The 143,182-nt window shown below is 43.8% G+C and overlaps 5 protein-coding genes across 13 annotated transcripts in view; 1 reads left to right on the forward strand and 4 right to left on the reverse strand.

Moving 5' to 3' along the window:
* The window catches only part of LOC123023928, a 45,290-nt gene extending 23,702 nt beyond the window's left edge, over positions 1 to 21,588 (forward strand). The window contains exons 2-19 of the mRNA XM_044431066.1: positions 178 to 270; positions 1,334 to 1,482; positions 3,659 to 3,805; positions 5,154 to 5,237; positions 5,354 to 5,521; positions 6,781 to 6,877; positions 7,275 to 7,498; positions 8,741 to 8,894; positions 10,080 to 10,291; positions 11,200 to 11,317; positions 11,742 to 11,947; positions 13,172 to 13,289; positions 18,094 to 18,263; positions 18,698 to 18,771; positions 19,122 to 19,195; positions 19,859 to 20,048; positions 20,537 to 20,675; positions 21,433 to 21,588. Coding sequence (XP_044287001.1) covers positions 178 to 270; positions 1,334 to 1,482; positions 3,659 to 3,805; positions 5,154 to 5,237; positions 5,354 to 5,521; positions 6,781 to 6,877; positions 7,275 to 7,498; positions 8,741 to 8,894; positions 10,080 to 10,291; positions 11,200 to 11,317; positions 11,742 to 11,947; positions 13,172 to 13,289; positions 18,094 to 18,263; positions 18,698 to 18,771; positions 19,122 to 19,195; positions 19,859 to 20,048; positions 20,537 to 20,675; positions 21,433 to 21,558 — 2,543 coding nt within the window. The 3' untranslated portion in view covers positions 21,559 to 21,588. The remainder of the gene's footprint in view (positions 1 to 177; positions 271 to 1,333; positions 1,483 to 3,658; positions 3,806 to 5,153; positions 5,238 to 5,353; positions 5,522 to 6,780; positions 6,878 to 7,274; positions 7,499 to 8,740; positions 8,895 to 10,079; positions 10,292 to 11,199; positions 11,318 to 11,741; positions 11,948 to 13,171; positions 13,290 to 18,093; positions 18,264 to 18,697; positions 18,772 to 19,121; positions 19,196 to 19,858; positions 20,049 to 20,536; positions 20,676 to 21,432) is intronic.
* Positions 21,589 to 27,283: 5,695 nt separating this feature from the next.
* LOC123024042 (transforming protein RhoA-like) lies at positions 27,284 to 41,306 on the reverse strand. Of its 6 annotated transcripts, XM_044431307.1 has the most exons (6): positions 41,069 to 41,306; positions 35,861 to 36,000; positions 31,258 to 31,415; positions 30,036 to 30,156; positions 29,472 to 29,602; positions 27,284 to 28,613 (listed from the first exon to the last, which is right to left on the reverse strand). In XM_044431307.1, exons 3-6 carry the CDS (start codon positions 31,411 to 31,413, stop codon positions 28,440 to 28,442), a joined length of 582 nt encoding a protein of 193 aa, XP_044287242.1. In that variant the 5' UTR covers positions 31,414 to 31,415; positions 35,861 to 36,000; positions 41,069 to 41,306; the 3' UTR covers positions 27,284 to 28,439. The 6 variants fall into 6 exon arrangements, with proteins under 6 accessions (XP_044287242.1, XP_044287240.1, XP_044287239.1 ...); XM_044431305.1 differs by lacking the exon at positions 35,861 to 36,000; XM_044431304.1 differs by lacking the exon at positions 35,861 to 36,000 and having other exon boundaries at positions 31,258 to 31,418.
* A 4,424-nt stretch (positions 41,307 to 45,730) lies between these two features.
* On the reverse strand, positions 45,731 to 89,427 carry UBA1 (ubiquitin like modifier activating enzyme 1). Of its 4 annotated transcripts, none has more exons than XM_044431178.1 (26): positions 89,370 to 89,427; positions 62,264 to 62,380; positions 60,897 to 60,955; positions 60,483 to 60,651; positions 60,247 to 60,381; positions 57,761 to 57,867; positions 57,410 to 57,500; positions 57,154 to 57,286; positions 56,275 to 56,372; positions 55,287 to 55,433; positions 53,936 to 54,112; positions 53,483 to 53,593; positions 52,754 to 52,834; positions 52,519 to 52,674; positions 51,966 to 52,131; positions 51,230 to 51,426; positions 50,804 to 50,868; positions 50,343 to 50,538; positions 49,736 to 49,810; positions 48,739 to 48,928; positions 48,225 to 48,313; positions 47,777 to 47,869; positions 47,502 to 47,693; positions 46,703 to 46,804; positions 46,487 to 46,587; positions 45,731 to 46,395 (listed from the first exon to the last, which is right to left on the reverse strand). In XM_044431178.1, exons 2-26 carry the CDS (start codon positions 62,378 to 62,380, stop codon positions 46,260 to 46,262), a joined length of 3,183 nt encoding a protein of 1,060 aa, XP_044287113.1. In that variant the 5' UTR covers positions 89,370 to 89,427; the 3' UTR covers positions 45,731 to 46,259. The 4 variants fall into 4 exon arrangements, with proteins under 4 accessions (XP_044287113.1, XP_044287112.1, XP_044287111.1 ...); XM_044431177.1 differs by lacking the exon at positions 89,370 to 89,427 and adding an exon at positions 72,681 to 72,820 and having other exon boundaries at positions 49,736 to 49,807; XM_044431176.1 differs by lacking the exon at positions 89,370 to 89,427 and adding an exon at positions 72,681 to 72,820.
* Positions 89,428 to 91,949: 2,522 nt separating this feature from the next.
* Positions 91,950 to 111,623, reverse strand: LOC123023983 (caM kinase-like vesicle-associated protein). The gene is made up of 10 exons (XM_044431180.1): positions 111,528 to 111,623; positions 109,552 to 109,683; positions 106,903 to 106,977; positions 100,936 to 101,074; positions 100,598 to 100,718; positions 99,247 to 99,322; positions 98,801 to 98,937; positions 98,272 to 98,350; positions 94,460 to 94,547; positions 91,950 to 92,153 (listed from the first exon to the last, which is right to left on the reverse strand). The coding sequence occupies exons 1-10, from the start codon at positions 111,620 to 111,622 to the stop codon at positions 91,950 to 91,952; spliced, it is 1,146 nt and encodes a 381-aa protein (XP_044287115.1). The 5' UTR covers position 111,623.
* Positions 111,624 to 138,470: 26,847 nt separating this feature from the next.
* NDUFB11 (NADH:ubiquinone oxidoreductase subunit B11) overlaps positions 138,471 to 143,182 on the reverse strand; it is a 54,220-nt gene continuing 49,508 nt past the window's right edge. Inside the window, exon 3 of the mRNA XM_044431579.1 lies at positions 138,471 to 138,645. Coding sequence (XP_044287514.1) covers positions 138,516 to 138,645 — 130 coding nt within the window. The 3' untranslated portion in view covers positions 138,471 to 138,515. The remainder of the gene's footprint in view (positions 138,646 to 143,182) is intronic.

The raw sequence follows: 143,182 nt of genomic DNA on the forward strand, positions 1-143,182 counted from the left end.
TGATATGCACAGTAGACCCATGGAATGAGAGCACAGTAGACCCATCAAACATCCTCAAGAGTTGCCTGGGCTGGCGGAGGGACCATTTGCTGTTCCCTGGAGAATCTAGTTGCTTTGAGACTGCCAGAGATCCAGGAGCCTACCTTGACAACAGCCTCTTTCCTCCTTGTCCCCCAGATCGGGTAGAAGTGGAATGTATGGGCAGCCTTGCCAGACTCAAATTGAATACCAGCTATTTCCAGAAGAAGTATATCAGCTTTGCTGCACTTGGTGAGTCTTGATTTTGTTCCTATTCTGTGGTGAATATACAGGTTCAGATCCTAGCCTTTGTCTAATATACTTTCTCCAACCTGATGCAGAGGAAGGAACCGACAGCCACTCAAATGCCTTAATCCTCTCCAGAGTCTTGACAACAGCCAAGAGTTTGCTTCCCCTTGCCTGCCTAAGGGTTGCATAACTGTTCTCACTGGTACATGATGCCTCTTGCTATCATTGTGAGCCTACTTGGTGAAATAGCAAGCCCCTGGTGCAAAAGGCCCTTGGCCTCACGTGCCGGCTGGGTCCAGACTTCAGTTAGCAGCCAGTATTCATATGGACATCTCTGTGGCAAGGTGGATTCTGGGATGTGCTGTCACTTTGCATCTTCCCAGCTAAGGGTTAGAAACGGAATACCTCATTCCTGGCCTATAAGGCAGCATTATGTAGCAAAATAAGTAGGACAGCCAGTGTGGTCTAGTGGTTTGAGTGGGAAACTGAGACTTGAGAAATCTGGGTTCTAGACTCTGCCATGAAACTCACTGGGCGACCTTGGGTCAAACTGCCCCATAGGACTCTTGTGAGGATAGTATAGAGAAGATAATTGTGCAAACCACCCTGAGTTCCTTGGGGAAAGGAAAAGTGGGATATATCTGAAATAAACTGGTTCTTTTTTGAGGTGTGGTGGAACTTGGAAGAAATGCACATAGTGCAGGATCTGCACAAAAATGCAGAAATGGGAGCCCAAAACTCCATTACTGCAATGAGGTAGAGAATACATACATCAGGAAAATGTGCACAAGCAACAGATCTTTAAAATCACAAACTCATGCAAGAACAAAATGTGACAGTTCTGGTGAGCACAATCCCATTGTGATTGCTGTTAAGGGTACTTCTGTTCCCAAAGCTCACAGTCTTCGAACTGGCCTTGAAAAACAAGCAGGGCAGGAAACTTGCCTTTACCTTTTCAAGTAGAATTCAAGCTTCTCAGTGCTCTGAATCCTGGCCTCCCTGATTAGGGGGAGAACGGTGAAACAATTACCCTTCTTTTGAATTGTTCCAATACTTGTTCTTCCAGACACGTTTGGCAGGTCTTGGCTGATAGATGAGACCCAAGCGACAAAATGTGGATACACCATCTTCCAAGATGTCTGGGGAAACATCGAAATCCGTGCCTCCCTGATTGGCTGCTATGCTAAAATGGTGGTATGGAAACAGGAGTATGCTGTAGGGCAGGGCATCAAGTTTCTGGATTCTGTATTGTAGACAGTGGCTGGGTTCAAACAACATAACAAGTCATGATGGTTTGTTACCATTGTGGGTCTGCCGTGTTGCCTGAGCCAAGTTATGGCATTTCATCATGGTAAGTTTGGTCTTTAGACAGCACAACAATAAAGGATGGTTTCTCTGTAACTCCATGGTTTGTCATGATGTCTGAACCCAGGCTCATGGTTTCCATGGTCCTGATAACCAATTGCCACAGAGACCTGTAGAAAGAGTGGCAACTGCAGGAGTTGCGCCAGCCATGCAGCCTCTGTGTGTGGACCAATGAGGAAGAGGTGGACAAGACAGTGGAGTGATGTGTCTTAAGGTAGAATTTCAGGAGCAGTGTGTGATGGGATACATGCCAAGAGTGGGAGGACTGAGCAGTGTGGATGGAAAACATGATAGAGTCAAAACCACTTGATCATCTGTCAGATCATAGGAACCCCCTCCCACCCACACACACCCTGTGAATATATGTGTGTTGCCTGCCATGTTATGTGAAGGCAGTCAGTGTTAATGGAGAGTGAACTGATGGTCTTGTGCAAACTGTATTGCAGAGGTGCAGGTCCTCAAGCCTGGAGGGGTGGGGTGTAAATTCAGCCCTTCGGAGGTCCCAGTTATGTCTTCTGGGATTCGCTTTTTGGTCATACCCAATTCCTTTCCCTGCAGCCACCAATTGGTGGATAGCTTCTTAGCTTCTGCATGTCCCCCCACACCTCCCTCCTAAGGAATAGCTTCTGGTGGTAAGACCTTTAAGCTAAAATAGGCTGGTGTTCTGGTCATACCCCTTTTGCTTTTGGCCCCACTTATCACAGGAATACAGCCCTGGGAGCTTCTCTGAAACTGAGTTTGGCCTTTGGGCTGGAAGTGGCTCCCTGCTTCTGCTGTAGAGCCTGTGGCCTGCATTTCTGGGTTATGCAGAAAGCTGACTTAACACTAAAATAAGACAAATTATCCATTTAGGACTGTTGCTGAGCTCTGCTTAGCTGTGGCTTCCCAAAGACTTGGACAGCAGCCCATTTTAATCTTGCAATCTAGGCTTTTTGTTGGTTTTTGCTATTGAAGATTAACTGTAGTACCTTCTGCAAACTAAGCACGTGCTCTACTGATGAGAGGCTTAAGGAAAAGGAAGAACTAGGAATCTGCAGAAAATATCCCTGGTATAGGAACTTTATCTTGGAGCTCCCATGAGGACTAGAAATGTATATTGTTTTGTCTCAAAAAGCAACACCTCAAGGATAAAAACAAGGTACCATTTGTGGGAGGAGATGCAGCCGTTTCTGGCCATGTCATTGTTCACCCATGTCACCCAGCATTCTGGTTATTTTATGGAGTGGTACAAAAGTAGACACATCCTCTAGAGGCAGTGTTCTGTTTCTTAATGTTCACAATTTGATAATATCTATGAATAAATTGTGTGCTTCTCCAAACCTGACTTAAAACTTGTTTGGGCAATGTCTTCATGAAATCAAGCGGTGTGTCTAAGCCACAACATCTGGAAATGGATGCTACATTGGGAATATAACCCAAAACTAAGGTATAACTTTACTTACAATGTGTTTTCTGTTGGAAAGCTATGGGTCTGCAGCCAAGGAAATGACTAATTTAAATCAATAGTGAAATGCTGCCTTCTCTGCCCTTTGCAACATTCTAGTGACAGTAAGAAGCAGCCCTTCCAGCCAACTCTGAAATGCATAACAGCCTTGTTGGGGTCCAGAGTTCAGACTCAGTAAGGCTACCATCTTGTGCTGTGTCTGTAAAACATCCCTACCCACTTTGCTTTTGCTCTCTGGCCCTTCTTTTCCTTTAGGTTCCTTCACCTAGCTGAGCTTCCTTCCAGTTTCTGAATGTCATTTGTTTGTTCCTTCAGCCACCTTGCAACAATATCTGAGTCCTTAATCCTGCCGCACAGCACTGTTCCTTTCCATAAGGCTTCTGTGTGAAGCTGTCATCCCAGTCAACTGGTAACATTTCCTTCCTGCTCAGATGCCAGGCTAGAAACATTCTAGGAGCCTAGCCTGTTCCCTTAGCAAGCGGAAGGTCCCTTCACCCAGGACCTGTGTCAGCACTGGTGGCTTCACTACTGCAGTGGCCGTGATTAATTAGTGACTCCCTTCTCCCCACACCCTGCCTTCAGGATGATCAGCACTTCAACTTGAACATGCAGATCCAGGTCGCGACAGATGCAGAGATGCGTGATGCTGTTGTGCTCAATGTGCCTGTGATGTGTCCATATGGCCCGTGGCAGCCCAGGGAAGTTGTTTGTGAAGCAAATTACATGGAGGTAAGTTTTAGGCTTGAGAGAGACCAAACAGTAGCCTGAAATGCTTAAGGGGCTTTGCTGTTGCATTCCCAGAAGCCTAGCCTGGTTGAGAGAAGTCTTTAAGTCAATTCTGAAACTGCTTTTACTCTCTGGCTCTACTTCTACATTCTGGCCAGCGCAGGTTCCTGGATTTTCCTGGGGACTTGTTTTTTCAAAACTATAAACTAGCTAAAATTGGAGTTGGGGTACCTTTGACCCTGGGTTCAAATATTGCCCTCCAGTTAATTTATGTAACTTTAGCCTAATTTCAAAAGCCCTCTGCATGTGATCAGTTCAGTTCTTAGCAACTATGATCTTGTCTCTTTCACTTTTAAAAATGACAGCTACTGTGGTCAGCCTCTCACCACCTGCAGCTGTTCTCACAGCCTTTCCTCTTGGGAGACTGCAGCTTACAGATTTCCCTGAGGGCAGCCAGCAACTTTGCCAGCTTTTATGCCAGCCCTGGTGACTCCAGCAGTGCTTCCAGTGCCCACAGTGCAGCAGTCAGCAGCTGGGGCCAAAGCTAACCATAAAAGGAGGGTTCTGCTGAATTAGATTTGAAGGTCTGGCTAGCCCAGCATTGTGTCACCTCAGAGGCCATGGGAAGCTCACACAAGAAGTCCATGAAGGCTCCCTCCAGCTCATCTTCCCCATCAACCAGTGGTGATAAACCTGACATGTACTATCCTAGCTCAGGATGGAAACTGCAGCCTAAAGCAGGGGAAAGCCAGTGCTTCAGTGGAACCCCTGTTCCTTGATCAGGAGAAGCAAGGACACTTCAGCTATCGTGCTGTTCAGCTTGAGGCCGACGGAGCTGAACATAGCTCCCTTGCCACAAGGTACTTGCTTATACCCTCCCCTTCCTATTTCTGCAGTTTCAGGTAAGCAGCAAACACAAGAGACTTATTGAGACCCTGCTGAGATGCCTCTGTGGCCAGTGGGCTGCTCTGGTCCTCCCAGCTGGACTTCCTGATTGGATGATGCTCAGGGGAATCCTCCTGCATCTGTCCATTGCTAAGTCATGATAGCAAATGATTGGCTAGGAAGGATTTTGGAGTGGAGCCTAGAGTGGATACAAGAGTAGAGCCAGGGGGGCTGCACTTGGGCCCTTTTTGGTCAGGTTTGAGGCTGTCTATATTCCTAGAAGCTGAGTGCCTCAAAGGCTGAGAAGGTGAGGAAGCAACCCTGGTCTAGGAATATCCTTCCAATCTCCCGAAAAAGCAAACAAAATCAGTGTCAACTCTCTCTAAAATAACAAGTGGCAGGGATTAATGTCCAGTTGATGGCTGTGAAGAATCTCCCAGGTCTACTGCACTTGCTTTTCCTCAAGGTCTCTGTAAGAAGGAATGTGCCCCACATCTCAAATGACATTCTGCAGGATCAACCGGAAGACTGGGCATCCGCCTTTCCGGAGGTAACTCTCTCTTGCCTCTGCTTGATGGAAAATCTCGTGGGTGGGCTGCCAACCATGGGGGAGAAGAAGTTCTTCTGAAATACCTCCTCTTGTGCCTCTCTCTGCTTCTCATACAGGCCAAGGCAGGGGCCCCCTCCATTTGGCAAATAGTCTTCCACATGGACACCAGGAAGAAGGCCATGCCGGTTGAAGAGGCTCATGCTGTTGGTTATGGAGTGAACACAACAGACACCAGAATCGTGTTGAGGGCATCCTACAATGCAACCGAGGCTCAGAAGTTGCTGGTAAAGCTCTAGTGGAGAACGAGGGTGAAAGTGGGTGGCAAGCAGATCATTACAAAAGAGAACCATTTTTCACACCTCAGTGTTGTCATCTAGCTATCTCAGTGTATGGATAAACGTGCAACTTTGTTTTGGGATAACGCACATTTTTAATATATTGTGTCTTTCCTTCAAGGAATTCAAAGGGGCTTGCATGGTTCCCTACCCCATTTTTGCTTCCCAATAACACTGTGAGGTAGGGTAAGCTGAGAAATAGTTAAACAATTAGCTAGTGAGTTTCCTGGCAGAATACAGATTTGAAAAAGGGTTTCTCTGGCCCTACTTCACACTGCAACCCAGCCTTCCCCAACTTGGTGTCCTCTAAGTGTGTTGTACTACAGTTCCCACTACTCCTCTAGCTGAGGATGATGGAGGTTGTACTGCGTCATGCCTGGAGTTCACTGGGCTGGAGAAGGTTGCTCAAGCTGTTACACCACATTGGCTAGCTCTTATTTCACAGCGGGCACCACTTGGGAGGTCTTCCCATTCAGGGAGAGAAACAATCCCTAAGATGCCACCCTGGCAACCAGTTTTTACGAAGCTGTATAGTCACTTTTAAAAAGGAAAAATGAGGGTGATCCAGCTTACTTGAAAACACCTAGTCAAATTTTGTAGTCCTGTGAACTAAATTCTTATCCGCAATGGCTCCATCTCTCAGCCATGGTCTACAGCAAGTACAAAATTGGTCTGGCTGATCAGGGGCAATGGGAACCAGTAAATTGTAGGGTTCTGTGATGAACTGAGTGACATTTTTCACCCCTTTGGGGGCATCACTAGAGGGACAGGCCTGGTGGGACCCTGCACGTTGACATTTGTCACTGGCTAGGAAGCTTGCTGGCTTCTGTAAAGCCAAGGGCTCTTCGGAGCTGACCCCCTGCAGTCCTACAGCCTGCATCCCTGTGAAGAGCAGTGGCTTATAGACGCCTCCCAGAGTTACTGAACTTGCAAGAAACTGAGCATGCAGTTCAGCTGTCCAGACTTTCTGGTGCTGTATACTTAACAGGAACTCAATTCCACTTTCCCCCCAAACTCTTGGGATACTTGCTCTTTTAAAAACTTGATTCCACAAAATTGTGACTTGAAGAAGCAGTGTGATACTGCATCTTTTACTCCAACGTTGCACAGATTCCTGGACAACCTGGCAAAATGTTTCATTCAGGATTGGTGGTGTTGCTGTTGCTTTTCCAGTACGAGCAGTTAGGAACATCTGCTAACTTTTTCAGATTGATGGGGTTCTTTTCTCTGCGGTGAGATCCAGCACTTACTACAAGCAGCGCTGGATGCTTCTGATGGTGGACACAGCTGTGGCCTGCCCCATAGGTGAGTAAATAGCTAGTAAACAGGAGTAGACTGTTCCTTCCAACCTAGGAGTGGGGAACCAGATGGCCACACTCTCTCCTGCAACCACTGGTTGTTTCTGGCCTTTGTGAAGGTCCCACCCCAATTCTAAAAGTTTGCATTGCTTCTTTTAAGGCTTGGTTACTAGCCATGAGAGCTGATTATTTTTAATCTTTTGGTTGGGCCCCATCAACCTTCATGTCCTCTCACTAGTGGTATGCAGACCTTGAAAGTTTTTTTTTGAAAACAAGATCTGATCTCTGGGTCTCCCAAGCTTGTCAGGCTGTGGGTAGAATGAGATTTTTGGTAAGCCTTGGATTCCCTCCTTGTAGCTGCAAGGCTTGAGCGATTATCCATTTTGCTCCTTCCCTCATGACAGATGGTGTGACCTACACAAACAACATCATCACCTGGACTATCCCAAAAGGCATCTCTCCCCTCCTGGCTGAAGCTGGCACCATCAAAGAGTTGCACGTGGAGTTGGGGATCAACCTGTACAAGTTGTCAGCACAGGATATAAGCCGTCAGGGGTACTCCCTGGCCAGTGACAAGGAGGCGATTGTAGTCAAGATTCCCTTGGGTGCACCTGGCGGTAGCTACAAGGTAGGTTCATGGGTGCCTTCGATAGCTAAGGGTCTTGCACAGAGCTAGTCAATGTGCCCTCCCCCCGCCCCCACCTTTCTGGAACCCGCCAAAACTGCCTTAGGCATCTCATTTTATTTTTTTCCTAATTCAACTTATTTCCTTAGTTGCAGCTAGGATTGTTGTGAAACAGGTTTCTGTTGGTAGTGAAAAAGGTGAGTTCAATGGAGTTGTTTAGTGTGTTGGGACATAGGCTCTACCTCTGCCATGTACTTCGTCTTCTGGGCAGGTTACCTGCTTTTTGCCATGCCTTCCATGGCAGCAACTTTAGGGTGGTGCCTAAGACTGCATTTCAGTCACCTACTCCTGGCCAAGCATAATGTGCCTGAGAGAGATGCCAACAGAGGTTCAGAGAGAAGCCAATAGAGGTTCAGAAGTGGAAGTACCATAAGGGTGACATCAGTACACCAAAGATCAGGATGGGTCAATCTGACCTGTAAGTCTGACCCACAGGGCCTTGGGTGACCCCTGGAGGCTTGGGAGATGAATGAGAGAAAAACCTGGGTTGTTACATGGTAGGCATGTTGTGAGCAGAGCTGGCTAGAGCCAGGGGTCAGACTAGATGGCCCGAGAGGTCCCTTCTAACTCGCTCTGTTTTCTATGTTTTTCGATGTTACCTTGGATCTGTGACTGGGAAGAACAGTCTCCCGCATGCTGCTCCCCCTCCCAGTTGGGAGTGGAGATGACACACTTAAGTACTACGGTGACCCTGGGTCCTGCTCAGCAGGGGAAATACACTGGCTAGGTGGTGTTCTGCCTGTAGACTTGGGAGATGGAGTGATCATTCCTGCCTCTCTGCACAGAGAAATGCTTTCTGTTGGGGTGAGGCTTCTGCAGAGAGGGCCCCCAACTCTCAGTGTTGTTTTGTACACTGAGGGCAGTGCCGAAATAAAATTCCATCTCCCAGGGGATAAAATCAGTTCCTGACCCCTGTTATGCAGAATGCCTAGGTGGTGCCGATTCCCGAAACAGCAGCATCAAAGAAGAATCGAATCTGGACTAAGCATCCAGAAGGGTGCAGCCATGCTAGAATGCAGATCCCCAGACCTTACTAGAGCCCTTCAGCCCATTCATCAAAGTTGAAAGAGCAACTGGGTGAGAGGGCAGAGACCTGGAGAGTTTTCCATTCTGTTTGTCACAATGTGAGATGTTGGCACTGTGTCTCTTGAATGATGGTTGCTTGTCCGAATCCTTTTCCTCCAGAGTTTTGTGGTCTCTGGGAAATTGGCTATTGCCTACCAAATCAACCCGTTTGTAGAACACCTATGGGAGGATGACAAGAGGAGTGTTACGAAGCACACCATCCTGAAGGAGATCAACACACCCCTGCAGCTAGTGCCAGTGATGATCACATACTGTGAGTGTTCACAGTGAAAGAAAAATGCAGCTCAGATTGTAGAAACCTTGGCTTTGGAGGGTGGAGAGTGGGCCCCTGCCCTGACAATTGTGTGGGTGTGGATGTCAGGGAGAAGCCTGATGAGATCAAACCTGGCAAAGCACCTTCCGTTATAATATGGAGCAATGCTTCCCACACCCTCGCAAGTGGAATAGTGACCTTGAGTGCCACAGCTCTCTTGCTCCAAGCTGTAAAGGGAATTTGGGGACCAAGCAGGGCCACTGCTAGGCCTTGGCCCATAGGCTGCAATTCTGTGTTGACTTCCTAGAGCCCCAGGGGTCTATTGGTGCCAAAGGAAGGTGTGTTACAGTTGAATTGCTGTGCAGGGGGCGATTTCCAGAGGAAATGCAATTGGGAAGGCTTAATGCTCCTGCTACTCCATGGCAATTAAGCTCTGAAAAAAGCCCTTTTTGTGGATGCTGGTAAAAATGTCCCCCCCACCCTCGAAGCACCATAGCATGGAGTGGGGGCAATTTTCCTCCAGCAGTGGAGCTACAAAAAATGGGGTAATGGACAGAGAGATGATTAGGGGAGAAAGGAAAGGGCAAAAATAGGTGGACAATAATCTGGGCAGTTTTCCAAGTGTGTGTGAGGACCGGTATGGCTTCTCTGGATCCGATTATTTCTCAAGTTGCCTGTGTAGATACAGAGTAGCACATCTCATTCAGATTTGTGTCCTAAAGGTCTGGATCCTGAAGTACTTAGAAATGCCCCACAACTAAGGGTGTGGCAATTTTGGAGGGACCTCTGTCCTTGGAACCTGAATTGCCTACCTGTAGTACTCCTAGCCTCAGAGGCTTCAGCCTTTGCTGCTTGCTGACAAACTGAGAAGAGATGCATTCTTGTCCCTTGTACTGAAGACTTTGGATCAAACACTTTAGGGGAAAGATGGGGCTTTGAAGAAGCACTGACGATACAGGAAAGCTAGTTTGCATATTCTAGAATGAATCGGAGGGGGCTTGTAGGAAGAGTGGCTAAAGCAGTTGCCAGAATTACAGGGTTTTCAGCTCCCAGGATTGCCTTTAATAACCTGCCTCCCTCTGTGCTGGCTAGGAGTTTTGGGACTGGTGGCTGAACACAGGGCATCAGGATGGGGAAGACTATTAACACTTCTCCGATCTGAGCTGAAAGTTGTCTTTTGTGCAGATACAAATCTCCCCCTCCGCCTCTTCAATGCAACCATTGGGACCTTCTTGCCTGACATAGAGCTGGTCACAGTGACGTTGGATGAATTGGGGCCCTTGCCACTGCCTGAGGCTGCAAAGCATGGCTGCACGGTCTTTGGGACCAGGTACCCCAATGGCAGCAGAGGCTATGTGCTGCAGATCCCTTTCGATAACCCCAGGATCAAGAAGGAGGTGAGTGCCAAGGGTCTGGGGGCTCTCAAGCTGTTCTTGCCCCAAATATAACAACAAGAATAAGCAGCCCCCAGTGGCATCATGTGGAATGACTGAGAAAGAGAGAATTGTTTCACTCTAAAATTAGGCCCTCCAAAAACCTAAAAATGGAGCCTTTTCACCCTGGCTTCAGTCCACTTTTGGGTGCCTAGTGTGTCCTCCACAGTGTTTCACCCTTCTCCTTTTCTGTGCTTGGAAAGGCCAACCTGCACCAGATCTGGCATGTCATAATATTAACCCAGGTTCCCCAACCTGGTCCCCTCCAGCTGTGTTGGATGATGTGGGGTGCGGGGGCTGGCTGGGAGACGCAAGGGCAAGGAGTTAAAGAATCATGTGAACAGAATTGAAAGTGCCAGTCATCTAGGGCTGGTTTAAAGATTTGGGGTGAACCCAAATGCAGCCTCAGAAGCTGTGTGTGGTAAATGACTGCATGTACCTGGCGTTGCGAAAATGTAGCAGGCTACACTATAAGGTATGTTGGTCACAAGCAGTCCAGGCCTCTAGTGGACTGCATGAACACAACCTTAACATGCAGCATCTTCCTTGAACTGTTAATCTTTGAGACTGCATTTCCCAGTGTGATGTCTGTGGACTTCTCCCATGGCATTCTTTTGGCCCTGCCAGTCTGCCTTTTGGGAGATCAGTGTTTTGTGATTGGCCATGCCAACCATGGCAGCCATTTTTATACATAACCAGCTTCCTCCATAGCAGCCATTTTTTGAGAATCCTGCAACAGTCCCTCCAAATGCCCTCAATGTTGCCCCAAACATTGGGGCCCTGCTGTGGATGGTGGTGGTAAAAGCCAGGAGCACTGTAATTCTTACATTGTGGTAACCAAAGTTTCTTTTCTCCCACCCTCCTTTTCCCAGTATGTACCAGATAACATCAGAAACTACACCATCACCCCCATACTGGGATTCATTGTAATTCCTCAGGGAGACACATTTTATGTCCCAGTCCCTCTGAGCGCCCTGGTCGAAGATGCAGGTGAGCCGATTGGGAATGCTTGTCCATACTCTGTTATATCAGAAGCAAAATGGATGAAAGTGACAAGCCAAAGGTTTGAACAGTAGGCCCATTGGCTTCTATCTAACATCTTGAAGATTATTCTAACGGTTGTTGGGTGTGGACCCCAGGCAGCAGGGAGGGAGTTTAAAGCTTCCTCTGCCTCCCATGTTAGAGTTCCTTTCCTGAGCAGGGGTCTTACCCCAGCTACCTTCAGTGCAAGGCTTGTGCTGGTATTACTGTCTGAGGACTGGCATTGTCCGGGGTTCAACAGGCTGGTAAGCTGCCATGGTACAGTTCAGTGGGATGGAGGGACCTAAGGGGTGGGGAAGAGGGAAACAGACAGGGTTCCTAGACAGCCTGTAGCCTTACTCTCCCTACCACTGCTGTCTCTTCTCTTGTGCAGTGCTGCCCCAGGCAGAGGGGTTCTGTGATGACCAAGCCCTCTACTTAGTGGTTAAACATGGCAATGTGGACCAGGACTGGCTGCCCTCAGTGGGCGAGGTGCTCTTGACCCAGGAGATGGCGCAGAGTCTCGGCTACATGTTGCAGGACAACAGGACCCACTTAGCCCTGTGGGTGCCCAGGCATGCTGCCCACGTGTTCTTTGAGGTAAGGGAAGAGGGCACGATTGGACAGCCACTGAATGCAGAGTAGAAGGGAGTGGGTTTTGGAAGATGCCATGAGAAGGCCTACCCAGTATCTTAGGAAATTGACCCACAGGGGCACTGGTTGCTGTCCCACTCTGTCTTTCAGGCTTCCTCAATTTGGTGCCTGCTGGTTGTTTTGGACTACAGGTCCTACCCTCTATGGCCTTTGACTGTAGCCAGTGAGAACTTGCAAGTCTAATTGTCTGGAGTATATTAGACTGCTGTAGTTCTGTAAGCAATTAAGAGTGCGATCCTGTGAATGTTTAGATGGGGGGAAGTCCTACAGCTCCCAGCATTCCCCAGCCAACTGTTGTAGGACTTTTTCCAATTGACACATGCACAGGATTGTGCCTTAGTATGCTCTGATAGTAGAAGTGGATACCAAAATTAGAACTACTTTTGCTTCAACAGTAGGAGTTATGTTGCACTTCTATAACTTGTGTTTCCTCCACCAAAATCTAGCTTCACTTATCTCCTTGCCATCTTGACAACATTCCAGAACAGGCCCTTGAAAACTGCTAGAAGTGCAGTGGTGACTGGAGCATTTGAGTCAAAAGGTCCAAAACCAGGCCAGAGGAATGAGAAACAGCTTAAAATAGAACTGGGTTCTTCAAGGCTCCTTATAGCACTAAGGGAATTTCACTAAATTACAGACTCTATTATGAGAAAGAACTTATCAGCACTGTTACCGTTTGTGAGATCCATCCAGGTCATGTATTCTGGGGCAGAGTCCAAGCTATGGGTGCAAGTCCTTGCCATACTAACACATCTGTGCATTTACAGACCAGACTTGTTTTCAAGTCCTCTGCCAAAAATGGGACTTTCCAGGGCAATCTTCTCTGTAGAAAGGTGGTGACCAGGTCAGTGTCCCCCAAAGTAGTCTGTACCTTGACAGGGGCCTAGATTTACCACTCGCTAGAGTGTTGACTCCATAATACTGGTACCCTTCCAATGCTTTGGATTACAACTGCCAGCATTCCTGATGATTGGCTATACTGACAGGGGCTGAAAAGAAATCCAAGAAATCTGGAGGACCCAAGTTGAGGAAAGCCTGATCTGAAAGGCACATTATACTTCTGCTTTCCCTTTTCTCTAGAAAGGAGTGGGATGGAGGTCAAGACAACTGTTGGTTTTGGGGTTGTCGTTTTGGGTCATGTAGCTAATCTGGTCTCCTTTTGCCAACTAGGAAATACAGTCTTTTGGGATTGTGGCCACTTTCAAGTTGCTGCTGAAGGATCGTCTCAGTGAAGTGGAAATGATAGATTTTGCCATTTCCTGCACATTCTCTTCGAAAGACCTCATTGGTAAAATTTCTCCCTAATCTTGCCCTCTCATTTCTGGGGGAGCAACTCAAGCAGATGTTGCAGCATCAAGTTCCACTGTGCAGGAGCCAATAACTTCAGAATTGTAGCTCTCCTGTTCAACCCAACTTGCACCATAGATAGCTCCTTTCTTACTATGTGTTCTTATTCTTTCTCTGGCTCCAACGTAAACCCCATTAAGTAACACACAATTTACCACCTTGTGCTGTGCCACCATTTTGAATATTTAACCTTTGTAACATCCAAAGCTGGAAGCTATGGGCTAATCATAAGTTAAACCATCTATGGTTAGCCTAAAAACTGGTTATGGGTGAAACAACACACAGTTTACTTAGACCATTAATTATAGGTTCAGTTGTCATGAAGCAACCTCCATTAGGGGGATGAACAACAAAATAGTGGCTGTAGAATGTTCCTGATGCACACCTTGGCAAATTGTAGGTTGCACTGTTAATGTGCAAACTAGGTATAAATTTCAAATGCCAATTGCTCTTCTGAAGGTTCAGTCCAGTGGTAAATTCTCTCCCAGCAGGATTCTTGGCTGGCTTGTCCATCCTGCTTTAAGAGTTGGGCACCTCTAGGAGGTCCAGGAGCAATTTGCTGCTTCCATTTCCCATGTGGACCTAGCCCTTCCCCAGCAGGTACCAAGGTTGGGTTTTAACTTCTTGGCTGCAGTCCCCGTCTGCAGTTATCTTGGAGCCCAGGAAAATAAAATCTGTCACTACCTCCATTTCTTCCTCATCTATTTGCCAGGAAGTGAGAGGTCCGAATGCCATGATCTTAGTTTTCTTAATGTTGAGTTTCAAGACAACTTTTGTACTCTCCCCCTTCACTCGCATCAAGAGGCTCTTTAGTTCCTCTTCACTTTCTGCCATGAGAGTGGTATCATCTGCATATCTGAGGTTGCTGATATTTCTCCCAGCAATCTTAATTCCAACTGGTGATTCATCTAGGTCCGCCTTTCTCATGATGTGCTCTGCACAGAAGTTAAATAGGCAGGGCGACAGTATACAGCCTTGCCGAACTCCTTTCTCAATTTTGAACCAATCAGTGGTTCCCTGCCCAGTTCTGACTGTTGCTTCTTGACCCACATATAGGTTTCTCAAGAGACAAATGAGATGGTCAGGTACTCCCATCTCTTTAAGAACTTGCCACAATTTGTTGTGATCCACACAATCAAAGGCTTTAGCATAGTCAATGAAGCAGAAGTAGATGTTTTTCTGGAACTCCCTAGCTTTCTCCATGATCCAGCATATGTTGGCAATTTGATCTCTAGTTCCTCTCCCTCTTCGAAATCCTGCCTATACTTTTGGTAGTTCTCGGTCCACATACTGCTTGTAGGATTTTGAGCATAACTTTGCTAGCATGTGAAATGAGTGCAATGGTGCGGTAGTTTGAACATTCTTTGGCATTGCCGTTCTTTGGGATCGGAATGTAAACTGACCTTTTCCAATCCTGTGGCTACTGTTGGGCTTTCCAAATTTGCTGGCATGTTGAGTGTAGCACTTCTACTGCATCGTCTTTTAAGATGTTGAATAGTTCAGCTAGAATGCTGTCACCCCCACTAGCTTTGTTGTTGCTCAGACTTCCTAAGGCCCATTTGACTTCACATTCCAAGATATCTGGCTCAAGGTCAGTGACCACTCCATCATGCTTATCAGGGACGTTAAGCTCTTTCTTGTATAGTTCTTCTGTGTAATCTTGCCACCTCTTCTTAACCTCTTCTGCCTCTGTTAGGTCCCTGCCATTTTGGTCCTTTATCATGTCCATTTTTGCATGAAATGTTCCCTTCATATCTCCAATTTTCTTGAAGAGATCTCTGGTCCTCCCTATTCTATAGTTTTCTTCTATTTCTTTGCACTGTTCATTTAAGAAGGCATTCTTATCTCTTCTAGCTGTTCTCTGGAATTCTGCATTCAATTGGGTGTATCTTTCTCTTTCTCCCTTGCCTTTCACTTCCTTTCTTTCCTCTGCTATTTGTAAAGCTTCCTCAGACAGCCATTTTGCTTTCTTGCATTTCTTTTTCTTTGGGATTGTTTTAGTTGCTACCTCTTGTACAATGTACCACCGTCCATAGTTCTTCAGGCACTCTGTCTATCAGATCTAATTCCTTAAATTTATTTGTCACCTCTACTGTATATTCATCAGGGATATGATTTAGGTCATACCTGAGTGGCCTAGTGCTTTTCCCTACTTTCTTCAATTTAAGCCTCAATTTTGCAACGAGAAGCTCATGATCTGAGCCACAGTCAGCTCCTGGTCTAGTTTTTACTGACTGTATAGAGCTTCTCCATCTTTGGCTGCAGAGCACATAGTCAATCTGATTTCTGTGTTGACCGTCTGGTGATGTTCATGTGTAGAGTTGTCTCTTGGGTTGTTGGAAAAGAGTGTTTGCTATGACCATCGTATTCTCTTGACAAAATTCTGCCAGCCTATGCCCTGCTTCATTTTGTACTCCAAGGCCAAACTCGCCTGTTATTCCAGTTATCTTTTGGCTTCCTACTTTAGCATTGCAATCTCCCATGATGATAAGGACATCATTTTTGGGTGTTAATTCTAGAAGGTGTTGTAGGCCTTCATAGAACTGGTCAACTTCATAGAACTGGTCAACTCTTCAGCACCAGTGGTTGGGGGATAGACTTGGACTACTGTGATGTTGAATGGTTTGCCTTGGATTCGAACTGAGATCATTCTGTCATTTTGGAGATTGTATCCCAGTACTGCTTTTCCTACTCTTTTATTGACTATGAAGGCTACTCCATTTCTTCTGAGGGATTCTTGCCCGCAGTAGTACACCTGATGGTCATCTGAATTATATTCACCCATTCCTGTCCATTTTAGTTCACTGATTCCTAAGATGTCGATGTTCAGTCTTCTCATTTCTTGTTTCACCATGTCCAGCTTGCCTTGCTTCATGGATCTTACATACATGGTTCCTATGGAGTATAGATCTTTGCAACATCGGACTTTTCTTTCACCACCAGATCCATCTGCAACTGAGTGTCCTTTCGGCTTTGATCCAGTTGCTTCATTCTTTCTGGCGCTACTAGTACTAGCCCTCCACTCTTCCCCGGTAGCATATTGGACACCTTCTGACCTGAGGGGCTCATCTTCCGGCATCATATCTTTTTGCCTTTTGGTACTGTCCATGGGGTTTTCATGGCAAAGATACTGGAGTGGGTTGCCATTTCCTTCTCCAGTGGATCACGTTTTGTCAGAGCTCTCCGCTATGACCTGTCCATCTTGGGTGGCCCTGCATGGCATAGCTCATAGCTTCATTGCGCTACGCAAGCCCCTTCGGCACGACAAGGCAGTGATCCATGAAGGAGAACACCACAAATCTGTAAATTTCCTTTTTATCTGTTTGGGATTCTGTTAACAGCCACAAAGCTCCCAAAGTGTCAACATCAACTTGCAAACAAGTTAACTGTTACTTTGGGGTTGTTTTGTTTGAGCTATAGATAAGGTATATGTGTCTCTAAAGGTACTCCAAATTTTGGAGATGGGAGGGCCACACTGGAGAGCCACAGAACCAACATGTGTCTTAAAGTACACTTAGGGGAAGCCATGATGAAAGCTGTATAGAGCCTTGCATGCCTCTAGTGTAACTAGCACGTGTCCGTCTTCTGTCCAGCTTTAAAGAAAAGGATGTATTGTGGAATCACAGTGGCTCTTTCATGTGCATTTCACAGGTGACCACATGATGTCACCCTCAGTTTGTAAATCTTCTGTGTTCTGCCGTTGCTTCTATCCTTTTTTATTTCTTTGTCTTTGCAGCAGAAAATCCATTAACAGGGGAAAGGGTGGACAAGGCTTCTGATTAGTAGTGCAGGGAGTCCTCTGCCAAACACCCAGGAAGGGCGGAAGGGTCACGCAGGCACCGCAGCCATTGATGTCATCAGGCCTACGTGGGGCTTTGATCTTCAGCACATGCTCAGTACATCTCTGCAGCCTCTTTGTTTTGATCTATATTTTGTTTTGAAGCAGTGCTGAATTTACATATGGCCAGTAGTGCTGGCTGTATGAAAAATTAAGATTGAAACAGTAAAAAAGCAAAAATATAACTGAAATGAAAAATGTTGCGGTCTCTGCTTTTTTCACATGTATAAAGTGAATTCCTTCCAGGCACTAACTAGTGTAGACTGGTTGTTCATGGAGGGGAGGTGACTTTTAATTCCTAAAATATAGGATTATACAGGTATAATGTTATAACTCTATTTTTTTAAAGTCTTTCCTAATCATTACCTCCATGAATCATGTTAAAATGGTGGTGACAAGAAGGGGATTTTATCATATATGCACATAACTGACTAGGGATATAACATTTTAACATCTCATTTAAGTGGTATTTTAGTTCTTGATGCTTTCAGAATACATAGAAATGTTTTTGGCATGACTGAAAGGAGACTTGCCAAAAAAAAAAAAAAAAGGATTAAAAATGTTCCCCACTGTAAAGAGATGCTGAGTAGTGAGAGGTTTAGTGGCTTGGTAAGTCATTGCTCTTATCAAAATGATGCCCCTTTAAAGGTAGAAAAGTTGCACTACTAGTACAGACAGAAACTGCTCACTGTTCTCAGAGTGTGGAAAACTGGTTGCAATTCTGCTTCTACTTTGCTGTGGGAAAAGTAACTATGGGCCCTGCACGCTTGCTTTCTGGAAATGCCTCAAGTGTGGCGGCTGCCTGGAGAGGTGCTGGGCATGATCCAACTGGGAGGTCAGAGTTAGGAAATGGTCCTTCGCCCACCAGATGCCCTGGAGTGGAATGTCTGTCTGATTTTTCCTGCAGACTGCCTGCCCAACGGCACCATAGTGGTCTCTGCTGTGAAGCTGATTGGCATCTCAGACATGGATCCCGCTGGTTTGGTGCTGCGAGACCGTCGCTGCAGGCCTGTTTCAGCAACAGGCAAAGGAGCAACCTTCATCTTCAATGTGAACTCTTGTGGGACAACCCGCATGGTGAGAAATGGCTGTGCCTTTTCTCTTGGCGGGTGTGGAAAGGCTATTGCCGTGCACATCAACCCCATCAGGCAGCCTTCCCCAAACTAGTGTGCTCCAGATCTCTTAGGCTACCGTTCCCAGTTGCTGGAAATGCTGGGAGTTGTAGGCCAAAATATTTGAAGGGCACCAAGTTGGGGGCTGAAACAGGGCAAACTCAAAAGCTTGCATGTTCCTTTCAGTTAATCATTTCAGGTTTAAATAGCCACTGGAGCTGGATGGGATGCCAGGAATGTTCTGCTAGACTTACGCTTGATTTCCCTTATCTCAGAGGGTGGTTGGCAGGTTAAAGCAGTGGGAGGGAAATGCACATTTGCTACCCTGAGCTGCCTGTGGAAAGTGAGATTAAACATCTCTGAAACTTGCAGCCTCCTAACCCTATAATCCTTCCACAGTTTGGCAATTCTACCATGACCTATGAGAATGAGGTTCTGTACTTCCTCACGGGCCAAACAGTACCTGTTTATCGGTGAGTGCTCATGACTTGGGATGAGGGACACTTTAAAAGCATGGTAATCTGGTAGGAGGTAGGTGCCTATCCACACACTGCTATAGCACCATGCTCAATGCTGCCCTAAATAAATGCAGAATTGATTGAATTGATACAATGGAACTGGGTATTTCTGGCTCAAACACAGGAATGTCTCCTAGGCAGGTTTTCCTTCTAGCATCTTGCCTTTTAAATCTGTTAAGTGTGTGTCTGTATTGGCTGGATGGGCAGCAACAGACTTCTCTCACTGGTAATTCTTATTACTATTTTGAAAGGTTGAAATGCTCTTGTCGATACTTCATTGGTGATGCTCTGTTGCTCCAATACAGTCCTGTGGAAGGTCCATCACCAAGCATCCTTCCTGGGATTGGGATGCTGGCGCTTGCCCTTAAATTGGCTAGAGGTAACACCAAAGGGATGGGGCTATAGAAGTATATGCTAATCTCTGTGTCCACATGTTTTATGAGTATTATCTTACAGCAGGGATGTCGAACCCCTCTCAGACTGAGAAATGAATTCCATTTTGGAGGAGCTCTTGGAAGATCACATTCCATTGCAGGGTGGGGTGACAGGGCAGAGCCAGAATTATCAGTATATTTTAACTGGAAACACTTATTGCCAGTAACTGAACCCTGGGTAGGCATTTTTGCCTTCTAGAATTATACAGTTTCCCCAGTCCCCCCTCCACAGCAGCTGTGAAACCGCCTAACAGCCAAGAGTTCCAGGGTGATTGGTGGAAGGCTGGGGGAAGGAAGTGTGGCCACATCCAGGGGAATCCCAGAAGGCCAGATTTGGACAATGTCTGAGGTTTAACACCCGTCTTAACGGTCTTTCTACCAAATGAGATGATGCTCCATCTACAATTCTAATAAGTGTGTGTGTTTTAAATTGATTTTAAAAATATTGACTTGAAAAAAGCGGCACTAGATCTAGCCAATTTTAAATTCAGTAGGGCTAACCCTTGGCCCATAGAGGTAGAGGTTGATGGGGGTTGTAGTTCATACCTGAAAGGGACCAGTGGTGAAGGCTGATCTTAACATGCTTTCCCCCTCTTTGCTCTTGCTAGATAAGTCCTACAGTGACTTTTACCAGGACACAGAGTACCCAGTGATTCGCTACCTCAGAGAGCCTCTCCACTTCCAGGTAGAGCTTCTCCACAGCCAAGACCCCCAGCTGGAACTCTTCTTGGTGGACTGCTGGACAACAGCATCGGTGGACAGGAACAGTTCTCCACAATGGCATATAGTGGTTGACAGGTGACACTGCAAATATTTTGTTTTTCAGTCCTATGCTGCAGATGCATAAAGTCCTATATACTTTGTTTCCCCAATTTCTATTGTCTAAACTGAAATGTTCACACTATGATGGAAGCAGCAAGCAGACATTTTAATAGAGTCATGCTCGAACAGCACTGCTGTGTTGGGTTGTATATAAAGCTGAACTAACCTATGTTAACATGGTGGAGGGCCCAATGGAGAAGGAAACCTTGTACTGATTGCTGAAATCATTGCTGTATTCTGTAAACCATCCAGCTACTTTAAGACCTTCAAGCATGCAGCAGAGCCTCAAAAGCCAGGAGAAACCTTAATGCTGGGTTGTTCTGGAACAGCCCAATTCTGCATAGCATTCAGCTTTGCTTGATGCAGAGGTTCAGGTTACATCGGCATAGGGCACTTCTAAGCCAGACGGTATGGTCCTGTTTTGACATGCTAAGCTGGTAGCTTCTCTGCTCTTTTTTTAAAAGTTGCGAGAACCCGAAGGACGCACATCGAACCACATTCCACAGAGTCCCTAGTGGCTCTGTCCCGTTTCCTACACACCTGAAGCGGTTTGAAGTGAAGATGTTTACATTCGTAGTAAATGGGAAAGCTCTTTGGGGGCAGGTAAGACATGCCCTTAAGTCTTCACACAGAATCATGATGCTGCTACTGATGCAGTTAGGTCATTAGGTCATTTAGATTCTGGACTTAAGGCACAATCCTATGCATGTTTAGGCAGGAAAAAGTTGTACACCTTCTAGCATTCCTCAGTTAGCATAGTTGGCTGGGGAATGCTGGAGAAGCTCTTGTATTGGGCTTTTTAATCTGTCTATTGTGCCTGTAATTGTCTCAAAAGGTGGGGTGGGGGGAATTTAAGAATTTTAAGAATTAAAAGGGTCATGGTAATGTGTATTGCATCAAAATATGGTAAGCAGGCTGTGCTGCATTTCGGGGGCCCTGCTCATTCTACTCAATAGGGCTCTGAACATCACCCCAGAAGTCTTACCCTGATGGGGATATTGGCTGACTTGTTTCTTTGTTGTTTTTCCCTTTAATGAAGTTTTGCCTGCCAGTGCTTTAATTGCTGTTCCCTGTTGGTTTCTGTGGACCTTAGCATGGCCTCTTCCCATGGCACTGCACTGCCCTAGGAAGTAAATGTTGCACTTTAGTTTAAGCTTTCTAACCAAATTTAAAGCTGAAGTCATCCTAGTTTTTATTTTGCCTTCTTCAGCACCAATGACTCTGCTCCTCCTGAAGCCATGGAAGTAGTAGAATACTGGTGGTATTCCTACTGCTTAGTAATTTGCCACCTCCTCAGTGATTTTTTTAATGCAAGGTTAATTTCTTTTCCCACCACTGCCCCCAAAACCATGATCTTCAGATCTATTTCCACTGCAGTACAGTGATCTGTGATTCCAACTATCTGTCCTCTGATGCCGTGTGTGCCAGGCGTTGCATTCCCAGAAGGCAAAGAGTAGGTAAGTGCCTTAAAGATAGATGGTATTGATGTAGATGGCTTGAACTGGAGCTCCCAAGCAAGCTTGGAGTACTTCACACTTTCTTCTACAGTGCCACTTGGCTTGACTAGGACCTTCAGCCAAGGGTGTACAAACTCAGGCTGTGGTTCAGTCCAGCTTGCCTGGGGTCTCCATCTGGGATTCCCCAGATGACAATGCCCCTTTCTCATGGCCCTATCCCCTTTACCTAATTGCCCTCAGTCTAAAGGATTTCAGTGCTTCTCCTGCAGCTTAATCACTGGTAGTAAGTGCTTTAAGCTAAAAGGGTCAGGGCCAAAGGTGAAAGGGTGCTTTCCCTGTTGACATTAAGATGAATTTCAAAGTCCAATGTCAATGCATGTTGCTGTCAAGTGGGTTAGAAATCTTCATGAGTGGACATGCAAACAGCATAGAGATGGCACAGGTTGCTTCTGATTAGGAAGGTGTGGCTCTGAATGTGGCAACGTTGCTGCATCTTTGTTTTTATCCTTTTGCTAGGTCGTAGCACTGATTCTACCAGTGGTATGCAAGGATATGTCTCATCTGGAGCAATTGTGATAGGAAAGAGGAACCATACCTAAGCATCTTGTAAATGGACTTGATTTGGTGGACTCTGAAATGGCGAATGGTATTTGTTTGCTGCTACAGCTGTGTGTATCTTTTTGCAATAAAGGCCTTCAATAGGCACAGCCAGACTTTTGATCTCATGCTGTTCGGTAAAAGCTTGAGGAAGAATTGAAGATGGGAATGGGACAAGCTGAAAGCCCCAGGGTTTTTATTAAGAAATGCCATTATGGAAATAGTACATTGATGGTACTGCTGTCTTATACTTAACAAAGCTGGTAGGTAGAAGTTGAAAAAATTCATTTATACTCTTACATAGAGGCAACTTGAACCATTTAGAGTGTTCTGTGAACCTTTGCTCTAAAGCTTGATTTGGGAGGTAGGATTGTCTGTGTCATTTTGTTCTATAGTAATTGCAAAGCTACTCCCTTTAGATAGTTACTTTGTCATTTGATGACCCAAAACTACAGGAACTGTGGTAGGATGCTAGAGAAAGGGGGCAATCTTGTGTGCATTTATATAGGAAAAAGTAATACAATTACCTCATTTCCCAGCCACTCATAGGATTGTGCCCTCACTTTGTGAGGCTGTGTTTACTTCAAAAACATGTTTTACTGTAGGGGAAAGCTATCTGAATAGGTCAGTACACCATACCCCATACAGCAGGGTCTGTGACTAACATTTTTGAGAAGTTGAAGGGACTGCCCTTCACAGTCTACTTCAGCTAGTGCAATTCACATTTGGATTCAACCCTAGATAAATGCATAGCCATGTTTTAAAGTGTCTGCGCTTATACTATTTTTCCTAAATAGTAACATAAAAACATAATCTACTTGCCTTGTTTCTTCTGTCATTCCCAGCTATTCATACTCTAATTATGCATGGTTAAGAGCTACATTTCCTTGCCATGGTACATCCAGGGATAAACCAGTATATTTATGACTTGAGAAACTGCTTTAATGATACAGCCATTATAAGAACATAAGGCATAGGAAAATGACTGCTCCACCCAAGCATTTTCTTCTCAAATGTGTGGGTATAGTCCTCAGATACAACAGTAATAGTTGCGGCCAGTATAAACTTTGCAAACGTTCATTTTAACATTCCCATCTCAGAAATTCTAATTAGCTCAAAAAACATTGAATTAGGCAATGCTGAAGTGTGAAAATAGTTTCAGGAAGAATTAATATTGACCAAGGACAAGATGTTGCTGCAGTGTGAAGCTGTAAACTGATACCCACCTTCTTGGAAGTAAGCCCCTGAACTCACTAGGATTAACTTCTGAACAGACCTGCATACGTGTTAAACTTTGTACAGGGACACTTCACATGATAATTTGTTATGCTTACATTTTGGGCAACCAGGCAGATCACTGGTTTCTTGCTTGGCTCTTGATCTTGTTTGCTGGCTTAGCTTTGTAATATTACTGTCTTTATACAGTCTAAAGTGTTCCAAATTGCTGTAGAAGCCTTTACTGACTGAAAAGGGAGGTCAAATGCTATGAACATTTAATATTAAAGTGGTTGCTCGGTTAGGGTAATGACATGCAAACTGCTCTTGGCATCTCATTCTCAAGCCATGGCATCTTATTTTCACAGTTAAAAGCATTATGACTGTATCTTTTTAAATGCACTGGGTCCTATACAACCAGCCCATATGACTAAAGAAGTTATAAGTAGATATGGGTGTACAAAAAAAAGTTAATCGTTAGTGAAATGATGCACATGAGGTAGAAGAACCACTGGCAGCTGCAGGGGAACAGTGCTTGAACAGCAAAAAATAGCTTACTCAATGTAAACTAGTTTTCTTCAGAAAGTAGTTCAAGAGGAGGTGGTGATGACGGGAACAGCAGCAGAAGCATTCTCAATGAACTGTAGAAAAAGGCCAGCAGCCGTGAAAGATGATAGTCAAAAGCACTGGCGTGGAAGGTTTGGTAAACATAGGTAAAACGGGAAAGGAAAGGTGATGAGTGTGTGAAAAGCAACACGTATGAACTCATAATGCTGAAGTGTGTTACCACCCATTCTTGCTGTGGTACTATAAAATAGGAAAAATAATAGAATCTCCAAGGTAAGGCAGTGGGGAGTGAAGGAAGTGGGATAAGAATGTACAGCACTAACCTATTTGTTTTCTCAAAAGCTGTGTGTTCTAAAATAGTGGCTAAATTAACTCAAAAATGGGTGCAATGACACATGGAAGCTATTTCACTTGGTAAAATCACTAGGAGTTCACTTGTTCAGCATCTTCTATCAAAGAATAAGCTTTTGGTTGTGGTCCTATATAACCTATATCTATGTATCTGGTATAGCTCAAAACCCTTCTACAGTAATTTTCCTGGGACATAACCTTGCAGTGTAGAGTTTTAGTGGGCACTGTATTCTTCTGTTGCATTAGCCGAGTTATTAATGTACAGTATTGTTCTGGTACAGTGAAGCTGTTTTGGATCAGTGGGACCTGAAACAGACCAAAGCTGTAGCATATATAAGTTGATTATCAGGCAGGGTTATGCTTCTACTTCCTACCACCCACAAGCAGCTAGTTGGGTTGCTATTTATGAAACACTGTAGTTGCACTGCCCAAGGCTAAATGCCTAATAGCCCCAGTACAAAGAAGAGTTTGCCGAGTGTCACCCCTGGCTACATTATGGTGATAGCAACCTCATATATCAACCTCCCACATTAGTTCTTTTAACAGTGTTTGTGTTCCTCTGTGTTTTCTAAAGTACCGGAAGCTAACAGGTTTATCTTCGGTGTGTCAGTCATGTATCCAGCTTATATCATGACTATATAGAAATAAAAGTTGAAAACATCCCTGACTTTAGGCCTGGATGGAATGCTTTTAGCAGAGGCTATTGATTCCTTTGCTGTCTGAGATGGTCAGTTATGGCAGACATTTTCTTCTGATTGGTCACACTTACCACGGTTTCCTTGCAAATGCACAAGGAGACTGGTGGCTGACAGCTGGCCTATGAACTCAAAGAGCAATCTCAACCATGATTAAAACTACTATGCAGCATACAGGAGCTCCAGGGCACACTGTAGCACATACGTTTTGAAGGCAGAAATGTTTTAAGCTTTCATTTATACTTAATTCCTTAACAAATTCCCTGAAAGAAATTCAAAGCACCAAAAAAATGGAAATTTTTGGTTTGCTTCCATCTTCTTTTCCTTCCATTTTTAACTTGAAGTATTTGCTGTGTGAAAATTGCTACCAGCCCCAGTAGTGGTTATGTTGATACACTGCAAGGAGAAAGAGGTGTATATGTAATCAAATTGTTCTTCAAAAGTTTTAAACTTTAAGGGACAGAGGTGAGGAATCCATGCTGCAGAAAATATATTCTTGTTTATTGCAGCTACTCATTATCCCCACATAAAACCATGAACTCCCCACTTTATACTTCCTCTAATTATTTCTGGCATTTGGTAATGCTACAGAACTGCTAAAGTAATAGATCTTTTTCCAACTACAGCATTTGCAATATGTGAACAGTTGGATAAATGCATGATGATCTAATTACAAACAGAATAAATACAAGGAAAACTACAGATTAGAAAAAAACAGCACATCTGAAGCAGGATGCATGCATAGATACACCACACAGTCCTGTGCAGATGGTTCTGCACCCTCAGAATCTTTCCTTTAAATACCTGTCTAGTTCTTCTAGTTGTGAAGGATATATATATCAGCCTGGTGTAGTGGTTAAGAGTACAGGCCTGAGACTCAAGTGATCTGGGTTCTAATCCTCACTTGGCCATTGAGCCAACTGGGTGTCTTTGGGCCAGTCACAGACTCTTAGCACAAACGTACCTCATAGGGTTGTTGTGGGGATTAAGACTGAGAGAAGGAAGAGGAGAATGTTATAATGAACTCAAAGCAGCTTACAAGATAAAAGTGGGATAGAAATAAAAATACCACTGAATAAAATTTCCAGCACTCAGAGGAGCTCTCAGTTTCACAATCACCCTTTGCTAATGTTATGTCTTTAGGAACAATCATTAATTTACACAAAACTGTAGAATTATTCAAAGTTTCAAAATGTTAATATGGTTCAGAATTCAGCTTTCCCTACCACCCCTCGTTTTTATAATGCAAATTATTTTGTTTCCCTAGATAGATCGCCACATCCATTTACCTCCCTTTGGAGCACAAATGGTAGAGAAGTAGAACATGCTTTGATAAAAATAGACCAGTACAGAATAGGTGGTCCTGATATGGGCAGTGCTTATATCTCAATGGCCTAAATGTAGGATACTGCCACCCAATACCACCATGTCCATGTTATGGTCAATGAGCAGGCACACATGCTACTTAGCAATTGCTAACAGATGAATAAGATGTTCCATCTTCTGGACGCAGAGTGGTTAAGAACAGATTGTGAGAGCCAGACAATAGAAACATGCAGTTTAGATGCATTTGGTTTCTCTACCACCATTTTCTGTTGGTGTGGAACAGGCAAGGGTTAGCTGGTTTGTCAGAAAGATGTTCTGGAATACCTAACATACAAACCAACTTGGAAGAATTCCTTTAGTTTTGCCAGCCACTTTCTGGCAAAGAAAAGTTTGGCAAACTTTCTTTGCCAATCTCATTCTTCTGCCAAAAAACTCATTTATTCATAAACATGCTACCACTCTACTGCCTTGAGAATTCAAAAGAGTAGCAAGATTTATAGTGGCTACACTCTATACCTTGATTATCTCAAAGACAATTTGACTGGTCCTACTGTCACCTAGGTGGTGTTCAAAATATTTCCGTCACTAAACTTCCCCACTTAGTGCCTTACAGAGGTTATGGGAACTGCAAGTGTGCACAGCTCTCACTGTGGGCAGAACTTACTCCAAATAAAGTGTGTCCTTGGTTCAGAAATTGGATCTTTCTTGCTAGGCAAGTGTAGTACATTGTCTTGTCAACATTCATCAGTTGGGAGCAGTCATGGCTCAGTGACAAGAGTACATGTTCTGCACACAGAATATCCCAGCTTCTCCAGGAAAGAATTCTGCCTGAAAGCCTAGAAAACCATGGCTGTCAGCTAGTGTTGAAAATGATGAGCTCGATGGAACCATGATCTGGTTTGGTATAGGGCTGCTTCTTTTGTACCATTTACTCAAGGCAGAGCAGAGTTCCCTTCCCAAAACAAAACGTGAAAGATACAAGAAGCAAACCCCCACTATGTACTAAACATTGCTACAAATTTATTACAGATCTGTTTTTCAAGTACATTTTGAAAAGTAACAACCACTTTTTAAACATGTGAATACAAATTCAACACAAAAATCATACACCCCGGTGGCAATGCAGTGAGTACAGGAGGGATGAGGGGAGAAAGAAGCAGGAGTGAAGGGGAGCAGAAAGACAAAAGCAATAATGTAGGTCCTTTGCACCTGGAGCTGTGGCAGTGGCTATTCCAGCCACAGGAGGTCCAGAGAACTGTCCAACAACAACAAACTGACCCATAGCACCTCTGCTTACAAATATAGATATTTTGCTAGGAAAAGGCCAGGCTGTAAGGCTCATCTCCTGAGCCAGTTTGAAGGAAAGATAGCTCCCTGCTCTGCTGTCGAGAGATCAAATATTTAATTTGATAAAATTCTATTCAGGGTCAGGAGAGACAGGGACCTGATGCCACTTTAGTAAGACAGCTCTCAGAGACAGTAAGTGGCCCATTTAGTAGGCTGTGTACTCCTTGAGGAAGGGGACATGGTCCTAAGTGGTTCTGCTATATCCCCAAAAGCAGAAAAGCTAGCTAAATGAGCAATTTGTCTGTTAAGATAAGGGGTGCAAGGAAGATGGCTTGCCTGCTGTGCTGGAGGATTAGATTCCACCCCCCCCACCCCCCAGGACTGATATTTTTTACAAATCAATAGTTCCTTGCTGAGTAGGGAAAACCCCCTAGGGCTTGGTGCTCCAATTCAAAGTCTGACCATTAGTAAAGCAATGGACTTTCATGCTTGGCAGGAAGCCTTCTATAAAGGAACTTCCATGGGCTACCAACAAGACAGCCAGGACTGCTGTGAGCAAGCAAGCAGAAGGACAAGGAACTATCCCACTGACCCATCAGGGGTCAGCACCTTCCAGACTTCCTTGGGAGGGCTGGAAGTCTGTGATGGAATAAGGAAATGCTACCCCTGAACAGAGGTGGAAACAGCCTGGGGTAGACTTGGAACCCCACCTCCACAGTTAGTTGCCATGCTCCAGAAGAACTCCTGCTCCACTCGAGCAGGCTCCCCCTCTGAAGAGACTTGCCAGTTCTGCCTTCAGCATGGTATCAGAGGGGAGGCAAGCCTGGAAAGCTGGCTTGGCTGGCAGGCAGGGAAGGCAGGCTGGGGAGGAATTACAGCAGCTGGCACGAGGTCTTTTTGCGGCCACGCTTGGCCTGCAGGGCAGCCCGAGTGGCCATCTCAAACACTTCCCGTACTCCATCTTTTGTCTTGGCAGAACACTCCAGGTAGCCAAAAGCACTAATCCTGTTGGCCATGTCCCGACCCTCCTCTGGTTTCACTGGTTCCTAAAAGGTGAGTTTGGGGAGAAAGATAGTAAGGTCTCCAGGTTTTTAGTCTAGTAAAATAAATTGGTGAAGAATCTAGCAAAGAATCACTCAGCAGTCTGTACTGAAAACTGGTTTTAGAATCTAGGTATCCTTGCTGGAAGTAAGATTGTGAAGATGGAAGTGAACATTTATGGCATTCTGGAAGTATAATATTGGGCCTATTCATGCATCATGACAGCCTGCCATGGATTAGTTTACTAGCAAGGGTTGCTATGGTGTGCTAGGCACCATTTTGGCATACCATCCTGGTCTCCAGCTTGTCATGTCATATCAATTCAGGTGGCAGGGATTGTTTGATAGTTTAACAACCTTCAAATAACCTCAATTCACCTTTAAGTAAATTAAGTCATGGTAGACCATCATGTCAAGCAAACTAGGCTGTCACATGCCCTATAGACCAGCCACCCCAAACTTGGTCCCCTCAGGATATCTTGGGTCATAATGTCTAACATTCCTGACCACTAGGCCAATATAGCTGAGTCTGATGGAAGCTGAAATGCAAAATATATGGAAGGCACCCAACAGCAGAAGGCTAGTTTATATTCTGAAAAGATTTTAAAAACCACAAGGAAACTTCCCACTTTCTGCCTCATTAAGTCCATTTCAAACATGACAGGAAGTCCTGGATGGGGTTGTACCTCTGCTCAGAGAATTAAAATGGAAAGGGCAGATTCTGTCCAAACCTGTTTGCTCCATGTGTTGGACCCTGCTGCATAGGTATTGCTGGGACTCTCTGGGCAGGGTCCAAGACATAATGATTATTCTGATGCTACTGCTGGGTATCCCTGAATGGGACAATAAAGTACTTGGCTTTACCTGCTTCATTTTGGCTAACTCCCGGCGTGTGTGTTCATCATTACGCAGGTCTTTCTTGTTTCCCACCAGGATGATAGGCACATTGGGACAAAAGTGTTTCACCTCTGGAGTCCACTTCTCAGGGATGTTCTCTGTAGAGGCACGAGGGCTTACTAATATCTCACACACAAATCAAAACAGTATCTGGAGTTGTCAAGTCACTAGTAGATGAGACACAATACTCCAAAGCCAATGTTTACAGCATACTTCAGCTATCTCCAGGAAAGTATTTGCCAGACCCTCCAACCATACCCACCCCCAGCTCCCACTATGGAACACGAGTGGCAGCTCAAAACCTACAGCCAGTATAAACAAATGTTAGTGCTGAGGCATGTGTAGCAGAAGAGGCTGGTCACTACCATGGTGGTGAGGGATAGCAGATGCCATATGTTCATCAAGTAAGCTACTAACAGCAGGATGATATCCTTGAGAAGACAGATCAAAGAAAGGGGACTGAATATATTTGGGCTTCTCATTCAGCCAGCCCTCTTGCTACACACAAAGGAGAGGTTGTTAAGGACTCACCTAAACTATCAGGGCTGTCAATAGAGAAGCACATGAGGATGACATCTGTGTCTGGGTAAGAGAGAGGTCTCAGGCGGTCATAGTCCTCTTGGCCAGCTGTATCCCACAGAGCCAGCTCCACCTGTAGAAGTACAAATGTGGCAACTTATTGAAGTCCTCAGAATGCCATCAGTGTCACTCCATTAACTATGAACACATTCTGTAATGTGCCAGTGGCTTACTCCATTAGAAACACAGCATGCTTCAGTGAATCTGCTCAGAGCCAAAAAGATGAATTCCAAACCCTATTCCCCCATTAACACCAATGAAGTGCAGTCCCAACTAAACCACATGTTTTTTCCACTGTTAAGTTTTCTTTCAAACCAATTGCTCTCTTTGCCCTTTGAGGGTTGGTGGGGGAATGGAAGAAGTCTGCTTCATAGATTACCCTGACTGACCAAGAAAAGAGCAACACAAATATATTTTACCTCAGAGACATGTGCTGGAAGGCCAAATGCCCAAGGCAATATATAAAAGGCAGCCACATAACTCATTTGTTACATTTCTATACATAGTTCCAGATTCATCTTCTCAGAAATATACCTCAGAGCCAAATAAAGAACCTTTTTCTTTTCCTGTATACAATGTTTTGCCACTGGAGAGAAATGTATTGTAGTGTCACCCCTTTTTATTAGTTGCATTTCAAGTTTCACAACAGGGCTTTCACATGTGGAAAAAACCTTTCTATTTTACAACTTTTCTTTTTTAAGTCTCATTCTTGAGACATGGCCGAACTGGGGATTTTCCAGGGTTATGCCTATACTGTTAGACATAAACTGCTACCTAAGGCAGCCTTATTAAGTCTCTGCCTTAAAGCAACTTTCACTCTATGTCCCTACCAATTCAGAATTACAGTTCCATCCCAAAAGAGAGAGAGAGAGAGAGAGAGAGTGATCTTGACTATAGAATTACAAGAGTTCATGAAACATTCAAGTGGACTGAGTTAACATTTGAACTTGGGGCTCCCAAATAGTCACTAGATCCACTCATTAAACTCCTCCATTCTATTTTCTATACAGTGAAATTAATTATGTCCTATTTACCCAAAGTTGCTGAAAAGCACCAAAGTAGTAATGTTAGTCACTAAACACAAATCCAATTAATTTTTCTAAAACACGATCCACCAGAAGAACTAGCAGTCCTTTTAACAAGCAACTCAGAATGCTCCTAATGTCAGGATTACCTGCTTTCCATCCACCTCAATGTCAGCCACATAGTTCTCAAAGACAGTGGGGACATAGACTTCTGGGAACTGGTCCTTGCTGAAGACAATAAGAAGGCAGGTCTTTCCGCAAGCTCCATCCCCCACAATGACAAGTTTCTTGCGTATTGCAGCCATCTCTGCTGAAAGAAGAACATTCTTTATTAGTCAAAAATCCCAGCCAGTGATGAGTTTTACAGGAAATCTTCTTGCCTTTGGCTTTGCCCATAATGGGTAGGGTCATTATGCTTCACAAGAACTACATTAGGCCTCTGAAATTTTCATCTGTTCAGATTAATCAGGTCTTTGAAACCTCAAGAAAATTTCAAGGATGAAATTTAGGGGCAGAAGTCAATGTGCAACTAAATGCAAGTTTATTTGGATCTAAAGCTAAGAAATTTAATGTTAATTTTCTGTTTCAAAATGCAAAGATTTAAACTTAAATATTTGAAGGATGGAGTTAAGCACACTTAATACAATCTGAATGTTATATCACACAGACATTTTACTGGAATATTTATTAAAAATTAAAGGCCATAGCATTTATTTGCTTCACATTGTTTACATTGAGGCAAACCCCCTCAAAGGTACTGAAAAGTGTTGACCTGCTAATAGTAGCACCCAAAGGACAGTACATGATAGACTGAGAACCACTTCTCAATGTCAGCAGAGTTCAATTCTCTTCTGCAATTATTGAGGCACCTTTACTTCTGCTGTTCAGACTTATTAGTTCAAACTGACACTAATACATATATGTATTCCAATGACATGTACTCTTTCACATACTTTTCAGTCACCTGAAAAACATTAATTACAATGTTGAAAACTGTCAAGCTTGCCTAACATTGGATTTCTAATTGCCATTATTCCTTGTTACTAGTGAACCTTTGAAAGGGTTGATGGCAAAATAAATCTCTGAAATTTTGCATCTTATACCACTGCTTTAAGGTGCCACCAGACTCTTTGTTGTTATTTTCAGATTGTCCTGACTTTAGAATTTGTTTGATTTGTACTAGGGTGGATTTGATTTAAATAAAATCTATTAAAATCACAATTTAAATGACCATTTAAATCACTAGTCAGTAAGACTTGATTTAAATCATGGTTTTGCACACATGCCTGCCTTACCCATAAGTAGAGGAACTTCATTAAAATATTCCTAAACTAGGTCTCTTTTATGACTAGCTGCCAATAAGTTTTCTAGGTAAACTTATTATAGGAATATGATATACCTCAGGCTATCCACAAAAAGATCCGGAAACTTGTGCAGTATGAAACTCAAAAGGATTCACTTTCATTTTTACTGCTTGCCCCTCCCTCTTCATACTTAGTGTCTTGTGCTGCTCTATTCCACTCACAACAATCTTCTATTTACTGAATTTTTCTGAAACTTAGTACTTAAGAGGTAAGGGGTTGATTCTGTGTACAAAGTTTTGCAAAGGAACAGTGGGATTAAGGTCTTTTTCTCAACTCTATATGTTTATTTTATAACATTTTTGCTGTGAAGAAGAGGCATGTGATTTTGCACAAATTCAGTTTTGAGAACTGTTAAAACCAAGCATCTGTGATAAAAATTTCTAGATAGAAAAATTGTCAAATAATCCTGGAGAAACCTCTGGAAGAAAATGACATTGTGAACAAATTAATAGGATTCATTTACCAAAACATTTAAGGATTGCATGAATATACAGCCTCATGCTAAAATTTAAAAACTAATCCTTATTTCATTATGAACTCACCTTTGGACTATAATGCATCTTAAACAGAAAAATATAGGTAGATTCTTTTGTCAAAAAGCATTTTAAATTTAAATGCATCCTATTTAAATTTTAAAAATCCAGGATTTTTGGATTTTTTTAAAAAAATGATGATTTTTATATCCACTCTGATTTGTACCTCGCTTTTCCATTACAGCTTCCAAGATGATTTGTCCCACCCTAAACAATGAAACCACCACCATTAACTACACTGCTTTGCCCATAATGGAATATCAAATCATTATCACCATAAAAACACTGCTAACTCAGAATTCCAGGTTATGGGTGATACTCCCTGACAATGGTATTGTTCTACACGGAGAATGAATTTTGTAACAAATTATACATTATGCAAATTGGGCAGGTTTATCTGAATTCTTTTATCTCACTCCAGTTCTTCTAATTTTGCTTGCCATGTAAAGGAGCAAGACAGGTGCTGAATTTCAGTTGTTTTGAGCACTGGAAATCTTATTCAGCTGCCTTCTGAGATTTCAGCATGCAACATCTGCAATTTTTTGTGCTGGTCTGATGTGATAGGAAACCACTATTTTTAAAAATTCTCAGGAAGGTGAATTCTTCACCTACCACTATATTCTGCTGTAGACCCACAGCACACATATATAAACTTGCCCTTCACTATCCCTGCATTCTCATGATGTTCTCCCCAACAGATAATTGTTCACAAAGAACAACTCTTTGTAGCTGGCCCTTCACAAGGTCTCCTTTATACACCCTCCCATTTCCTAACTCCCAGACCATAGCACATTGAAACAGAACTCCACTGAATAAATTATTCTGAAAATTGGGGCGGGGGGTGAGAATCTGTATGTTCACAATGCTGTAAAGCTGACAATTATTATCCTCATGTTAAAATGGGGCTTGATGCACCAATGACAATGATTTCTCAAGGTTGGATCTGACAATCTATGTGAGTATTAACCATATCAACAGCACTTGCCCCATTGGTTGATTCCTACATCCAAACACGTCCAAAATGGCAGAGTATGTAACCAAAGGGAAATGGCAATCACATCACAGAAGTAATGTGAGATCAGACCACAATGATTTACCCTAGGTCAGTCTGCTCATGGCTGAAACATGAACTGCCTATCTTAAGCAATAAGCAGTATCAGCTATGCAAACAAGGGTGCCGTCCACCCAATGCCCATAAATTTGTGCATGTCACTACCACAGGACTATGCTGCATTTGCAACAGATCCAGCAAGCTAGTATAGATGGGTTATTTTCTAGTTTGCAGTAACCCTACAATCTGATATGCTCTAAAAACTGAACAATGTTGTACATGGTGAGAAGAGAGCCCTAAGCACAGCTGTTAGAACCAACTGCAAGGATCCCTAGGCTGCATTCAAATTAAATAGCACATCAACCATCTAAAACTAGATTAAAATTCATTTCTGATTAATTAGGGGAATCATTAGAAGACAAAGGGTGACTCATCTCTGTAAATATTGACCCCAATTGTTGCTAGTGTTATCTTGTAAGCCACCCAATCCTTTAACTGGTAGAGTATAAATCTGAAAATCAAGATTTTGTGGACTTGAGGAAGAGAAAGTCACCCAAAAGTAGGGTGCCCAGAAACTCTCTTCAGAAACATGAAGGATATTAGGAGGATAAGTACTCGGAGGAGGGCTTTCTCTGCGGTGGCACCCAATCTATGGAATACGCTCCCCAGAGAGGTCCGCCTAGTGCCGCCATCATTTGTTTTTTGGCGCCAGGCGAAGACCTTTTTAGTCAAACGTTATTTTAATTGTTAATATTATTTATTTATTTATTGGCCAGGTCGACTCAAATTTTTATATTGTGTTTTTATATTGTGTTTATTTATTATTGTGAGCCGCCCCGAGGCTTCGGCGAATGGGGCGGCACAGAAGCTTTCTAAATAAACAAACAAACTCCCATGGATAGAAAGGCATCAGAGGTTCTGGTTTTACACATGCTAACTGAAAAGTAAGCAAGCACTAAACACAGATCTAGTTCTAGATTTTATATCCCTACCAAATCTTTAGAACTGCGTAACTGATAGCAGCTATCTAATACTGGAATTGGTTCCTGTAACAAAATTTGTAATGAAAGAACTACCTCTATGAGAGCCTATGCACAAGTAAAGGCCTAGTTGTCTCTGAAATGGAATATCTGTTACCATTGCAAGTGGGAACTGATATGATCAAATCACAGGAATAAATTAGTACTGTACCTATAGAAGACCAGCATGTCAATGAAAATGGTAAAGACCCCTTTCTGTGATCCCAAGTTTTACATCAGGAAGCATTCAGTCATGAAACCCTCCATAAATAATATAAAGTGATGCAGCTGGGCAGATTGGCCACAATGAAAATTAGGCCATAGATACGTTTTGCTGGGTACTCATGATATATGTATCTCTGACTTGGAGGAAAGAAGAAAGTGTTATGTCTACCCCATATTATGATTCACTATAGAAGATTTTTTTATGAGTACTTCTGTGACTGAAAACAAGATGCTTTTTCCCCATCAGTGTCCATAGAATGGGGATATTCTACTCTGTATATCCTTTAGCATATGATGTGATATACATTATGAAAGATCTCAGGGTTGAGAGGAGTTTGAACAATTCCCCCCATTATTCCAAGAACATTTACATCTTACATTACTCCATTTCCAAAATAAGCACCAGCCCTCTCAAGCCACACATACACGCAAAGGCAAAGATTTTCCATGACCTTAATATTTAGCTTCAATAATACTTTGGACTGTTCTGTGAGTCCTCTAAAGTTGTCAATACAACCGTTCTCATATTGTGGTGTTAACACAAAAATATACTTGCTTGCCTGAAATCACACCATAAGCTCTCACATCTGTTAAGGTTGCAGTCTTATCTCAGTGGCTTCCAGTCATCCAGTGCAGAGCAGGAGAAACAGCACAGACATTTTCCACCATGTAGGACTTTCCCCCACTAGCTGATTTATCTCTGGGGAGAGGAAGAGACTGGAGTAGTGTCAGGATAAATCATATCCTGCCCTCTCCACTTGCAAAAAACGTACCCTTCTACTACTCTCGGAGATTGCATTCCTAACTTCAGAGGGATGAAATCCAATGATCTCTTCTGCAACATGTTTTTGCATTAATCGAGTTTTGACTGCAACAAAAAACAACAAAGGCTTTCCTGGTACCTGATAACACAATTATCAGGATGAGAATCTACAGCCCTCCAAAACATTTGTTGGACTCTAACTCCACTCACTGACCATCTGGGGATGCTGAGAGTTGCAGTACAAGTGATGTAGAGGACTTCAGGCTAAAGTAGTTGATTTATTCATTTTATGAACATTTAAACCACCAAATACAGGGACTGAAATGCTAAATCCTTTTATCCAGAAAGATATATTTATTTATTTATATTGTGATTTATATCCTGCCTTTTTCCTACAAAGGGCTCCAGGCAGCTTACATCTCCTACTCCATCTTATCCCCACAACAACCCTGTGAGGTAGGTTGGGCTGAGAGTCTGTGACTGCCCCAAAGTCACCTAGTTGGCTCCATGGCTGAGCGGGGACTAGAACCCAGATCCTCTGAGTCCCAGTCCCATGCTCTTAACCACTACACCACACCAAGAATAGCAAGAATAAAGTATATAGAAATGTGAGGGTGAAGATAAAGATAGCCTGTATGACTCCAGAAGTAATAAACTATAACCTGCAACTATTAACATTGCTATTGAAACAGGACTGATTAAATTAGCTGGCTCTTCCTCTGGTTTGACTCACCAGATCCAGAACAGAAGCATTTCTCTTGGAAAAATTCTGCCACCCAGTCCTGAAACTTGGCAATGGAGATTCACAGCCAAGTCTAGTTCAGCTGGAAGCCTCCATGCTGTTTTTAAAGGCCAGGAGAGTGTTATGCCAGAGCTTGGGGTTAGGACAGGAGGAACAGAACAAACGGGTGACTAACTGCTTTGGATGTGCACTGAGAGGATATTTAAAGCTAAGCAAGTTACACCCATAACTGAAGCTCTAAACAACCTTCTCTGACACACATCAGAAAGAAAGTGGGTTCATATGCTTGGCTAAGATGTACAGTGAGTACTTTCTTAGAAGGATTTTAAGGCAAGGAATTAACTGACCAAATTAAACTCCAGATCAGTCCTCCAGAGATTTCTGGTAGTTACAGAATCCTCCACTGCAGTTAAAAATGCCAGACTTCCTAGCCACTATAGCTGAGAGAACCACTTAGGAAAGAGATAACCACAACAAAAAACCTCTCCCTTGGTTCGGGACTCAAACGGAGAGCAGAAGATTTAACTGACAAACTCGAGAAAGTAACTTGTTCTATGGAACAAGTTATTCTCAACTAAAGCATGTTTAGGGCCAATGTTCTCAAATGACTCAGCAAGCTGGAAAACAATTTTACTGTGATTTAAGTAAAGAATGGGGGGAGGGTGAGATAATCAAGAAAAACTTCCATCTCCTAGACCAGGGGTCAGCAACCTGCGGTTCCGGAGCCACACGTGGTTCTTGAACCCCTCTGCTGTGGCTCCGTCGCTCAAAACATGTGCCGGCATAGCCGCTGATCTGCTCGAAGCTCCACTAAGGAACACAGCACTAGCTAGTTAAGTAAATCAGCTAGTTAAGTAAATCGCTACATTCCTCTTCTAAACAAGCTTCCTGCAGGCTCTCATGTTACACGAAACCAAAAGATTCTCTTTGTCCCAATGTAATCTCCACCTGAATGTTAAAAGCTGTGCTTGGGACCTGTCACAATTCACATCACTTGACTGTTTATCTGCTAATCAGTCACTAAACACACCTATATCTGGGGACCGGTGCCAATTTACTGAGCTTCCCCCCCTCCAACCATGGATAAATCGAAGAAAAGTTTCTGAAGAAAACCGAATGTTTCATGGTCCGTGGGTAGATTCATTTGCTTTTACTGCTGACAAACTTATGGGGTCTGCTGTTTAATGCATGCAGCCCTTTAGCACTGACTTTGACTCTGCAGGAAGCTGTTCTCCTATTCAAAATAGATGAAAGGAATCCTACTGGTTTATAATGTAAAATTAAAAATAAGTTTTTAGTGACTGAACAAGAGCTGCAGCTAAATCATAATGAAGATATAGATCTACTTCTTTAAGATTCTTATAAAAATTTCAGCACCATTATTACATTGGGAGAGGGATGTTTGTTCAATATTTCACCACGTGATAAAAGGATGAGGGCACACAGAAGCAGATGGCATTTTTGGTTTGCTGCAGGTGGCATGTTTGGTTTGCTGCTAGTGGATAACGTAAGTTCGGCTTTTTATTTCATAAATACGAGGACTCAGATAGACATTGAGTATTTTATTTGAAAGTAACTTTCAACCCAGCGTCTTTTTTTTCAAAGTTTAAAATGTTTTTGTTGCACGCAGAAATAAAAATTTGTTTTCTCTGTAGCAGTTCATTGATTTCTTAAATGCAACACACTACAGTTTTTTTATACATAGCATAAAGGTAAAAAACTATATATGCAGTGTTATCTTCCTTTTAGATGTCAAAAGGGTTTTGCGGCTCCCAATGTTTTCTTTTCTGTGGGAAATGGGTTGGGTCCAACAGCTCTTTGAGTTGCCGACCCCTGTCATAGACAAAGGTAGCACTCAAAGTCTAGTACAGGCTGACTGTACTTCCCCCCAACATATTCCAATCTGGACAATAAGCATTCAAGTTAGTTGGCCCTTGCTCCAATGCAATGGAGTCACATATAGATGATCCTTCATTTCTCCTTTCCCCAAACTGTAAGGCAGGTCAACATCACCTGAGAGGGATAAGAAAGCACTTGAACAGCCTTATGCAACCTGCTACCCTCCACATGTGTGGATTACTGCATCAGAATGGCAACATTTTGCTTCCTCATAGAAAATAGAGAAATCCAGGAATTGGATCATGACAGGGATCTGACAGTATTATCTTATACATACTTCCTGCACTAGGAGAAAGAATAATAAACTCTCTGATATAATTGCCTCCATACTGCAGATGATCAGGAGCTGAAGCCAAAAAAGATTAACTTATATTGACAATGTAGCCTAGCATTATTGTTATACAGGGGAAGAAGGTTGCTACATTTTTTTGATAACTCTTATGATATGAAGGTTCAGGAAAAAGAAAAAAGAAAATGTGTAGAAATGTTTTTCTAAATCTATTTTGCACCCATTCCCTCTTATGAACTCTTATGTAATATTTTCTCCTCCAATAGTATTAAAACTTTAAATAATGCTGTTAATATTACACAGTTGTCACAGAATGCCTATATCCATAAGAATAAACACATGACTATATTTGGACCAAGCAATACCCTTTGGACTAAACTGGAACCCTGTCATGCATGGTGCTCCTGAAACATGGTGGCAAGACCTTTGGTTTACTTCATCTTTTATACCAAGTGAATCATTCTGAAACATATCTGTAAATACACACAAGCAAGTAATACACTAGCATATTAAAGACTTGCAAGTGTTACTTTATGCAAACTTTCAATTTTCCAATGTCCTTGAAGCTCAAAGCAAGACTTTAGAAAAATCACAGATCTTTAGACCCTCTTTATTCTACTGAAGGTCTGTAAGTGACATGAAATTAACTACATTTCCTCCTCAGTTACTGTGCCATTTGCAGCCTGTTCCTGCTATTCTGCAAAAAGTCCCACTAAGTTCAATGAGGTTCATTCCCAACTGAGAATAGTTATGACTGCATCTTTACTGGGTATAATATTCAAATGTAACGCTGTTTCTGATTGCATTATGCTTGTTTGTCCAAGTACTCTGCAAAACAGTGTTTTCAACTTCTGAATGATAATGTTTAGTTAAATAGTAAAAAATCCTTTATTTACCACACTGTTAAGAGAGTAATTTTTATTTTCCAACTAGTAAAAACTTTTGGGTGTGGCTGCTAAAGCTTCATCTCTAAAACTGAGAATACTTGTAACTAGTGTTTGTAGTTACAAGAACAACAGACTTATGTACTCCATAAATATACTTACAGGCATGGTTTTAGGTACTAAACTATAATTGATATATTTGATATACATAACACAATCATATTTAGACTTGATATGAAAGTGCGGCAAATCACCCCCATTTCCTCCTGAAGGAAAGAAGGTAGACTGTTTTCAATGATTTCAGTTTTCCTCAGACTTTTCACATCAGTAAGTCTATCCTGTAATGCTGGCTGTTATTGAGTGGGATTTATATAATGCCTTGTAGCCTAGACTTAATAGTTCTGTATTGAGCACCTTGGTGTGGAAGCTACAGCCTTCTACTCCAATCTTTATCGAGGCAAGTCTCTACTACAATACTACACAGAACACACCTGTTATAATCAAAAGACAAGAAATCAGCTATGCAGAATACACAGATATTTCATATGAACAAGCACCAGTGTGTATAAATCACCTGAAACCACCACCATTTCATGCTGAGAACAAACAATACAACAAAAGACAGCCCAGAGAGAGCATGCCGCACACACAGTGCAAAGTATAAACACACTTGTGGACTCCACCACTTGCCATCATCCCTCAACCCCTGCCCAAAATTAGCGCTTAGAACAATGCAGATGCGCCTTATGCTTTCACGACTTCTAACCGTGTAAAATGGAGAGTCGCAAATCGAACAGGAAACCAAGGGGCGCGTTACTAGGACCTTTTCATGTGCCACCCCCATCTCAAGCTACAGAACTTCGCTGCGCACGCGTGAGGAAGTGCTTACTTCCACACCCCACCTTCATAACGAAACCCCTTTTCCACCCAATCAAAACCGTTTCGCCCCACCACCTCGCCAGGGTGCGCGCGACCCGACCCTGCAGCCAACCGTCTTCTTAAGGCGCGCATGCGTCCATGGTACCTTCTCGACTCCTCCTCGAACCCCCGCAGCCAACTTTTCACCAACAGTCTATTTTTAAAAAAAAGAAAGCTAAACACCGTCAACTTTCAGCCAGAATGGACCCAGCTCTGCTTTAATGAGAAAGATATTTACTGCCTAGCCAGCCACAGTAGAAATGTACAGCTTACCGGGTTAGTTCTGTCGGCTGCTTCCACTGCCGGCTCCGCCCGGCTCACTCGCCGCCGCCCGGACTCTCTACAGCTGCCCTATACAAATCCCACCCACCTTGTGATTGACAAAAGTCACCACCCTATTGTATAATTCTATGCAAACATCTCCGACCGTCACCACCCTATAAGAAAGAGCTAAGACCTCCCTGCAGTGAGATTGACGATAGATTGTAACCAATGGAAAATAAGTGTTCTCCGCCACCTCGAGTTTGGTCGTGTCATCGGGCGCTGTCTGATTCCGGAATGATAGACCAACGGCCACCTACTCACAGAAAGTCTGATAGGCAACCGAAGATGGCCAATCACACTTGTGTTAGGTAAACTTCTGTCGAATTGCAGACGGAAGGCGGGACTTCTCCTTCATAATTTTTTGCAGCAACTGGCAGCCTGTGTTAGCCAATTAGAATACGCTATGAACGAAGGCGCCCTTGTGATTTCCCATCAAAGGCGGGGCTAGAACAATTGAAGTCGACGCCCATTCAGTGACATACGTCCTGTGGTAACCAATGGCGACTTCGCCACCAAGACCCTTCCTGCCTTTTTTTTTGGCCAAATTGTATTGCCAACGCAAGCCCCGCCCATTCCCTCTACCTACCGGAGTGCTTCCTGTTCAATTGTTGCACAGTGAGGGAGGAAACTAAAGTTGCCTCCTGGGCAGCCATCTTGGGAATTTCTCACTCGCGCCACCCAGAGGCTGCAGTGGAAATGGAAGCTCAGTGGGAAACTGTATTGTTCTTTCTGCACCCGACTTCAGATCATTATTCTTACGAGGCTTTGCATGTAAACCAAGGTTGGCACCTTTGGTAAAAGCAATTTCAGCAGCTGCTGCGTTATACCTTAAGGCTTTTGTCTCGGAACCAGAGCCTGTGCCCACTTCAGTGAAAACTTCCAATAGATAAGGCGCGCTTGGTTTCTGGGTGAAATATTGGAGACGCACTTTCTGTCTGGGCAGGAAAAAATGTGCTTTTGAGAAAGAACAATCGTCATTTGTCAATCGAAGGCGAGCCTCAGTAGTACTCCTGTCTTACTACGGGTAGACAGCATAATTCCTCCAAATGCCTTGGACTACAGGTTCCATCATCCCCACCACTGGGGGCCCAAGCATTTGAAAAGTATTAGGTTGCCTGTCCTTGATTTACACTATTTTTCAGACAAGGGACTTTTTCAGCTGTGTGTGGAGTTGGCAGGAATTGAATGTGAAACATACCTTGCACCATTGAGTTATTTCTCCTCTGCATTTTAAGCAGAGAAAAGATGAGCATAACTTAAACTGCCTTAAAGCATGAAAAGCAGTACTGGTCCTTGCTATTGTCATCCTAAAAGCCATATACACTTTGCCTTGGAAGTTAAAGATAGCAGTTCAGTTTCAGATCAGAAGACTATGATAGCATACAATTAATATTCCGTTTTCATTTTGACCATGTTTCCTGCAACTAAGGTAGCAAGCTCAGAAAAGTATTTGAAAAAGCAGACTACTCTACAGAGTCTGTGGGCCAGCAACAGTGGCATAACCAGTCATAGGTAGCCCTTGTAGAGAAAAGACACTCACCCAGCCCCAAGCTGAAGCAAGTGTGTGAAGAGGAAAACCTAAAGCACTAGGCACATCTCTTTGCAGGAGAGCATGTTAAAATTGCGGTTCATTTGATTTTTTTTTTTTCACGCAATTTACAGGCAGGGAAATCAAAAAGGTTGTCTAGAGATGACTGTTGTAAATACACAGTAAGCTTTGGCTCCCTCATTTATCTAATGGTCAAAGGCTATTGATAGGAAGCTTACCTTGGGTTTCTTCTTAGCAATACTCATTTCAGACAGAGCTAGAACAGACCAAGACTTGAAAATACTTGAGATTGAAACTGGAATTTTGTTATTGTAGCATTTAAGCTATAATAATGATGGGACTATTTTGTCTCCCATCAGCCGTCTCCCATCAGCCCTAGCCAATGGGTAGGGATGAAATGAGTTGTATAGTTCAGCAACCCGGGGGGGGGGGCACTTCATATTACTCCACCAGATGTTCCTGGACTATTCTTAGTGTGTCCAATTGGAGAGAAAGCATTGCTAAAATCCTGTGACATTACAGAGAAATTTAGGGTTCACAGTATTACTGACTGTACTGGGCCGTAGGGACAGATCAGGGATGCAGTTGGTGTCCTGCCCACCTGCTGTCCAGGATCCTCCCTGCCTGAGCTGGTGGAGATGGCATCAAGCATGATATTGGAGGAAATCAGGGCCATGGTTCTGGTGGACATTTTTTTACAGAGGCTGCATCTGGAATCCCAGCTGGCATGGCCTCCATGACAAGGACAGCTCCAGTACATAAAGAAGAGCATATCCTTCATTTGATTATTGCTTCAAGCTGTGTGATTTCATGACCTAAGGTTTCTTGTGATATTTGAACTTGGCTACTTGCTTTCTACACCTGAGTGGAGGACATACAACAGTACACTCTTTGGTCAGTGAAACAGTGGATGGCAGCTAAAGCAGAAATTGTCTCTCATTGACCTTCCAATACCCTCAGCCAAGACATTCCCCTGGATCAACTCTGCAGAACTGGCAATGAAATACCATAGTTCCAGTCTTATCTGCACTGTCAATTCCAAAAATATTGGGTGCCTGTTCTTCAGTCACTTGGCAGCTGAACTGTACAATTCCACATGGTAGAGTCTTGTTCCCAGTGTTGTTTAATATCACTATCCCATCCCGCTCTCCTCCTGAGGCTCAGGAAGAAAGGGCTGGGCTGGTGGCCTTGGAAGAACTCCCCCCAGCATGCTCTATGCCGCTCTAGCAGACAAGTGCAAAGAGTGAGGGTTTGCACTTGCCAGCAGGAGTGGGGCATGCTGGGGAGAATTAATTGGTTCAGGTACAAGAGGCTCAGCATGCCAATTCCAGAAGGGAAGGAGGGGCTGGGGGGGTCATCACACGGAAGGGTATCTGGGCAGGAGAAACAGGGAAGGGATAGGCCACTGCAGAGGGTCATTGTCCTTAGGCTGTGGTCAGAGGAGGGGCTGCCTGTGATCTCTGCCAGGATAACAGGCCCAGAAAACATTATTTTTCATTCAATTAAACCTTTCAATCTTAAAATGTTCACTCATATAATGGTTAACCATTTTAATTGTGTATATTAAAGTATATGGCAAATGCTTTAATTTACGATATGTAAATACTATTCATCATGTGGCCCCCAGGTTCCATGCTGAAGTCCTCATGCAGTCCCTCAAGGTACAAGATGTTGGACTGCCCTGGGCCAGATTATAGCCAATGAACTGAAGCTAAACCGACAGAACAGAAGCCCCCTTTCAGCATGCAATTCCTTTGCTGAAGGAACTACACCTGTTTGCTACCAGGTCAAGTTTAAAATGTCAGTATCAGCATATAAAGTCCCAAACAACTTGGGACCAGAATACCTTAAGAGTGCTGCTTCACTCATATCAATGTGCCTGATCACTGGGGGCAGCAAAGGGCATGCTTCTAGTGGTTCTGTACAGGTATGACCTGACTGTATATCCAGAGAGAAGTCTTCAAAGTAGTTGCTCCCTTTCTCAGCAAATCCCCACCTCTGGAAGTCAGGCAGGCAGCAAAACTGTGTTTAGTGCCTCCTGAAAACTTTATTTCAGGAAGCTTTCTTTAAACAGCAATGGCTTTTATTTTTGTCAGTTTTTTCTTTTTATTGTTCACCACCACTTTGGAATTTGTTTAGATGTGGAACTGTATAAGTATGTAAATAATATAAACTTTAGAAAAATAGATTCCAGTCTGTTTGTGTCCAATTTCAAAAAGACTTGAATATGTGAAAGAATCCTTAAAACTATAGAAAACATATCTGAGCCTAAGACAAGCTCAGCTGTGAAAAATGGACACTGAGCAGGCCACACCAGTAGCTTCAGCAGAGCCACCACATGGTCTGGTGGGGGTCATCATGATCTCTGCTACTGAGTATCGTCAGTCAACTTCAGTTTGAGGTGAGACTCTGTCCCAGCCCTTCAAAGGGAACATGGCTGTACAGCTTCTTCCTTGTTTAAACCCTGACTGGGGAAGCCTACTAGCAACAGAAAATGGAAGAAGAAAGGAATCCTGTGGGAGAAGAAAGGCTCGTTTTTCTGACTTAACTTCACTATAGTTAACAAGGTAATCTACAATATGTGCCAGCCATTTATTAATGGTTTCATAATTTCCTTAAAACTAGAAATCCATGGAATCATGGATGCAATACCTATTGGAGACAATTACAGATATAGCTGCTATTCAATTTCCTTTGCTAAGGATGACTGCATTTTCCTGATTGTATGGGGAGCTCAAGGACAGAAAGTGTAGCCTCCATCATACTACTCCAGAAATCATATGGCTAAGCAAACAGTAAGACACAAGCTTTCCCAGTCATACAGTAGGGTGGGCTAAGTCAATGGCACTATAGTCAAAATCTGGCTGTAAAAGAAAAACCAGCTACTTCCAGAATGCACTGAGAAGTCATGGGACTACAAGCCAACATAAAACGAGTGCTTAACTAAGACATTCCTAAGCAGCTGCCTAAGAACTCCAGGCATTTGAACTCTGAACAGGGTTTCCAATCACACACAAGGCAGTACTGCATGCTCCTCCAGTTCCTCGACAATAAAGGACAACTGGCTTTTGCAAACATTTATTGACTCATTTAATTCTCTTACCAGTTCTGACCTACGTTCTCCACCCACTCGCATCCTCTCCCCCCTAAAGCCAGCCAGGGCAAGGCCTCCAGGTGCTGAGAAGACAAGGGAGCACTTCCTGTTACAAGCCCCCACCCCAGAACAGGATGGAAGAGGGGGCAGACTCCCCCACCAGTGAGTGATGGAGGGGGAGGGGAAGAGGTGGTGCAGAGTCAAAACACAACACGACTAACATTAACAGGATAGGACAGGATGGGAGGTGGGAGTTAAGGCGCCTCAATAACATGACATAACTGCAAGGGCAAAGGATAGGAAGGAGAGGCCACAGGGATGGAGGATTTTCCACAGGCCCTAATGGACGCAAAAACTGGAAAAAAAATCCTAAAAGGGTACAAAAGTTATTTCATGTTTTGAGTCACTTTAACCGTGACGGGTGAGGGAGGGAGGCGGACCCTCCCCCGCACTAACAGTCCGTGGCAGGCAGGTGGGCAGTACTAGCAAGAAGACTGCTAGCGGATGGTGTAGCGTACGTAGGGCACCTCCGTGTCATCCCCACTGTCATCATTACAGCACAGCTCAAAGACCAGGGCTTTCACATGGCGACCAATCTTCTTCTTTGAAACTCTGGTGACAATCTCAGTCATCCTGTGGGAAAAGAGGAGAGGGCAGTGATCAGAGAGAGCAAGGCCTGCTGAACTGCCCAAGCCTATCCAAACGTTCTCAAACGGATACGTACGGCTGATCATGGCGCTCCTTCAGCTTGGTAGGCTGCATAAAGAATGAATAAAGCATGGAGACTCCCTGGGACAGCATTGTGATCTCCAGCTTGTGCTCTTTCTGTGAAAGAGCAGAAAATGTTTACTAAAATGTGTTTTACCTTATTAGACAGCCTCCTTTCCCAAATATTAAGCTATCCTGGGCAGGTTGTGGCTCTGGATTCCTCAGCTCTTACCTTAAAATAGGCCAGGAACTCACGCAGTGTCATTTCCTGCCCATCAGCTTGGATACCCTGCACCTCAAAACGGTCCCACAGAGTCCACTCAGTGTTATAATACTGAAAGAAAAAATGTTGGGAATACAGATATTAATTAGGGAAACATTGGTCAAGTTCTCTAGGATCATTTATCTCTCAGTGAGCCTCAGTATGAAACTCTGCAAACCCACTCCCACAGGAAGATCACTTGCATGCATGCTCGCTTCACCCCAGAGAAGTTCTGCAACAGTAACATCTACTTTAGTTGTGCACATTTCTAGCATGTGGCTTCTGTGAAAGAGCACAGGACTCTACACTTGTTTGCCAAGTCTCCAGCCCCACCCATGACCTTAGTGCATTAAGTAGCTGGGATAAAAATGCCTTCCTCCATGGCTGAGAAATACAAAAAGAGAAAAACTGAAAGGGGTCAAGCACAAGAAAAAACATTGCTGTAATAGAAAGAGCCAGACATGAACTCCTGGGAATGCCCACCCACCACCTGAGTAGCAAGTGGTGTGACATAATGCATGTCCCTCCTTCACTTTCTCACTTCCAAGTCCCTAATTAGAAATGAACTGCTGCGTGCATGGCGCCACAAGAAAAAAGAACATTTTCATAAGCCTTCAGCAGTACTAAGTGCTGAAATCCACACTACTCAAAGGAAAGGGTACAGTATGCAAGTTGAAAGGATTTCCTCCCACATTTACAGTCCCCATTACTCTGTGCTCTAAGACAAGCACAGACAAAGGTGAAATGCATACCTATGGAGAAACCTCACCTTGTTCTTGGGACAAGAAATGGGCTCAGAGAAACCAAAGAACGGCAGTGCCAGGTTGAGGAAGCCATTCTTGTAGGACTCAAGTCGCTTGTGGCCTTGAACTACTTTGTACAACTCCAGACATACCAAGCCTACTACAGCTGCTGTTGTCGTAGCTATGGCCGGTATGATTTTTCCTGCAATCAGTTTGCTCTAAAAAGAAAAGGCATATGTGAGCCCATGTACATGAAATTTCCACTGCACACCACCATTCACAGCCACCAGGTGAAAGCTACCTTGTGTCGGTCAGCAGGAGGAATATCATAGTTCTCTGCTCGCAGATTTGATGCAGCCACAATGAAATCCATATGGAAGTTTGTGTCATCATCCTGAAATGTAATTAGGTAAAATGATACTGATGCCCTGCAATATCCTTATATTCACCTCTTGTGGGTGTATTCACCTCAGGCACGTCTTGTGGGTGTTTTCTGTGGCACACAGTACATGGTCAAGTAGTCCAAAGTGGTTTGCAAGGCTGGGATGGGAATTGGAACTTGAAAGTTCCAAATTTATTGTTGTAAGCCGCCCCGAGGCTTCAGCGAATGGGGCAGCATAAAAATGTTTAAATAAATAAATAAATAAATAAATAAATAAATAAATAAATAAATAAATAATAAAGTCAATTTCAAGTCATTCCCACTCTGCCAATCAATGTTGAGGAGTAACCAAGGCTTTTGTACTTACTTTTTCAAAATCAACAGGAAACATCCTGAAGTCTTGAAGTTGCTGGGGACTTGGGAGTGAGGATTTCAGTTCTTCCAATCGGCTGTCATCTGGAGAAAAGAACAATGAGCTTAGGAAAAGCTAAGTACACTACAAGTCCCATGCCACCTGCCTCAGCAGGCTGAGGAACCCACTAACTAACCCACTGTGTTGGGAAACTTGGCTCCTAAAACCACTCTGTTTAGGAGCCAAGTTCTACCATCAAATGCTTGAAAGGCTTGGAGAGAAGCCTCACTACTCAAAATGGTCATGACTGTCCAGAAGATTAAGCAAGCGTCCCCTTCAAAATGAAGCATGAACCCAACTTGGCACAAGGCTGAATCATGGGAAACAGATCCTTGGTGGAGAAGCAAAGCCCCCACTACTAGGGAGCTACTAGGAGGAAAGCCATTTTCCCCATTCTGTTATCCTCTGTGAAGGCAGAGAGAGCTTTCTTCCACAGTTCTACCTCATTTCCCCTTCTAGCCAGCCTTACCAACTGAGGCGTTAGCATTCTGCAGCTCTTGATCAGAAATGTGGATGCGAACACCAGACTTGGGAGTGAATTCTGGAACTTGCACCTGGCACAGCAGCTCCACTATGGCTGCTCTGTCCCTAGTGCCGGGGATGCCATACGTCTGTGCAAACAAGTTTGCAGCTGCCACCACATAATCCATGTGCAAGGGCTGTGAAGGCAAACACCAATAGTTAAACAAGCTAGAGCCTAGATTAACTAGATTGTTGGAGCCTATCAGCCTAGACAAGGGTATAGAAATATACTACTACTACTGCTACTAGGCATTGGTCCACCTACTCTGATTACATGATCCCTGTTTTCATGGCTCACTTATCTAGGTTTAACCCTATTCCTTAACAAGCTGTCTTATGAGTGAAACCTACATGAGTTGAGGAACAGTACAGTGCAATAATCCAAATAGTTCAGTCAAAAGACCTAAAGCTAAACACTGTTTCTCTCCCACAGTGTCTCTAGCCAAATCTGACTTGGAGGAAAGCTTTTTTCTGGCCCCAGTATGGCAAATTAGACTGAGTAATGCAGCAGAAGCTATCCACAAATCCTCTCTCTCAACATCCTTACCAATCTCTACCATGGCTAACCTCCTCCATGTCAATCACAATTTGTTAGAAGTAGTCCGTCAAAAGTTCCCAATTTGCTTATCGTTTTTAGGAAAAAAAGCTCATTTTCCCACAAGAGTTTTCCCAGCTAATGAATTCCTGCCTCCGCCCCCACTGCCACAGATGCTGTAATTCTCATTTTCCAAAGAGAACAAATGCCCCAAAGCTTTGAAAACCTTTTAAGAAAATGAAGCATCAGGAGTGAATGCACCTAGGAATGGCATTAAGTCAGCTTTTCAAAGACAGCACATGAGGCAGGAATCATTTCTTCCCCCACCGTCTCACAGCCACTTATAATATAGTCAGCAGTACCAGCTGTGAAACCCATCTGCTGTTTGGATCCTCATGCCCCTGCTTACATTGTTGATATCAAAGGTCAGTGCATGAGGGCATCGCTTTGGACCCGACCAGAAGAGGGTTCCTGAATTAGTCTTCTGAAAGAGAAGTAGAGGTAACTTGTGTCACTTCCCACTGCAGATATGTCTTGAAACAAATTACACACAAATACAGCTATTTCTAATATAACAGAAAGAATACATAAATCACTATCAACCATAATAAAATGGTTCACAAAATATAATCCAAGCACAATGAAGTAACTGGGTTATTCAGCAGCTAGTAAATTTGAAAATATAACAAAATAAATGTAGTACATAATGTATTCATTTACAAACACACAAAATCTTCTTCGCACCAGTCTGGCATGAGGATGGCAAAGGCAGCCCATAAACACAGGGATGCAATTAATGTCCAGTTGCCTGGGAAAATGCACATGTCCCTGTCTGGCATTGAAGAGCATGACAGTTCCAACCCTAGGGAAGGTTCCCATAAACCCTGGGCTGTCACAGAAAAGCCCCATTGCTGAATTGCTACCAATTGTGCTTCCCTTGGTGTAATCAGGATAGCAGCACACCTGCTCTTCTACTCTTAGAAGGAAGGGCATAGATCATGACTTCACTGACTTACCTGGTTTGGGGGAAAGTTGTGCAGAAGCTGACGAATATTGTTGCTATATTGGGTGTGCCAATGATTGCATCCCCAGGCTACACAGTCAGCCCATGACTTGGGCCTGTCAGTCACCAAACTCTTGTAGACGGCCTCCAACACCTCCAATGGCTGAGTGCCAGGAAGCTTCTGGGTCCGCTCCATGAACTTGGGGTCTCTGGAGGAGAGAGAGTGCTGCCTTAGCATTTTTCCAACCCTTCTATATCATTCTGGAATTAACTGAAACAGCAAACCCACATCCCAGCTACCTGTAATTAATTTTGAATCTATGTTTCTATCAGTGCTTATCAGACCAACATTAGATGTTACAGACCAGTGCCAAATCCACTGCAACATCTAGTGATGCTCTTTGCTAGGCTTGGGATGAAGGCCAAATGGGACCTCTGGCTGGTTTCAGAGCCATAATACAGCATGTAACTCACGTGATGTACTGGTTGACATTCTCTGCAGGCTGCTTGAAAAGACCTTCAAACTCATCACGGGCCCACTGTCAAAATAAATAAAAATAAGCATTTCAGCCATAGGGTACGAGAGCAGAGCCGAGGTTTCACAAGAAACAGCAGCTTTTGGTACCAAACAGCAGGGCAGAATTAGACAAAATAAAAGATGCCTGGAAAAAAACATTTAAGTATAGCAGCATCTTCTGGGAAAGTTGGGAAGGGATCCAATCTGCCATGTGTGAAGATGGGAAATAGAAATCTGTGGATAATATACAAAATACAATCCTGTGTCCATTATCAACAGCAATGCTACTTAATCCATAACCCAGGAAGAGTCCTTGTTCCTTGCCACTGCCACACACCAGCTACTGCCTTGAAAGTGGAAATATAACACACTGTGAAACTGACCTGCAAGGTATGTTCAATAGCATTGGGAAAGTTCTTGAGTGTGCAGATAGGGATGGACTTTTCTGGAGGGTCTTGGCTGGAGCTGTAGGACTCTGTAAGGAAGGGGATCACCACCTGGATGTTCCCTTTGGTCCCCAATGTCCCCGATTCCAGCAGAGGCTTGCGGTAATAGACACAGCGGCGGTCCATGTACATCCCTAGTGTAAGGGATAAGAAAAAAAGGAATTACGAGAAAAAAACCCCACAGAAGACTGTCAAACCAGGGTAACACTCAGGCAATTAGTTGAACGTATCCCACTGCTTCTACTACTAGGGACTCATCATGTTCTCTGTGTGTCAAGCAAATAATACACACTTCCCTCCCACAGAAGCATATTTACTATAGAAACATCTATGACCTGGATACACAGACAGTACTACTCATGGCTCACAACTCACTCCTGTTTAAAGTGAAGTTCTAGAGATAAAGTTACCTCCCCACTCCTCCCATGATAATGAGCAAGTATGGTTTGTACAGTGAGCGCAGGGACTAGAATCAAGCAATTTGTATTTTCCTTGGCACTGCCTCACTAATTCTTTGCACTCCCAGTAATGTGACCACATTCTTGTCTTCTGTCTAGGAGTGACAGCACAATGGTATAGAAGCCGGGCTATGGTCTAGCTTGCAATCACTTTCAAGGAAAAAGGTGTGTGCCTGGTGCAGAGATAAGCAAGAAAACCGTTGCTAGATACACACTAGCATCCACGTTGTCTAATGCATTCGCCACTCCGTCAAGGTTTTCAAAAAAGTCATCATCATAAACACGTTCAGTATCTGGGCCGACACGGTCTTGGTGGCTTGTGATGTGGATATTTGGGTTCATTTCTTTCACAGCAGCTGCTGCTGTCTCAGATTTCATTTTCTGCAGGGACAGGGAAAAGAGGTCACTCTAAACAAGGATAAAGGATAAAGAGAACTTCAACATGCAGCACCAGTCTCATCATTGTTACAGTTACAAGAGTTCAGCTATGACAACCATGCATCTTATTCTATAGATCCATGGGTTTATTGTGCAACCAAGGAATCTGGAAACCAATATAAAAGGAGATACCAGAATGGAACACAGGGTGGCCTGCCTCTGACCTTCATATTTTTAAAGAAAGGCTTAAACTGACTGTTACATCTTTTATAGAGTAAAGACAAACTGAAACAATTTTAGGCAGGACTTGCAGCAAAGTAACCAAGGGTAACCAAAGTAACCAAGGCCACCCCATTCCCAGCAAAAGCAACTGCAATTAAAGGAACTGACCGTAACATCCCAGGGCCGAAACAGGAACTGTCGGTTGAGGTTGGATTTCTCAATAGTGTCCATATCAGTCACAACCACCTCACCACCTTGCCCACACCCTAGACCAATCATTGCAAAATTTTTCAGCAGCTCACAGCCAATGGCACCAGCACCAACCTAGAAGTGAGAGCGAGCCAGAATGTAAGCTAGATGCTGGTATGGAAACACAATGAAAAAGAACTGTGCAAGGACTCACCAGGAAGTACTTCTGTTGACCCAGCTTAACTTGCAGGTCACTGCCAAAGACAGCAATCTGCCCATCATAGCGACAGAGTTTCTATCAAGAGGAATGAAAAAAGGCAGACAACTTTTAGCTCCTTTTCTTGCCAAATACTGGATTTATCTAGTTCCTTGGTCTTGTTGCAGTCCCCAAAAAGAAATCAATGTTACAATATATCATTATATTTATGTATGCATTGTATATTGTGCTTTTAGTTTTGAATGATAACCTTTGTCCATTAGCAGTCACCTTTTTCCTATGAAAAATACCAGTTCTAGCTTCCTGTCACCTAAAAACTTCCATAATTCCAACAACATCCTTACCACCAGAATGGGGGAGTGGGTTAAACATCATATTTAATGGTGGGCTTAAGTACTACTCCAATCCTGTCCTGTACCAATCCTGTAAGATAGCCTAGGTCTAAAAATCACTCTTCTCCCCACCCGTAAAACAGCAATTAGAAGTATCACACCAAACAAAATAGACTGGAAAACATTCCACATCAGAGCTGCTGTATATAAACAACAAAACCACACTCTACAGCTATCCCAGTTCCTCCCTGTTTTTCTAGGTCTAAAACTGCTCAACTCTTAACAGGCATTCCCTTTCACCTCTTACTCTACAGAAATTTCCCCCTACAACCATGAGAAGCAGACTTCTTTGCTCTTCCTAGCATACAACTCAAACTGTACAGCGATTACTCACAGGGCTACAATTCTCTTCAGTCAGTAACGCATCCTTGTTTTCCTCAGGCAGGCACTCCAGTGCATCAAAGTACAGCCACTGAGTGATAGGCATGAATTTGCCTGAGCAGGCCTGAAGGAAAGAAATGAGACAGGAGAAAATCATTCTTTATTGCTCTGACACCCCATTGTTCAGCCTTATCTTAAACAATGGATGGGCCTTTTTTTAAGTGTCTGGGATGGGCCAATACTGTATGCTGAGTCCACTCAGCTCAGTCTTCATATTACAGAGACAAGGATTTATTTTAACTGCTAAGCCCAAAACTCCTGGTTGGGAAAGATTCAGAGAGTAATCAGAGAAGGGCAGACCTGTGGCCAAATAGAAACAGACCAGGAGTGGGAACTTCACCCTCTCATCCCACTTCCCAGCCAGCCTTGCAAATATCCCAGATGAACTCTTGGAGCCTGGCCTCACCTTCATGACTTCTTGTGCAGCCAGTCCCCCAATGAAAGCGTTGACAGGTGCCAGGTCTCCAGTGGCTTGGAAGGCCAGCTCTTTGATGACGTCTTCATTCAACTGCTCTTGCCTTAGTGATGGAGTGGCTTTCTCATTCAAATCCTTGACCAAAGCTAGCACCTCGCTAGCATCTGCCTAAGGAGGAAAAGGCAGAAGTAGGACATAGGCTAGGAAATGCCCCATGGGAAGGGAGAAAAGAGTATAAGCTAAACTTTTGCAGAGACCATCTCAATTAGGCTGCATTTCTCAAAAGGCATGCAGAATTGGCATACAACCTAGTACTGAAATTGACCTAGAAGAACTGCCTTAACCCCACCCTAACCTCTAAAGAGTTTCTAATTTACATGGTTGTGAACCTGACTTTTAAATCAAGTTATAAGTATCTCTAGAAGACTACTGTTGGTTATCTATTCCTCCCTCCCATATCAAACCCAGAGTCTGTCCACAGATAAAATCCTTGAATGCAATAACAGAGCAATTTCCAATTTCCTGAGAATCAAAGCTTTTCTTTAAATTAGGGGTAAAGTCCCATGCATTTAAACGGCAGTCTGAAGTGCTCAAGGCAGGAATTGCTTCCTTGTAGTTCTTTGCTCTGCTCCACGAACACATATAGTACATACATCCTTGATCATGTCCTTCTTCCAAAACATTACATCTGCTGTTCGGCTACCTATTTGTCCCCACAACCCTTACCCTCTCCTTCTTGCCAATAAATGACAACCATGCAAAAACAATCAAATATTAAGGCCAAACTACATATTAAACACATTGTACATGACATTTAACATGTATGCTTTCAAAATGCAAACAGTAGCTTCTTTTTTGTGTGTATAGAGAATAATTATGGGGTTTATGACAGGCAGAGGAAATTTATTCCTCTCCTCCCTCGCTGTGATCCAAATGAAAAAAGCATTCCCTCCAAAGCTGCTGTTTGGTGTCCATGCCAGCTTTCCTCACAGTGCAAACAGCAGCTTTGGAGCAGCAGTTTTTCATCAGGATCACAGTAGGGGAGGAAAGGGATTAACCCCCCCCCCCCCCGCACACACACACACACAGTATAATGGCTTGTTTTGAAAACAACCATGTCAAATGCAAAGATGCATTCCACATCAAGTCTAGTTCAGCCCTTTGATCCAGAATAAATCAAAGTTAGCAGCACTGCACAAAGTTTACTTATGCAAATGCTACCTGCATTTTTACTTCTTACAGATGCAGGGATTTCTGTGGCTAATTTGACCAGCTGTAACCAGTCAGAAACTCACAATACAAATATCACTGGAAAGAGGAAGGCCAATTCAGAACAACATACCTGATTGCGGGGCTTAGGGAAACAACTATGCTTCTTGTGGAACTCATGCAAAGCCTGGAATCCCAGATGCAGCTGGGCTGGTCGCTCAAACTTGCCAAAGTCAGTGATGATGAACTCTGGTTCTGGTAGAGAGGAGCGCAGAGATTTCTGAAAAAGGAAAAGAGTGGGATTGCACCTTCCCCATTTTTACTACCCCTTGGAAAGCAGGCAGATACTTCTTTTGAACACAGAGACACCTGCTCTAATTGTAGCTGGGAATGCACAACCTGTTCAGCCCAAATGACCACATCAAATCTCTGCCCTGGGCTCAGTCATGCATTTGTGCACATATACATTCACATACTTCCATTAGCAGAATGAGAAACATTCTTCTACTCCAAAGCAGAACTACATCACTCAGCAGCACTTTCAAACAGCATCAGAAATACCAAGCCTCTGCACATCATTCAACAGCTTCCTGCATATGCCCCAGCCCCTCATCCCAGCAAGGAAAAGCTCTTATCTCTGATCAACAGTTGATTAGAGGCAAGGGCTTTCCCTGCCAGGTCCACAGGACAGAGCCTGGAACAAAAACAGATCATGTAGGCTACATAGAAATTGTGGGTGAGACGCCACTGGTTTCACAGACTGTACCAAAGTAGACAAGGGTTGCATGCAAGCCATAGTTTCTGCACGCTTGGAATAGACTAAATATATCGGAACTGTCACATTCAAGTTGTTACCATTCTGGAACCTGGATAAGGTAACATTTTGCCACAACTGGCTCAACATAATTGAGTCAATGACAGGATGCTGATATCCCTTTCTGATACCCCTTCCTTTTTTTCTATGGCCAAATGGGAAACTGAAAACCTAATTTCTTAGCATGAAGCCCAGATGCCTCAAGATGTGGTAAATGTGGTTCCACAAGGGATCAGGTACTCTGTACCTTGTCAACTGTAAAACTCTATCCAGCAAAAAGTGAGAACCTGTTGGAAAAGTTACTTACAAAGCTAATCTTCTTTGGCATCTTGACCTGGGTGACAATGCCACCACGAACATAGTCTGAAAAGTTGGAGGTGTCACCAATGCTGAATGTGTAGGGGCCTGAGAAAGAGTGAGAGTACACATATTAGATCCATGGCCATAAATAAGAACCTGCACTGAAAAAGTAATAGCACCACCTATGGAACATCAGCGTGGGCCAGAGACCCCAGCTACCATTTTGATACCATTTTGACCTTGGAGAAGCTCTTTCACAGCCATGAAGACTGAAATGATAGGAATTGGTTTTTGGATATTCCCAAGGTTGGCAGCATTAAACTATAAAAGAATGGGAGAGGTGTGGAGGAATGTTTTACCCTCATGTAACAAGGAAAACATGCTGCAGGGGAGGAGGTGAGAATAGACTGTAGGAAGGATTTTATTCACAGTCAGCATGGGGTTAAATTTTTTCTGAGTCCAATGAAATGTTAAGCCAAAAAAAAAGGGGGGGGGAAGTGGATTTAAATGTCACTAGTAATTTTGGCTCGCACAAGGAAATGGGAAAGATAGGCTGAGAATCAGTTGTGGTAGTTACAAAAGCACAGAAAAAAGCAGGGATGGTGAAAGTAACCCTATTGTCTAATTTTAAGTGGTTTATTTCTGAAATGTTTAAATTTAATGTAACCTTCTCAGAACTTCAGGAATACGGCAGGCTAAAATTCCAAATATGTGAGTTATATGCTAGACAAGTCCCCATGAACCCCTCACCTCAATTTAAAAAAAAAAAAATCAGTTGAGGCAGTTTTGCCAGACACTTAATAAGAGGCTGTAACTGTAGCAGATATTCCATTCCACTGCCATCCAAGCTCTACCCTGCTTATTCAAAACAACAATAGGGTCTCACCAAGTACTTTGATTTCCATAGGTTCACAGCTGTTGAGCTCCTTCATGCCCTCAACTTCAGTGAATGAAACAAAGTCCCCACTCTCAAACCCATGCCGAGCCTCATCAAGACAGGTTACCTCTCCAGGACACCCCTGCAGAGGGGAAGAAAAGGGAGCAGTGCAAATCACTGTAGGAGCTAGGGTTTTTCTTATTAAGGAAGATATTAAGGGGACTTCTCTAGGAAGGAGTCCTTGTTCTCAGCAGGAAGGTATTACCTTAGTGATCATGGAGACCATGGCGCTGAGTGGCTGCTCTCCATTGGTGTCTGTCACAACCATGTCATCACCAAAGTCACAAAACAACTGGCTGCAAAGGAAAGGGGAAGAGCTGAGTGGCCTATAGTGTAGTCAGATGGCACCCTCAGTACCTTCACTTATGCCCAAAAAAGCAGGATTGGACAGGACACTCAGACCAGGGCTGTGGATCAGGTAACCTGCTTAAAAACAGAGGCTGCAATTTCCAAGGTGGCTCATGAGACACAGGCTGGAGAACCCAGTCAAAGGAAAGGATGAAGGAAGTGGCTGCCAAAGAACAGAGAAGAAAACAGAGCTGTGATTCCATCTTACCCAAAGAGTCCCTTCGTATCTGCTACTACCAGCTTGATATCTTGATTGTGGCAGAAGTCACCAATTCGTAGCTGCTCCTCTAAGGGACAGTTGGTGAGCACAACCACCTGCAAAGGGAGTGAAGAAACATGTTCAGTACCTACCTACCAACCAACCAACCATCACATTTGTATGCTGCCCCATGGCCAGAAAGCTTTCTGGGAAGCTCACAGCTGTCAAATGTTCTAATGTTTATCCTGTTCTAGACAATTCATATGCTACTGCTAGTTGATCACACCAGAGATTTCAAGTTCTTCTGTACAATGAGCAATGTGGTGAAGGAAGCCTAAGTAATTAACAGGACTTCCTGTTCTGAGGATAAAATGAAACGGAGAATTATATAAGTCACTTTGGGTTCCTTGCAGGAAAAAAGGCAAGAGGTCATGGGTACCTCTGAAGGAGCTGGGGAGAACAGCAATTGAGACAGGAGAATCCATCCATGGGACAACTCTCATCCAAACACTGTAGAAATCTGGGCTTTATGGAAGAGGGGCAAGAAGAAAAACCCCACATCAAAGCCTATATGGAATTAGCAGAAAGGCATATGTGACAGAACTAGTATGATGAGACCAAAACTGAACTTCTGGGGCTTGCTGCAAAATGCATAGCCAACAGGGCTCATTGTCCTGAGAACAACATCCTCGCAGTGTAGCATGGTGGTGACGACATCATGGTGTGGAGATGCTTCTCCTTGGCAGGGCCAAGGGAGACTTGTCAGGATTGAGGGCAATATGGATGGTGCTGAATGCAGGGCAGTATTAGAGGGAAACCCATTTCCAGCTGCAAGAGACCTGGGACTGGGGTGAATGTTTACTTTTCAGGGGAGTAATGACCCTCTACACACAACAAATGAGCATTTAAAAGCCTGGATGTCTGCCAATGGCCCAGTCAAAGCCCAGACCTCAGTCAATTTGTACCAAGACTTAAATGCTGCTGTTTCCAAAAGGTCCCCATGCAACCTGAGCGCATTGGAGCACTTTTACCAAGAAGAATGGGCAAGCACTGCAGGATCTAAATGCACAAAGCTGACAAGAGACTTACCCAAGACTTGCAACCATAATTCCTGCCAAAGGTTTATTTACCAAACCTTGGGAGGGGGATATTTATGCAAGTACCAGTTTGTTTTTCTGTTCTTAACTTTTGTGCCACAATACAAACATTTTATACCTTCATGGTGTTCAGTATCTTGCATATATCAAACAGTAACAATGCTATTTAAATCTATTTCAATTCCAGATTATAGTACAAAATGTGGCAAAAGGATGAATTTTTCCACAAGACACCATAGATGTTTTTAAAAGGGGAAAAAACATGTTGAGGGGGATTAAGTTAGCCATTCAGAAGATCTTGGTTATGAGGTGGCAAAGAAATGGAAATAAATAAGTTTGGATGTCAGGGAAAAAACCCCTCACTGTAAGTGCCACCTCTACATGCAGCAGCAAAAGCAATTTCACTATTATGAATTATGGTGACTGGGGAAGACCATCAACTATAAAGACATAATATTTGGGATAAAGTCACAATGCGTACAGTATGTAAGAAGGGTATCATAAAGCTCAAAATGGTTAGTATAAGCCAACTAAACTGACTGATGGCTCAGGACAACTTCCTTGGAGATGCCAGAGATCTATTTTATTTTTAATCCCACATTTTTCCTTGAAAGGAACCCAAGGTGATTTACATAGTCCTCCCACCCTCCTCTCAATTTTATCCTCACAACAACCCAATCAGGTAGGTTAGGCTAATAGTCAGAGAATGACCCAAAATTACTCAGTGAGCTCTGTGGCTGAGAGAGGGCTAGGACCCAGATCTCTCAAATGCCAGTCCTATACTCTAATCACTATACTGCACTGCTTCTTTATAGTTAAGAAAAAGATGGAAAAGAAAAATGACCTTCAGTGTGCTATCTTGCACAAGCTACATATGAGTAGTCTGGCAAGAAGGATCACAAATTTGTGGCCAACCTCTCATAATACTGGAATTGCCAGTAATTCAGTGAAGGTAAGTTTTGAGTTTATGACTGACAAAACAAGAATACGTTTACACAATTCACTTTAGGAATCTACCACCACAAGATACACTAGCCATTAGCTTAGCTGGCCTTTTAAAGAGTTTAGATAAATTAATGGAAGCAGGAAACATCAACAACTATCAGCCATGGTTAGTAAATGGGGCAATTCACCACAAAATAACAGATCCGAAGAACAGTGAACTATGGCAATCATTATGACACCCTCCTTTGAACATTCAGAGGCACCTGACCGGCCAACCTTGAGAACAGAATAGTGGAAACAGAACAGAATCTAGAACAGATGGACCCTTGATCTGATAGAAGCCAAGTTTTATGTCCAGGTTGCCAATTTGCCTCTCTTCTGAGGAGGAAACCAATTTTTCCCTTCTATGGAAGAGCCCAGCTTTCAGTAGGTTGCCATTCTGCTTTAAAATACCTGAAAGTTGCTAAGGAAGTCCTCACTCAGGGGCCCAATATAGGCAGTAACAGGTACATATGAGTTAAGCTCAGCCAATCGTGGCTGGGATACATCAGCACGATTCTTTCCCAGGTCTTCCTCATGCAGGTAGAACTGAAGAGACACAGATGTGGTGGAGTAATGAATATGTAGGGCAAAATGCTACCAAAAAAGGCACATCTGTGGTCATTTGAATGAGTGCAAGATCACCCTACCTGGGATGAGAGGTCAGACCACTCAGCTACACCCTGGTCGTGGATTGTGACAGATTTTACTCCACCCAAGATGATGTTCTTAGCTATCTCCACACCCAGTCCTCGCAAGCCAGACACCAGAATGTTGGCATTCTGCATTCGTTTCATGGCTTCATGGCCCAACACATATCTATTAGGAACAAGTGGAAGAAGACCCAAAAGGATTCATTGCAAAATGTTGCCCTGTCCTGCTGGAGACATGGGCACCATGCTCTAAAAACAGTTTCTCTCAGCATATGAGAAACTGCTAAAGTTCAACAGCTACAAACTGTGCCCCTCCCCGACATCACTGCTCACTCACCCAGCCCCACATCATGCTAATACTGACTGAGCACCTATCAAAATGGAAAGCTACCTTCCCTTTCTGGTACTTACAGCTGCCTTGAATACAGACCCTCATCAATATCTGTTTCACTTCCATTCTTGGCCATACCCTGGGGAAAAAAGACACATGAAGGAAGATGACTAACAGGGAAAGTTGTTCCACATGTCCCTGACCATATCACAGAGAAAGAGAAGGAAACTGAGAAACATAAAATACCATGGACAATACAACTTTCTGCAAATCTGAACTTTCTTTTTAAAAACATAATGTGATTATTTCCATGCCTCTTGGCTGTTGACAAGATCCTGAATATGCATGGCCTGTTTCTGCAGGGGTCAGGTAAGGTTACCCATGGTCAGGGAGCAGAGGCGTTTGCTCAGTCCCTCATAATTCCTACCCTTCTGTTGCTCAGTTGTGCCTTCACAATATGTAATGAATCTCCTGACTTCCCTTTCAGCTAATGGGACCAAACTCATGTGCCTAGTTTGCATGATATACCACAAATATGGACTTTTGTCTTTTCAGCTGTATAATTTGAGACCCTTCCAGCTCATACAAAGACTTGAGCCAGAGATAGGAACAAAGATAGTTACCATTTACATAGCTGGTGCTTTTATCTGCTTTGCCTGAATTACTAAGGAGCAAGTTCTCCAGCCCACTTCCTGTCAGAGGCCCTTAAGGTAAGGCAGAAGACCTCCTGCTGCAATCTATACAAACACCTGGGATTAACATGCAGTGATGTTGAGCAATTCTAGCTTGAATCTTTGAGCATAACAAAAGGTCTCAAACAGTTAGAAGTATAGAAACATTGCACCTGACTGGCTAAACTGGGTTGCTTTACATCCAGAGACCATCTATTTCCAACCAACCTTTGCATATTTTTAGAAGTTTAAATTATTGTATTCATTTTATTATAACCACCAAGGACATCTTCTTGGGTTTTCAATGCATCCTATCTAGTTCCTCAAGGTGATGGTGGAAAGCCTTTAGTCATTAAGACTGCTAGGGTGTGAGACTAAAATGCAGAGGCAGATTTATTCAAGATTATTTATTCAAGATTTAAGATTATTATCTTAATGGTGTTCTTGAGTGCAGTGTTTTATTTCCCCCATGTAACTGAACAGCTACCATCCACTGTTATGGGGAGAAATAAAAGGTTGTACAAGGACATAAGATCCCAGCCAAATCTCTTCCTCTTGCCAACCCATGGGATGCCCCAGCAGAAACAGTGAAGAACCTTAGTTCCACACAAACACTCCAGGGATCTTTGCAATAGATTATCTTGTCTATAATTAAAGCTGCCCTTTATCAACAATAAAACGGCTGCTAGGTTGTGTTAGCTTCTCTTTGGAATCAGTTTGTTTCCTCATGATCAATACAGAATCAATATGTCACAGCAATCTGTCCATGGTCTTACGTTGGCAGGCGCTTCACGCAGATCAGTCTGTACCGATTTGCCAGAGGAGCAGTTTGAACCCGTCTTCGTCTCCGAATCAGACACGCGACGCTTCTTGGACAACGGCGAGCTGGACATCTGAATACAGGAATGGGAAAATACAACTGTAAGAGTACAAGCGTCAGCCTTTCAGCAGGATACAGGCAATGTTCAAATACAACAGTTTACCATTTTATATGCACAACTAAGGTGGAAGACGACACCAAAACATCACCAACTATTGCATGGGTATAGTAAGCAACCCTTTTCTGTTTTTTTGCATTGGCCATAACCAGGTTTCTGCTGCTAAATGGGTCACAACACTTCTTTACTAAAGGATACTGATACCACTTGCTTCTTAGGGCATGCAGAAAGGACTATTCTAAGTGTCCTACTGGAAGCTCTCACTGAGTCATAACAGTTAATCTGATGTAGCAGCAACACACATGCCATACAGAATAAAGTTTTTTAGAAGAGCTGATCTTCCAGAGTGCCAATTTCCAAAGGTTTTGTGTGAAAAGATCACACAAAGAAATCCAAATAAGGTTAACCTGCTTCTGTTTTACTGCCTACTGTTTCTGAGAAGGAAATCACCCTTTATTTTAGAATAGCATAATTCACATAAAGCTGTTGTATCTCAATGCTACCTTTATGGAGTCCCTAACCCATTCCAGGGGCAGCTAATACAAGAGAACTCATCTTAAGCTGTTTCCTCCCAACAGAATTCTCCAGATTTTACAAAAAGAATCAAAAGTAACAGACAGGGTGGCCTGGGAGGGGCTGGGAATGAGTCAGCTGGGAAACAGTCAGTAGTAGCTGGCATGACTGGGAACTTCCAAGCACTGGGCTCTACTACTGAAAATAGAATGTGACACAATTAAATTGTCCCTTTACGGGTCGTAGGAATTCTCCAACAGCTCCCAATTGGGAAATTTCTGTAGAAACTTGACAAAAAGACAACCAGTTTGGAGCTCACCAAGGACACAGAAACCCAAGAGAAAAGTTGAGGGCTTGATCATACTGTGTTTGCTACAGAGATAATAATTTTATACCATCAGAGATAGGCAGCTTGATCATAGTATATGCCTACTCAGATGTAAATCTCACTGTAAATATACTATGGAGGCCTGCTCAGGACTGCAGTTAAAGTTAAATCTTCTTGGAGCCCAAAGCTGTTACTACTTGTAACTACACCATCCAAATCAAGAGCATTTGCTGACTTCTATCATGTGCTAATTCTATCCAGTTAGATAAATTAATACAAGTAGTATTATATAGCTCAGGAGTATAACCTTAGTTTTGAGTGAGCTACCAAAATCCCTAAATGTGTAAGTTTATAAGGAATACCTACTCAAGACCTACCAATGGTCCTTCAGTGATTGGTTAAAGGTTTAGACCAGAAATAGATTTAAGTATCAATATATTAAAAGGAAAATAAACAACATTCACAAAATCAGTCTTAAGAAAGAGAAATCCCACCAAGATAAGCATAATGTCTTAGATCAAAACCAATTGCCCTATACACTATCTGCTCAAATCCAACCAGAAGTTCTGCACTTATTCTTGGGGACTAAGATAAAGACAGCTGGGAGAACAGCCTGAGTTCCAGCACCTTCAGTATCAATCCTGCATTTATTCTCCCACAACATGAACAACTGCTTGCATTCCTGCAGAGCTACTGCACTGGCTTTCTTCACAAGCTCATTGAATGAGCATCCGTTTTGACAGCGTCCGGCTGCTTTGCCGTATGCTGAGCTTAAATTAACTAGCATCTCTTCTGCTCTGTATAGCCAGACAATGGTGACATAGCAAGTTGTTGACAATTGACTGCATCTCCTCAGCCAAGAGGAAACCAGAATCTGAAAGGCATGTCAGCAAGATGCCAGCTTGAAGCATAGTTATGGCTTTCTAGCAGGCAAAGCAGTCTTAAATCAATCCTTTCTTGAGAGAGTATGACAAGAAAGAAGTAGCAACCCAATTTCAAGGGTTACAGGGACGGAAAGGAAAAGAGAAGAACTATCAGGGTGTGACATTTTGACCCTCACATTCCGAGGCAGAATGGATAGGCTAAACTATTTAAAGGTGAGCTCTGCTAAGGTACAAATTGAAACATTGGCACCTCATATGTGCTTGAACTAGCTTGCAAGAGAACAGTAGTGAAACACTAGAGCTGTGTGAGCTATAAGCAAGGATGTTCCCAGTGAAATTGATTCTTACCTATGGAAGAGTCCTAAGTAAACCAGTATTTGCTCAGTTTCAGCCACTGGATTGACATAATGATACATACAGTATTACAAGACATGCAAAAGGATTGCTGAGATGATGCCTGTGAAGTGACATCGTAACTTTGAAGTCTTGAAAGTAATAAATGCCAAAAATAATTATTAGGGAATTAATTTTATTATTTCCTTACAACTTATTTCCACAGTATATATTGCAAATGCTTTTAGTTTAGTACAAGGGGACATGAAGCAACAAAAGCAGGGTTATTCTGAGTTAGTTCAGATAGCAAGGACAACCTCCTGCTTCTGAAGGTAAGCTAACAACAATTAGAAACATAGAAGGGTCCTCCTGGGCCATCTAGTCTGACCCCTGGCTCCAGCCGGCTCCGCTCACAACATGCCCACCATGCGCATGTCCAGCCTACCTTTGAACACCCTCACTGATGGGGCCTCAACGACCTCCCGTGGAAGCCCATTCCATACCCCAGGGGTCCTGACTATCAGGAAGTGCTCCCTGGCATCTGAATCTAACCTTGGCTCCCTGAGCTATGCTCCGTTGAAGCGCGTCCTGCCTTCCTCTGCAGGGGAGAATAGGTCTCTGCCCATCTCCGTGTGACATCCCCTCACATACCTGTATGTCGCCAACATATCTCCTTTGAGTCTCCTCTTCTCCAGGCTGAAAAGACCCAGTTCCCTCAGTCTCACCTCATACCCCATCCCCTACAAATCGGCCACCAACCTTGTAGCCCTACGCTGCACTGACTCTAACCTGGCTATATCCTTTCTGTAATGAGGGGCCCAAAACTAAGCACAATACTCCAGTTGTGGACGCACTAGAGTCGTATAGAGTGGTAGTAATACCTCTCTCAATCTAGAAGCCACACTTCTGGCTATGCAACCAAGGGTGGTGTTTGCCCTCTTGACCATTGCATCAAATTGCTGACTCATGTTTAGCCTGCAGTCAACCAGCACCCTTTCATAAGGGCTGCTCTCCAGCCACTTGTCCCCTAACCTGTACTTATGACACCTATTCCTATGGCCCAAGTGCAAGATCCACACTGAACGCCATCCTGTTGTCTCCTGCCCACTTCCACAGTCTGTCCAGATCCTTTTGTATCTGGAGTAGTTGCTCCTCAGTTGTGGCCACTGCTCCAGTTTTAGTATCGTCTGCGAATTTGATCAGCAGACTGTTCACCTCTTCATGTCATTTATGAAAAGATTAAACATGATCAGTCCCAGGACAGAGCCCTGGAGGACACCACTTGTCACTGGTCACCACCCCGATGATTCCCCACTAATGATTACCCTCTGCTTTCGGTCAGTCACCCATGCCCTAATCCATCAGTGCTTTGGTGTATCCCAAAACTCCTGTTTCTCAACCAGGATACCATGGGGCACTTTTCAAAGGCCTTGCTGAAATCCAGGTAAACCACATCCACTGCATCCCCTCCATCTAGCCATCTCGAAACCTTGTCATATAATTCCACAAGGTTTGTCTGGCAGGACCTGTTTTGGCGGAAGCCATGTTGTGTGGCTGCCAGCCTCCCTTCCCTATCTAGCATCACTAGATCTCTCTCTGTTACGAGCCTTTCCATTGTTTCTCCTACAATGGTCATAAGGCTCGCTGGTCTGTAATTCCCCATGTCCTTTCTACTACCCTTTTTGAAAATTGGGACCACTGATGCCACCCTCCAGTCCTCTGGAACTTCACCCGTTCTCCACAAGGCCTCAAAAATGGAGGCCAGCGGGTGTGAGAGAACCCCTGCCAACTGTCTAAGTACTCTCAGGTGTAACCCTTCAGGGCCTGGCGCCTTTGTAATGTCCAATGCCCTGAGGAGCCCCTCGACTTCTAGGGGGTGACTCTAATCTGTGCCCCTAAGTCCCTGGCCTCATCTAATCTCCTATGCGGATCTCCCCAGTCCTGCTTTGGGGAGAATACAGAGGCAAAATAGTCATTTAGCATCTGTGCCTGTTCCCTCATATCAGTCACTGGATCTCCTTCCTCCTCATTTAGTGGTCCCACCACTTGTCTCCCCTTCCTCTTCCTATTTACATGCTGAAAGAAGCCCTTTTTGTTGCTCTTGATATTCTTGGCAGTCTCAGCTCGTAATCAGCCTTAGCCTTGCGAAGAATCCTTCTGCAATGTGCCTCCTCCTTCCGGTATACCCTTTTGCCTATTTGCCCTAGTACCCATTTCCTATGGAGGTTCCTCTTCCGTCTAATCCCTCTACCCACCTCCTTTCACATCCATGGCTGTGCTCCGCTTCGCCTCCCCACCTTACTTATTAAGAGGGGTTAATTTAAAAAATCATTCAGGTACTGAAGCCAAAAGTCCTATGCACACAATTAAAGCTTGGGGGAGGGATCAGAATTATTATTGCAGTGAAACAAGATATACCTGGATGCTCTTAAGCTTAAAAGCTCACCATTCCATGTGAACTGGAACCATGCAAACTGGAAATTGATTCAGCTCAGCTAAATTGGAGTAAATAATTGACAAGGCACTGCACTTATCAAAAACCATGCATAAAACTATCTAATTCAGGGCCACTTGTCATAACACCTGGTGATACTACAGGTTTATCGCATGTGACATAGCTACAGCCAAAAAGGTACCTATTTGATATACCAAGCTGGGAAATCCTGTTTCCTGACTGCACACATTACAGCTTTAGAAGCATGTATTTAATATTTTATGCATGCTTGTAATAAAAAGTAGTCAAAGTAAATGGATAGTTTCTTGCTCAGTCAAGGAACTGGGTGAAGGTGGCAGCCACCATATGCTTAAGCAAATGCCCTCAACCATATTACATACCACTTTACCTTCTGCTTAACTTCAATTGCCTGCTGGCTTTGGAAAATAATACCTTATTCACTCACTGTTGGAAAGGAAATGTCTGCTGGGAACACAGTGCATTAAGAGTGACCTGCTTTTAAAAAGTTTCTTTTTAAAGGTTCATACTATGCATGGTCATACCAAAGATTCCAAGTATAAGTCTATAAAGCCCATTTCATTTAAAATTTTTCTAAAACAGCAAAGAGAAAGTTTTGCAGAGGAAACACCCTTCCAGTCTAGATTAGAAGAGAACTGAACTAAAAAAAATGTCAGCAAACTCACAACAGACTCACTCAATAGCAAAAGTCTGAGCTTCTCTATTGGCATATTTAGGAACTGACTAATTAGATTACATAAAACAAGATTACTATAGATCATTTTACTGTTCAAGTTATGAAGCTTTAACAGTATATTGTGATATGTGAAGGAGGAAGTAACAAGGTGATCTTAATTGAGTCTGTGGCAAAGACTGAACACATTCTATTATTCAAGAGTTAATCCATCCTTCACAGAGGGACAAGTGAGGAAAAACATAGCTACCAGCTCTTGGGTTATTAAAAGCAGTTAAGACTTTGACACTGAATGTTAGTGTATCCCATGTTTTAAAAAAGCACACCTGCAATGAAAAAAAAAAAAAACTTCCTCATATCATAATACCTCTTTTCTCTAATTCGAAAAACCACATAGTATGTTTATGACAAAATTTAAACTAAGCATAAAGTGATGTAAACTAATAAGCAAACATGGACATTAATTTCATTATTCATTGCATGAGAATGGCTCTGTCCAGCCAAATTACCAGCACTTACTTATTGGAAGTTCTGGGCTTTTGGTTTCTCTGACTAAACTTGCATATGCAATGACAAAGGCTGTTAGAATTGCTGTTCTGTACTTGTGTAGTGATGGGGGAGTCAGGCCAAGCAAAGCAGAGTAGTCAGGAAAGACAGACAGACAAGATAGCAGGGTAGAAAAAAACTGAAGCTTAAAGCAATACAATCAGAATTTTTAAACCACATTGTTTCTGCTTGTAAACTATAGGCATTCCATTTTAGTTAGCTACTGTGTTTTTTAAATAAGGACAAGGCTGGGCCTTGAATGAAACAGAGAAGAGCAGCATTGGGGAAAAAAAGACAAATTGTCCAGCATGCATCTTCCTGTATGCTCATAAGGCTGCAATCATATACCAAATTACTTGGGAATAAGCCCCAGTGAACTCATTAGGAGACATGTTTAGGACTTCGTGCTTACCCTCAAATTATCACAGGTGTAAAAATGTGAATTATTTTAAACATGATTTCTTCTCTAGATAAAAAGGTAGTAATGCAAAACATATACAACAAGACAAAGGAATGTGAAGTCTACTTCTAAGAACAAAACAGTATAATCAATCATCTAGAAATTAACATGGCTTACTACTCAGATCTCCACCATTGTTCAAGAAATATATAAAAAGTTTCAGTTGGAAACTTGATTTAAACAGACCTTTTTTCTTGCTGATTTAAATCAGCTCAGATTAAATCAGTCTACCTGTCTGAAGGCAATTATCGATTATCAAAGAAAAACAAGGTAAAGCATAGTAAAAATTGGCTTAACCACAAGATAAGGAATCATGATATTCCAATTTATTTCTGCTTTGACTGTTGACCAGAGGGACAACACTGGCACTCCCTGGACAAGCACTCTCAATGCCTCATGGTACCCCTGGCAACAAAGAAATGCCAAGAGGAATTATCAGATGTTCAACCTGATGAAAACACATAAGCAGCAACAATATGGTACTAGTACCCATATGTTTGCACAAGTTTTGACTTCTATTTGACCATCAAGGAAACATTAACATAAGAGGAATGTCAGGCTCTGTTAAAATATAAGTAATGCTTGAACCGTCCTGTTGGCACTGGGGCCAACTTTAAAAGAGACCTCTAACATATAGTTTTTCAGCACCTTTGGTCTACAACCTCCTTGATCCTTTACCATGGATTACACTGGCTAAAGCTCAGGGGAGTTTTAGGCCAAAACACATGGAAGGCCACAAGTTACCCATACCTATTCTATACTCTCATCACCTTCTCTATGTTAAGAGTGCCTGTTTCAAAAACCAAGTCAACAACTAGAAACCTGTCAGCCGTAACACTTTCTAATGTTTGCATCCACACCCTAAATGTGGGTCTGGCAAATGCCAACTAACAATGTGGATGCAGCCAATGTGGCCAGCCATGTCAGATGGAACCTGGCACCTGAACAAAGCTATGAACAAGAATTTTCCATATCATACCTGATCATCTCATACTCAGGCAAATATTTTGGAGAGGCAAGGAAGGAAAGACAGAGGAGTGGAATACATTCTCCTGGTATACACAAACAGGATGTGATTTAGCCTATTCCACAGTGTATTGACATAACTAAGATTGTTTCCTTCAACACAAGTTCCTGCTCCCAGAGGCCCACAATGCTTAGTGTTTCTACAGATATGCATGGAGCCAAATGCTAACAGAAGCTGTTCACACTGAACAAGGTTGCTAACCAATGAGTGAAAAAGAACTAGAAGTCAACCTACTAATCAAAATACAATATGGTTCAAGTCAGAAGGAAAGGCTTATCTGAAACATTCAACAATTCAGGAACAAAGTTTAATTATGATTAATGTGTGTTTTACATATGGATCTACATTTAACCTCTACATTGCTAGGATTAGTTTCTAATCCAGCTATCTAGAATGGAGCACTTAAGGAGGGTTGGTAAAGAGAAAGTAAAAGACAAGGCAATGTGGTCCCCAGAAGCTTTAGCAGTCCAGGAAAAAGTCACATATATTAAAAATATGTAAAAATTAGAAATTGGTCTAGGTGTGCTCTCTGAAACTATGAGTAGACTATTCAGAAAGGATATGCATCATCCAAACCATGATGCTATTACAGAGAGGATAGGGGTGAAAAGGAGACTACAGTATCTAAAAGGCATACACAGTATGGAATGAGTATTTCTGTATTTGTGAAGAAACATTAAAGTTATTAAGCAAATTGTATGACAACAGTTCAATGAATTACCCAAACCCATCATAACACTTCCTGCAGTCTTACTATTCTCCTTTTTAAACTTATTTTAAAAACTACCTAGCAGCTTACATACAGAACACAGCTCCCAAGCAACACGTATGCCCACATAAATATTTTGATTAAATATAGGATAACATAAGATTTAGAAAAGGAAATTAAAGGCAGGTAAACAAATACATTCAATCTTACATAAAAACTAGAAGATGATTCAGGAATTCTCATGCTTACCACCTTACTGACAACTAAGAATAAAACAGAGTCCAAATCACAAACTTATAGTAAACAAATAATAGATGGTGTTAAGAGACAGTACATCCCAAGTATTTGGGCTTGGTGGGAGGGAAGAATTATGGAGACAGAACTGACAGATGATCCTTAACAGAGATGCAGTTCTATCAGTTTCACAATGTTCCTGTTATAAATTGTTCTGAAAGCACAGAATTAAAACAGAATCCTTGGCTTCTTACTCTTCCCCAACATGCAGAGTAGCCTTGACTAAGGTTAGTCAAATAGCTAGTTAACAATGTAAGTAATTGCCAATAAAGCCAGATCATTCACATCATGTATTACAAATCAGTAGGGCTGACACTCTCAAGTGAAAGCCACATGAAAGCCACACCCAGCCTGTTGGCACCACCCTGCATGAAGGGCCATTCTCCAATCAATGGCTGCCATAAAAGTCATAGTAAACAGCACTATCTTCTAGTTAACTTCCTGCCCAAGGTAAGTAAGCCACAATAGGCAGACCAATATTAAAGCTGCCCTCTAATCCACATATGGAGGCAGATATGCTGCTAATGCTCTTTGTACTTAATTGCTAGGAACATTATTGCTTGGCAGAGTAAAAGATAATGGCAGAAACAACTACAGATGCCTGAAGCATCAATTACTACTTTTGTAAGATTTGACACAAACTGTTTTGACTTTCTATAAAGTACCTCATATGTAAGAAACAAGCAAATTTTAGATTTCTCACTTGGCTTCAGCAGAAACATCATGACAATTCTAAACACTCCACTTTCCAACTGAAGCCAATCTGACTTTTGGCCTAAACCACACAAGAGGAAGGGGGAAAAAACCACACACACACACACACAATTCTCCTGGATTTAAGCTCTCCAGTCTACAGAGGCCACAGCAACTCTTCCTCAGCTCAGGAAAGTGAATTTCAGAAAATGTTATATTCTTTATTATATAACTTTTCCCTTTCAGTTAGAAATTCTTGGTAACATGAGCAATTCTCATTTATATGGGCTTGAACTTATATAGAGAGTGGGAACATGTGGAGTGGGAAAGAAGTTGTAAGGTGGGTCTGTGAAAAACTTGGGCAACAGCTGCAGCCTTAGAACTGCTGCAACTGATGATGCCAAGATCTTGCAATATTAATCAGCCAGCCAACATGAATTTCATCTGGGGAAAGGGCAGAACTGAAGAATCTTGATTCCTAGATCCAGCCAAGAGTAAGCTTCCTTCAAAGACATGGAATCAATCATCATGCTTGAAAGAGCTATCAGTGTGTCTTTTGCCTCTGATGCTTTGCAAGTTAAGGACTGAAATTTTAAAAAAAACCTCAAATACCCAAGGCCCATTCATTCTTCAGTGGATAGACAACCTTTCCAGAATTACCAGGAGAAAAAAATGATATAACCCCCCCTCAAATGATCACTATCACACCCAGTCCTATCAGTCCTCCCCCATTCCTAGTCCTGCACTTGCCTGTGCCCAATGCTCCCAGTGACTGACCCCCCAGGATTTTTAATTTTGGCTCTTCTCCGAAATCCCCACCCCCTCCATCCTGAGGAAAAGAAGGAAATAAGGAGGGGGGACTATACCAACTGAGGGCAGTAAGCATTTCCCCCCACTCACCCCAAAAAAGTGCGCGTATCATGCCGAAGAGAGCATGACAAGAAGCATCGCACCCACTTGAGCTGAGCTGCTTCTTAGAGAAAAGGAAGGGAATTTGAGAAGGCGGGGCAGAGAGGAGGAATAGTAAAGGTAAGACTACCATGGAAGAGCGACGCTAAATGGCAAGAGGGATGGAAATCATAGCTAGAGAGCAGACAAGACGGCTGAGGTTCAGGGAAGCATCCATACTCTTCGAGGTTGAGGAAGGGGGCCATAATGCTGAATGCCAGGGAGACATGCCTAGGCCTTAGATGGTCGGAAGAGGGAACCTTACAGGGAAAGGGGGGGTTCTTAGTTTCTATGGAAACAGCCAGTCTTGGGAAGGTTCTCCTGTTTCTATGGAAACAGGAGGCGGGGAGGGAAAGGAAAGCTCTTGAGGTTACCAATGAGGCTGTGTCAGGCCCCGCCGCGGCCGCTGTTGCTGCCGAGTCACCGCTCTGCGCCTCTGCTACCGCTTCCTCCTCCGACCCGCACTGACACAAGATGGCGGCGACCGGGCCCGGAACAAAAACCTCCTCAGCGCCGTCAGCTCCCATTCAGGCGGTAACTAGCTCCACCCCGCTCTCGCCGCAACCTCATTGGGTTGATCCGACATCCGTCACACAAACTCTCGCCCAGATAGGCCAAAGGTGAGAAAGGGCATATTAGCCACGCCCGCTGACCTGGGAACCTGCCCTCCATTTATGATGAAAACCTGATGCAAGGAAGCCACGCCTTCACCGGCCTCAACTTGGGTACGGGGGAGGCTCTTTCAGTATCGAGTTCACGCCTCTGGAGTTTCACGGAGGCGCAGAATGAGGGAGCCCGTGGAGCAGCTTAAGCAGACGGAGAGGAAATGCGTTGTTTGTAAGCGAGGCAACGCTTTTCCTCCCAAAATACATAGCATATCAAGAGGGAATTTTTGCAGGAATATTGTCAGGCAGGGATGGTGAAACTTGATCCTGCTAAAATTGCTTGTGTTCTGCAGCAAATGAAGGCCAATGCTTCCTGGCTTTTACTTGCCTTATCCTTACATCGAGATCTCTCTGTCGAGGGGGAGGGGGAGGGGGAGGGCGCGCGCTTTACAGACTTGAGCGTTAAGAGTGCATTCTACTATACTCCATAGCAGTCATTCTTACAGCAACACTTTTAAGACAGGCAATGTCGTTATCCAAGATGGGCAGGGGGGCTTGACGCTGAGCAAGAATGCATGCAGGAGGTAAAATGTAAGCCAGGGCCTAAGGACTGTCCATCAATTTTCACAGAAGCATGCAAATCTGGCCTAATCAGATGGTGGGGCAGGTTAAACCATTGTGCCTTGCATAATTCAGCAACAACCATGCTCTTCAGTATTTCATTGTGGCACCTGTGCATAAACAATATTGTTGTATTACAGACAGCAATTCCAAGGGTACAATTCTATGCATGTTTAGACAGGGAAAAAAACATACAGCTCCCAGCATGGCCCAGCCACCATGCTGAGAATTCTATGGCTTTTTCCTGCCTCAAAATAGATAGGATTGCATGCTCAGAATATCAAATCTAGTGCAAGCAATCCCAGACCTCTTCCTCCTTTAACCCCAAATTGACCACATCTGTCTTTCACAAACAGTCAGAAACTGCATTAAGAAAGGCTGGCACAAAGCACACTTGATTACTCCTATCACATATCTTTGGATCAGTGCCCCTTGTGCACCTTGCCACAGTCACTACACCCAACCTAATAATGTCATGGTCCATGCCCATTGCAAGCCAATACTCCAGGCCCCCAAACCATATTCATCCTATCTCATTCAGATTGTGGTATACCAGAAACAAAGGAGAGGTGGTAAGAGAACAAAGTGTCCCATTTTAGAAGTGCCCACGCATGGCAAGAAACAGTGTGGAGCAGAACAGAACTAGAAAGGTCTATTCCCAAACATGCCAAACACTGCATATGCATGGTAACCAATATCCATTCTTGAGATAAGGTGGAACATAAATCTAAGGGAAAACCACGATCACATTCAGGTAGCACTAATCTGAGTAAACTGAGAGCTCTATAATGGAGGACTGTACATCTTCTTTAGCCATGTTATAAAAGGATGAAAATTTAAGAGTTTCAAACAGAATTGTTAGAATAAATTTTAGTACGTATACACACTGCAAAGTTTGCTAGTTAGTAGGAATGTAATACAATGAGACAATAAGACATCATGATCAGTTATCTCAAATTTGCATATAAAATCAGTGAACAATAATAATCCCTAGGCTATATCAGATCTTCATCAGCAAAATGTACTATCAGGCAAAGAATTCTGCATCCTGAGTATCTTAGATTTTTTCCCCTTTTTAAATCAAGTTGCAAAGATATGTGAAAGCAGTGTGCCTGGCAGGAATGTTACGCTAGTAAATTTATTAGCTGATTATTATCAACTTACTGCCTATTATGGTCAACTATCCTAAACATTCCATGGTGTGGACAGTAGTTAGCCATTTTAAATTTCCTTACAGTGTCTCATGTTAGGAAGGGCAGGCATGAGGGCAGCAATCTCGGGCAAAGCTAGCAGCAGGGTAAAGCTTCTACCTGCTATATCTCTAGGCAGCAACACAAGGGGTCATCAGTGACAAAGGCCACTTGGACATTATGTTGATTATGATTAGCAGCCTTCAGAGGTCTTCATCCAGCTTACTGCATGTTCTTGGGCCAGGCACTATCTCTCAGTTTAACCTACCTCTCAGGTTTGCATAGATAAAATGTATAGGAGAACTACGCACATTACCCTGAGCTCCTCAGTGAACGCTGTAATTAAGAATCTTTACATTTTTTCCAAGTTAAATATGTCATTATTTCACAGCAACAGCAAGCAGAGCAATCCTGTATGTGTTAGTATAAAACACAGGATGCTACTACTCTTAAAAATAATTATGTATAAACTTTCTTAAAGGCAGCTCAAATATCTATTTATTTATCCATTTTTAAATTACTCCTAAAGAACACCTCTTCAAAACTTGAAAGCTTCATTAAACTCTCCACCATTTATCTTTCTAGTGTTATAGTCTTTTAGCTGTTAAAGAATGTGGTAATTCCATTTGTGTTGACCTTGCATTATATTCTAAAAGACAGATAAGAAAGTCAAAGGGACAAGTGTATAATTAAATATTAAAGAACTTCCCATCACAAGATTTATCTGAATTATTACCTCCTTCCAAAAGGAAGCTGCCATTGGGCATTGCAAAAACATATGAAGAAGAGAAGCATTAGCAGCACTGCATCTCCAACAATTGGGCAATTTAATTAAGCCTTTATCAAAGAGCAATTGAGGCAGCCATTATACTCAAAACATCAATTTTTGTTGAATTAAGCATAGCCTGAGAACTGTGACCCCCTTCTGAAATAGATAGCAATGAAGCACTCCATTGACGGGGCAAGAGGTGCTCTAGTTCCTTATTCCATTGTCTGTTAAGACCCTGTGTTTCATATTTATTTGATAATATTTATATACACAACTTGTATGCCAAAGTAGCTTTTCAGCTTCAGTCAATGCTTCCAATATCATAGGATGTTCTGAAGCTGTAAATGTAGCAGGACCAAATCTAGAGTCTAACAAAAGTTAGAGTTGTATATATTGTCATACAGCCATGGCTGGCAATTTACAATTACCGTCCAAAGTAGAAAATGATAGGTGCTGCTATTAGAGGAGGCACATTATCTCTTTTAGTATAATGACATCCCAATGGAATTATTTTGGAAAAGGGATAAAAAATAAACCTGACCAGGGAGAGGCATCTAAACAGACAAGACCAAAATCTGGTGCAGGTCAGCAGATAAATCTGATGGCATACTGAAATATCAGAAAAGCCAAGCCCACTTCCTTTAATTGAAAGTTGCATCTATTTGTGGTGGACTAGAACACCCATAATGATTTATGGAACAGAACATTAAACTTCTGGAACTAGTTGCCGGTATAAATAGGAAAGCAGCTTCCTCCCACTTTGCAGCCTCGCAGATCTTCCATTCTGGGTATTCCCCACCCACACTGAAACTAATTAATTAGCTATGTCAGCTCTACAGCTGAAGTGCCCAATCCAAGGACTCCTTAGGGCAGTGATTCCCAAATTGGGTAGTACTGGGGTTGTTACCCAAGAGGAAAGGGGGCAGCAGCCCACAAAAGTTAGGGGACCATTGGCTTAGGGGAATGGGGAGACTTCAGATCAGCAAATCCAAAGCTGCTCCTGCCACAACCTTATACTATTGAGGATTGCACCTTGCCTAGTGCCAGATGGTCATTGGTAGACCTATGCTTGTGGAACTTTCTTAAGGTGTAGCAGTTGCCACAGGGGCAGACATCCATGCCCTCTCTAGCAAAGAGCCTCCCCCCCGCCCCGCAGCTGTCCAAAGAGGCTTTGAATAGTGCTCTAATTTGTTTTGCATTTTTTGCAGTTAGCATAGGTATTAAACCACTTGGTAAGCATCTTTAACATTTTCTCATACTATTAATGCTTTTAAAAAGACTTGACCATCATTTGACTAACAAAGTACTGTGCAGCTGTGACTGTGTTTGAATACATAAAGGGTGATCTTTCCCATAATACAATGCATAATAGCAGGAATCTTACCCTTCTGTGTGCTGTGGATCCATGCATATTTTAAAGGGAAAGCAGTGCATGCCCAAACCTTCAAAACTGACCCAGTATACTTTCAGCTTATGCCCTGGTAGCTGAACCTGAATTAATCTATCTATATAAAAGGAATTCCCAACATTCCATCACCTTCCATTACACCAGAGACAGGCAGTGTGCTGTCCAAAGGCTGCATGCTGCCCACTCCACTTTTTTGCATCCTCCTTCCTGGCCCTTGCTGCTTCAACCAAATGTGTGTAGCAGCAGGGGTTGGGGTTTGGTGCAATGTGGCCCCCCATCTCAGAAATTGCCTGCCTCTGAGTTATACACGATTGACCATGAAACAACCCAAAATGGACCTAGAGCAGATTGATGGACTGGAAAAGTGTAGAGAGGCAGGATTCCTTCTTGGACTATGTCCCAGGGAAGGAAGCAGGATTAGTTCCTAGTCTATGGTGCTCTGCAAGTCCTCCTTTATACCTTTGCATTTCAGCAAACAGTAGTGAAAAGGTTTAAAAACCTGCTCTTTACACTGAGTAGCCCAAACTGCAGGGATCCGCGAGGGGGGATTTGATCCAATGTACACACTGGAGCATAGTAATGACAGGTTACTTGCTAGAAAAACAGCACCCAGGAAAAACTCTCTGTAATAATATCTGAGGTCCAAGCATTTCACACACATTTTCTCAACATCTCTGAAAGGTAGGTTAGTCTTATTATCCACATATTGCAGATGAAGGCTGAGAGGCGGAGGTGCCTAAGGCCACGAAGTAATGCATGGATGAGATAAGAATTGAAAAACAGGAAAATGAGAATCGGCTACCTCTTGAGTTACAGTAGTGAGTTGGGTTACATCTTGCAGCAATTACAACAAAAAAGAGAAAATGAAGCATACACAGCAGCTCCTAGTTCAGCACCTCCTTGTGCCAAACAGGCAATGGCTTCAACATAACTGTGGTAACAGGTTATGCTTATTTAGGGTTCCAACTCATCATAATCCTAGGCAGGGCATATAACAGCACATTCTTAATAAAAATATTACATTGTACACTGCAGTCTTAAGAACCCCAAATGCAGATAGGTGAGATACTGCATTTACATTATATTTGGTTTTCAGTTGTTGTTTTTAATCAATCTCCACTGAGGTCTACAAATATATATGATTAAAATCATCATACAGATCAGCTTCTCAGCACACTTTATGCACCTGATGCAGGCCTACTTCTATGTAAAATAATGTCATAGCTCAATCATAGCTCATGTCAATATGCATGCCAAAAGAGCCTTGAAAAATTAAGCTATGTTGCCTAGAGAACTGCCATTTCAATGCAAAGAAAATTGGGAGGAAAAATGTTCTTCCCTTCCATCGAAGGCTTTCCCCACAATTTTTCAATTACAGAATTGGAAATTCCAGGAAAACAAGGGGGGATTATAAGATATTTTCTCTTAATGAGTGAAATGCTTTTGAAGACAAGGTTTTTAAATACTGCTTTAGCTGCCTTTGTATATTTGGAAATACATATGGTGAAATTTAGTGTCTGCAGCAGCAGCAGGGGGGTAGACCTGATGGCCTTCTGGGCCCTTCCAACTCTACTATTCTATGGTTCTAATGAGCCAGTGTGAAAGATGTTTCAGTTTCTATAAGTTTTTGGTTCTCTGTAGGCCACAGAGATAAAAATGGAACTTCCTAACTACAGGCTGTTCTTTCAGAAACTGAGACCTAGCTTAGGTGATGGAGAATGGTCCACTGTCTTTCAAGCTCATCCCTCCCTCTCTTCCTGCACAAAAGGAGAGTAAAACCTCCTACTTTTACGCCAAGACAAACTGCACCTTTGTGGCATCTATAAACTTAGCAAAGTGTGTTTTGTTCTAAAATAGGGTGGATAACTTGTTACCTTTCATATGCTGGAACCTACGAAACTCCCATCAACCCTAGTCACCATAGCCAATGGTGAGGGATGATGGAATCTGTAGGCCAAAACATCTGGAATGCCACAAGCTGTCCAGCTGTCCAACTTAGTTAGCAAAATTGTAGCTGAAGCCATGATTTGATTTTGGTTTTTTTAAAATAATTTTATCAGAACAAATCAGTTCCCCAAGTTTGTGCAACTATAGTTTGTTCCAATGCCAAAATGGGAACTTTTACTCTCTTCCATTCACATATAAGCAAGGCTTGCTAGGGGCTGTTTCCCTGATTAACCATGGATTGGATGATCACCTGAACCAGATCCCAAAGCTTGACATTACTAGTAATTTAAACAATACGTTATATGTTTCATCTCAGTATTCTTGTCCTCAGTTAACACAACACTTACTGTGTATGGGGGAGAAGCATTACTGAAGGAATCAAAGCTGTTATAATTTTAACTGAATATATGGATTTACTTTTATTCACTAGTGAGTGGGAGCTGCAACAAAATGTTGCAGTGTAGAGTGCATCTATTCAGAATGCTAGCCACTCATGCCCTAGCCCAGAATACTTTACTCCATTCCCCCTCTCCCTCAGTCACACAACATTCTATGCCCACTCAGCATTGACCTATTTTCATGGCTTTCTTCCACCTTAGATTCCCCCCTCAAGGCTTCTTATTCTTCTGCAAACCTCCAGATTCTCTCATAGATGCTCTTACAGATCCCTACGGTGAGTGGGTGGTACTATTTTGACATATTCCAGTATAATTAGCAAATATGATAGGATGACAGTCTATTGAGGTGGATGCAGTATTTTTCAGGGGGTTAAAAGCTGTCATTCAGAGGGATCATCTTCTGTGGTATGTATACCCATCCCACTGTAAATCCCTGATAAGTGTTGGAGACTTTTCTGTGGCTTTTCTGTGGCTATATTTTACATTTTTAAAAATGAGTATGGAACTCCAGGTCTGGGGTGAAATTTGGCCCATCCAAGGTCACAAATCAGGCTCTCTGGATTTCCTCAGATGACCATGCCTCCTTTCCCTCAACCATTTGACAGTTTGTCAACTTTTGTGTAGTTTGCTTTCTCCATTTTAAAAGGCTGAAGTGCATCTCCAAAGGCTTGGTTGGCTACAGGCAGTAAGAGCTTTGACTTACAACATTGCAATGCTTTTTGTATTTGGCCCTCTCCTTTGCCCCCTTTCCCATTCATCACTGGAATGTCCCTGCAAGAGCTTCTCTGAAATGAAATTTGCCCCTTAAAATGGAAGAGGTTTCCCATACCTTTTCTAAAAGTAGTAAAATCTCGATCTGGCAAGAAGTAAGTCTAGCATATGTGTTTTTTTGTTTTTTTGAAACAGCAAGTTTTCTAAAAGAAACAAAGAAAACTCTAGAGGTAAAAAGAACCCAATAGGTTCTGTAATTTCAAAAGGTATAGAAATAACTCTGTGCTCTTTAGTGAGGGAAGCCACTGTGCAGAACTGATTGCTTCTTGCTCATTTAGGCAGAAACGTCTGCAGGAATCAGATTCCTGCAGACGAGTTGTTGAGGAGTTTCAGAAGGATCTCTCCTGCTCAGAAAGCACAGTCCCATCCTTGACTGGCTTGAGCAGAGCAGAGGAGAGGAGAGGACAGGATATTAAACAGACAATCCTGCAGTCACAAAGAATTTGCTGGGCCATTTGTTTTTGGACCTTAAAACAAACCGATGTATGCATCTGTCTGAGAGTCAAATGAAGCATACCTCCATTTTTAATACAAAACATAAAGGTGTATCAGGTTTTCTCTTCTTTTTTGGGGGGTGTGGGAACCAAACAATAAGCACCTTGTTGTCAAATCTTTGTCATTGCTACAGACTATTTTTCTTGCAATGTCTTGTGGCATCCCAAGAACGAAAGAACACTAATTCTGAATAATGAATTCAGCATTAATTCTAAATAATTTAATGAATAACGAAGTTTTCAAGAGTAAATCATGCATGCCTCTATCATTCATATATTTTAACAAAGTGAAGAGCATACTTTGCTTCATAAGGAGCATCAGTCTCAGTAAAACATTTCAGAATTCTATTTGCTTGTCTTTTTCCATGTTTTCATTTCTAGGTTATATCCCATGTTAGTCCTATTGAAATGAAGGGGCCTTCAGCTAAACTAACATCGGATACAAACCTGTGTTTCCTGGAGTTTATGACAAGCAAAAAGCTACATGGCTGCCTGTTCCCCAGTGCATGACCCACATCCAAGCACAGCTGGGTCAGCTTCTCTTCCACAGGGAGAACCACAGTTCACTCCAGATGCTCAAGGCAATTGCCTACAAGACTTATTAAAAAAAAAAGTCAGATAGACACTGCATTGTGGGAACGACTGGAATTAACTACAGGTATGTTAGCATGCTATCTATAGGGAAGTTTAACTAGCACTGGCTCTGTTCATACATTTTATTTATTTATTTATTTATTTATTTATTTATTTATTTATTTATAGGCCATCCACCACTGTCGTCTCTGGATGGCTTACAATATAATATAGTCCAAATCCTAAACAAAATAAATTAGCTACACCACGACTGAATACATAAAATAGAATAGTTAATATAAGTTAAATAAATATACAATTAAAATCCATTAACATTAAAATATTGGTTAAATAAAAAAGTCTTGACCTGGGTATACATGATACCCAGATGGAGATATTGCCTTGTGACTTCATGTTTTGCTGGAGTCACAACAAAATAACTTCATCTGAGAAACTGTTTATGCAGGACTGACCAAATGTCCATCGCATTCAGTTTCTTCAGCAGCTTGCCAAATACATTGGCGAACTCACACCCAGGGCACAAGTACAGTGGTTTGCCTCCAGTGGCTGGTAAATCTAAGGTATTTTGCCCCTGGATATGGAGGTTCTGTGCTGAACAGCTGTTTGTGGGAGACAGCTTCTCTTGTGGTACTGTGAAATTCAGTCAGACCAATGCAGATTACCAACCCATTTCCCAGACACACAAAAGGTGGTATAAACTTGGCAGAAATGTCAAAACTGTATGGATCAGGCCATAGTTAAGCAATTTGAGGATAGCTGATCTCCAGCTGTAGGAGCTTATTTTCTCTATTTCCTGATGAAAAACTTGAGCTATGAACCAGGAAGAATCACTTGATCAGCCCTCCTCAGCCTGGTACCCTCCAGATATTTTGGACTGCAATTCTCAGCATTCCTGACCATTGGCTATGCTAGCTGGGGCTAATGGAAAGTGAAGTCTAAAACATATGGAGGGCACCAGGATGGGGAACACTGCATTAAACGACTTTAGGCAAGCAACTCACTCTCAGCCAGCATTTCTACCACCTACAATAGAAAGGATAATACTTTTTGTCTATATAATAAATGTGAAGCGCTTTGATTATTCTAAAGCTCTATCGGCATTATTACTGCAACATGTTTTTAAAATGTGATGGATTCCTGTTTGGGATACACCAAAGCACTGTCGGGTGGATTAGGGCATGGCTGACTGACCAAAAGCAGAGGGTAAGCATTATTGGGGAATCATCGGGATGGTGGCCAGTGACAAGCGAGGTCCCCCAGGGCTCTGTCCTGGGGCCGATCCTATTTAATCTTTTCATTAATGACATGGAAGAAGGGGTGAACAGTCTGCTGATCAAATTCGCAGACGATACTAAAACTGGAGCAGTGGCCACAACTGAGGAACAGGTACTCCAGATCCAAAAGGATCTGGACAGACTGTGGAAGTGGGCAGGAGACAACAGGATGGCGTTCAGTGTGGATAAGTACAAGGTCTTGCACTTGGGGCATAGGAATAGGTGTCATAAGTACAGGTTAGGGGACAACTGTCCGGAGAGCAGCACTTGAGAAAGGGACCTCAAGGTGCTGGTTGACTGCAGGCTAAACATGAGTCAGCAGTATGATGCGGTGGTCAAGAGGGTGAATGCCACCCTTGGTAGCATAGCTACAAGTGTGGCTCCTAGATCGAGAGAGGTATTACTACCACTCTGTATGACTCTGGTATGCCTGCAACTGGAATATTGTGTTCAGTTTTGGGCCCCTCATTACAGCCAGGTTAGAGTCAGTGCAGCGTAGGGCCAGAAGGTTGGTGGCCAGTTTGCAGGGGATGCCGTATGAGGCAAGACTGAGGGAACTGGGTCTCTTCAGCCTGGAGAAGAGGAGACTCAGAGGGGATATGTTGGCGACATACAGGTATGTGAGGGGATGTCACATGGAGATGGGTAGAGACCTGTTCTCCCATGCAGAGGAAAGCAGGACGCGCTCAGGAGCAAAGCTGAGGGAGCCAAGGTTCCATTTAGATGCCAGAAAGTACTTCCTGACAGTTAGGACCCCGAGGGTGTGGAATAGGCTTCCATGGGAGGTCGTTGAGGCCCCATCGGTGTTCAAAGACAGGCTGGACATGCATATGGTGGTCTGGTCATGAGTGGAGCCGGCTGGTGCCAGAGGTCAGACTAGATGGCCCGGGAGGCCCCTTCTGACTCGCTCTGTTTCTATGCTTTAATTGTTTGTTTGTTTAATATACAATACCTGCTTTATTTATTTTTATTAGATTTATTTATATCCAGCCTTTCATTCAATAAACTCAAAACTTTCCTTCTACTCTGCATCTTATCTTCCAATTATCCTGAGATTGATTAGGCTGAAAGCTGGTGACTTGCTCAAGCTTCATGGCAGAGTGAGAATTTGAATTCAAGTCCCTCCGTCTTCAGTCTAATTACTCATTGAGCTACATCATCATATGTTCATCTTTTATACAAATATATTTTGATGTAGTAAATGATGGGTGGGAAAATGTGAGGCCCTCTAGATTTTATTGTACTGCCACTCTCATTCAGCCCTGAGCCAGCATACCTATAGTGACGGATGATGGGATAGGCAGTCTGTCAACAACTGGAAAGCCACAAGTTGCCCATCCCTGCTGTAAGCAAATGCACAATGATGCCCCTGAGGAGCTCCTGCTCATCTTAGCAAGACCATAGAAGAGTTCCAGACCAGTTTTCTTCCAAGGAATTGGTGTGCATAATCTGCCACCTGAAGACAGTGCATGCCTCAGGACGGGGCGACCCCTGCAGGTAACATCAGCACTGCAGGTCCAATACATTGCTTTGCAGATTCAACACTTCCAAATAAAAGGGGCAAACAACCTCTCGACAGTCTATTGATTCCTATCAAGAATATCAGGTGCTCAAAAATCTTAATATTTTCAACAACCAATAAACATTTTTATATACAAAATCATATATGCCCTCCCACCCCTTGAGATCAGCAACGGATGCCCTTCTCCGGGAACCCTCTGTGAATGATATTAGGAGGATGAGTACCCAGAGGAGGGCTTTCTCTGCAGTGGCGCCCCATCTATGGAATGCGCTCCCCAGAGAGGTCCACCTAGCGCCATTGTTATTTGTTTTTCGGCACCAGGCTAAGACCTTTTTATTTAAAATTTATTTTAAATTATTGAATTAATTAGAATTTTAAAACTTTTAGCTGAGAATGCACCGGGGTTTTTTAATTTTTTTAATTGTTATATTATTATTATTTATGTATGTGTTTATGTATTCTTTGTGAGCCGCCCCGAGGCTTTGTTGCAATGGGGGCGGCATAGAAATGTTTTAAATAAATAAATAAAATAAATAATTTTCTTTTTAAAAGAATGTCCTAATGTTAATGCATGTTTGTGTAGGGATGGGAGAATTAAGCACCCCTGGCATTTATTGCAGCTTTAACAAAGGGGACAGTGTGCACAAAGTCTTTGTCAAGCTTTGTTAGTGTCTCAACCAAGTCTGAGCTGATGGAATTTGATAAGGACTCTCTTGCCCTGTGAACTAAAATGTTTTTGTCAGACATTTCCCAGGAGATTTTTTGCATGAGGAATAAAAAGCACACATTTGTCTCTGAGGTCAAGGCCGATGACCTGCATCAAAAATCAAAATCAAAGTTCTTTCTATAGGAGGCAAAGAGAGCTGATGCACCCAAAGAGATCCTTAAGCCAGAAGCACTTTCTCTGGCCTCACACAGCCTGGAAAAAAGAGCTCTTTGGAATAGTTCACACTCCAGATTACCATGGAATTCATACGAGTATGTGGCAGGAGAGGTAGGGGCAAGTCAGTTGGTTGAAAGTGTTTGTAAAAAGCCATTTTCAAAATTGAGGGAAGGGAGACAAGCCAGTGACTCAGCCTCAGCCTGCCTAAGCTCTTTTGTCATAGACACAATGTTCCCCTCAGCACTTTTGCCTTGGGACTGGCAACTCTGGAGTCTAGTGACATTCCCCAGGGGAATATTTAACTCTATAAAGAGAAAACTAATGGGCTTACTTTTACAGATGGCTGAATGCCCCTGAAGGCATTTCTCAGATCCATTTCTCTAGGGTCATTTGTCTAGTGTGTTTGTGTTTCCCAGAGGGCAGTTTTAACCCAGGGCTTACTGCTGCCAGTCTCTACCTGAAGGCCGCACACACCATTCTCTGACAGTACCTAGAGCAGAGATGGCACCTTTTTGTGTTTGCAAAACAGGTTACAACAAACAACCTGAACTATCCTGCTCTACACTGAATTTGCCCAATAAGTTATGAGGAAGATTAGGAAATAGGCAGAAAAAGGCTCTAGATTCTGAACTGCTTACTTAACCCAGTGGCAGGTCTTGATTCCGCTGAAAAAGTAGTGCTTTGCTGCCCTGATCCACACAAATTCACTGCAGCATGGATTTTTTGCTCACTCAGACTGTCTCTTATACCTGTGTACATGTTTGTATGTATGTATGTATGTATGTATATGATCTTATTACACTATATTTGGAACACAACACATTGGGAAATTAATCAATTAAACAATATTTTTTGAATGGGTAGCTTTTAGTTGGCAAGGCTGAGATTGCAGGGCATATCTGTTTGTTTTTTGGACACTATTTTGCCTCTGGTGGGAGGACTCAAGTTCCAATGACACCTCAGTCACAAGTTTGCTAAATCAGGGAGGAGGAAACTCTTACTGGTTTGAGAGAGCTTGGTTTTGGAGAAGCTTTCTGGGACTGCATTCCAATGGTAGGTGGGGCCAAGAAGAAGGGATCAGGCCAAAGGGATGGAACCAAAAATTACCAGCATGGTGTAATTTAAAACTCTTATAAGAGGGGCTCTTCAAATTTTTAGAAGGGAGTGTATGAAAGCCAAGAAAAAAAAGAGCTTGGGGGAAAGAGTCATATCATCTGTGGATATCAGAGGGTAGACTGGGACCCTAGACAGACTAGATCTGGCCTGTGGGTCTGAAGTCCCCCATCTCTGCACTTAGACTAAACACGAATCTCTCTGACATCCAATATGGGAACAATACTGGCCTACCTTACAGAGCTGTTGTAAGAATCACTGAAATAATATTTGTAAAACACACTAAACACTGGAAATACATTATACAAATACTAAATAGCATTTTTATACAGAGAATAAAACAAGAACATTAAACTAGCTTTACCCTCTAAACAGGTTTTTTGATTTAGTCAATTGTACAATTTTGCTTCCCTTCCTTTAATATTCTCAAAATAGCAGTTGCATTTAGTTATATGAAACTTCAAGTGATTATTTTGCATTCCATCAACTAGTTAATGAAAAAGTGTGTCAACTTCAATATTCCCCTTACATGGTCATAGATCAATTTAACTCCTACATTTGAAAAAGAAAAAATCAAAAATGTGGGGAAAAAGAAGCATTTCCTATTTCTTATGTACAAATTCTCAAGAAAATAAATTCATTAAAAGCAAGCATTTTCTGTTGTGAGCCATCCAGAGATGCAGAGTGATTGGACAGGCTAGAAATATTCCAAATAAATAAAATAAATAAGCGGTCCAAATTTCAGCTGCAACAACAGAATTCAAGGACAAAGTACTCAGCTGTCATTAATACAGAACTGCATATAGATATTGCATCAGTTCACTCCATCCCTAGTGAGGCTCTCATGGCCTCTCAAGATTAGGTTCTTATCATACTCCCATCATGCAAGTCAAGGAAACAGAGATGCAGAAAGAATGGAATCTTACATGGACCTTGCTCATACAGACTACTGAGCTCCATTCTTTGCCCACTGCACTATATACACTTGGAAATGGAACATCAGTTGATGCAAGCATGGGCAATTTATGGTCCTCCAGATGTTCTGGCCTACAACTTCTATCAGCTGCTCCATTAGCTATACTAGCCAGAGCTGATAGAAGATGTAGGCCAAAATATCTAGGAAGCTATAAGTTGCTCACCCCTGAATTAATGGCTTGGTTCACACATAACACTAAATCATAGTTTTTTAATTCAAGGCTTGTTGCCCTGCCAGGGTTTGTCTGGCAGACGAAATAAACCATAGTTTATTTTCTCATTCCCTGTTTCTTCCTTTCTCCTCCAGTCCCTCCTCTCTATGCCTAATGCCTTTGTAGCATTGTTCTTGTGGAAAGACTGGGGTTTTTCCAGATCATTTTTCCTTATCACTTCTGTAAGCTTAGTGAAGTAACCATTGAACAACCCACAGTTCTGGGATTATAGATAACAACAGTTGATAATTTAAATAGCTCAGCATCCACAACCTAACAACAAACCATGAGTTCCTTTTCTGGGTAGTTTGTGGTTATTGAACCACGATTTGATAGAGTGGCCACATCCACACATCACAACAACCTAGAAGTCAAGAAACAACAACATGGGGTAGTGCCTACATATCTATGAAGTAAAAAGCTACTGCTCAAAATTGCCTCAGTGCTCCACACACTGGCATAAAGACCTAATTATAGAACTATAACCTATGCATAGTTAACTTCCAGCACCTGTGGTAGGAGTTTTTAGCACAGGACTGCTAGGCACAGAGTCAGATCAAGCTTCCCACACACCATTACAATACAACATATTGCTCTTTGACTGTCTTGATTGGCTACAGGGGGAAAAATCACATCAAGTATTGAGCTGGGGGCTGTAAAGCAGCCATAGTGCTAGCATGGGCAGAAAGTAGATCAGGATCTGCTAACAGATCTTGGTGTAATACACAACAGATCTATCTGCAAGTTTCTGACTTCTAACAAGAGCGGTAACAAGCATCCCTTCCCCCTCTGGCCTCAAAGCTAGGCTACTGAAATTAAGGAAACTTGAGGTGATGAGATGGGGAACCAAGAATAGGCTTTTGGAGCATGAAAGGACTGTGAATTCTGTTCTGATAGTGAAAGCAGAAGTTTGGAATGAGTCCTTTCCTATGCTCAGAAGCTCCTTGCTCCCTCATAGCAGGTGTATGTCTGATTTAAAACAGTATTTGCATGTGACTCCAGTTGGGGAACCTTGAGATTCTAGGGAAAACAAGACAATTCACAGAATCTTGAAGTCTGTCCATCCCTGTTTTATGTGTACTCCTGAGCAACACTGTCTCACACCTTTAACTTAACCTGTGGCACTATTGTGGAAAAGGCCTCCCATATGATTACTTGCTGTTGAGGGAAGGATGCTCTGCATGTGTTCAGAGGCACAGCTCCTTCATTATTATTTCCAATCTTTCTGCCATTCAGAACAGGTTTCTGACAAGTTCTGCAATGGAACCCATATTTGGCCCCTTACTTCTTTTCCCAGTCTGTAAGAAAAGGTAACCAGGTCCAACAGGTGCTATATTCTGTACATGTTTACAGCTGTTCAAATGCCCATTTTATGAGAAATGAAGTACAGATGAAAAGGGGAGAGGAAGAAGGGAGACTGAAACACATGTTTGTTAACTCGCCTCTTTTTTTTTACTCTCTTTGTCATGAATTAATTCTAACAATATAGTAAAACTTTTCACGACTTTTTTCAGAGATAGGGGCTGCAGACATTTTAGCAGAGGGTGGCAGGTGAAATAGGGTTCTAGGGGACAATAAGGACTGCAAGTACAAGGTTATACTTCTTTTGGTAGCTTTTCTCACTCAGCTCTTAATCTGCCTCTCCCGCTGTCAAAACTTAGATTACTTCCAGAGACATTCCTTTTCTTCTTTTTGCTTACGAAACTCTGCAAAGCGCAACTAATACCGATGGAACATATATAAAGAATCCTAACCATTCGAAATTATTCCAAATGATCTAAACCGGGATATAAGGCCGTAACTTCGTATATGCGAGCCAAAGGACTCCTACAGAATTCATTAATACAGAGCAGGTTCAGCAACAGTAACATATCATGAGGATGAGGTCGGGGGTGGGCATGCCCCTGGCCATGGTAGGAGGAGCGTTAGGAAAGTCCACTCTCTCGGTATGATCTCAAACTGTACTCAGCTCTAAAATATGGGGGGCTCCTTACCTCCCCGCAACCAGAAAGTCACAGCAGATTGCGAACTTTCCCCGCAATCTCCAAAACTCATTTAGAGAATCTGATTCCTCCACACTAGCAAAATGCCCTTGTGCTTCATCTTGAGCCTCCGCCGCTTCCCCCACCCCAACCGACCCTTTCCTCCCATCATCACCTCCTCTCCCCCACATCTATCATCACGATCCCCGCCCCCTCCTCAAATCAAGAGAGGAGCTGCTCGCTTCTCTGCCCCCCTCCGCTCTTTCAGCGCCCTCCCTTCAGGCCGCTCCCGATCGGGATCTCACCCCCCCACTGTGGACCGCCTGAGTTGCAACTCCTGCTCCCGCCGCTCACTGATGCCTGCGGGCCCCAGTCGCCGCCTGCTGCGAAAAGAGGGGAGGCTTGCACCATTCAGATGGAGAGGGGGACAAAGAATCTCAGTCTTCCCGAAAGCAGTGGAATCAGTTATCCCGTCCGACAAGTAAGCATTTCCTGGGAATTGTAAAGTTACACACAAGCCTTGTTTCACAGCATCTTTTTCGGAGAGAGATTTTTGGGAGGAATGAAGAGAAGGCACGGCAGCCACCCCCCTCGCACTATGGTGAAAATAGTACAGGTGCAGCATTGTACAGTGCTGCTTGGGAAATGTAGTTCTCAGGCGGCTGGACGGATAAGGGAGCACGTGGCTTCTGATGTCGCGTGGGGGGTGTTGGAGAATAGGCAAAAGGTCGTGGAGAAAGACAGCCATAAACACGTGGGTGACGGAGACGGATGAGGGGTATGAGTGAGTGGTAGTACTAAAGTGGATCAAGGAACTGCCGAATGCATACACAGGAGGAAGTGGTGAGACTGAGACCGGAAAAAGACTATGCTGTGGGGATATAACTTGCACAGAAAGGCACATGGAGAAATGAAGAGCAGGCGAGAGACGGAAGGGTGAAACCAATGGTTAATTTGAATCGGGAAACACATGGACTAGGCATAAGCCTCTTCATTGCTAGAGCAGGCTTTTGGTAAACTAGAAGAGTGTCTCTGCACACGTACAGAATAAACCAGCTCTTTTTCCCCTTTAGCGAGATTCGGGAAATGGTAAATGCGACTTCAGTTGCTCCTGACTCCCCCGGCAAATGCAGGTTTCAAGCAGAGACACGTGGTGACACTAGAGAAGACAAAGGAGCTAAGGCTCGCTCGCCACTTATTTTTCGTGCCAGAATCTTTAGCAGGGATGAAATTTCCAAGGAGAAAATGTCTATGAGTGAGCACTAGCGCTAGTATGGCATTTGAGAACAGAAGGTAGCGTTTCTGGGTCGGAGTGTGTCCAAGCAGTTATAGATGCATCATTCTCCAAAAACCTTTGGTTGATTTAGGGAAGTATATTAGAAGGGTATTAGCCAGGTATATGGTCCTGAATAAGGAGGTTACTGGTTTTGGAGGCACATGGAACCCATCTAGATAACCCAAGTTACCTTAAGGTGAGTTCTCATGCCTGAGATATATTGACTGTTAAATAATGGCATTTCCTACCTCTGTGTTTTCATCTCCCATAGTCCCGATGGATGCAACAGTGTAAAATATATTTTGTATTGTGAATCTTACAGCATATTTGCCAAAGTCCACCTCATAGCCAGGATAATCATATTCACTGGAATCCTCATTTATTCAGAAATGGAACAGAGGTAGTCCCAGAGCCCCAGATTATTCAAGGGCTCATCCTCTCACAGTCAGCTGGTTTAAACCTCCAAATATTCCTCTACTGCTTGAAAGAGATCAGATGGTAGCATTATCCCAGGATTACTGATTATGTCATCAAGCCATAATATATTTAGGTGCAGGAGGCAAGTTTAAAATACCTTGTGAAGTAACCCTGTATCAAGTACCTGAATCAGCAACACAGATATAGGATAACAAACAATAATCAGAGAAAAACCCTGTTTATTTTTGTTTCCCGGAGCTGCCCCGGGAGAGGGAAATACAGCACCAGGGAGGGGCAGCTGGGAGGTTTCTGTATTAAAATAGCATCTTCATAAAACATGCAGCTGGCTTGGACATGCATCCCTCTTACCCCACCTCTCCACAGTCCAGCTGAGGGTGGGATCCAACCAGGAGGGCAGCGATCCATCCTGACTTGCTTTCCAAACTGCTCCTGCCATGGCTGAAAGTGAAATGTGGGACTAGGCAAAACGGAACAGGGCAAGGCTGGAAAAAGGATCCCTCCCATCTGCTCCAGCATTGGAACACTTGGCTCCTAAGGGCACCCACAAGTCGGAAATGAAGCTTGGCCTTTCTGGGCTCAACTCTCGCTTCTAGCTTTTTGTGTGTTGGAAGAGAATTGTGGGAAAATTTGTGAGCCGCCCCGAGGCTTCGGTGAATGGGGCGGCATAGAAATGTTTCGATAAATAAATAAATAAATAAATAAATAAATATTCTCCTGTAGATTCTGTGGGACATTGGTCTGTGAGCCTGTGAGAGGCTGTCACTCAACAAGGCATAAGTGTTTTGTTTGTGTTGGGGCAGGAGATGTTGTATGTCAAGGGACACGGCTTGTGCTGGCTACTGAGAAAGGCCTGGAAAAGAGTTCCACATGGCTGCTAACGGCTGGGGCCGTTCTCCAGAGCACAGCTAACAACTACCTGTTCTCTAATCCTCAGTCCTTCCTTCCCCCAACACAATCTCTGCATGTGGTTGATTGGCCCTTCTTTCTGTCCATCCAAATCATACAGTTCCTGACCAGTGGCAGGGGTTGGGGAAGAGGAAAACACTGCTAAGTTGCCCCCAGGTTCCTTGCCCCATGCTACTGGCCCACACAGCCCTCCCTTCCCAAAGGCAGAGTAGGTGGATTCAGCAGAGGAGGCATCAGGATATGGGGTTGAGGGAAGCAGGTGCTATTATTCCCTCTTCTCTGGAGCTCCTTCTGTCTTGCTCTGTTGCTCCTCCAGCGGGCACAGAGTCTCCAAATGGTCGGCTGGTCTAGGTGCTTCAATGGTGACCTCATGAGCAACACTCATGGAGGAACGGGAAGTGACAGGGAGGCGGCTGCTGACATCGGCAGACCGGAGACGTTGCATGAAAGTAGTAACACGAATGGCTTTCTGCAAGGAGAAACACAACATCAAGAATGGGGATGAAGCTAGGCTGAATCAAAGTGTGTATATGGCGAGGCCTGCAGTTGCATATACAGTGATTTTGTTGTTAAATTGTTGGTTAAATTTAAAAGGAGGAAAATACCACCAACCAAGCCACCAAATTGCTGCCCCTTTGCTGAGTCTTCCAACTTGTTCCTAGTCACTGATGCCACATGAAACAACCACTATACATTTATAGCTTGCACAGCCATAAATAAAGAGGTGAGTGCCCTGGTAGGCAGGACAAAGCCCTCCATCTCTACCCAGCTGACAACATTAAAAACAAAACAAAACTTGTGTTATTGACTCTTCAAATGTTAGTGGATCTGAAAGGCCAATAGGATTGCTTATAATAGGATAATTAAGTCACAGGGAAAGAAATGTTAGCACAATTCAAAGTAATAGTTATTGCCTTATAATGGATGTATGATAACTTAGGAACCAAGCTAGTTGGAAGATTTCATTCTTCCAGATTAGTCTGCCTGGGTTTAAGCACTCTTCCTCCCGCCATGAAAGCAGGAGCAGCAAGAATTCCAGAGGGCTTTCTTCATGGCTGCTTCCAGGCTCTGAATCCCTGGCTAGGGAGGCCAGGCTAACTCATTTTTTGTCCTTCTGCAAGCAGCCAAATTATGGATTTATTCACACACACTTTAGGCTTTTGAGCTGACTTCTTTATGGAATAAGGTTTTAACTGTTGGGTGCCACTTTAGAGAAAAGAAACCAGAGACCATATTCTGTTATGTGCAGAGTTGTTTTTTCTCTGCAAAAGAAAAACATTTGACTATTTGTTGTTGTTCAGTCACAAAGTTGTGCTCGACTCATCACGACCCCATGGACAACATTCCTCCAGGTTCTCCTATCCTCCACCATCCCCCAGTCCACCCAACCCCACACCCACCTCCCCAGTGACCCCATCCAGCCAGCTCAACCTCTGTCATCCCCTTCTTCTTTTGCTTTCAATTGTTCCCAGCATCAGGGTCTTTTCCAATGAGTCTGTCCTTCTCATTAGGTGGCCAAAGTATTTGAGCTTCAGCTTCAGTATTTGTCCTTCTAAGGAATAGTCGAAGTTGATTTCCTTTAGGAAATTTTACTACAGAAGTTGTCAAAAGGCAGAGCAGGATCTCGGAATGATTTGCAATAGACCACCAAGGGTTTCCTACTTGCAGCTGCTTTAAGAGTAAAGTCCTCTCTCAGCTTCTAAACGAGGCTACTTAAAATGGAAGAAAACCTAGATTTTTGTGCAACAGGACTGTGAGCTCAACTTTGGTACTGAAAATAAATTCCTGGGCTGATCATATGCTCAGAAACTGCCTTGTTTCTTAATTCTGAAATGATATTTCCCATCTAAACCAGTTTTTTTGTGCCTGACTCTGGGTGGTAGATCTAAGGAATCTAGTAAAAATAATCATCAAGATCTCTCAAGCATGTTTGCCTTGCCTGTTCTACAGGACAGGTTATATGTGAGTGTGCTTGGTTTTTTGTTTTTAGTTACTTCATTTTTATAGGCAAGCCCTGTATCTGTTCAGCTCATCATGACCAAGCCCTGATTCTCTTCTACCTTCTCTAATGCAAGCTGTTTTCAGACTGCATTTCAGGCAATCCCTAAGGTTCTCCGGAAACTTATAAGTGGTTCCCCAGTGAGGAAATCACTAACAGCAGATTTTCCTAACAGAACTTTGCTATTACTTCCCCTTACAGTATGCAACTACAGTGAAATGCTGGGTGGTTATAGGCACATTCTTAGTTGGCATAAGGAAGGAATAGCAAGGCCTGATATACTTGGGCAGCACTCCATGCTGAAGTAATTTGTGCCCTAGAATGCACCCTAATTTCCAGAATCCCCAGCAACATGCCCAGGGCCATCCCTCTAGCCCAGGACTGTCAACACTGCCTGGTTGTGGCTCCCCAGTATTTCCAACAGGTGTTTTTCCAGCACTACCTGGAGATGATGGTGAATGAACAGGCACCACCTGCATACAAAGCATCTGTTCTACCACTGAGGTATGACCCCTCTCCTGTTATGAAGCTGCCTTATATGGGGTCACATCATTGGTCCATCTATCTCAGTACTGACTACTTCGATTGGCAATAGCTCAAACACAGAACTTGTTGACAGAAAGGTGGATGTGGAAAGGGTTCCTTCAACTGTTTGGAAGCGTAAACATCATTGGGCAGATCATAAAGTATGGCCTTGCTCCCTACAGTCCCACAGTCCTTCGCTGGCCACATTCCCCTGCTTATACCACAGTGCCATTTAATGGCACAAGACTCACCCTCCATTTGGCTTTGGCAAAATTCTTTTCAATCTGGGCACACACTCCTTCCTTGAGGTTCTTTTCAGAAGCGATGTTTCCAGATATCCTGAAAAGAGAAGAGGCAGTATAGAATGAGGGGTGGAAGTACATGAAAGGGAGGGAAATGATATGTGAAGTGGGGAAAATATGAGCAATTTTTCAAAGATAAAAGAATTTCATTGTTTAAAGCCATAGGCGGCCACCATATAAAAACAAATATATTCCATATGACATGACTCATATTTTTTTAAGCTGTGAAAGCAACTTTTGCTACTTGGGTGGTAATGAATGCATTTTTGCCTACAAGCAGTGTGCATATCTGGTCCAGTAGGAGTGTATTTGACAGGGACTAAATAATACAGACAAGAAACTTCTGCCTAGGATGCTCATATGTGGGGCAATTTAATAAATAATGAGAAACAGCGTTAGTCTCTGCAGACTCACAAATACAAAGTCTGTGCTGGATTGTTACTGAATATCCCTTCTTAAAAAAACAAAAGCAGAAGGCAAAGCCAGTTTTTCACCACTCTGCAGACAAATCAACATTTCAACAGGGGAAATCAAATGAAGTGAGACTGAGGGAAGTGGGTCTTTTCAGCCTGGAGAAGAGGGGACTCCAAAGGGATCTGTTGGTGATATTTCGATATTTGAGGGAGTGTCACATAAAGGTCAGTAGGGAGCTGTTTTCCCCTGCAGAGGAGGGCAGGACATGTTCCAATAAAGCAAAGCTCAGGGAACAAAAGTTCAATTTGGATTCCAGAAATTTGTATTCCAACAGTTAGGACCCCGAGGGTATGGAATGGGCTTCCACGGGAGGTAGATGAAACCCCATTGGTAAGGGTGTTCAAGGTTAGGCTAGACATGATAGGCATGTCATGAACGGAGCCGGCTGAAGCCAGGGGTCAGACTAGATGGCCCGGGAGACACCTTCTGACTTGCTCTGTTTCTATGTTTCAACCAGTTTATTTTGCTAATGTTCCTGAAAGACAAGAATCTAGAAAAGGAAAATGGTTTGTGGAACCTTGCAAAATAAACAAGGATGAGGGGAGGGATTTCTAATGTTTCTGTGGGGAGATATATCTCATCCAAGGATGGGGAACACATCTCCAGAGTTTTTGGGAATGCAGTTCCCATCTTCCTGCACCACACATGACACTGGCTAAGGTCAAAGGAAGCTGGAATACTACAATTTCTGGTGGGGCCTGCATTCCAACCCTGTCCTTATGAAGATCCAGAGGGAGGAACAAAGACAGGGGAATGAAGGGGTTCCTCCAGGTAGAATGGTAGAACTAATTGTTTACATGACCTGGTTTGAGACCAGATTCATACCCACTACACATACCTGTTCCTCTTCTAATCATTGTTTTCACTGTTTTTTAGGATGCAAAGGCATGACTCCTTCCATGTGTACCTGCACAAACCCTTAGATCATTCTAACAAAGCCCCTTACAAAGGGGGCTACAAGAAAGAAGGACTTTCTCCAGTGATACAGTACTAGTTGTAAATAAACTCCCCAAAGACGGTCACCAGCTACCCACATTGTTAACTTTTCAGTGTCAGGCAAATATAATTCTTTTCCCTGAAGCATTTTAGAGCCCTAGTTTTAGGTCATTGGGGCTATTTTATAGATTCTTGTGCTGCTTATTGTTTTACATTATATTGTATTCTTTTAAACATTTCTTTGTATTTTATAGCTGTTGTGTGGCATTTTAATTTTTTAACTGTAATCTATCAAGAGAACATTAGTTATTGGGTAGGTTAGAAATGTAATACTTACATAAATAACTGCAGGGATAGAGAGTGGAAATAAGCTATCAATGGCTTAAAATATTAAACAATTTCCCATGCTTTAGAATAGACAGGCCAGGTCAGTTTTATTGGATGGACAGAAACACATGAATGTATTATGCTGGGCAGCCAAGAAATCCCAGTAAGTTATAATGAGTGATCAATTTAGGTTGCAATGCAGTGCTCACCTATCTGGGACTAAGCCCTGCTGAATTTTCCATGCCTAACATCTGAGTAAACATGTACAGGATTGTATTGATAATGTATTAAATCTTCATATGTTTAGGAATACCATCATAGTTTTGAAGGGCAAAAGACAGTATTTCTTTGTTAAAGATGACACACACATGTGTCACAGGTAAAGGCATTCCCAAATGTGTGGGAAAGAAGGAATGTTCAATCCTTGACATGTCTATTTGGAGCATGTGATTTTATTACCACTGCCACAAATGCTGGTCTTTCTTCCCCACATATGCTGGTTTTGAGACTAGAGGCCGCACCCTGCCCTCTGCTAGGACACTCTTTATTATTTAATCAGACCAAAGACAAGGTACAGACTTTTTCTAACTAACCAGTAGAAATTAATGTTCATTAAATTTTAGGATCCATTATAATAATGCCCTGCACCTCTGCTAATTTTAGCTGCATCACTTTCATTTTTACCACTCCCAAACACTGGGATGTCCCCCCTCCAGCTTCTATGAAATTGAAGATTCAGCCCTCAGGATGGAAGATATTCGGTGTCCCTGGCATGGAAAGATGACACTGTTCTCTCCAGCTTTGCAGGGGAAATGGTGTGGTCACATCAGCAGCTTATTACACCAATCCCCACTTTTTAATGCAGGCCTAAAGAAACCAGCATGTAGGACTGAGTCAAAGTCAAGTGTGGATTAGTCAGCTGCTAATCCATGTGTTGGCACCAAAGAGCACAAAATCCAAAAATCAAGCAGTAAAAATACACATCAAACCAAAATCTGTGAACAAAAACCAATTTGAAGTCAGCACTACCAAAAGACAACAAGAACATATTCAAAAATAGAACACATACTCACCCAAAGGCTTTGAAACTCATGCATGCAAAGTTAAATCAAGAACTAGACATCGGATACTTTTTCTAAACAACCATCCTGAGCAACTGACTGACTTCCAAAGGTCTGCATCTGGAGACTGCAAAGATATCTCAAAACTTGCTGAGAAATTATTCCTCAACATGACTGTAAAAAACAACCCCCCCCCCTTTCCTAAAGTAATTAAGGTTCTCCATAAAATCTCCTTTCTCCTTTAGTTTCTTGATGGGCAGAGAGCCAATGAGCAAGCAGGCAGATGCATCTGCTTCTCTTCCCCCTTGCTCCCACCATTGTCTGAGCCGCAGCAAGCCCAGGAGGGTCTGTGAATGGGCCCCTGACGGGCTGCAGGCCCTGATACCAGCTCACAGCTTGTTTCAGAGCTTCCCTTTCCTGAAAGTGCCTCATCAAGCATCTGACTTGTCTACAGGAATTGGACATACCCTCCACAAAGGAGCCAATGCCTTTAGGTGAAAATATCTTGATGAGAATGGTGCAAGTTTATGAATTACTTCCCACCAAATAAGGTCATTCAATGCATCATTTACATTATTATTTTGATAGTGCTGACTTCAAGGTTTTAATATTTAAAAAAGTTTATCTCACAGATTTGGTTTAATGTTATTGGGCCACTGAAGAAGATGTTTACATCAAAACATATTTAGCTTATTTTGCTGTATGCTAATTTAAAGAGCCGTTCCTGTTAGAGATTTTGTTTCATTATGTGTATATTATATGTTACTATTAGATTTTATACTTACACATCCTGTTCTTTTTCCCCTTACACCTTTCTTTGGATGCATGATTTTTGTTAAATATTCTGTATCTTTGGAGAATTTTTGCAGTACGCAATATATAAGCAATTTTTATCCATGTGCATTTAAGTTCTGGGCCTCACAAATTGTTCATTCACCACTGTCCAGAAGAGCTGCCACTCACCAGATGTGTCCCAGTGCCTCCTGGGCTGTGATTCGCTGATCCTGATCAACTTCCATAAGCCTTGACACCAATTTTTTGGCTTTGAGGAAAAAATGATAGGCATTAGGAAATGTAGAAGTGAATTAGTGGTCTGGTATCAAGAACCAGGCCTGAGATAGGAGAAAGTAGAGATAGGGTCCTGAGGTGATAGAATGGACTGTACTATTGCACACGACACACAGGATTGCCTGCATGTCCACCCTCCTCCCCCCACCATATTTCTCTGCTTTTTTAAAATAGAAAACCAGCACAAAAAGGAGTGGGCTGAGCTAGACCCTGTCTTGCTGTTGCTCTGGCTTTATTTTGCTATGTTACTGGGAGTCTTTAAATGCATAATGACAGCCATGTGTGCATGGTAGGATTTTAACACCTAATTTTGCTGGATGCCCAGGCTAAGCTTAGTGTAGCAAGATCAGAAAATGGGTCAATTATTCGAGGTGTACTGCAGAAGGTAAAGAGAGGCTGGGTTGGTGCTCTCTCTCTCTCTTACCAGCAGGAGAGATATCATCCCAGTAAGGGGAGTCAAAGTCATAGTCCCCCGCCAGAATTTTGCGGAATATGCGGCGGTTGTGACTGTCGCTGTTCTCGTCATCTGTGTCATCATAGAATGGAGGATTCCCAGACAGCCTGTTGGGATGGGGTTGCGGGGGACAGTGATTACAAGGCAACAGACAGCTTTCACCCAAACACACCCAAGCATGCATCTCCCTCCCAAAAGTTATGCTTAAATCTAGCATATCTGTCAGTGGGCTTTGTCTTCTGATTCTTCAGCCTAATCCAAGTTTACTTTTTTCCTCTCTTCTCTCTTGGACATGCACACATGTTCCCTCCCTCTTCTATATACACATACATCCTTCCTCCTATTCAAACCACAGTACTGTGATTTCACACACCCGTACACACACATACATACACACGTGCACATGTGGAACTCACAGAATAAACATGATAACTCCCACAGCCCAGCAGTCAACGGGTCGTCCATAGCGTTGCCGGGCAACCACTTCAGGAGCTGTATGGAAAGACACATGGGTCAGAGAATATTATGAAAAATTTGGAGAAGAAACAGTCCCTGTAGCTTGGAGCTAGTGAGTGCTATGGCTGCAACTTCTCCTTGTGCTTCTTGTCAGTTCACTGAGAGGCAGAAACTCAACAGGTGAGATTTCTTCTTTCTTTATCTCTGTGCTGAGAGAAGCTGCACATGTTGCATTTCTGCCTGTTGACCAACTCTTAAAAACACAGGAAAGAAATGCTTGCAACACTGCTGTGGCTGTGTCATGAAATCCAGTAAGAGCCGTGCAGTTCAGAGAAACTTATATAGCTTCCACACTGAGCATGCCATCTCCTTGCCTGATTCACAGAAATATTTGGGGGACTAGGCAACAATGTCTTCCTGTCTTTTTTCCCTTTTGCTATTTTTTAGTTTACAATAACAATAAAACAATTACATGTGCTGGTATTGATTCACTGTTTTTCACTCTACTCTTTCCATTAAATTAGATGTTCTTGCAACCAGAGGCTATTAAAAGCAGTTGGAACCTGAGTTGGTGCTGTGATTCTATTTGTATATATTGTTTTAAATGTACTGCCATTCTATTGCAAAAGTATCTTTTTACTCATTTCCAAAAGGAGGGAAGTTTTTCCTGAAACTGCTATTTCACATTTATCTCCTTTAATTTAGGCAGTTTGCATACTTTCAACACCTGGGCTATCAACATATGTACAGCTGTTAAAAGAAAGTCAGTTCACTTTTAAGCTAATAGTGCTTGATTTTGATCATTGGGTTTATTAATTCCAATTCTGGGATTAAGTAAAAATTAAGTAGTAGTTTTTACTACTGCACTTTCATTACGGGAGAGATGTCTTAAAACATTTCCATCCAAAATTGAATACATTCACAGTCCCACCACAAGTTAACAAAAGATCCCATAATCCCACAGCTTCTCCAACACAATGGTAAAATTTATCTATCTTTACTATTTTGGATGGCATTCAATACTATTTTTGTAATCTTTTAAGTGCATTTAGCTGATGTAGCTCTGAAGGAAGCACTTCCTCAATTTTTATCCAGTATTCCTGATCGATTTTAATAACCCAACCAGGTTATCAACTGATTCAGAGCCCTTGCTGTGATCTCCAAATCCCGTTTAAGTAATAATCTGTATAGAGTCTTTTTTTTAAACTGTGAAAAAATAATTAAGGAGAAAATAGCTTCACCTTGCTTTCTAAGGGCTAGCATTAAGAGCTCCCTGGAGGCCTAGCTCTGGAAAGGGAGGCAAATACATACCCAAATATTCAGGGGTTCCACATGGTTCTGTAATGGCACCATTCTCAAAGCGTGAAAGGTAAAAATCCCGCAGTACTACCTTGGAGCGGTTGTTCTGGTTGTAGTACATGAGATTCTCCAGCTGGAGGCAGCAGAGATATGGGATGATAGAAAAAACAAAGTTACCCCCCCACACACACTGCCCCTCTCTACACTGATGTGCAAAACACGGGGTAGCTTTTGATCCTTCTGTTACTGAAAAGAAGGATTTCCCAGAGGGATAGTGCCACTAGATAGGGGGTGGGGGTTACCCCAAGCATTTTGGTCCTGGGATTCACAAATCCAGATCTTCTCCTTACCTTGAGATTGCGGTGAACAATGTGCAGGTTATGTAAATAGGCTAATGCCTCTAGCACCTGCCGGATCACATTGCTGGCATCCTTTTCTGTGTAGTAGCCCTGGTCTAGGATCCAGTCGAAAACATCTCCACCAGTGGCCCTGCAGGGACACAAGAGCATCTGAATGACAAATTAACTGGAGAAGGGGTAGCACACTGTTTCTCTGTGGGCACTGCTGTGTGGTGTGCCCTGTGCTGAGACTTGGATGGCACAAAGGGGGCTGTCTGGGAGATTCCCACTTGGCCCATCAAAAAGAAAAAAAAAAGCCCAAATGTTACTCTGTAACCACAAAACTGAAATCCTTCACTCAAATCCAATTGGTATTAGTAATATCAGTATTATTGCATTGTATTTATAATTGTCTTATTGCATGGTTTAATTCAACTTAAATATTTTTCCTCTGGAACCCAATATCTGACCTGTGTCAGAATGTGCTTTTTTTTTTTTTTTTTTAGCAAGGACTGGTGAGAGAAGTCAGGGTAGATACTGATGGACTACTAAGAGAGTGCATAAAGAGGTAACAGAGACTGTATGGAGGCCATGAAGGAAAAAGAAGGAAGTTGCAGGACACAGAAGGTCCACTGCTGACCAGAGAACCTTAAGTCCTTTCTGTCTACCCTGGAATATAATCCTTTGGCCAAGCATGCTGCCTTGTATTTTGTATCTTCCCTGGCACATTGTTTGAGATCATAATCATCATGAATATAATATGGAGGTGAAAACAGTTGTAATAATTTACTGCAAGCATGTCTAATGGTCGTCTACTTGCTGACTGAAGCAACAGCTGGATTCGGTGTCTACCTGAATGACTGAGCAGCCCTCTTTAGGACAGCACTGCTCACCTCCATAGCAAGAGGAAGGGGCTAGAAAAGGTGTCCTAAACATTGTTTGCTTCACAGAACCCTGGCCAGCTTACCGCGGCCGGAGGGGATCGCATCTCATGCGGCCGAACAACAAAACTTCAAACAAAACGCAAACGCAAGGTAACACCACTGACTATTGGCACATGGAATGTATGCACGCTTCAAGACAACCCCTCAGCAGATTGACCAGAAAGAAGAACAGCCCTGGTTGCTAGAGAGCTTGCAAGATTTAACATCGATATTGCAGCCCTGTGTGAAACTCGCCTAGCCAACAAAGGTCAGCTCACAGAAACAGGAGGCGGTTACACATTCTTCTGGTGTGGATGTAGCAGTGACGAACGTCATGAATCTGGAGTTGGCTTTGCGATTAAGAATCATCTTGTCCCCATACTTGCCAGTCTTCCCAAGGGCGTGAACGACCGACTTATGACACTGCATCTCCCACTACCGAGAGAAAAGCAAGCCACACTGATCAGCGCCTATGCACCCACAATGACGAATCCGGATGAAGTAAAGGAAAAGTTTTATGAAGATCTCAATGCCCTACTCTCTTTCATGAAGCGCACCGACAGGCTGATTCTACTTGGCAATTTCAATGCGAGAGTAGGATTCGATCACTCTGCCTGGGATGGCATCATTGGAAAAAATGGAATCAGCAAATGTAACAGCAATGGCCTACTACTACTGAAGACATGTGCAGCTCATGATCTGATCATCACTAATACCATCTTCTGCCTGCCCACGCTCCAAGCACTGGCATCTCATTGATTATGTCATCGTGTGGAGGAAAGACAGACAGGATGTAATGGTGACCAAGGCCATGCCGAGTGCTGAGTCTTGGACTGACCACAGACTCATCATCTCCAAATTAAGCCTTCACATCAAGCCTAAGAGATGTTCGCAGGGAAACAAATCTGTGATGAAAAAGATCAACGTCAGTAAACTGAGGAACCCCAACACAGCAGATCTTGACAACCAACTCTCAGAGCTGCAATTAGAGAAAAATGCTGAGAAGGACTGGGAACGCTTCCGGGATATTGTGCACTCTTCTGCACTAAAGGTTTTTGGACCCTCACACAGGAAACAGCAGGATTGGTTTGATGAAAACGATTAAGAGATCAAGGCCTTACTTGCTGAAAAGCACCGCCTTCACTGTGCTCATCAGAATGACCCGTTGTCAACTTCTGAGAAAAATGCCTTCAACAACGCTCGCAGGACTGTACAGAGCAAGCTTCGCAAGATGCAGGACTCCTGGTTGAGTGCCAAAGCAGATGAAATCCAGAAGTTTGCTGATAGAAACGATGCCAAATGGTTCTACGAAGCCCTCAGATCCTTGTACGGACCTCAGCCCTCAGGGAGCTCCCCTATTCTGGACTCAGATGGTGCAACTCTCATTAGTGAGAAGACTCTGATTCTACAGCATTGGGCTGAGCACTTCCAATCCGTATTGAACCGCCCATCCTCCATCAATAATGAGGCAATTGACAGAATGCCCCATGCGGATATCAACCACAGCCTGGACGCCCCACCATCAAAGCCTGAAACCCTACAGGCCATCAGCCAGCTGTCCAGTGGCAAGGCCCCAGGATCCCAGCAGAAGTCTATAAGGAAGGTGGTGCAGTGCTTGTTGACAAATTCATTCAGCTGTTCCAGTCCTTCTGGAATCAAGGATCCATTCCTCAGGAACTGAAAGACGCATCCATCGTACACCTCTACAAGAGGAAAGGAAATAGACACGTCTGTGATAATCATAGAGGAATATCACTGCTCTCCATCCCAGGCAAGATCCTTGCACATGTGTTGATGAATCGCCTGACTGACCACCTGGAAAAGGGTCTACTACCCGAGACACAGTGTAGCTTCCGCAAAGAGCGTGGCACTGTGGACATGATCTTCACAGCCTGACAGCTCCAAGAGAAGTGTCAAGAGCAGAATTGTGAACTGTACACCATCTTTGTGGACCTCACCAAGACTTTTGACACTGTGAGTCGCAAAGGTCTGTGGCACATCATGTCGAAGTTTGGGTGTCCTGACAGATTCATCCTGATGGTACATCAGTTCCATGATGGCATGACAGCTCGTGTTTTGGACGACGGAGAAGTTTCAGAGGCCTTTCTCATCACAAATGGCATCAAGCAAGGGCGCGTGCTGGCACCGCCGCTGTTCAGCATAATGTTTTCAGCCATGCTGACAGACGCCTTTCAGAACAACTCCTTGGGAGTCAGCCTGAAATACAGAACCAATGGGAAACTGTTCAACCTGCGAAGACTCCAGGCTGTCACCAAGATAAAGGAGACTGTGCTACGAGACCTCCTTTTTGCTGATGACTGTGCCCTGAATGCTGGATCAGAGCAGGAAATGCAAGCCAGGATGGACAAATTCACAATACCATGTGACAACTTCAGCCTCCTCATCAACACAGAGAAAACCAAAGTGATGCATCAGCCAGCTCCGAAAGCCCAATACCAAGAGCCCACCATCACAGTGAAGGGACAAAAGCTGCAAGCAGTGGACCAATTTACACACCTTGGCAGCACCCTTTCCCACACAGTGACAATTGACATTGAGGTCGACTGCAGAATCGCCAAGGCAAGCTCTGCATTCGGCAGACTGCTGACCAAAGTGTGGGACCGGCATGGAATAAGCCTTGCTACAAAGCTTAAAGTTTACCAAGCACTATTCCAGTGAGACTTGGACAGTATACAGGAGGCATGCTAGGCAACTGAACCACTTCCACACTACTTGCCTCCGCAGACTTTTGAGGATCCGGTGGCAGGACAAGGTGTCAGACACAGAAGTCCTCTCCAAAGCAGGCCTGCCATCAGTTCACACCCTGCTGATGAAAGCCCAGACACACTGGGCAGGTCATGTTGCAAGGATGCCAGACCACCGCATCCCCAAACAGCTCTTTTATGGTGAGTTGTCTCAAGGAAAGCAATTGCACGGGGGACAAAAGAAGTGATACAAAGACACACTGAAAGCCTCTCTCAAGTCCCTTGTTATTGACACCACCTGGCACAAGACCGATGGACATAGCGCAGGCTGATCCACCAAGGCTGCCAAACTTCTGAAGCCAGAAGGACAACCATAGCATAAGAGAAGTGAGCACTCCATAAAGCCAGAGTTGCAAATGTTGCAACAGTGGTGCCCACACATGTCTGCCTGACATGTGGCAGAACACTCCGTGCCCATATCGGCCTTATCAACCACCTGCAGACACACCGTGGACAACTCACAACCCGTTAGATGTCAAGGTCCTCATTGAAAACGATGGACGAACATCATCATCAATCTTCCCTAGCACATTGTTTGCAATCATAATCATCCTAAATACGGAGGTGAAAACAGTTGTAATAATTTATTGCAAGCATGAAAGCAAGGCATTGTCTTTTTAAAGGCACAGAAAAATCGTCACTGCGATCCCCACCATGACACGGCAGTTACCATAATCCATGCAGAATTCTGTGTGAGTGCAAGCACCAAATGTGAGCAACCCCACTTCAGTTGCTGGATGTTGTGCCCAGAACTGGGATCTCTTGGGAGTGTCATACAAAAATGAGAAATGTGTCCAAAACACAAAAAAGACAGGGCTTCTGTACCTTTTATAGTTGTGCAGAAGAGGGAATTTCAGCAGCTACAACTTGCATAGCAAGCCAATAAAGGTGCAGGAGCTTGCCTTCTTTTGCCACTGGCTACCCTAGGCCTGGGAGGGTGTAGCAATATTGGAGGCATCACTCTTTTCCTAGCAACTGTTCAGTGCCTAGCATGTCCCATTCTTACCAGTATTGTAGTTAATTCATCCTATGCCCTGGGGTACATTCTCAGTTGTATACTCCTCCCAGCCCATACACACACACACAGTAGGAAAGAGCACCCAACCATGTTAACAATGGTTGTTAAAGTTACCACGACTAAAATGCAGAATGTCTCACTGCACCAATAGAGCATTCCTGCTGAGACAAGGTTACATACACAACTTGCTCTTTCATAGCACATGTCTGATTTTCTCCTCTTCAACCTCCAGCAGTATCTGGGTGTGTTTGACTGTGTCAGGCTGCTAGCACAGGATCAGTGAGAAGCTGGAACAAACCCTCTACCTAGTCTGTTGCCCAGTGAGTTATACAAGCAAGCTGATACCTGTTCCAAGGCAGTGCAGTGGATATACTAGGACTGAGGAGACCTTGGTTCAAATCCCCAGTCAGCCATGAAAGTCACCAGGTACCCTCGGGCAGGCACCATATTTCAGACTTATCTACCTCACAAGATTGTTGTGAGCATAAAACTGAGCCTGGGAAAGACCTGTGTGTGCCCCCTTGAGCTCCTTCATAAGATCCGATCACAGTAAAATAAATCTGAAATTTCATTTACTGGTGATAGGTGTGAAAGGATGATTTGAAACAAGGGAGTAAAAAGAGATTTAAAAGGGTAACAAAATTACTTAGCCCAAAGGAGTGGAGGGGTGGGGAGGGGCTAAAATCAGCACAAGGTATGGGGAAGCAGGCACATAGGCAGGAGGGCCAAATACTTCCTGATTGTTTATCAACAAGCTGGGCAGAACAAAATGAGCCTCTTGTAGCCCACCAGGGGCAGGGCTGGATTGGGAAGAAGGGCTGGTGTTGGTGGGCGGAAAGAATGTAACTCTCAGTACCCTATTAGCCAATTAGGGGAAAGGAGGAGGGAACAAGCGGCCAGGAGCAGGGTTCAAAAGGGGGGGGGGTGAACATGTGCTCAGGTGAACAGAAGAATGGGGAGGGAAACCATTCTTTTCTGTTCCCTTCATTGCAGTAAAGTTTTAAAAAGAACTCTGCATGCCTGGAATATTTTTCTCTTCTGACGGAAAGGAAAGAGTGTTTTTTTAACAACCGGCTTGAAAACAAACCTACTTATCACACACTGGGAGGAAAAAGAGAATGTTACACAGTTATCACTTTAATTGCTGTTAATCTGTTGTATCATGTTTGGTACTCCTGCCCTGACTGGATAGGCACCCTCATCACCACATCCAGTTGCTTCTCAGACATCTGTCTGATTCAACTGTGCATCTTTATCTCCCAGTGAAACTTACAGTTCTTGGATGATGTAGAATTCCTTCCTTGTCTCAAATGTGTCAATCAGTTGCAAGATGTTGGGGTGACTCACCCTGGAAGAAGAATGCAGAAATGTATTAGCTTTCCATCTTCCCTGCCCCTCCCTCTCAGTCCAGCCAAGTACAATCCAATCCAAGCATAAATCTCTTCCCTGATCAACCTTACTGGGCCCTTGGTATTCTCCTCCTCCTCCTCCCCTTCCTCCCATGCTGAGATCTTCCCTGTGCTGCCATTCCCTATCAGTTTGGCTTTGTTGTTTGCACCCAAAGGACTCTTTCTGCAAAGACCAAGTCAGCAGAAATCCTAGCCTGCCCCTGGGGCCTTGTCAATAATTCATTCCTGCCCTTTAAATGTTTAAAGAGACTAAAAACAGCTCTTGTGATGTGAGGCAACACGGAATAAGGTGCACAGCTTTGATGGTAAAAAGAGTGCCAGCTGCAGTTTAGATGGGGACAGGCAAAGGTGGTGTCTTTCTTTCTTTCATCTCTGCCGCTCTCTTTTGGGAAGCATGCCTGATTCACAGAAACAAAAATAATTTTAAAGCAAGTTTTTTTATTCCCTCTTTTGCCCTTACAAATTCAGATAAGGTGAGGGCACATTTTGCTGTAATGACAGCTTTGTGTGCAGTTTATGAAACCTGTTGGGAAAGAATAAGAACATAAAGAGTTTTTCAAATTATTTGGCAGTTAATATACTTGCTATTGTTAAAGTTCTTTTTAAGAAGTCAAAGCTGACAGCATCATTTAATTACATTTTTTAAAAAGAAAGTACAGCTAGGATTTCCAAGGCCTTCCTGAGTTTGAGGGAGGGTACAAATTAGGCTGCTGCAAGACAAAGTTGTAGCCTGGAATTTGATCAGAGCTTGTCCAAAAGGGTATTGGCCTTTTCAACCTGTGCGATGCCAGTGCGTGTGAGGGACAGGGTCCAGATCATGGAGGGAACCTCACATTGCCAGTCAGAAGTGAGAGTCCAAATGAAACTGGTTCTGTACTGGCTTTGCCCCCATCTGAAGAGCTAGGAAAGTTTTATCATCTTTTTCATTTTAGGCCTTGATTGGCTGGGAAGCAGACCACCTGGTTCTGCTTTGGGGGCTGGTTCTCAGATTAATTCAGCAGTCTAGGACCACTTGTCCCCAGGGCCAGGTCTGAGGCCATTTGACATGGTCACCTCCCTGAAAATAAGCAGGTCCATGCTTGGTTGGAGGCTGGCTGGAATATTACCTAGCATGGAAACCCACATATCTTGGCTTGAAACCCAAGATGGAAGAAAAGTGGGACAGAAATGTTCTTCACGGAATAAATATCAGGAGAGCCACTTTGTCTTGCATCACTGGGTATTCCAAAAAGCCTCAGGCTACTCCAGAGAGGGGTGGGCAGAGAGTAGATCTTCAGACAAGGAATTAAACTCCCACCTTCCTGACCATTGGCCATGCTGGCAGATGCTTCTGGAAGCTTGGAGACAGCAGGAGAACCATCTTCTCCATTGCATGGGTCAGACTCTTCCCTATGCCCCCATTAGCTCATTTTCCAAAGGGGAGTAGTGGGTCTGCAAGTGACTCCCAAGCAAGCGCCATGCTGCTTACATTTTGATAGCAGTTTGTGGCCGATCATCAGCCCATCACCTAGTCCTGTCTATGCTGAATTTTCATTTTGGCTTGCCCTTCACTCGGTCATCTTGCACTGTTTCTGTTCAATAGATGTAGTTTGCAAGAAGAGAGAATTTTTCCCCATCATGCAAATATAGTGAAGGAGAAAAACTTTAGCTGAGGAATTTTGCCTTGTCGTGCAGTTATTAAAGGCACAGAAGCCTTGCAAGGAAAACAAGCAGATGGCCACTGTATTACCTCCACACATTTGCTTCTGTGATGGAAGGGAAACAAAAGCGATGCCTTTCACATTCTCTCTCTCTTCTTCACAATCGCATGGCTCTCCAGCCCCTACTCCATACTTCTGTTGCTGGAACTGAGCATGTAAAGCTGTGAGCTTAACTATGGCTCGGTGACCGTGAACTCATACATCCTATCAACTTGGCAGCTGAAGAAAAGAAGCTCCAGGGAGCATTATTTATGGAAGCACGGCGTGGTTCCTCAACGCAACCAAGAAACCCACACACTTCCATGCAGATGGGGATGAGCTGGCACTCCTGTGCGTGATGTGCACCCCAGCAGCTCTCTGGCATGGCAACGGGTCCTTTGGTGTTCCCCTGGCTAGGGGCTTGCCTCATGGCACCAGAAACAGCAACGTGGTGCCTTTTAAAAAGAAACATGGCCACAGCTCCCCAAGGTAGTGTCAGGCATTGTGGTGCCTTGTATTTAATTTAACCCGGTGACTTTCACAGGGGTGCAGAGCAGGCATCTATGCCGGAGTATCGACCAGATATTGGAGCAGCCATACTGGATGGGATCCATCGTGCGCAACATCCCTGTGGGCTTCCCACAAGGAGGACATGTGTACAATAGCCTTTTCTCCTGCATGTGCTCCAAAGCAACTGGTAATCAGGCGTGCTGCCTCTGACACTGGAGACAATATGCATCCATTGTAGTTCATAACCAGGGAAAGCCTTGTCCCTCATACCAGGGGGCCACCACTGAACCCTGCCCACCCCCAACACAGAGAACAGACACCTACATCTTCAGGATGAGAATTTCGTTCTTTGCTGCCCTTCGCACTTTGCGCCCGTCTTTTTTGAGAAACTTCTTGCAGATGTAAAGTCTTTCCGTCTGCCGTTCACGGGCCACACAGATCTCACAGAACTCCTTCCTGTAGCATGGGGGAGAACCAAAGGAAACCTGTTGTTGCTTTAAGAACTGCTTGGTCAGAGCAACAGTCCACCTGGTCTGTTTACTGTAGGGGCCTTTCAGCTTAATTTCATTACTTATTATTATTGCATTTATAGCCCACTGACTTTCCACTTACAAGGGGGCTTCCATGGTCCTTCTCTCCATGTAATCTACATGACAACCTTGCATAGTAGGGTAAGCTAAGAGACAGTGACTAGCCCAAAGCTTCATGGTCAAGTGAGGACTAGAAGTGGATCTCCTGAGTCCTAGTCCAGCATTCTAACTACCATGTTACACACAGGTTCTCTTCCAAAACATCTTTGGGGAGCATACAAGCAGCACACAAAGAAGATGCCCATCCACGGCATCTAATAACTGGAAGTATATTCTGCTTCTGAATTTAGAGGTTCCATTTACTCTATCATGGCACCAGTTAACAGACTTTAATAGCTTTGTGATCTCTGGAAAAAAAGCACAAGAGTTTGCTAGGATCCTGGATTCAAATAAGCCACTCAGCCATGAAGCTCACTGAATTGGCCAATTGCCATCTCTTAGCCTAACCTACCCCACAGGGTTGTTGTGTGAAGATAAAATGAAGGGGGAAGACCAACATATGCCACATGGAGCTCCTGTCAAGAAAAGTGGAATATAAATGTAATGAATAAAGCAAGGTACCGGGGCAAGCTTGCAAGATTGGTTGTGCTACAACAGAGATACTAAATGGTCTGGCATGTGCAAGGGGCAACTGGGACCTTGTCACATCTGCTGCCCATTAGCTTGCTGCTCATCTCCCTTGGCAGCCAGTCACACTTCATTCCTTCCCATCTCGGCTGGCCATTTTTGCTGCTCCTGTGCCCTTTCCTCCATCTGCCACTTGTGGAAATTGGCTGGCCAGGCAGGGGCTGAAATGAAAACACCAAACTTCGCAGCTGCTACCTGTTCAGTGAGCACACCATGTACTAGGTGTGGTGAGCCAGTGCAAAAGGAGCAGCGGTGATGCAAGCAAAAGGAAGTGCGGGGAAGCAGCTGGCTGGGGATTCGCAGTGGCAGAAGGGCTGTGAACGAGGCAACGTGGAGCTCTGTTTTGCAATCAAAGGTCAACCTCAAGTCTCCAAACAGCTGGGGAGGATGGCATGCCTATGAAAATCAGGGTACGGGTCTCAGCACAGTTGCATGCAGGACTGAACCAGGGCATTTTGCTGCCTGAGACAAAAGGACAAGATGGCACCTGTCTCTGTCCTGCATACTGATACTGACTGGTGTCTGGGGCCTGGTCCTTCCAGCACACATGCTGGTGTTCTGACACAAACAGCGAGATGCTTTTCTATGGGACCTGCTGAAATAAAAGGCACTGATTTGGCTGTCCTGCATCAGAATGTCAGCACGAGTGTTTGAAGGGCCAGACCGATGACAACTGGATTGACAGCAGAATCTTACTGCAGCCCTGGTAAATGGACAGCACAGCCAAGCGGCAACCCACTGGTTGAGGGGTGCAAGACAGGCATGTGGCAGATGTGTTCTCCAAGAGAAGGGAATGACTGGAGGGCTCAAGAAGAAAAGTCAGAGGCCCGCTGCCTCCCCTGCAGCACCTGCCATTGTCGCTTCACTCACTCCAGCAGAAGAGCCAGAATGCCAATGTGTATTTGCCACAGGGTTATCAGGGTGCCATGGCAGGCTGTTCCAAATCACTGGACAAGAAGGGAAGACCCTCCCACCCCAAATTATTGTGCCCCCTTGGTTGTTTGTAAAGACATTGCTTTCTGGGGAGAGTCCCAAAGGCTGCAGGAAGCTGGAGCTGTGGTTTCCATTGTGCTGCCTACTTACGCCCGTAGCAGCTGCCCAATCTCATACTTGTCGGTGATGTCAGAGAGGCTGTTGTAGTTCTTTTCATCCCGCAGTCCGATGCAGCCAAACGGCATCCTGAGGGGAGGTCATGGGGTGAGGTGGGGTGGGGGAGGGAAGGAAAGGAAAGGAAAGGAAAGGAAAGGAAAGGAAAGGAAAGGAAAGGAAAGGGAAAACAAAGAGGGGTGAAGTTATTTTTTGTTTAACTTTCCAGGGCCCTTTTATCTGTTTCCTGTACCTAATGGGTCTAGGAGAATCTCCTCCTACAGTTCTGCATGGAACATATTTTCAGTGATTCTTCTTGCTTTCCAAATCTCTGCTTCAAAAAATTTATACTTTCAAAGCACATTTTTAGTCCTTTAGTTTGGCTGTGAAGATTTGTTGTGAGCCCAGGGCTTGGGTTTCCCCTGTACAGAACTGGGGTATCTATCCATCCATGATTTTAGACCGTTTTAACAAGCCTTCTTTGGACCACCAGGCCCCACCCTTTCTTTTTCAATTCCAGGGGTATACACCCCCAAATCTTTGCAACCAGACCCCCTCTTTCTCCCTCTCTTTGCAGCACAGGATGCTCCACTTAGCCCCTACTCTCAGTCCTATCCAGAGCCATTACCCTTCAGAAGTGAGAAACTGGGTCTGGCATACAATGACGTGCCGATTGCATTCATGACCCTTTCTCCTGTCAAAATTCCCTTCATGCCTCGTTAGCATGGCCTTCACACTCCAAAGACAGAAAGCAGCTAGAGCGGAAGAGCAAGCAATCTCCTTCTAGGGACAGGGACAAAACCCTTGAGTCCTGGCTCAGCCTGCCCCACTTCCTCCTGCAGTCCTGACATATTCTTCTCTGCTCCACAAAGCCCCCACTCCTTTCCCAGGGCTAAAGCGAGAGCCTGGGATCTTGGGTTTCACCAGGAAGGAGGAAATGCATCGGTACCATAGTTTACCCTCCAAGAGGCATTGATTGAATAGGTACGGTACCTAAATTTCATAAATTTTGGCAAAGATCCCAATGCAGAGATGACTAATTCCACCAAGTTTTAGCAACATTCTTGAGACTTAACTCATAAAAACATAAAAACACAGAAACCAAGTGAGTCAGAAGGGGCCTCTTGGGCCATCTTGTCTGACCCATGGCTTCAACCAACTCTGCTCATGTAATCCCCAACATGCAGTTGTCCAATCTCATTAAATGTCATGTTCCAATTATTTCAATAAGAGTTCCACACAATTCTCCTCCTCTCCAAATTGGATCTTGGTCTATAGGTTGCTGATGTGGGTGGAATTTGTACATGGCCACAGGGCTGATTTGCCAACCGCACCCCACTTGTGGCTGGATTCACACAGGTAGCCAACATCCATAACCAGTATCCACTCTGGAGCATTGTATAGGGAACATTCATTTAGCCCGGTACTGTCAACACTGACTGGCAGTGATGATTTATGATGCAGCATAGGCCAAAACATAATTTCTGATCCTGGGTGTATAAACTTAATTTCCTAATTTGTGCTGGCTGTGCAACTCTGAGTAAGTGGGAACCAATTGGTGAGTCACTGGGGACTAGTTAGTGTTCTGTGTAAGTGGTCAAGTCAAACCAGAGATAGGAGGGCATCCAGATGTGTTAGACTACAATTTTCATAATCCTTGACTATTTCTCATGCTGGTTGGATCATATGGGAGCTGCAGTCTCAAAATCTGCAGGGCACTCAGTTGTCTGCTCCCAGAGGTAACCAAAGTGGCACACATGGTCATCAGTGCATTCTCAAGCACTCTTCTTGGCAACTTCCAAGGTGTCCTAGCTCTCTCACTTTCTTTTTGTTTATTTGTTTTGAATAAGAAGATTGTTAATTGGCTTACTTAAAAGCAAAGTGAGGCCCTCTGGTCACTCCCATCTTTTCCCATAAAGGCTGCACATGGGGGTTGAAGACTGGATATGGCTGTAGGCTGATGCTTTCATCAGCAGCGCACCCACAATGTGAGGGTGCTCAAGAGAGCACCTCAAAATTCCAAATGTGCTCACAGGCCCAGAAAGATTGCCTAGCTCTACACTAAAGGGAGAGTCAGAAGAACAAAGCAAACATGCCTCATGACGACAATGTTAGGGCAGTGACAGGGTAAGGGACTCTCCAGTCCCATTCACCCCAAAAGGGAGCCCTATGGGGTGGCATACAAATGTAATAAATAAATGGTGGTCAGCCTGTCCCCTTGCAGACCCATCAGTGTGCATATTCAGTTTGCAAACATGCTTACCCCCTAGCCATTTAACACTCAAGAGAGCATCTCAGCCACTGCAGTGACAGACACTGCTTCCTGTCCAGCAGAGGGGCAATGGACGCAGGATCTGTCTCTTCTTTCCCTCCTTGCTGAAAGTGATGTGGAAAGCTGAGGCCAAATGTGCACAGCTAATTCTGGGTGAGTCATCAAGAATGTCAAGAACAGATCCATAGAATGTCTGGCTCCAAACTGAACTGGCTGGGAATAATATTTGAAGGCAGCAACATCTTACCCAGGAGTAAAATGTTTCAGTTTTCTTTTATAGATGATATGCATTTGAATTTCCAGCAACATAACCAACTCCTGCCTCAGGCTTAAGACAAAAGAAAACAAAAAAATCCAAAAAACCCCGTTGCTTCTTCTTTTCAGTATATGTATTCTTTTCACAGTATTTTTGTTAAATATCTAACAAGGAATGACTCAGGTTTATAATTCATGAGTGCAAAAATGGTTGCAAAATGTTAAAGGCAGGCAAAAGAAGGAATCTGTGTTTTGTTTGCAGCAGCACAGGTTGGTTGTGAGCTGCTAGACCCAGTATTTAGGTCTTACAGTAGCACCTGACTACCAAATTTTCTACTGCTAGCTTTTTTTTCCCCTTTGAACTGTTGATTGTTGGAACAAGGAGGGAGTTTTTAAAACATTATTTCATTGTGTATTTGAATACATCTAAACCAGGGATCAGCAACCTGCAGCTCCGGAGCTGCACATGGCTCTTGAACCCATCTGCTGTGGCTCCTTCGCACGCGCCGGCACAGCTGCTGATCTGCTTGAAGCTCTACTCAGGAACGCTAGCTAGTTAAGTAAATCTGCTAAACAAGCTCTCATGTTTCTCATGTGCTGAAAAGATTCTCTTTGTCCCAATGTAATCGCCTTCATCTGAATGTTAAAAGCTGTGCTTGGGACCTGTCACAATTCACAGCACTTGACTGTTTATCTGCTAATCCGTCACTAAACACACACCTGTATCTCCGGCACAGCTGCGGATCTGCGCTGCGGATCTGGCGACCCATCCGGACCTGGGCCGATTTACTGACCTTCCCCTCCCCACCCCCCGCCATAGGCCAACCATAGATAAATCGAAGAAAAGAAAAGTTTCTGAAGAAAACCAAATGTTTAATGATACGTGGGTAGATTCATTTGCTTTTACTGCTGACGAACTTATGGGGTTTGCTGTTTAACGCATGCAGCCTTTTAGCATTGACTTTGACTCTTCAGGAAGCTGTTCTCCTATTCAAAATATATGAAAGGAGTCCTACTAGTTTATAATGTACGATTAAAAATAACAGTTTTTAGTGACTGCACAAGAGCTTCAGCTAAATCATAACGAAGATATACATAGCATTAAGGTAGAAAACAATATATGCAGTGTTATCTTCATTTTAGATGTCAAAAGAGTTTTGTGGCTCCTGGTGTTTTCTTTTGTGTAGGAAACGGGTCCAAATGGCTCTTTGAGTGTTAAAGGTTGCCAACCCCTGATCTAAACAAAGGCAAAACTATAAAAAGATAAAAATTAAATAAAGTGCAGTATTACCATTTTATTATATGAGCTTTGAATAGATCTAATAGAATAGTTATGTACAGCTTTCAACAAAAGCAGACCAAATATTGATATAATTACCTGTTTGTAGATTATGCCTACAGGCTACCCATTCAAACTTGAAAGCATCATTAAATCATCAACCCAATGTGTTCTTGAAGTGGTTGTTTGTCCTTCTAGCACTGTGATATTAGTCTTTTAGCTGTCAAAAGGGTGCAGATAATCCATTTAAACTGACCTTGCATTAAGTTTTAAGAATCAGGTAGTTAAGAAGAGCATGTTCATCCATAAAAATATTAAAAAGCTTTGTCTTTGCAACATGTATGGAAAGGAGAAATGTTTATCGAGATGGGTGCCTTTCCTAATGGCTGCAAGTGATAGGTTTTCATCATTTCAAGTCCCTCTAAGAATTAGTTCTGATTTTTAAAGAAAAGCATTCTACCCCTTGATTTACCTCTGTGCACATGATTGTGCAGGCATTGTCTTACACGGTCTCACAGAGAATGTTCAAAAGCATTCTAACTAGATGGGAAAACAGCTGAAAAGGGAATGTTCACTGACATTGCAGGTTTGGATCAGGGTATATAGGGTCAGTTTCTATCTAGCAATCCCCACACAGCTTTCACCTCTAACACCTCACTGCTGTTCACTCACTGCTCCACCTGGCACCTCTTCTGCTGCCCACACCAGGAAATGCTCCAGTGTCAACAATGACACATGCATTATGCAGCAGATGAGCAGAAAAATGCATATGCACCTGCAATGCCTACAGGAGGAGGAGGACATGGCCTGGCCTGGCCTGGCCTCCTGCCCCTGCCTCTACTTAGGTAAGTCAGAAAGTACTTTCTGAATGGAACCAGCCAGCCACATCCAAACATCACCAGGGTGTCAGCTCAGGAGGATAAGAATGGGTGTTGAACAGGGAACCACACTGCTCCTGACATGCACAGCCTGAGGTGACTGCCTCACTTTGGCTAATGGTAGGGTGGGTCCAAAGCTTTGGATGAGAGGAGCATACCAAGCAAGGAAGGCTTGGGTATGAACCTACCACATACTGCACTCATCATTTGAGGTCTTCTTTTAAAGGAAGATCAGAAGATGGTAACAGAAGATGCATGACTTAAGATGTAACTTTCAAAAGCATTTCTACTTGAGTTGGAACAGGTCACTTTGGTGGTAGCCCCATAGCTGTGGCATGATCACCCCAATGAGGCCCACTTGGCACCACCGTTCTAATCTTTTTTAACACCAGGTAAAGATTCTATTCTTTTCCCAGGCATCTGACAACATACAATAATGGGTTCTGTGATTTGCTGCTGATAGTTTAAAATTGTCATATTTTTGTATCATGGTGTTATGTTAGGTTATGGTATTACATTGTATTTTAAGAGTTTTGATCTATATGAACTGCCCAGACAGCTATAGTTATTGGGTGGTATAGAACTATAATAAAGGAAAGGAGGAATGGTGGGAACTAGGAATACTACATGGATAATTTAGAATAGTGAATAGATGAATTTCTTATCTTGATGAGGATGAGCAACAGATTCACCTGCAATGGCTGTTTGCATTGGGAAGAGAGGTACATTGGTAGAAGCAATCAAGGAGGCCCTCATTCAGCATTTGTATACCTGAGAATTTGTGTACTGTTCAGGAGGGAGTGGAGAGGCAAAAGGCACCTGTGAGCCAGAGTACGGTTGCCAACTTTTTCACCACCCTGACCTCCTCTACTTTTAACAGCTGCTTAAACTGTAGTGTTTGGGAAACAATCCATGCTTATCCCTGGGATCTTGCATTCATATCCTGTTACTTCTCTGAGGAGTTCTAAGGGGCACCTGTGGCTCTCCACCATCTCACATTATATCCTCAGAATAACCCTACAAGGTAGATTAGGCTGAGATGGTGAGACTGGCTCAATGTCACTGTGAAGATCTTCACCGTCTGATTTCTGCAGATCAACTGCTGTTAAGTTAGAGGAACAAGCTGGGCCTCATTTTGCTCACAGGTTGGCACTCCTGGTAAATAGACTGGCTTTTTGGTCACTGCTTTTTAGTTAATAATTTCCATTGCATTTTTAACCCCAGTCCTAAATGCATGGCTTAGAGATTCCATGGAAATGTACAGAACTTAACACCTAGTAAATGGGGTAGGAAATGTTTTATTTACAGTCCTTTCTAAACTGTCATTTTTAATCAACACTTTGGTTGTATCTGATGTTAGTTCTACACAGAATAGATCCACTGAAATGGACTTCTTGGATCCATATTGGATACAAGTCTATATGTTTGAACCGGATTGCAACTATCTATGTGACCAAATAGACTACACATGCAACAGCATTAAAACAGGGTGGGTTCACACACTCTTAATAATACAGAAAAGATAGGATTCTTCTCACAATCATTATGTCAAAATTAATAAAGATGAAAGTACACAACAATCATTTTGAGAACCCCCCCCCCAACAACTCAGTAACGGGAGTGTAATAATAATTTTCTCTTTTAACAAATTAGTCAGATGCCCAATAGTAGCATCTTATAACCCAGTCCCATCCCTCTTGTCTCAGCAGTAAGTTTCAGGTAGTTTTATTTGCTTTCTAGTAATTCTGTTTAGGGTTGCAGCCGATGATCCTGATCCAGCTGAAGCAAGCCATGACTCAAGGAGCAATCTGATGCACACTTTTCTGGGAGTAATTGCTTTTAATGGGTTAAAATGAGAAAGTCTGCTGCAAGCACTTTTTCTGTTGCTTTCAGTGGGGATTCACTTCTGAGCAGACACTGTGGATTGCTTTGAGAAGTCCCAAGGAGTCCAAGAGATCTGACTCCTTAGGAAGTGTACTTATAATTTCTGCTTTATGTCTTACCATACTGGATCACACACATGCCAGCATTTCACAAGGGGAGATTAGTTTGTCTTTACAATGCACAGACTTTGGTCTTTTTATCAAGGATCAGTCCCCCCACAGACCCTTAGCAGCATTCACATTGCCAAGGGCTCTCCTGGAACTAGTATGCAAGCCTGCTCCAGAATCCTCTGCTGAACTGTTATTACTGTCATTAAAGTTTTACTAGGGAGAAAAACTTCATTTAAGATGTCACAAGACTCTTTATGGATATTGTAAGACAGTTATCAACAGTTCAGCAGCTGCAGCGAGTTGTGTCCAATGTAGTTTAACTACATGATTCTTTTCAATGGATCTGCTCTAAGTAGGATACAATCCAGTTTGTGAAATTGTGAAAAGCTGTGTATCACATATTGCCTTTGGGTAGTATCCATGCTAGGGTAAACCCACTGAAATGAATCAGACTTAACTTTCACCAAGATTGGATACAGCCCTTTGTCTTCATGTAATGGCTTTTGATACAAGATACAGCCACTTCTTCAATCAGAGGTGGACATCCTATATGTGTCTATTCAAAAGCATGTTCCATTGAATTCAATGGGACTTACTTCCAGGTATGAGTGTGTATGACCAGGTCCGGGAAACCAGTGATCCTCCAAAACTGTTGGCATCCAACCCCTGCCCACATGTCCAATGGTCAGGGATGATGGAAGTTGTAATCCAATAGGTTGCACATCCCTGCAGTATGAATAAACTTACCCATTTGACTATTCTGCACCCATACTGACAGTGAATAAAGCTGATGATAACTGGAGAACAGGAAGGGAGTGTGGGAGAAGAGGTAAAAGATGTACCTTGGGCAAATGCTGCTGCTGTTGAAGTCACAGGAGGCCGCCCAGGAAATGGACTTTCTGTTTTCCAGTGCTGCTGCGAGGCAGTGAACTGTTATTTGTTTCTTTTTAAATTGCATGGTGGTGTGCAGACAGCTTGGATGTTGAGCCTTTGATGACTTGGGCAATACTGGTTAGGTTAGTTCTGCCATAAGGTCCATTAACAACATTGGCAAGGCAATCTTGGGGAAGCTTTTGTGGGGAATGTGTTATGCTTTTAAGTTGAATGGGCAAACACTGTCAGTGTCCCTGTACCCTGCTACTGCCTCTCCTGGAATCACAGGATAGAAATCAGGAACAGTGGAAAGCTCAGGAGTGGGAATGGCTCGGAAGAGTAATCTCAAATTAGCTGCTTTGGGGATGCATATTACCTTGCTTCTTTCTGACAGAATTGGGTGCAGTTTTCTCCTCCATTGCTTTCTGGTGAGGTATCTACGATTGCCTGTGCTGAATTCTCTTTGGTGCGCTTCACTGTATTTGGGATCTTGAAACAAAAAGCATGTCTCTGTTTCAGTCGCTCCCTCTGTCACATTCATTACACAACTCACTCTTCTTGACAAAAGTTTTTGGGGTGGGTGTGGAGGCCCAAATGGACCACTTGAGGGCGCCACTACACTGCCAGACAATTAGCTTATTTTGGTGGTGGTTTTATTGATCTTCATGTGGGCAATCATAGCATTGTGGTTTGGGACTGAAGAATGGGGTGTGCGTGCGCATGTGTTTATTGAGGTGTGCATGTGGGACTGGCAACTTTGTCACTTTAAGAGTAGCCGAAGCAGAGGAGGAAGGTGAAAAATTTATTTGTGCACTTAAAAAAACATGAAAAAAAGCTGAAGAGAAGCTGCCAGGGGAGAATTTGCAGAAAGGGGAAACAAGAGAATGCAGGTTGGAGAGTGGAGGGGAGAAGACAGACAAGAACACAGAGGAGAGATAAGAGGAGCCTTTGATGTGATGCTTCCCGCAGAACACCGCAGGCTGAGGAGCATATAGGCAGGGTGGGTTAGCTCCTTAAGATGTGTGTGCAACGAGCTCTGCGTGCAACCAGTATGTGTTCTCTCCCCTCACACAGTGCTTGCTACCCAAACGGTCACAGCCTGTCCTTGAAGGGTTTCACCATCCCTGCCCCCAAAGCCCAGTGCCCTTTGGCCTTCCCTCCCTCCGGGCTCCTCCACCTTGGAGACTCGGAACCTGTTGCCGGCAGAGAAAAAAGCCCCCGTGGGAAGTTTTCATAACTCTGTTATTGGTGCCGAAACCCCCGAGAAGCCGGGTGTTACCATGGCAACCCTGCAACGCATTAGCAAAATTAGTGTCAGGTAACTCGACAGGCCAGGATGGATGTGGGGCCTGGCCGCACCCAGCAACAGGGAAGGAGAGCCAGAGAGGGGAAATGTACGTGCAGCGCACCGCTGGCGGTGCAATGGAGGCACGCTACTGAGCAAGGGACGTCAGGGGGTCACAGGGCCACAGCCACACACAACTCTGCGCAGCTGTCTTGCCCAACCCAGCAAAGCGCCCGTATGCATCCTGCAAGGTGCACACGCACAGAGACCTCCACGCCGTAGGCTTTGTGATCGTGCTGGCAGTGAGATAAATTCTGAGCGAGGGCTTGCCCAAAAAGTCATTTATATGCAGGGAGCCACAAATGAACACGCACAGTTGCATGAACCTAACACACCATGCACCCCGAGCTGTGCATACTGAGGCAGCAAGCTGGCAGAATGCCCTGCTCACATTTGCAGAAACATAACGCGAATGAGCCTGATGGGTTGTGTGGACCCAGCCCATACCAGAGAGGAAGAAATGCAAACGTGGATCTGCACGCAACTCCAGGAAGCCAAGTGCAGGTAGAGTTGCATTTTGTGAACATGCAGTGTGTTGGAATGAATCTTATAGCTTAAAAATGCACACAGATATTCTTGGAAACATTCCTGTATGAGTGCATAAATCTAACCCATGACAGAGCAGGTCCCTTCTGTATATATGTACAGAGGCACATGGATCATTACTGCTGCTGCTACTGCACAGTACAGAAAAATCCTGAGAATAACCCTGAATAATCCCATGACTCCTGTCCTGAAAGACCTGCACTGGTTGCCACTTGTTTCCTGGGCTTAATGAAAGGTGTCGGTCCTGATCTTTAAAGCCCTAAATGGCTTTGGAGATGGCTATTTTAGGACTGCCTACTTCAGTTTATTATATTTCTATCCTCTTTTTTATTGCAGGAAACCTAAGGCAGCTTACTTAGTCTTCCTGCTTCTCTTCATGTTTTCCTCACAACAGCCCTATGAGGTAGATTATACTGAGATGGCCAGTTTGTTGGGAATAGGAGAACGAATATTCTCCTGTGTCACCTTCCACCCTATAAGAAATATGATTAGCTCCCAGTTGTTTGACTAGAATGTGTAGTTTTTTTAAATGTTTAAATGTTTTTGTTTTTACTGCAGAACCTTGTTATTTTAAAATCATCATACACTGCCTTGATGGCTTTTCAGCAGATAAGGCAATGTGTACTTGTTTATCATTAGGAAAAATATGGGTCAACCCCATGCCCACCCTTAGGCATTATTTTGCATTATTTTGCATTATTTTGCATTATTTAATTATATATCAATAAAATTCTAGTCATTTAACAATTTACTATATCACCATACCAACAAGATCACAATAGAATTAACAATATAAAATGAATAAATCTATAAATGCAGCATAAAATACAACATCAGGCATAGGAAATACAACTACATTGCTGGGCTTAAAGTAATAATAAAAGCCCCAGACTAGAAATACTTTAGAGAATGCTGTAATGCTGCAAGTCTTATATGCACTGACCTGAGAGTAAGGCCAACTGAAATCAATGAATGAGGCTCACTTCTGAAAAGGCAAGCATAAGTGTGTGTTTAAAAGGGTGGGAGAACAGGGAAGACTTAGCTTGGTGCTGAAAGGATAGATAGCAACATGAGTGCCAGGGGAAAGTCTCTGGGAAGAAGGAGCCCTCTCCTTTGTTGCCATCCTCTGAGCCCTCGAACAAAGAGGGACTTGAAGAAGGGCTTCTGCGGATAATTTATGGGCAGGTACCTATCGGAAGAAGCATTCTTTCAGGAGAAAATGGCTGCTTTTGTGGCAGCCCAAAACAAACCATGGGAAACCCTTTGTGCCAGGGCTAAGAAGTAGCATGTCTTGTTCAAGAACTCTGGAGACATCATTGGGCTGGAGATCCCAGAAGCAGTTGCTTAAGCTCCTGCAAGGAAGCGGTGCTAAGTCTCCTTTTGAGCCCATCAGCCTTTCCCAAAGCCTCATGGCTCACTGTCGGAGCAGTTCTGGAGAACTTCAGAACTGGCTTGCCATGTTGCATTGGGTGGTAAGAGCTGGCTACTCCCAAAGGGAGAAACATCAAGTCCTTTTTTGAGCTCTCAGGCCTCCACTTTAGAGATGATAATCACCCATTCTTCCCCAGAACTGGCCCAAGACAGTTTGCCACCTGAGAGAATGCTCATCCCACCTTTTCTACCCATCCTGCCTGCCTCAAGTCAGGCTTCATGGCACCCAAGGCCATTCAAATCATTTTGGCACCTGAGGCAGAAAATCCTACCAGCATATGTCTCTCTGTGGGAGTAAGGAGACGGGCATACTATATTACCACCACCACTTTCCTGTGCAAGTTTGGACAGGAAAAAAAGACTTATAGCACTCAACCTACATCAGCGAGCTTTGCTGGTGCAGGCTGGGAGCTGTAGGCCTTTTTGCTGTCTAAACTTGCATTATTAATATGCTACCCTTCCCTGACACCTCAGATTGGCTGCCTCAGGCCGAAGGGGCACTGCTTTCCCCCAAATATCCCTTTTCTTTCCTCCTCCTTGGTTCTTTCTACTCTGCCAAACTTCAGATTGGAAGCACCTTGGGAGAGTGACCTGGTTTCTTGTACTCAGCAAAATGCTGTGTGTATTGATGGTGCTGAAGAAATAAATAAATAGAGATCTTGGCCCTGGACTTCAGTATTTACAGTAGATTTATTTTACTAAGAAAATGTGTTACCTTCAGATGGCACAAACCCATGTATATGCAACTGCCAAGTATTATAATTTTCCAAATTCACCATTTTGTAGAGAAAATGTGCCAAAGCAGGGAAACAGTCCCCTTGAATAGATTGTACTTGAGTATTTAGTGCACATGTAACAGATCTCCAACCTTAAGTGTTAGGAAACAGGGATTTTCCAGTTGGAAAAAAGTAATAACCCATGAATTTATATAGCCATGCTAGTTTGTAGTAGTTGCTCATTGCAGCCCATTATGGCAGCATCACTAGGTAAATTCACTTGCACACGACGGGGCTGCCAGTTGCAGCAATGGGGAGCCAGAAAGGTCAGGTGCTGCTGCAGAGGGCCATTGGCAATGGGAGGGGCATGGCAGACAGCCTTGACCTGGACCTTGGCCTGGCAGTTCTGCCTTATTGTGAACAAGGTGTTTGCTCTGCCCAAAATCAGCAGCTGTTAATGAATTCCAGTGGATCAATGAATGCAAGTGGATCCTTGCATCAACCAGTGGGCTGATTCATACATGCATTCAAATCCCACTAGGCTTCATTACTTTGCACTTGCTACCTGAAAAGGATTGGTGTGAAAACTGCTGAAAAGCATCGCCTGGGAGGCAATACAAAAGTGTTTGCCAGATCAGTTCACACATGCAGACCATACAGGATAAAATGAAACATGCCTGTTTGAAGCAAACTTGGGTGTTTGGTCGACTAAGGGAATAATTTATTCTCTCCACTGCTATAACTCCCCTTCACTTAGTATCCTCCCTGTCTCCAAACTAAAAAGCACCAATTTCTTAAGCCAGGTTTCGTGGGGAAGATTCTTCATACTTTATTTGTCCAACACATGGTGCTGGTTAGAAGGAAAGGCTTCGCTTACTGTACTTGTAGCTGAAGTGCCAGAGCAATTGAAAGTCAGCCTTCTGCTAATTCAGCAGCCCTTCCAAAATATGTGCCAAGAGAGATGAGGAGAAAGCAGGGCTATTCCCCCAACCCCACTGAAAGACTACCTGATGTTTTTCCTCTTCCCTTCTCATTCTTTTTTCCTTATGTGTTGCAGCCTCTTAGATTGGAAGTCTGTGGGTCTTCTTTTCACAATTTTATATAAACCATTCTGGGCTTTTTGGCTGAGGAGTAGCAAAGTAATACTTTGATTTTATTTTTATACTGTGCAATTGCCAAGGGCTCTCTGGGCAGTTAACAAGATTAAAAGTTGAAACATATAACAAAAAAGACAGGGACTACATAAGAAAAATGAAACAATACAAAAAAACGCAGCAGTTGCAGTCTAGTTGGTGGTGGTACAGAATAAAATGCAGATACTAAAATTAAGATTAAACTCAATAATTACAACTCTGAGAAAATAAAAAGGATTTTACCTGGCACTGGAATGAATAGAGGCACATCTCTTTGGAGAGCTCATTCCAAAGTCTGGGTGCCACAACTGAAAGGCCTTTTTTCTGGTAGATGCCCTCTTAACTTCCTTAGGAGGGGGCTCCTGGAGAAGGACCCCAGGGGATGACCTTAGGGCCTGAGTATATACATAAGGGATGAGGTGCTCCTTCAGATAACCTGGCTGCAAGTCATTTAGGGTTTTAAATATTAGCACTTTGAATTGGGCCCAGACTTTAACTGGGATCCAGTGGAGCTGAAAGTGGAATTAAAGCAAATAATGGCAAAATACAGGCAGGGTCCTCTATATTCATTTTGCTAATGGTATATTTCTATTCCCCCCTTTTCTCTCTTCTTGCAAAGAATGCAAGGCAGTTTGCATTATTCTCCTACTCTCTGTTTTATCCTCACAACACCCCTATGAGGTAAATGAGTTTGAGAGTGAGTGACTGTCCCAAAGTCACCCAATGAAAGAGAATTCAGAACTTGTGAGTCCCAATCCTGCACTCTCCCCAATCACTCATTGTTGTTGTTAGTTGCAAAGTCGTGTCTGTACCCCATGGACAACATTCCTCCAAGCCTTTCTGTCCTCCACCAACCCCCAGAGTCTACTTTAGTTCATGCCGACCGCTTCAGTGACTCCATCTAACCACCTCATTCTCTGCTGTCCCCTTCTTCTTTTGCCATCTATTGTTCCCAGCATTTGGCTCTGCTCCAGTGAATTATTATTCACTTTACCTTCTCATTAGGTGGCCAAAGTATTTGAGTTTCATCTTCAGGATCTGGCCTTCTAAAAAGCAGTCAGGGTTGATCTCCTCTAGGACTGACCAGTTTGATTGCCTTGTGGTCCAAGGGACTCACAGGAGTCTCCTCCAGCACCACAATTCAAAGGCCTCAATTCTTCGGCACTCAGACTTCCTTATGGTCCAGCTTTCACAGCCACACATTGCAGCTGGGAAAACCATAGCCTTGAGTATACACACTTTTGTCGGCAGGGTGATGTCTCTGCTTTTTAGTATGCTGTCTAGATTTGCCATAGCTTTCCTCCCCAGGAGCAAGCATCTTTTAATTTTGCAACAAAAAGCTCATGATCTGAGCCAGTCAGCTCCTGGTCTAGTTTTTACTGACGGTATAGAGCTTCTCCATCTTTGGCTGCAGAGCACATAGTCAATCTGATTTTTGTGTTGACCGTCTGGTGATGTCCATGTGTAGAGTCGTCTCTTGGGCTGTTGGAAAAGAGTGTTTGCTATGACCATTGTATTCTCTTGACAAAATTCTGCCAGCCTGTGCCCAGCTTCATTTCATACTCCAAGGCCAAACTTGTCTGTTATTCCAGTTACCTTTGGGCTTCCTACTTTAGCATTCCAATCCCCCATGATGATAAAGACATCATTTTTTGGTGTTAATTCTAGAAGGTGTTGTAGGCCTTCATAGAACCGGTCAACTTCAGTCTCTTCAGCACCAGTGGCTGGGGCATAGACTTGGACTACTGTGGTGCTGAATGGTTTGCCTTGGATTCAAACTGAGATCATTCTGTCATTTTGGAGATTGTATCCCAGTACTGCTTTTCCTACTCTTTTATTGACTATAGAGGCTACTCCATTTCTTCGGAGGGATTCTTGCCTGCAGTAGTATACCTGATGGTCATCCGAATTAAATTCACCCATTCCTGTCCATTTTAGTTCACTGATTCCTAAGATGTCAATGTTCAGTCTTGTCATCTCTTGTTTGACTATGTCCAGTTTGCCTTGATTCATAGATCTTACATTCCAGGTTCCTGTGGAGTATAGAACTTTACAGCATCGGACTTTCCTTTCACCACCAGATACACCTGCAACTGAGTGTCCTTTCGGCTTTGACCCAGTCGCTTCATTCTTTCTGGCGCTACTAGTACTAGCCCTCCGCTCTTCCCCAGTAGCATATTGGACACCTTCTGACCTGAGGGGCTCATCTTCCGGCATCATATCTTTTTGCCTTTTGGTACTGTCCATGGGGTTTTCATGGCAAAGATACTGGAGTGGGTTGCCATTTCCTTCTCCAGTGGATCACGTTTTGTCAGAGCTCTCTGCTATGACCTGTCCATCTTGGGTGACCCTGCATGGCATAGCTAATAGCTTCATTGAGCTACACATGCCCCTTCGCCATGACAAGGCAGTGATCCATGGAGCCCAATCACTACACTACTGTTACTCTCTGTGTGGGCTCCTCCTGGGAAGCAAGGCCAAGTACAAGCCAATCCAACCAGCTTGGTAGCCAGGCTTGCTGCCTGAGTATACCAGTGGGAATCCCTCACTAGGAAGGACAGACTCCTTCTGAACCAGACTCTTTTTCATTTATGTGCAATATTTTTAAACTGAGCTTCATCTTAGGGTACCAGGGCTGTTTGCAAAAAGTAATTTTTAAAAAAATCTTAATAAAATAACATCAAATAAAACCACAGCAAGAAAAGGCAGAAAAAACATAAAACCAGCCTGTCTTTTTAGAGGTCCAGTCCAATGCATGTGGAGGATGCCAGGTTGGTGAAGGCTGAAATGGGGTTTTGATATGGCACCAAAAAGAATAGAATATCATCCCTAGTCACACTTCTGTGTGAAGGGTGCTCTGCCATTGGGGTGCCATGACAGAGAAGGCTGTCTCCTTAACCTTCCACATGGAAGATTGCAGAAAAGCCTGAAGGTCTTTAAGCAGGGCCACGCTGATGAAGGGACAGATGCCCCTTCCAGTGTTTGGGTCGCAAGCCACTTTATGGGGGAAAAGCAGCACCCTAACTTGCACTCATAAAAGAATAGGCAGCACTTGGTTCAACAGGTGCTGGGTTGGGGCGGGGGAGGGGGGGAACACTCTATTCCCTTAGTTCTTCCTGAGTTCATCTCCCTGTCCCCACTGTGGATGGAATTAACAGCACATATTCAATTCTATGGGAATGAGAAAAGTGGCTGTAATTGGGTGTCTTTAATAGGGCAGAGGAGGATGCACAGTCCTCTATTACACCATATACAACTTCCCTCCCCATTGGTGAGGGGAAAAAGATGCGGTTTTTCAGGGCTGGGGGTGAGGGGTGCACCAAGCATAATTTTCACCTGGAGTGACAAAACAGCATGAGCTAGCTCTGATATGCATGAGCTCACAGCTGACTTAGTAACCATCAAAGAACCTAACTTCATTGCACCCCTCTGAGACTGTGGGAGAGAGAGAAGCAGAGAGAGGAGGAAAAAGAAAGAACATGATCCTTTGTGGTGCAGAAAGATGAGATCTCCCAGGGAGTTGCCCGGGGGATTGGTTCCTGGTTTCCTAGGTTCCAGGAGAAAAGCTGTTGTTATTCTGCCATCCTTGATTCTAAGTAAATGAGCTGCAGGTAGGTCATTGCTCCATTTGCTGCAGCTGCCGTTGATCCCTCTTGAGGCAAGGTTCCTCAAAGAACTATCTCCAGATTGCATAACTCTGAGTCCACACACCTGTATATGCATGCATGAGTCCTCTGTGTATGCATGCATGTGTGTGAAGATGTCTCTGTTTGGGTGGAATTAATTCTATCATTTCCTAAACGCCTTGTATTTCCTGGTCCCAGAGCACCTATCTGAGTAGGAGATGTCTTCATAAGAACATAGGAGAGTGCCTTATACAAGTCCACTAACTATTGGTCAACACTGATCAGCAGCAATGGCTGTCTGAGATTTCCCAGCCCTCCCTGGAGATGGTGGAGATCAAAACTGCAACTTTTTGCATGCAAAGCAGGGAGTCTTGCCACTGAGCTAGAGCCCTACCCTCTAAACATGACCCTTTCAAGGAATGTGAGAGCCCTGCCTGATGAGGCCAGAAGTCACTTTAGCCCTGCATCCCATTTCCCACAAGGGCTCATTAGAATGCCTCAAGAAAGCCCAGTGACAGGCAATGGTGCTGCACCTAGAGTTGGTCTAACAGAATCCCCCTTCATTCAACAGGCTTCCTCTAAGTAGGAGTTGCATTGGCTAGGACCCAAGAGCCTTTCCCTGAGGTTGACCTCCTCACTGCCTCTGAACACAGCAGTTTGGCTTAAGTACTGATCCTCATGGCTAATAACCAAAGTTAGATCAGTCTTCCACATATTTGTCTCTTCCGAGCACAGAGACACTGTAGCTCTTCAGATGTTGGGGAACTTCATCTTCCACCCTCCCTTGCTGGCTAGGGCTGATGGGAATTGTGGCCAAACAGCATCAACTGGAGAGCCACCTGTTCCCCACCACTGTGCTGGTAGTGCCTTGAAAGCTACTTCTGCTAGCAGCCCTCACATTTTCTTGCATCACCCCCTTCTGCAGACTGACTACATGTTGAAATGTTTTGTCTGTCCTGAGCTGACTGCCAATCAATTCCATTGGGTGACCCTATTAGGGGCGAAGGAGAAATCTCTCTGTCTCTCTTCCAAAGTGTCCTGTGATCTTCCTGAGCTGTGTTAATTTAATCCATGAGCTTACAGCATGAGCGCATGTGGTACACGCACTCACACACAAAAACAGATGTGGATACATGGGCATACAATCAGGGATTGTGTAAGAACCACTTGGGGCACAAAGACTGCCTTTACGTGGAATTGTTGCAAGACTGCTGAACCATCCTTTAGTTCACTGGAACAGAATGGATTGAAGCACAGACCTTCCTGTTTTTACTCACTTACTGCATGTTTATTTGGACACACAGCACAGTGATTGTGAGAGAACAGGGGGTGGAGAATTGGAAGACCTCAGCTTGTTGCACATCAGACCCTTGCTGTTTGCCACTAAGGAAGTTTATTTCTCAAAGCAGAATGTGTTCCGCTGTTTACACACATGAACACACACACACACCAGGAGCAATGCAAATATGGTTGGATCTAATGAATTCATCTGATGTTATTTGCACTGCACAAATCCCATGGACTATCACAGCAGAAACAGTAACAGCTTCTTAGCAGATAAGGTCAATAAGGGATGCTGTCCTAATTTCAAAAGGTGCAAATGGCACTTAAAGGAGAGCCTCATAGGGTGGGAGATGGGAATTTCGACAGAGGTGGACAAAGAATGTTAAGGGGAGAGTCCCTCTGTCTGGTCCCTGGGAACATGACACAGGTTTTCTGAAGCCTTTACGCACAACCCACATGGGTTAGTATCTACTGGATTTCCCCAGGAACCCATTGACTTTTGTCACTGTGATTCTGCTCTCACCAACAGTCTTGGGTGAAAGTTATTCTGGATTCAATAATTCCAGGGTTTGTTATAAAAAGTATGTGGTCTTTTTGTATAGAAAAAGCCTTGGGCAACTTATTTACACGTATATGGATGTACACACACATACTTGTAAGCATGTAAAGTTTATGTCACAGCACTGAAAAGAACCCTGAATGCTAAACATATATGATCATCCACACTAAGACTCATGCACATGTCTTCCATGTTAATGCACGTCTGCCCATGCTCACAGGGCATACGACACACATCTAGAAAAAATGAGCACACCCATACGCCACAAATGTGCCCGTCTGTTCATACAATGTATATGTCCAAAGACACAAAAATGGATGTATCCATCTACCAATTAAAAGCTACACAAACAGATAATGCATAAATTAGCACATGTGGATGCATTCACAGACATTAATGGATGTGTACCTTTCCCAGACACAAAAGAGGCAATATCATATGGATGTATTTATCACACACCTAACACATTTGTGAGCACATGTGCATGTTAAACATATATGTATACCACATATATTGATATACTTCATACATGCAGAGAGAGATAAGCACAGCTGCACTGTAGTTGGTCTCTGTGTCTGTGTGGCAGAAAGGGGCAGAGGTAGACATTCACACATAGAAGAACGAGCTTGTGCAAATCCACCAGGCATCCCAGGACATCAAATACAGAGCATCAGAAATTTTCTCCTGATTGTGTGCACATGTAAAATGAATCTCTATTTTACTATGCAGTGCTGCCAGTACCTCTTGTTCTCTGCTCTCACTTGCACACTTGAAGCACACACTGCCATTTTTCCCACATCCCAGAACAACCCAGACAGAACAGTACCTTTTCTCACACAGACACACTTCTGCCTCCCGTCCCAAAGAGACTCCTAAACTTTCTGGGCACCCAGAGCCAGAACCATTCGAGCCCTGATCCGTTGCTCTCCCATTTCCCGATCAGCACCCTGGCCCACCCCATCTTCCCCTGAATCGCAAGCCCTGTGTCCCACCTCCACATCTTCCCCCATCACGATTCATCCATTCCTGCAACCCTCTCCTGATTCCTGCCCGGCAGACTAACTCCTCCACCCGTTCACTCATCCCGCTATCCCGCGCTTGCAAGTCCCCATCCTACCTGGGGAGGGAGCGGGGTGTCTCTCCCTCACCTGGGGCGGGCGGGCTGGCTGGGTTCCCACGTTACAACTTGCCACAGGGTACAGGATGGGCAGCTCGGGATGGCTCAGCCATGGCACGGAACTGCCTGCCTGCCTGCCTGCGTACTCCCCAGCAAAGACTGAGTGTTGCTGCCTGCGCTGGCAGAGAGCCCAAGCAGCGCGGGGCGGGAGTGGCGGCTGCTGGGGGGGCACTGAGGGAGGAGAGACCCAGAAACACATGGAGAGCCTAAAGCGGGGGACATGTGATGGGGGGTGGAACAGGGCGCATTTGGATCTTTCAAAGCAGGGGTTCTTTTACCACCGTGCGTGCCCCTGTGCTGCTACTGTGCACACACGGGGACGGTATGTCAGTCACTGCACATTTTGCCTGAGAGGCTGTGTTGCATCTTACCTGCGCAACATTCATGTCCTCCTCTTTGACGTTGTTGGTGTGGAGTTTGGTATGTTGGTGAGTAGCATTTGTAGAACTGCACGGGCTTGCAGGGAGGTTGCAATTTGCTGTTCCCCTACTGCAGCTGTAGAAAGTGACCAATGCGTAAAAGTCTGTGCTCATGAGTCAGTACGGCTTGGGTGCAACCATGTGCATTTCTACCTTTTCACAAGAAAGTGGTGTGAGAGAGAGAAAAATTGGTGTTTTTCTTGAAGCTGCTGTTTTGTGGCCACAGTTGGGAACTCATGTGCATCCCCACCATCTTCATGGGATCAGGGGCTATCAAAACTATAGGCAACGTCTGGGTTACTTGGGTCATATGACTAGTAAAATTTCAATTTTAAGGAGATTGTTTTTCTGATTGGGGTCTGATTCCTTTGAGAATAGAAATGTTTTTTCTCGAGATCAGATGAATGGATGTGTTGTTGTGGCATGTGTGTGTGTGCATACATAGACAGACAGCTTTTTGATTGAAGCATCCTTACAGCACGTGTTTTGCTCACTTTTTGTCTGTGTGGCACATGTATTACACAAGTCAACATGCACCATGTGTACAGGGGGAAGCAGGGAAGGCTCACCTTTGAAGGAGCCTCTCTTGAATTCATGATGCTAGGAAGGAACAGAAATCCAGTCCAGCAGAAATCAGACCCATCCCTCCCCATGAGAACAAGCATGGAGAGCAGGATACAGGCAAGGATATTCTGGAGGGATGTAGAAATGGCTGGCTCAAAGATTGCAATTGGGATACAGGAATGGACAGACCAGGAAAGAGATGAGGATGCAGGGATAAGTGTGTTTCTACCTTCCATAAGGATCTCTTCATGTAGCTATTCTCAAGTAACTGTCTTTACTATTTGTTTTTGTGTATTCCTGTTCATGTCTGTGCACCTTCCATAGCGTGTTGTCTTTTCTGTAAACAATTGCATACTTTATGTAGCCAGTGATTTGCAGGAGGCCATACTCCGGCTGCCTAACATCTCCTTTGTTGCACGCATAATGAATATACAACAGCAGCAGCAACAGAATGTTTTCACTCCATTCTGTTCCTGCACTTGTATAAGGCTCTCCTGTGCTTTGAAATCAGGGGGGTTGTGTGCATCCTTGGTATGCTTGTCCATCAAATTTCTTCCAGAAAGAGAATGCATGCATGGTGTATTTCCTCAGGGGTATGCAGACCTTTGTGCTGGAAGCCCCTGCATTGCTCCACTCAAAAGTGCCTCAGGATAATGTCTGTGTGAATGTGTCATCTGCAAATCTATTTGTACGGCATGAACCTCAGCTGGTGAGAGATACACCAACAATTCCTTCATGGGGGAGAGGGTGGCAGGACTCCAGGATTCTTTTTTCCAAAGCACAGGGTCAGAGGTCAGGAAAGAAGCAGTGTTTGAAGATGGTGATTACTGGAAAGAGATGATAGCAGAAGCAGGAATGATCAAGAGTAAAAAGAATATAAGGGCTGCAAGATCCATGCAAGACAGGACTCGAACCCTGGAAAGAGCAGAAACCAGCCCAGTTCTGTAGGAGGCAAACTGGGGCCCAGAGAAACTCTTTGAAACTCAGAATGAGGTGTGCTTTCTCTTTCACATCTTTTAACAATGGAATAGGATGAAACATGAAATACCATTGCCTACCCAAGCACCCTTACTCAGGAGTAAGTACGCTGCCCTTTTGAGCTGTTTCTTCTGTGCCTGAAAAGGCAACATAATTCTGCAACCGTTAGGAGTTTGATGCTGATCTCCCTGAAAAGCTTTCGCTGCTTGATTTTTTGAAGACTAAAAGCAGTTAAGAGGCATATGAGCAGCAAGTCTTTTTTTAAAGGAAAGCTTTATACCTGATCAATTGGCAGTGCTCTGTGGAAATAAAGAACCAGTTTGAATGTTCAACAGAATCATATGGTAAAGATGTAACTGGTCTGTACCACTGCAGGTAGGGTGGGTGCTATGGCATGGTTATGAGTGACTCCCCCTCACCCCCCCCAAATAAAACTTGTTCACAGAAAAATGCCATAGCCGGGAGATAGACTGCTGATTTTCTGCAGCTAAGGCATATTCAAATAGGAGACAATGCCCTATATTCCAAGCCTGAAAAGGCACACTCCAAAAAGCCTTGTCCATGTAAATCAGAAATGTTAAATATGTGACCCTCCAGATGTTGTTGCACCACAACTCCTAGCCCTCACACTTGGTTAGACTGGCTAAGGGTGATGGGAACTGAAGTCCAACAAAATATGGACAGCCACACTTATCTGCTCCATTGCTTCACACATAAACTGCCCCAAAGTTCCACCTAACTTGGCAAGACCTGCAATGTGACCTGCAATTCTGGTCAGGGATTTCCACTGACAGAATTCCCATCACCTTAACACAGCATGATAGGCAACAGGTTGAGTGTTTCCCAACAAAGAGGTACAGTATTGTGGAAAGCATCAATGGTGAAATTCTACTTGCTGAGTAGTGCCAGAGGAGGTCAGCCTGGATCATGGGCCACTGAACTCTAAATTTCCTACACCAGTAGAGGCTCTCTTGAATTTCACACAGGGTCCTCAAGCTCTACCTGGGAATGCAACAGATTGGACCCAAGTCTTGGAAAGTGTGACATTCCTGGAGGCATCACTTCATTAGTGAATTGTCAGGGCTTGAAGGCTAGGGCTCAAGGGCATTTCTCACAGATAATATAACCATCTGATGGGGACAGTAATCACACACAGACGTGCATGCACACACACATACACGGCTCAGGGTTACCATGTTTTCAACCAGTCAGTGCATTGTATTGTGCCTTTCATAGCTGCTTCATGCACTAACAGAGAGTATGTGATAATGGTTGTGTCAGTACCCTGAAAAATTTCACCTGCTGATTATGTGTGCCTATGAACCAGCTTGTCAGTGGCCTAAGGGCAGAAAGCCATTGGTTCTCTGGTCAGTTGGCAACCCTGTCCAGAACTGGGACAAGAAGCTGCATGTTTGAAATCAAATTTATTGCACTTTTATATGCTGCCTTCTCACCAAAGCAGCAGCATACCTGGTCCCCCCCGCCCCACACCACTTTATCCTCACTACTGTGAGATGGGTGCAACTGAGAGAAAGATGAGAATTTATAGGATTTTAAATCTTTTAAGCCCAGATGCACTGGGTTTTAATATTTTTATTGTACAATTTGTTATATTTGTATATTTTGTTCTTCTTGTGAGCCGCCCCGAGGCTTTGTTGTGATGGGGACGGCATAAAAATGTTTTAAATAAATAAATAAAATTACCCAAAGGGAAACCTCTGCACCGTATTTGTTCTAGACTGTCCACTCCAGAAAAGACTGCAGGAGGAAATAAATACCTTGGGTGGGTACACATACTGTCTTCCTCTTAAGGTCACCCTACCTCCCCACTCCCAGGTCTTTTTCCCCACTCCCCCATCAAAAACCTCTGCTGAATTACACCACTATCCAACTTCCCAATACCACCCCCCAGCCCTTTGTACCACAAGCCATTCTATCGATTGCAGGCAGCACACGCACCCTCTGTTCATTCCTATTCCATTGCTTCTAACAAGGCTTCAAGACCTCCCTCACTCTCTCACCTCTGATGCTCAGAGTATCAGGCTAGGACTGGAGAGGGCCAGGTTCAATCCCCTGCTTGGCTCACTGAGTGGCTTTGGACCAGTCACTTTCTATCATCCTATCCTACTCCACAAGGCTGCTGGAAGAAAAACACAGATGGTAGTGGGAGAACTTTGTATGCTTCTTGAGGAAGGGCAGGATAGATGTGATTGTAATAGTGTGCTGTGTATATTTTCTACAGCAATATCAACAAAGAATCAGGCCTTCTTCAAAAATATTAATATTGGTTTAATCTCCTAAGGGGCTTTGAGCACCACGCTCCGTACTCCTATGCCCCTCCCTCAGGTCAGCTTCTCACTTGGCTTTACTTCACCAGCAACAGCTTAGAGCTTTCTAATCCCTGCCCCAGACCCTCCCCAGAGTGGCCAACACACAATGCACAGCAGGCCATACAAAAGAAGTTGCCTCCCTTCCCCTTCCCCACCTGCATTCCTCATTTCAGCCAGCAATCTCCATCTGTCTTGTCTGCAACACACAGGAAAGGATGCAGCCACCTCTGGGGTGGGACTAGCAGGAGAACAGCCTTCCAGAATGCCTGGGCACACACTTGCAAGATGCAATCACAGCTCTGCCTTGGCTGTGAATGAAGATTAGCACCATTTGCTGAATGGGAACAGCTGTGCCTGATTTAGGAACTGCTATTCCCAGAGAGACTTTGCAGAGCACTGATGAGGAGCAAAGGAGGCAAGGAGCCAGGTCGCCTTTCTGCCTTCCAGTCATGGCTCAGAGAGGAGGCAAAGGGATTTCAATGTAGGGGAAGCGAAATCAAAAGTTATAAGCTTTGCTTACGGAGGGAAATAGGGGTATGGGGGGTATGACTGGAAGGCAGGCATCCCAGAGTACTTTGCCAGCATCATCTCCATTGCCCACTTGCAGTGTGTGTGAGCCCATGCATGAGGGTGACTCACATCTGCTCTCGGAGTCTGCTTTCCCCTCCACACCTCTCTGACAGGATAATGACTTCTCATTGCCACTATAAACCATTTGAGATGCACACCTCAAAGAAGGCTCTGGCCATGCATGGTATTATTGGGAGCAAGAGGCACTTGAACAAAGCTCTGTGTGGCAGGCTGTGAGAAGAAAGAAAGCCCTGTGCATGTGCGCACACACAAGAAAGAGAGAATGTTAACTCTATAGGAGCCAGGAAAGCCCAGAGGCCAGAAAGGGAATGTGCAAAAGGTAGAGTGCCCAAACGTCAGGAGGAGAAAATATCCTGCAAGAAACCCCACAGAACTCCAAGGTATATGATGAAAGCCAGACAGAATCTCTTAAGGCAAACATCACTATGTCTTTGCTTTCATCTAAATCTTAACTGGCACTCCATAACTAAAAGTAAGAACTGTCTGGAAAATGGTGAAGTTGTTTGGCTGTTGCACCAGGAAGAAGTAGAAGACGTATGCTCCCCTCCCTGAAACCTGACATGATGGGGCTTAAGTCACTTGCTTGAACCAGCTTGCAGTTGGCTTTGATGGGCTGATGGTGTCCCCATCCAGCAGTCTATTTTGTGGAAGCACTTCAAATCCTGAAGCTGGTTATGTCTGTGCCTCCGATAAAGGGAGTCTTAGACAGGGTGCAGAAGACATCTGGGAAGATGAAAGTAGGGATGCAAAATTCTAGAAAATGGTGGGGGAACTATGTCCCTCCAGAGGTTGTTGGACTCAAATTCCCATCAGCCTCAGGCAGCATGGTGACTAGTGTGGAATGATCTGAATTAGAATGAAACAGAATTAGAGGGCACAAGTTCTCCAACCTGTTTTCTAGACTATCTTGTTTTACAGAGGCAGGGGTGCAGAACTGAAGGGGGCAGAGGGCAGATAGAGGACTTCTTTCTGTAACCACCAAGCAATACTCCCTTCCATTTCCCATGGTTTACTCCTTCAGACAGTCATTCACACATCTTTTCAATCACAGCAGTGAAATACTTCACCCCTGTGAACAGTGGAAGAACAGCTGGTGAGAATTATACCACTGCAGTTTCCCCTCTGCTTTACTGCCTTACTGAGAAGCAGAAAACATGTGTGTGGATAGATAGAAATGCAAGGCAGCCACTAAATCAAGGGAAATAGCCAGCAATCAGAAAACAGAAAGCACCACTCCCTGCCCCCAGAGAAACTCTGGAGAAATGGCAAGATCTACTGCCATGTCTTCCGATGGCAATTTAACATAGACTTGCTGCTGCCCACCCAAATGTCAGGCATCCTTTTTTAGGAGCAAAACTAGTGGCAAATGCCCCTCGTCTTCTCAGACCACTTGTACAGGTTGCCATATTCTAGGTATGCAAAACAAAATGCTGTTATAGTGCAACATCCCTCCCCTTGTTTCCCACCACATGGAAGCTACTGTGCAGCAAGCCTCGAGCTTCTCAAGGCCATCCATTTCCATGCTATTATTACTAGCACCCAGCACTCAGTGAGGGAGGGAGCGAATGTCACTGTAGCTTTATTGTTATGTTCTGGAAAGAAAAAGCAACACATCACGTGAATAATGGGAAAAGTGGGGTTCCTTCCTCAAGGCATACCTTAAAAATAGAACTGATGGAAGCGCAATTCAGGGCTGAAACCACAGTGCCCTCAATTTTTAGAACACAGATGAGATCATAGGTAAATTTCTTAGGGCCATTTCTCAACTCTGTGTGCAGAAATCATTTAATCTTCTGCGATTAGCAGGAGCTGGTAGTTTTGCCTATCCCTCCCCATACTGAGCAGAGTCTCTGTGTGCAACAGACAGAAATCCAACAGGCACAGCTCCTCCACAGTTTGGAGGCACAGTAACAGGAGAGCTTGTTATGTTGGGTTTCTGCCTCTTTCCAGGCTGTGAAAGACACAAGGGCAATGCCAGAAACATTAACATAGGAGAGCTACCAGTTACTGATTGTATACATGGCAAAAGGGCTATAACTACCAATTGCAGACACTAAAAGGGTTTTGGTACCTATCAGAGGAACCCTCTCCCCACATGAGGCAGATGCATACTGGGACCTAGAGGGCTCCATTCCAGTCTTGCTGCCAAAATATGTCAGTTCTGGACTCAGTGGACAGCTTAAGCACTGCAGATGGAAGGAAGTTGCTTATACAATGTAAGGATGGGCAGCGACACAAAGATAAATATAGCACTCCACTGCAAGGAACCAGGCAATACCATCTGCTCAGGGCCTAGTTTTGGACAGGAGTGGAAGGCGCTGCCAAAATCTTTTACATCATTGACAGGACTCAGGAAAGGCCTGGCAGAAACTCAAGCCTCCCATCTCCCTTCCCCCACTCAAAAGATAGACAGGTCCCAACCAAACTGTTTCCCCTCCCCTCTCATCTCAGGACTCTTGTCCTCAGCAACCCAGGTTGCCTCCTGGCTGTGCAAAGCAACTGCTAGCAACCCAGTGGTGACTGTCCTGTCACCCCAAGACCATAAACGTGCAGCTCTTGCGAAAGCACAGGAGGTGGGTTGCTTGTAGCAGGAAACAGTAAAGGAGTGGCCCAGTGCCCCCACTGCCCCCGAACCCTTTCAGGTTACTGAGGTTTTGCCCTTCCAAGTCCCAGAGAAAGAGAGAAAGAGGTGATCTCGGAGATTTATTCACAGCATACAGGCAGATATCAGGTGCTCATTCTTCTTCTTCTGGGGGCAGCACAATCTTGCTGGGGTCAAAATAATTGGAGTCAATGAGGGGCAGCCCCTGTGCCTCCCGCTCTTTTATTAGCCGCTCAGCTTCCCGACGAGCCCACTCTCGCATCCTGCAAAGGAGAGAGAGAAGAACAGACAGACAAAAACCTGAGTGACCAACTGAGGAATGGCCAGGACTGCCCCAGAAATGTAAGCAATGGGCTTGTGGATATTCAGGGGCCCTGGCTCTTGGTGTGAACAGCAGCAAGGATTGGCATCTATCAGTTGCAAGATGAGAAATGTGTATGGAGCTGGGCTAGGTGCAGGCACAGTTTATCTGGACCAGCTGGAAATATGGGCTAGGGCACCAAATAAGAAAAAAAGCAGCAGCAGCAGCAAATTTTGCATCACAAAAAGCAATGTTTGATGCTTCAGTCTGATGCAAATGAATGCAAATCTGCTCCTCCAGCAGTCACTTGCTCAAATCTCTACATGTGAGCTTGAACCAGGTTGTTTCTCCTGGTGGATAGGGAAAGGAGGTGCTGTGGAATTTGTGTTTCTTTGGAGAAGGATACTTTGACTAGTTCTCTGGAAGTAGTTGAATTACAAGTATACGCAAATGAGTGGGAACACAGTTCTCCAGAAAGAGAGAGAGAGATGACAAAGTAGAGCACAGAAGCCGCACTTCCTTGACATGCAGAGCCTGCACTTTCCTCAGAAAGGCATATGCTGTACCAAAAAATGAATTTACCTTTTCTCTCTGCCTCCCTGCAGCCTCAGGAGATGGCAGGGGAAGCAGGGCCATGCTGCTGACAGCCAACCTAATATTTTCCTCTTCCCCCTGATTTCCTTTTCCTTTCTATTGTGTCTTTTAGGCTGTCTTCTTTTTTCTGAAAGCTGTTGGCTGAGGAGTATATTACTTAAAACAACAAAGTACTGATTGATTCCAGGCCAGGACTGTTCATGTCCTCAGATCACAGGGGTGATAAGGGAATGGAAATAGGACACCACACTCCTTCCAAACTATACTAGCCCCACAGGCTCTCTACACAATATTTCTCTGTATGCTCTCTACTGTACAGCACCCTCTAGCAGTACAAACAAGCAGTGCTTGTAAAAAGCACTCCCAGTTGTTTGTCTGTAACATCCTCAACTAGGAGTTGTGTATGAGCCCAGTCAAAGCTACAGCATTAATTATATTGTGCCGAGATGAAGTACAAAGCTGCTTGATTTAATTAGTGCTTTGTTAAGGAGTCACCAACCTGCCACTCAGCCAGAGGGAACAAGAAACATAAATGGTTTTTCTGATGGCTATTCCACTTGCAGTTTGGGTAACTGGAATGAGCTTCCTCAAAAACAAAACAAAACAAAACAAAACAAAACAAAACAAAACAAAACAAAACAAAACATGAGGATAGTTTAAAGGGGCACATGACAAGGGAGGCCTCAAATCTGACTTCTGCTGCAGTGCTGTTTGGCATGGTGCTGCCAAACCAAACCACTCTCCCCCTCTGCCTCAGCCATCCACCCAGACCCATTGACCCAACTGGTCACACGCGGCCCTTGCTTGCATTTGCTCTGGGGCTACCTGCTGGAAACTTAATTAGTGCTCTTGGCAAGCAGGAAGCCTGACAGACACAAGTGGCCAACTGAAGCCAGGGTGTGTGCGTGTGCATGTGTAAGCAAATACTTGTTTAAAAATCTAGAGCCAGCCAGCTGCTTTGGTGGCGCAGAAAGACAGTAATGGGGACTGGCCTAGTTTGCAGCCACCTGCTGCTATTTCCATCTCCCCTTCAAATGGACAGCATGAAGTCAGGCAAATTTCAGCAGAGGGAAGGAGGCAGATTCTTTAAACTCTGCCTGCTCTGATGACATAACGGGAGGAAGAGTAGGCGGCAGCTGCATTGCCCCCCTCTTTATTGTGGCATAAGCAAAGCTGGCACCTTTGCTTGAAGCACACTGTAGTATGAGCAAAGCTAGGAGGCAGCATTTGCTCAAACCTTTTGAACTTGGCACCTGCCAGCCCAACTGGCAGCCTTCTTTTGGGGGAACAAGTTCTCAAGCCTCACATGCAACTGCAACAGCTGCAGCCTACTTCCTCCCAGTATGTACCTGGGCACATCTAAAAACATTGCCAGGAAAAGACAGCACATCACACTCCAACCAGCAAAAGAGATTGCATAGATGTGAAGGAGGAAGAAGCTGTTGCAGCAGGAAGGCCCCAGGACGGACGGACGGACGGACGGACGGACGGACAGACGATCTATCTATCTATCTATCTATCTATCTATCTATCTATCTATCTATCTATCTAAAACATTTCTATGCCACCCCCATCGCAACAAAGCCTCGGGGCAGCTCACAAAGAATACACTATCCCCTGCCCTCTACAGCTTCCATGCTGATCATACTGCTGCTGAGGCAATCATAAAGTTAAACTTCTGCTATGGAGCAGAAGGCAGCTCCTTTGTATTCAGCAACTCCATGCCCCAGCCAGAAGTGGTGGTGGTGGGGAACTATGCTACAGTATGATAAAACCCCATATTTCTTAACAGCAACAGCCTCTCTTATGGAAGGGGCTGGAAAATGATTTCTACCAGCTGCTGCTGCACTGAGCCAACAGCAGAAAAAGCCCCCAGACAAGAGCTTCTTTGGCTTTGTTCCTTAGCTGGTCCAGCCAGAGACCATGCAGCTACCTTTCCATCTAGCACCTATGGCTATGGATTTTCAAGCTAGCTTTGTGCCGGAGTTCTCCAGGAGAGGCTGTTTAAAAGTAGAACTATGGATTCAGGAGTAAGGAGGAGGCTTTTGGCCCTCCCAAATCCCAAACTTAGTAGGCAGCAAGCTTGCAGTGGAATACGTTCTGCAAATATTGGCACACATTTTTCTTAAATGTATTTTCTTGGGTTGGGGATACAAAAAGAGGGGAGAGGTAAGTTCCAAATCAGAATGACTAAATGTAAGTGAGAACAGTGAACATTTGTATAAAATATACTTGAGGGAGAATATTCTAGTTAATTGGGGGGGGGGCAGCATTTTAAAACAGGTGGTTAGGTATTGAATGAGGACTCAAGTGAACTGGTGTAGCATAAATATGTCCTGTCTCCCCAAAGTGCCATTCAGAGCTTCTTTTGTTTGGAAGCATACTAACTACATGGATTCAATATTTTCCCCCTGCAGCTAAAAAGACCAGACACAGTCTTGCCCCTCTCCCCTTCCCAGTTTCAAAATGAACCCTCTGAGTATCAGGGCAGAACAATATAGTAATGACCAGGCTCTTCACCTTCCTCCCCAATGCATGGCTACATCACCAATCAGAGAACTCCATAAGCAGACCTTCCACTGCCAGCAGAGGGTATTGTGGGAAATAGTGTTTGGCTGTTTGAGGAAGAGGGCTCAGCAGGGCATTATTGCAGCATTAGTATTTCAAAAAAGGTTAGCAAATTGTGCAATAAATGCACTTATCTACAAGGGTTTTTTTCTTTAATAATTTTCTTCCCCCACCCCCTCCAGTGGCTGTATTGCTCTGCAGGGATAATCAGAGATGAACAGCCTGCTAAGCCACCTGAATGAGTCCAGGTGGGGAGGTGGGGTATATTCACAAGCCCACTCCCACATACAGCCATTCATGACCTGTAGTCCAAGACAGTCAGGGCAAACGCAAGCCTAAAGCAAATTTAATTATTATTCTGGACTCTGCAACCACAGAGGATCTGCCTTGTCAGCTCATTAAGCAGAATATTAACGGACTGGCAGCAGGCTTTCATCTGAAGCTTGCTGGTTGACAAATGGGACTGCAGCAATTCCATTGAGAAAGGGACCAGACTTAGAAGAGAAGCAGTGAGGTGAGCAGTATGGGTGTGGGGTAGAAAGGGAACTTTTTTTGCTCCCACAGGCACTCTTGGAAAGAATCGGGAATGGGGCGGGGGGCAGGGAGACATAAAGTTGAAGGCAAAAAATGCCTTTAGTAGAAGCAGTGACTTAAGGAAAGAAGGATGAGGGCAGAGTGGCGGTAACCCAGCTGGCCTTGAAAACAATACAGGTGAGACAAAAGGGTTGGGGTGTTCCTAGCAAATGACAACCAACAACAACCAGACAGACCACATACTCCTTTCCAGTCTAGTTGGAGGCAATCTTTGGTGCCCATGCAAGCAATATAGCTACCTATTACACAAATCTAGAGAACATCTTTGAACAGTGCCTACTTTGTAACCAGGAGACAGGGAAAATGTGGAAGCAAATGAGAACCAGGGCTGTCCAGGGCTGAAATTATAGACATATTTTGTGTGTGCAGGTGTCCATCCAAATCCCAGACTTAGGTGTGGATTTAACTGGGAGGCCTTGGGAGGTCAATTCTCAGCCTCAGTGCCCCATTACATGATTTCTTATGTGCCACCATGAAAACAAAACAGTATGTTTTGTAATTTGGCTCCTAAGAATGCAGTTATAAATAATGATATCAAAAGCAAAGGGATCCTCACTTGAGTATGCATTCATCCTTGTCCTGTCCAAATACAGCCTACCCAATTCCCCTAGGTCTCCCTCCCCTTCCTCCCCCATTGTTGGCAATCAAGAGGCACTTGCTGCAGAAGCAGAGTTCATTAGTGACTCCCTGAAGACCTTACTAATGAGACCCTCATCAATTAGAGGTGAGTTATGTCTTGCAAG

Source organism: Varanus komodoensis, unplaced genomic scaffold (genome assembly GCF_004798865.1).
Source record: "Varanus komodoensis strain SLA01 unplaced genomic scaffold, ASM479886v1 scaffold22, whole genome shotgun sequence".
NCBI lineage: Eukaryota > Metazoa > Chordata > Lepidosauria > Squamata > Varanidae > Varanus > Varanus komodoensis.

Bases quoted from the DNA above. Each gene is read 5' to 3' on its own strand.
- LOC123024042 (XM_044431305.1), bottom strand. From the start codon at position 31,413: ATGGCTGCAATACGCAAGAAACTTGTCATTGTGGGGGATGGAGCTTGC. The intron at 30,157-31,257 runs GTAATCCTGACA...GTACTTCTACAG, and splicing joins TTGAGGTGGATGGAAAGCAG to GTGGAGCTGGCTCTGTGGGA. The intron at 28,614-29,471 runs GTAAAGCCAAGT...CTCACCTTTTAG, and splicing joins AGTTAGCCAAAATGAAGCAG to GAACCAGTGAAACCAGAGGA.
- UBA1 (XM_044431178.1), bottom strand. From the start codon at position 62,380: ATGTCCAGCTCGCCGTTGTCCAAGAAGCGTCGCGTGTCTGATTCGGAG. The intron at 57,868-60,246 runs GTATTTTAAAGC...CTCCCTTTGCAG, and splicing joins ACTTCCTTAGCAACTTTCAG to GTGGTTGTGCTCACCAACTG. The intron at 46,805-47,501 runs GTGAGGTTTCTC...TTTTTCTTTCAG, and splicing joins TTTCTTGTCCCAAGAACAAG to TATTATAACACTGAGTGGAC.
- LOC123023983 (XM_044431180.1), bottom strand. From the start codon at position 111,622: ATGCCGTTTGGCTGCATCGGACTGCGGGATGAAAAGAACTACAACAGC. The intron at 94,548-98,271 runs GTGAGTGGCAGC...TTCTCTTTTCAG, and splicing joins GAGGCACTGGGACACATCTG to GATATCTGGAAACATCGCTT. The intron at 92,154-94,459 runs GTGAGTCTTGTG...TTCTCCTTGCAG, and splicing joins TTGCCAAAGCCAAATGGAGG to AAAGCCATTCGTGTTACTAC.